Source organism: Mercenaria mercenaria, chromosome 11, assembly GCF_021730395.1.
Source record: "Mercenaria mercenaria strain notata chromosome 11, MADL_Memer_1, whole genome shotgun sequence".
In the NCBI taxonomy this organism is placed as follows: Eukaryota; Metazoa; Mollusca; class Bivalvia; order Venerida; family Veneridae; genus Mercenaria; species Mercenaria mercenaria.
Window position 1 is genome coordinate 50104926 of NC_069371.1, and position 144179 is coordinate 50249104.

Genomic DNA, 144179 nt, shown 5'->3' on the forward strand with positions numbered 1-144179 from the left:
AATAAAAACTTCTACTTAGAAATATCCTTTCCTAAGACTAATTCGTCATCAAACCTAAATTGACAGAGCAAGCAAATTTTCAGGGTTAAACTTCATTGCGTTCACAATGTCCAAACTTTTTGGAAGCTTCCTAATCTGCTATGGAAATTTTACAACAATTTTCTAAAACTGAAAAAATCATTTTATTGACCAAAGTTGACACATTGACACAAAAGTAAGTAGCAATACTTGTTACTTTAAACTCTCCAAGATTCAGTTAGCATGTAACCTTTTTTGTAGACAAACACAAATAATTTTTGAATCTTCAGTTTATGTCAGAAATTTCTTTCTATTTAAACTCGCTTGATTTAGCGTTTTAAATATCAAAATTTTCTGAAGGAGGACCTCCGTAACTGCAGGATTTGGCTCCCCGTAAACTCCCCATCTTGACCCCCAAACTTCGAAAGTGAATCTACACTTTAATATTATATTTCCAAATATATAAAAAAAAATTCGAGGAATCTTGTCCCCGAACTTCTCTAAAGTGTCCGTAAACATCCATTTTTTGTCTGACAACTGTAAAAGCAGAAATTTTCGCAAGGGTTTAGTTTTTGCTATATTCGCGAGGTCAGACATCTCGCAAAAAATAATCATCGCGTAAATATTCACTATCAGTATAATTCAAATTCAAGCATGATACTATTTTTACAATTTCGCGAATATTAAACCTCGCGAACATACTCAAAATATCAAATGCGTGAAGTTTTGGCCCCGAGAAAACATGTGCTTTTACAGTATCCGCCTGGTGGCTAATATTTAGTTCTTTTACCTGAATATTTAATCAAATGAGTATAAGACAAACGACTTACATTTAGTTATATCATTAACTTAATTGAACTACTTAATTTTAAATGTATATATTTATCATGTTTATTAATTTTCGAATAACAAAAGTATAACAAATATATTTGATAAAAAGGAGAAAAATTCCTTACTTTTACTCAAAAAAGTCTGGCTTTCAATTTATGAAAAAGTATTCGGGCTTTTATATTAAACAAAACAAAATTCTTGACTGCAAAGAAAATTAGCCACTTCTGCCCGCCCCCATCAACAGAAGTTAAAATGATCGGTCCATAACTACATAAACTTGTCACTCATTAAAAACTATTTTCAACCAAACCAACGGAAAACTCCACAGGTCACTCAACACAACAAAAACGAAAATGTTGCAGGTTCGGTTTGATTGAGCCTGTTCGTAGACGGTAGCTAAAATGCACGCTCCCGTCCACGCCCTCTAGCCGCGGGCCGAGGAGAACTCAACACCTACACACGCTAAAAGTACAAAAAACAATTAAGAGACATCCGCAGATGTGTTCACGCGTACGTGCAAAAAGGTCCAAAACACAGGCGTACGTGCATTAGGTGATATTTACAATATTTTCGCATCTTACTGCGCATTGGACAAAAGTAGTGTTTATGAAATGTATTAATTAAACGTTTTTATCAGTTTTGAAAGATTCGAATGTAGAATTTATGTGTGATGGACTGCAGCAGTCAGTATGTGTTGCAATCACATGCATATGCATGTATGTACAAAGTACATGTACTATTACCATTACTGCTACTACTGTGTTATCACGAACATTCCAGACTTTTTGTGGAAAAATATTCATGAAGACACAAGAATGGTAATATAATTAAACAAATGTCTCTGTTAAATTATTTTCCGCAAGAAAACCAAAGAACATTACGTTCGTTTTCTCATATTTGGGGTGAATATGGGTAAATTGTTTTTGTTTTGTTTTTCTAAAACAAGCACAGTGTGACATTTAGTGGTTCGGACTTTGGTAAAATCTATCCGCCCCGTTGGATTTTTAAAATCTTTTCAGAAAGTTGATCACGGACTTAATTTTTTAAACATTTTAACGAGGTTTAACACAAGAAAATTCCACCATTAATGCAAATGAGAAATATAAAATTATTGATTATCATTTATGTTTCTGGTTGAATTCAAGGTGACATAAAACAGTAAGATAATATTATTCATTTTACATGTTTGTCATAAAATAAAATAAGGATTTCGTTCTTGTTAATGCAACTTTTTTTACCTTTTATCATTTCGAAAATAAGCAAGAGTAACAATATCTCTTTTTCTTCTATTTGCGGTATTTTAATTTATATTTGTACAAAAATATAGCGAAATCTACCTGTTAGAAAACACCTTATTTGAAACAAAGCACTAGGCGTGTAAAAAATTAAACAAGTATACATAAAACGCATAATATACAATGTGAGCAGTTTTTGAGGAAATGGTGCAATATTTCCTATTTAATTATTTGATATTATTTAATTATGATTCCTTTATGCAATAATTATTATGTGAACACTAGAATTTAACGGTAGTGTTTCAGCAATACTGCTCATTAATAATAAATCCTCTTCCATGTATTTTGTGCTTTTATTACTTGCAATATTGCATTTCTGCATATATCAGAAAACGTTACAGATCCTGCACATTGAGCTCAATGCGGTGCGTGGGCGACGGAGACAGTTTCCAATAATCGCGAACCACATATCTATTTATAGTAACAAAATGTTCTGATAATCGATAACAGAGGCGCTTGCGGAAAATTCAGCTACAAAACAGCCAATATTGAAGCTAAATGTGAAAGACCGTCTATTAGCATTGGAAATGCGAGTTATTAATAGCGCAAGTAACAAATGCCTAGATACGAGGTATTCTGATTAAGAATGTCTCCCTTAGATATGTTACCGGACCTCAAAAATTTCTGTTATAAAATGGCGAACATCATTTATTTCCCCTATAATGGACGAAAATTAAATTGCATTGTGTGCACGTTGTTTTAGATAGAAAATATGCGATTTTAAATACACATTACGCTTATAAATACTTAAGGATACATTGTGTTAATAAAACAGCTCAAAATTGTAATGGAAAATGCTAGTTTAGTTCTTTTGAGATGGTGTTAAATACAGATAAAACCAAGATTGTGTGCGTATGTATGTCTGTATATGCTTCAAGTGATAATTCAGCTTTTTAAGAAGTATTGATTGCCCTTCTAAATATCGCTGATCGATGCCTACATTCACAAATTTTGAAAGTTATAAAAATCAAAAAGCACACAGAACAATTTCATTACCAAAGAAAGGTCAAGCTTTTCACGTTAAATTGGCGTGCAATATTAAAAGTATGTTCATACATGTTTTGATTGATGAAATATTTATAATTCTACTTAAGTCTTTGCATTCCAGCCGGCTTAACTGCTAGTTATATTTTAATCTCATGTAGTATGTGTTTTATCAGAAGTCTAAGGACATGTTCTATGTCTGCAATTTTACTGCAATAAAGTTTTGATATGTCAAAGCGTGTCAAAACCTGTAAAGAGCATGAGAAAGATAAAGTGCCTACTAATAAAATCTATAGTGACTTTCTGAACTTACACACTACTGTGCTATGATTGAAAGAGAGACTTTGAATTTCTAAAATGTACTTAATGAAGTGTTCAATAAATCATATGGTACGGTTGATAAACTGTGTTATATACTGTATAATTTAGAATTAATGATGTACTTTCGTTGTACGTCATACGAAAATAACACAAAACAATTCGAACATCTCATTTTAATTGCGTATGTTTATTGCATTATGCAAAGGAGACATATTTCGCCCTAAACTTTACAAATATTTCGAAATGCACTATCTAGACGATATGAATTTTAAACTTCTATTGTACTTGCGTATATTTATCGCATAATGCTTTTGTTGGCAGCAAGCAAAGACTACAATTCCTCCAGGGATATTGGTTTTACAATATCAACTCTGCCATATAGCAGATTCGCAAACAGTTGACGTCAACAGTGTCGAGTGACATTTCACCTGACCTTATTTTTTTGCGGTCTGGGATTACTCAAGATATTGTATTATTTGTTGTGTAAAAGTCGTTTATCATCATAAAAAATGGATAACATTGACCGGATTTTGTCGACTTTTTTGAAGGCAATCAACAAACGAACACTTTAACTTATCTGAACGATTTAAACAAATAAAAATCCCATACACATATATTTCAAACTGTTTGTATTTTTTAGTTTACGTCAAATATACGTAAACAATCTGTTTAAAGTGTCAATGTAATCAGCTTGTAGTTTGTTTTTCCTGAATTGACCTGCTTGTTCAAATTAACATTTAAGGACAAATGATTAAAAATGAAACAAATGTATGAAAAGAAAAACCTGCACAAGCAGAAACGAACAAATGTATTCATTACTGACTGTTGTATTTCGCAGCAACTAGTCAAACACAAAACATGTAAATAAAACGCGTTCTTTGGCAAATTCAGTACCACTTTTTAATTTTCTCTTGAGCCTATAGTTGTAGAAAAAATGTATGTGCTACTTAGATAAATAAAATAGAAATAAATTCTGTTAGTTATTTCTTGTTGAGTTTCAATTACTGACATAGTTTATGTCATTTGACGACTTTCAAGCGCAAGTCGCACTGGCCCAATTCAAGACATTTAACGACTTACAAGCTCATCTTGAACTAACACGGTTCAAGTCATTTAACAGTTTGGAATTTTGAAACGCACTGACACAGGCTCGTTTGGAAGATCGGGTTTTTACCTGAATGCGTTGTCTCTTAAAGCCCTGCTTCCGTCCTGCCTTTTAACCTTGAATTGTCACTGAAAAAGCATGAAAATCCTGACTATACCTGTGGTTTTGCGTACTTAAGTGTGGCACGTGGCCGTTAACTGTTACCTATTGTAATCATGGGTTGCATACACACAAAAGAATTTGAATAGCCGCGGAGCAGGGCTTTAAAATAAAGTCTTTATTATTATTATTATTATTACACAGTTTAAGTAATTTTACGACATTCGAGCTCAATATGCAATTACACAGTTTAAGTCATTTGACAACTTTCAAGCTTTGGATGATATATGAAGAATAAGGTGATTCTCTCTGCATTTTTCAGGCACGGATAGGCACAAAGGTAGAACCACCAACTTTCAAAAAGCCAGCTGTTTTTGTTTCGGATATGAAAATCCGAGCAAAGCTCGAAACAAAAGAGTTGTCAGTGACTATTCGGTCATGGACGCCCCTGAAACTGTTTTTGAAATATATAGAAAATCCAAAAGCAATTTTTTAAACAATTAAACGTTTGCACGAGTCAATAAGCGGACATACTGTATTTTTCTTTTTTTTGAGTGCAGTATTACTCCATGAGAGAATGAGTACATATTTCTGGAAGAAACCTTATACAATATCGATGTTTATGAGCTATTAAACGCGACGACACACAATTAAATGGCCTTACTTATGAATTCAGACACCCGATATGAAATGTAAACGTCAGTTTGGAAAACGATTGACTGCTCGATATATTCTAGCCTAATAATCCTCATATAAATATTTACCATTACTAAAATTCAAATTAAAGCAGGATACCATTTGAAAAATTTCGCAAATATTAGATACTCAAAATTTCAAATTCGCAAAAGTTTGACCGAGCAGAAATATGTTCTTTTACATTATACAGTCAAACTTGTGTTAAAGACCACCTCTGAACAGAGACCACCTGGCTCTAAAGACCACATGTTTTATTTCCCATTTTATCATTTACAGTGTATTTTAACCTGTGAATAAAGACTACCTCCCAATAAAGACCACATTTTGCTCTCTCAAGGGTGGTCTTTATAGACAGGTTTGATTATATGAGCTATGTCCTCCTGATAAACTTATATGTGTGTTCATTTTCAGATGAGCCGAGGTCAGATGATGAACCAGAAGCTCAAGCACCCGGGGAAGCTCCAGGTGAGTCGTATGACTTTCTTATTTTAGCAGTGACATTTCCTTTGGGTTAAACGAATTGAATTTCGAGTCCATATTAAACGGGATAGATTCTTCAAGTTTCTCGGGTATATTGGTGAATTTATCAAATAAGACTAAATAAGTTAATCTAAATATTAAAGGCATATGAAACAATTGAAAATTATATATCAATTCAAGTAAGGGTAGACTGATTACTGGAAGCATTGAGACCAACAAACACAGCCACAGCCACATTTTTCACTACAGTTTCTAATTTTGTAATAAGGTATTGCAGACAGAGTGCATCAGATACCTGTCAAAAAGATGAAAATATATTGTTTGAAAGATGTTGGAAGAAAGGGAGTGGAAACTAACTGTAAAAGGGTTTAGGCGTAAAAGATGGGGATGGAGCGTAATAAAGGGGAGAGAAATAACACCACCAGCATATAGGAAATCACTCATAACATTAAACATTACGGACATACAAACAATTTGAAACTCTGCACACCGCATAGGAACGGTCGGTTAGGATTTGTTTTCTAAAATATATATTTTGATGTAACTTCTCACAGTCGTACATATATGGTCAATAATTTTTGCGAACTAAAATGTAAAAGCCCGTGTACTTTTATTTTTATTATATTTATTTATTCATTTTTGTGAACCCCCCCCCCCCCCTCCAACCCCGCACCCCGCCCCCATGAGTGGTGGGGGCATATAGATTTGTTTTTTATTATTTATTCGCGCATGATTAAAATGATATACTATTAACACGCTGATTTTACGACATTATTGGAAATATTTAACGTGTAAAATGTGTTTTTGAAAGACAGTTTTAATATATCATATCTGTATGTATTATATTATCTAAATACATTTGTATATTTAATATATACTCGCGGGTTAACATCATTTCAGAAAATGATTTTAAATTCCGTATACCGAGTCCAGGCTTTATTCTACATTATCTGGATAAAGGACGTTAAAACTACAGTCACACATACGGAGGTATGTCCGTGCGTTGTTGTACAGTACGGTTGGGATTGATCTTAGGGGTGGGGGGGGGGGGGGGGATAAGTACGGAGCAGTACGTCTTAGTAAGGAAAAAATGGTGAGAAACTTGAAACAATAAAAGGACGCGAATAAGTACTACGTTGAACTACGTTTTACTGCTCCGGCAACTTGCACAGCGCGTGTGGACGGGTCCGCAGTGAACTACGTTGAACTACACTTAAGGGTGTAGGATCGAATTTTTTCTAACGTCAAGAATTGTTTCCTACTCCGTGAGCTTGAACAAGAGAAGAAAAAAAACATAGCTCACCGAACTCGTTTTAATTTTATAGCGCATTTTCTTCACCCGCTGTTTAACATTTCTGAAATTTTGGGAATTTTTAAAATGATGGTACTTTATAAAACATATATTATCCCATTTAACATCATAGGAATTTCAGGACTTTCAAGTTTATATGAATGCAAGGTGATGTTAGTATGATATAAGCATAACTGCCAATAACAAATTTCTTTTATTTTTACATGTTGACATAATTACCCCACCCACTTTATTTTCAACTTAGATTTAAAACAAAGTCTGACGTTAAGATTTTAAAAACATTTTGCAGTTTTAATGACACACTTAAATTCTACAAAAAGGAATGAAAAAAGTGGGGTCACCATGCATTCAAGGAATTTATTAAGAAAAACTGTAAAAAAAAAACTGGTGAATTTTGGTATTTTCTGTTCTTTTTGTTTTAATTTGTATTTTCTAGATAATATAAAGTGCTATCTTGGAAAATTTCAGTTATAGCTTATCATTATATGTATCAGTCAGGAAAATATATAAAACCAAATCTCATCAATTTTAATAGATATTTGAAATTACATACCCCTACCCCATTGTAAATCTTACGTCAATTTTAGGCAAATATCAACCAAAAATAAGGGTGAAATTTTTTTTCGCAAAAAGTAAACTCTGTTTGGTTAAATGTTACATTATTTGTCATATTTTAACTATTTAGCAAACCCTTTGTTAGAAAGCAATATTCGAAGAAACATTTTTCAAAATGGCGGATATCCTGGGAAAAAAACGTTCGTACATCCTTACGTACGGGAAGCCTCGGATAACTATGTTTAGCTACGGATCAATACGGAAAGGTGCATTTCAGTACGGGTATCTTCGTTTTAGTACGTTTTAGTAAAGACGAATAAGTTTCAACCAAGTTGGACTTAAGTCACGCTCAGATGGCTACTGATCGCTCAAACTTTTGACGTAGCTATCCGCGCCTATAAATTTGTGACTGGGGTATAAGATTTTCTAACGTGCAAAACTACATTAAACGTGTTAATTTATTTATTTATTTTGTTGGGTGGGTTTAATGTCGCACCGACACAATTATAGGTCATATGTCAACTTTCCAGCTTTGATGGTGGTGGAAGACCCCAGGTGCATTTTTTCATCACGGGCGGGCTCCTGGGTAGAATCACCGACCTTCCGTAAGCCAGCTGGATGGCTGCCTTACATGAAGAGTTCAACACCCCGAATGATGCTCGAACCCACATCGATGAGGGGAGTAGTTAATATTATAAGGGTTTTGAAACAATTTGACACCACTTGACCCCTTGCCCCTCTTTTAAAAGAATCCAATGCCGGACAATTAAAAACCCACAGGTTTCAAATCAACTAAAAAGTTTTAAACACATATAATATAATGAGTATACAGAATAAAATATATTGTTTGAAGGAAAGAAGATTTACTGATAATATAAATCCTCATTATGTTACAGCAAAAAACGGGAGAAAAATGATAATGGCTACCTGTTCATCTTGTGGAAGAATGAAATCAAAGTTTGTTAAAAGTACAGTGGGTAATTTAGATATTCATAAAGCAATGTTACCTTTATTACCTAAGAAAGGTTTAACACTCCCAGGATATAATTATTGTGGACCAGGAAATCCTTTAGATAACGGACCTCCTGTCAACGAACTTGATGCAGTATGTATGGACCATGACTTTTGCTATGACAGCGGTGTAAAAAGAGTACATGCGACAAAAAATGCTTTCCAATTTAAATAACACTAAATCAAAAATATTTGGAGAAAAGATTGCAAAACATTTAGTTGTAAAACCCGCAATTAAAACGAAATACAAACTTGGGTTGGGACAGGAACAACAGTTCGCTATGGGCCTAACGCCCAGACAAAAACGAAAGTCAAAAAACGGGAAAAGGGGGTAGAGTACACCCCCGAAATAACTGTACCAAGCTACCGCTGGAGCGATGAATTAACAGAAGAATTACACAAACCAATTAAAAGAAAATTTAGGAAACGAAGAGTGATAGTTAATGATATTGATGATACTTGGTCAGCTGATTTAGTTGAACTGCAAGCTTTTTCAAAATACAATAAAGGAGTAAAGTACTTGTTAACCGTTATTGATATATTCAGTAAATATGCTTGGGTTATTCCATTAAAAGATAAAACTGGAGAATCTGTTACTGGAGCATTTGAAAAAAAAATAATTTCTGAATACAGAATTCAGGGACGAAAGTCCCCGAAGACTGCAAGGATTCCACAAAATTTATGGGTAGATGAAGGAAAAGAATTTTATAATAAAATGTTTGATCATTTTTGAATAAATATAAAATTAACATGTATCATACATTTAATGAAGGAAAGGCTGTAGTAATAGAAAGATTTAATAGAAGTTTAAAAAGAATAATGTGGAAGTATTTTACAGCAAATGATACTTATACTTATTTAGATAATTTGCAGGATATGGTTGATAAATATAACAAAACAAAACATTCTAGTATAAAAATAACACCAACCGAAGCTAGTAAAAACTTAAATAAAGGTACTGTTTACTTTAATTTATATGGTGATTTAAAGATACCAAAAAGTAAACCAAAATTTAAAATTGGTGATCGAGTTCGCTTAAGCAAACTGAAAAGACATTTCGAAAAAGGATATACACCAAACTGGACAGAGGAAATATTAATAATTTATGGAATTAATAATACAAATCCCAGAACATACACTATAAAAGATTTAAATGATGAAATAATTCAGGGTTCATTTTATGAACAAGAACTTTTACCTACTACACAAGAGGTTTTTAGAATAGAAAAAGTTATCAGACGAGACTATAAGAAAAAACAAGCTTTAGTAACATGGAAAGGTTACAATGAAAAATTTAATAGTTGGGTTCCATTTAGTGAATTGGAAGAAATTTAAACTGAAAAATATTAATATTAGTTATATAAATGAGTATTAAAAATCTAATTTCTAATAATAATGGAATAGAAACAATAGATCAATTAATCATTCACTTAACTAAACTAGCTGCTGCTTACAGAAAATGTTATAAATTTTGTGGGAGAGTAAGTACTGGGTTATATATTACAGCAAGTATTTTTGGTTGCTCAGCTGCATTAGCACTTGTTCAAGCTATTCCTATATTTGTAGCAGTTGCTGGCGCTGTTCCAACAATAATTACCATATTTACTAATAGACTAAAACTTGACGACAAGAAATTTATTTTAAAAGCACATCATCACAAAATAAAACAACTTATAACAAAAGCACGAATCGGAAAAGTAAATAAAGAAGAAGAGAAAAGGGTTATTCAGGATATTTTTACAATACTATTAGAAATGCAGAAAGAAAAAAAAATATTCAACACCTCTTGAAATGCACATGAAGGAATTTAAACTTAACGGATATAAAAGTAAAAAAGAAGAAGAGTTGTATTAAAGATTATTAAAGATTATTAATGATTATTAAAGATTTTTTCTATAAGTATTTAATATAAATGAGAAAATTATATCAATTGAAGGTAATATTGCATCAGGAAAAAGTACGTTTTTAGATATTATTAAAGAATATAATCCTAATTTTAATATAATTCCAGAACCAATTCACGAATGGCAAAATGTTATGAACCCAAGCGGAAATTCATATAACCTTTTTGAACTTGCTGCTCAAGAACCTTCCAAATATTTATTTCCTTTTCAACTAACAACTTTAAACAGTCATATAAAAATGTTATCTTCTGCTAAACAGTTTGATGGTGTTTCTGTCCTTGAAAGTTGTTATTTAACTAACAGTAACGTTTTTACAAAACAACATCACGACAACGGTGTTATAAATGACCCCGAGTGGGCAGTAGACAATCTTTTCTTAACTGATCATATCATAAAACCATACGGAAAAAACCCAATTGATGGATTTGTTTATGTTAAAACCGACTCAGAAATATGTCTTAAAAGACTTCAAAAAAGAAACAGAACGGAAGAAAATAGAGTTGGTTTAGATTATTTAGAAAAACTACACAAATTACACGAAGAATGGTTAAACAGAATGTCTCAAGAAGGTATTAAAATTTTAACAGTTGTAACAATTTAGAAAAAATAACTTTAAAATCTTATTCAAAAGATATAGATAATATAAACAAATTTCTCAAATCAATATAATTTCTTTACGTGTGCTTTTAAAGATTTTTTTCTACAAGTATATTATATAGATGGTCAATAGAAAGGTAGATAGAATGATTATGTCAAAATTATCTAGCACTTTAGGAGAAATAATGAATCCAGACAAAAATTCATATAAAAAAGTTCTTAAAAGAAGAAATGTTATTAAATCAAAACTTGATCAAATAGTTAGCGATGAATATAAAAATCATGTCATTCATAAATTACAAAATGTTATAGATCCTTATCTTTTAAAAACTAATTTATTTGAATGGGACTGTGGTTGTCTATTAACTGAAGAAGAAAATGCCGAAAGGTTATGTAATTGTCCCAGACCAAATAATATTCGAAACAATCCTAAAAAATTATTGCAACCGATTGTTATACTAATGAAGAAAAAACATATAAAAGCACTTATGCAGCATCCAAAGACCTGAATATTAATTCAGGGTTAATAACAATGTGCTGCAAAGGAAAAGACCAAGTTAAAAGTGGAATATCAAAAACCAGTGGAAAAAATATGAATTTAAATATTTTAGTTCTTCTTAAACTTTATTTATTTTATTATTTTTTTAATCCTTTTTTCCTTAGTGATCTTTTTTCTAAATATAATATATAGATGGAAATCGAGAGATCTACAAAACAATATTATAAGAAATTTGAAATTAAAATTACATATAGACGAGATCCAAAGAATCAATTATATTTAATTATAAACGACTCTTATGAAATACTTAAATCTGAACTTAAAACTTTAAAAGGTATAAAAATAAACGTTGTTTTAAAATTAACTTTTGTAAAAATGGATAAAACTGATACAATATATAAATCAGCTTATTTTCAATCAAAAGCTTTAGAAATTATTAACACAAACGAAATAAAAAAACACTTTACGTCAAGCCTTTGATGAAATAATAAATAGAATTGGTAATTGGATTTCAAAAGGAAGTGGTAGGAGAATAGAGTCAGTTGGTGCTTATTATATAAATAGATATAAGTATAGTCCATTGGCTGCTTCAAGTTATTTAGAGTTACCAAAACCATTACAACATCCAATGAAAGGATTAATAAATATAAAGAATGATGATAACGAATGTTTTAGATGGTGTCATTTAGCTTACAAATTTCCTGTTAAAGAAAACCCTCACAGAGTTTCAAAATATAAAAAACATATAAACGATCTTGATTATACTGGAATAAAGTTTCCTGTTACATTAAATCAAATACCTAAAATTGAAGTTTTAAATGAAATATCATTTAATATATTTGGTTATGAAGAACCTACGGGAATTTATCCATTGTACATATCAAAATATCAATACAAAGAACACTGTGATATGTTATAAATCAATAAAGATAAAATAACACATTATGTTTGGATAAAAGACTTTAATAGATTAATGTTTCAAAAAACAAAATGTAAAAATAAAAAACATTTTTGTAAAAGCTGCCTGCAGCATTTTTCTCAAGAAAGAATATTAAATGAACATATTCCAAATTGTTTAGCTATTAATGGTGCCCAAGGCGTAAAAATGCCAAAAGAGGGAAGTAAAGTACAATTTAAAAAATATCATAAAGGTTTAGCAGTACCTTTTGTAATTTATGCTGATTTTGAATCAATAACTAAGAAAGTTTTAACTGCTTTACCATCAACTGAATCTTCATTTACTGAACCATATCAAAATCATATAGATTGTGGTTACGGTTATAAAGTTGTTTGTTGTTATGACGATAAATATACTAAACCAACCCAGATTAATAGAGGCCCTAATGCAGTTTATAAGTTTATTGAAAAAATGCTTGAGGAAGAGGAATATTGTAATGAAATATTTAAATAACACTTTAACAAAGAACTAAGAATGTCTAAAAAATACGAAAGTGAATTAAAAAACCAGAAATCTTGTCACATTTGTGAAAAAAGAACATAAGGAAAATGAAAATCCTGTTCGAGACCATTGTCATATAACAGGAAAATTCAGAGGAAGTGCTCACTCAGAATGTAATATTAATTTTAAACTAACACACAAAATTCCTGTTATTTTTCATAATTTAAGAGGTTATGACGGTCATTTTATTATGCAATAAATAGGGAAATTCAAAAAAGAAATTAATGTTATTCCTAACAATATGGAAAGATATATGGCATTTATGATTTCCGACTTGGTCTTTATTGATTCATTCCAATTTATGTCTCAATCATTGGACAACTTAGTAAAAAATATTCCAGAATTTAAATATTTATCTCAAGAATTTAATTGCGAAAACATTAATTTATTAAAAACAAAAGGTGTTTATCCGTATGATTACATGGATTCATTTAGAAAATTCAAAGAAACAAAATTACCTTCTAAAAAGAATTTCATTCAATTTTAAATGAAACACACATATCTGACAACGAATATGAACATGTAAAAATGTTTGGAATAAATTTAAAATTAAAACAATGGGAGAATATCATGATCTATATTTAAAAACTGACGTATTACTTTTAGCTGATGTATTCGAAAATTTTAGAAAATTATGTTTAGAGTACTACAAATTAGATCCTTGTCATTATTTTAGTAGTCCTGGTTTAGCTTGGGATGCAATGTTAAAAATGACTGGAATTAAGTTAGATTTAATAACTGATATTGATATGTATCTTTTTATTGAAAAGGGACTGAGAGGAGGAATAAGTTATATTTCAAACAGATACAGTAAAGCAAACAATAAATATATGAAAGATTATGATCCTAAACTTGACAGCAAATACGTTATGTACCTCGACGCCAATAACCTTTACGGTTGGGCCATGTGTCAACCTTTACCCTCTGGAAACTTCAAATTTATATCTGAAAAACAATTCAAGAAATTAATTGCAAAAGGTAAAACTAACTTTATACTTGAATGTGATCTTGAATATCCAAAAGAATTACATACTGTACATAATAATTATCCTTTAGCTCCTGAAAAAATTAAAATACCAGATCAATGGCTTTCTGACTATAGTAAAACTATTAAAGAAGAATTTGAAATAGGGAAAAGTAATGTAAAAAAATTAGTTCCAACTTTAATGGAAAAACAAAATTATGTAGGTCATTATAAAAATCTTGAACTATATACACAATTAGGGTTAAAAGTAACAAAAATACACAAAATATTAACTTTTGATTCATCTCCTTGGTTAAAAAAGTATATTGATTTTAATACTCAAAAAAGATCTAAAGCAAAAAATTCATTTGAAAAGGACTTTTTTAAGTTAATGAACAACTCTGTATTCGGTAAGACGATGGAGAATTTACGCAAGAGGGTTAATATTAAATTAACTCATGATGAAAACCTTTAATTAAAATATATAGCAAAACCTTCATTTGTTAGTTCAACGATGTTTAACAAGAATTTGTTTGGTATTCATAGAATAAAAGAAAGTTTGTTATTAAACAGACCTTGTTATGTTGGAATTTGCATTCTAGATTTATCAAAATATTTAATGTATGATTTTCATTATAATTACATTAAGGAAAAGTATGAAAACTCAGCAAAGCTTTTATTCACTGACACTGATTCATTATGTTATGAAATAAAAACCAAAGATGCATATGAGGATTCTTATAAGGACAAAGATTTATTTATTAATAGTGATTACGATAGTAATTCAAAATTTTATTTCGACAATAATAAAAAAGTACATGTAATTGGAAAATTTAAAGATGAAGCTGCCGGCATTCCCATTGTTGAATTTGTCGGAAGTAAAATGTATTCATATTTATTAGAAAATGAAGTTAATAAAAAATGTAAAGGAATTAAAAAACTTGTTGTTAAGAAAACAGTAGTTCATAAAAATTACAAAGATACTTTGTTTAATTCAACCCGAAGTAATCACACCTTTAAAGTTATTCGTTCTGATAAACACAATCTTTCCAGTTATGTTATAAATAAAACATCTTTATCATGTTATGACGATAAAAGATATATTCTTGATAATGGTATTGATACATTAGCTTATTCTTAAATTAATTCTTAAATAACTCTTAACTGGCATAATATTAGGGATGAATATGACAATAAAAGAATTCGTTATAATAATGGTAAGGGTAAGGATTGGAAAGATATCATATTTACAAATGGTTCTTACAGTTACACAGATATTAATAATTATATTAGGGAAACATTAATAAGTAATGGTGATTATGAATTTGATAAATCAGACATTGCTCCAATAAGTTTGGAATTTGATTTAAGTAGTTTTAAGATTTTGATTTCAATTCATGATAAATTTATGTTGGATTTGGGAATATCAAATTTTCATACATTGCTTGGATTTGAGAAAAAAATGTTGAGAAATACTGAATGGGGAACTACAACACCAAATATAACTAACTCTTTGGATACAATTTACATTCATTGTGATCTTATTGATAATTCACTTGTTGATGGTAATTTCAGTGATATTATCTATGCTTTAAGTACTGCAGATTTAACAAGAGCTTATCCATTTACAAAATAACCACAAAGAGTTGGATATTCTGAAATTAATAAATATATTATAAATTCAATTAGAATATATATTACAGATGTATTTGGTAGAATAATTAATTCTAATGAGGTTGAAACAAGTTTTACACTAATTTTAAAAGAAATTAATTAAATAATTAATAAATTTTAGTTTTATATAATGTTCAAAAAAGTTTATGACAAAAATAAAGGAATATTTATTTATGTTAATGCTCACACGGGAAAAGAAATTATACGCGGAACAGGTATCTTTGACACTTTAACTAAATTGTTTTCAAGTTCAGCCGCATCTTCAATTAGCACAGCTGGAAAAAAAAAGCTTTGGAAACAGCAGGAAAAGCAGCACTTGAAAGTGGAACAAAAAAGGTTGGAATAGAAGTTGGAAATTTAGCTGCTAATAAAATTGTTGAAAATTTTAAAAAGGAACCTGCTCCGGCAGTTCGTAATTTAATTGCTAAGGAATTACAAGAAAAGAATAACAGTAAAAATAATAATGATAATGAGGAGGATATTAATATAAGATTAAATAGATTATTGTCAGGATCTGGAACTTCAACTCAACGTAAACGTATTAACAGATTAATTTATAAAAAAATAAAATAATATATAATATATACATGTTTAGAACAAAACAAAATTGTGAAAGATATGAATTAACTCCTATTCAATTAGATACAGCTTTAATATCTGTCTTGGGAAATAATGTTAAGCAACAAAAAAAACGGATATCACTTTACAATTAATGATAGAATATCATATTTTGATTGGTTTAATGCTTATTTTGAAGTAAGTTTTAAAGTAAATAAGCTTGCTAATGGTAATAATTATGCTGATGGAGATCAAATTGCTTTAATTAATAATTTCATTAATTGATCAGTTAGTGGTTAAACAAAATGGAAAAATTGTTTATGATTGTAATAATTTATACAAAGTAATAAATGTAAAAAATTTAGTTGAATTATCTAATGATTATGCAAAAACAACTGGAACAAACGAATTTATTTATTTAGATACTAGCGCTAGCACTGAAATCAGGCCTGCCCACGCTGAATATAATTCGGGGTTTGCTATTACAAAGAAATTAATCCAGGGTGGTAATGAGGTAAATGTTAAAATTCCATTAAATAATTATTCATTTTTTCAGGGTTTAAAAACTAATATTATACCTCCAAGTCAAATTCAAATAACACTGCAGCTGACAGATGATGATGAATTAATTTTTAGAGCTGATGCTGCTGATGCTGGTAGAAATTAATTCTATGGGTTCCGCGTTTAATTTTTAATGAATTTGGACTTAACCTAATTGCTGAAAGATTTACAAAAGCAAGCTGGTCATACCTACGGGAAATGGTGACACAATCAACTGATATACAACAAAATAATATAACCTTTAGAATAACGGCTGGTGTAACAAAACCACAACATGTATTTGTTTATTTACAACGACCTGATAAAAGTAATTCACAAGAACATAATCCACATTTATTAGATACATTTAAAATTAATGCAGCAAATGATAATTGCACTTTGAGCTCTTGTCGTCTTGAAGTTGGTAATGGTGTTTTTTATCCAGAAACAGAATACACAAGTATATCAAGAATATATGATGATGTAATTAATTATTATTATAAACAAAATAACAAAACTACTGGAAGTCTCTTAAATAGATTTGATTTTCAAAGTTTGTTTGGATTTGTTCATTTTAACTTGGAATATAAAAAGGAAGTAATAACAGAAGATCCTAAGCATATTACATTAACAGTTAAGTTAAATATTCCACCAGCAGCTAATATTCGTGTTTACGCAATTGTATTGTATGAAGAAACAGTTGAAATAAATACTATTGGAAATGAACTTGTTATTGTTTAAATAAAATAAATTTTAAATATATAATGACATCAAATTATATTGAATATAAAGTTAACCTAACAAATGGACAAAAGAAAAATTTAGCACAAGCTTATAATAATAAAATTCCACATACTTTTAGATTAAAACATGAACAATTACGTGGAAACTTTCCTTTACTTTTAACAAAAACACAAATTGATAAAATTGAAAAGTCTATTAGAAATAAGAAGGGATTAGAAATTACAATTTCAAAAAAACAAATGTCTAGTCAAGGTCAAAATGGCGGATTTTTAGGAGCTTTGGCTGGTTTGTTAGGAAAAACAATTCTTCCAATGGCAGCAAAAATAGTTCCAAAAATATTAGCCCCTCTAGGCATCGGCGCTTTGTCTGGGCTTGCCAGTACTGGTCTTAGTAAAATACTTGGAAATGGTATGATTTCAGTAGCTAATAATAAGAAAAATGTTATATCACCATATCTTACACCTAATCAAAGAAAGCAACTAGTAGGATCTGGAGTGATTAAATTAACACAAAAAACAAAAACAAGACGGCGGGTTTTTAGGTATGTTGGCTGCTAGTCTAGGGATACCTTTGATTACATCTTTGTTGAGTGGTAAGGGACACGGCCAGGGTATACAGATTGATTCTCAGAGAAGGCCTTACAGACGAATTCCTATAGTAAAAAAAAATAAAATTTATAAACAAACCAATTTCTAACTTTGAAATTGAAAAATGGATTAAACAATTAAAAATCAAAAACTTTAGGGGTGTATTTAGTAGAAATAATTTATTAAAATTAAAAGCAAAGGACGAGTGTGGAATAATCAATTAAGATGACTCTGCTGGACCTGGAACACATTGTGTTTGTTACTTGAATACTTTGTACTTCTATCCATTTGGACTTCCTCCGCCGGAAGAAGTAATTAAGTATATACCAAATGTAAAATACAACAATGTTCAATATCAAGACAAAACAAGTACACTTTGTGGTTATTATTGTTTATTTTTCATTAAAATGTTACAAGATGGTATAAACATTTATGATTTATTGTATAAAATACTAAAAGATAACAATCAAAGAGTAAATGAACAAACAATTATAAATTATTTTAATAAAATGAGTTAAAATGTATCAAGAACGTAATATTCTTTACTACTAACAAAAATGTATCATAAACGTTATATTCCATACTACTCCCAAAAGCGTATATTCAACCATGCGTATGCCTATGGTATACTCAAACGGTTGAGTGATTCTTACAATATAAAAGTATTATAATGTTCAGTCAACCGTAGGATTATGGCATAAGTATACGGTTGAGTGATTCTCACAACGTGAAAGTATTATGATATTCAATCATGCGTATACCTATGGCATACTCAAACGGTTGAGTGATTTCAGTTGTTTGTACTTAAATCTTGTAATACTTGTTTAATAGTTGTAAATTTTTTGTAAATATATTCAATAGATACAGCACATTTTAAAATGTCATTATATTTCATTGCAAAATCATACAAACGTATTAAAAAGTTGCAATGTGATAATGAATAATTAAAATTATAATTTTTAAGTGTTACCATAAATCCTTTTTTTCCCTTTTTGTTAATATTTTAAACTTTTTTAAAACTTTTCCTTTTTGACATGAATTTAAAACTATACTTCTTGTATCTGAGCGCATCAATTTATCCAGCATTTCTAAAAATTCGACACATTCATCTGAAGTTGATGGGTCGCGGGTAAATACGTCGGTTATTTTTCGTTCGTCTGAGAAGGATTCTTCCAATTTCTTTTTTACTTCATTGTATCTGGTTTCTCTTGTAGTGCGTGTTGTTGTTTTTTTTCGATGCCAATTGGTGTTGTAATTTTATTATATCTTGTTTTAAATGTTTGTTGTCTTCCCGAAGTTTTTGTAATTCGTTCGGTTCCCAGACGTATTGTTTAGGCTGAACACCACTAAATCCAGCTGTTCTTTATTTCATATAAAATACACTCACTTCATAACGGTGTTTCGACATTTTCTAGCATATCAGATTTTCAGACACTTATATTCCCATAAAGAACTAGATCGCTACTTTAGAAAAACAAAAAGAAAAGGGGGTGTTAACTTTTATATAAGAAAACTACAGTTCGTTAAATACAACCCGCTGAATTTACTACTTTTCGCTTCTTTCAATTTCTCTTTTCGTGACATTAAATTCTTACGCCGCCATTTTTATCTAGCATGCGATAGGAACATGCCGATTTCATTAGAATGCAAAGTGATACATACTGAAACGCGGTAGGGTAAAAGTAAGCACGTTGCTGCCGAGAAAATGCACTAGGAAAGGAAAAAAGATTAGTACTATTTATATTTGGACTACTTGTGACCAGACCAGCGGAGGCTTACATTCTATTTGGTAGTGATCAGCCTATAATTTAAGAAGTTCGTAATATTCCATTTTCAGAAAATGTCACGTAAATCCCAGTATAACATTTTCAGAAAATATGTTAGTTATTTATAACCAGGTTTTCTAAAAATACGAGAAAACGAAAGTAAAGTAAATATGTCAGTTATTTATAACCAGGTTTTCCGAAAATATGAGAAAACGAAAGTAAAGTAAATTTGTCAGTTATTTATAACCGGGTTTTCCGAAAATACGGGAAAACGAAAGTAAAGTTAAAACCTGTGGGTTTTAAATTGTCCAGCATTGGATTTTTTAAAAGAGGGGCAAGGGGTCAAGTAGGGTCAAATTGTTTCAAAACCCTTATAATATTAACTACTGAGGGGCAAGTGATTTGAAGTCAGCGACCTTAACCACTCGGCCACGGAGACTCCTAAACTTGTTAAGGACAACCAAGAAAGGGCCCGGAATTTATAAGGGGCTAAGTTTAGCATAGATTTGCTTTTATATTCAAACTTTGTGCACTCTTTATGTTGTTAAAATATCTGGAAAATACTTATGGAAGTTGTGAACTAGCCTTTTTATTTACGATTGAGATTGTCACTAAATACTTGGTATTCATTTGACTGTTACATACATATATACAGATCGAAGTCAGTCTTTTTATACGCGTCTGGAACACTATTTCAGAGTTCAGTAACTTATGCCGAATTTTCTCATTATTTAAATAAAATTCGCAATATTATAATACTTTAGGTCTCACGAAATCAAAAAGTTGTTCATCGGATTTGCCGCTCGTATATTTTTAGAAACACACAAAAAAATTGTTTTGTTTTTTGGCTTGCGCTAGCCCCATTGAAAAATAATGAAGCCAAAATTTGTTAGTGCGCTACTTTTTACGGACGTAGCAGTGTTCATATGCTTATAATCCAGTCTCAGATTGTTTTGAAATGGACTTAAATCACAATAAATATTTGTCTTCAATATATCATGATACTTATATTTAGTTGCATTACAGTTATTTTCCCTTATGCAGTTATGCCATTTTCTTCGAATGTTTACACAAAAGTGATTAATCGGATTTATTTAATAGGAAATTGGATGAAAACAACGCACTAATTTATTTGATAACATCATATACATTATTTTATAAAGGGTAAATAAGTATTGATGCATGCCACTTTTCTGTGTTCTGTATACCAAAGTAAAGATTTTACAAGAAATTTTCATTATGAGTTGTGATCAGACCAGTTTAGATCTTCAAATTTTCCAGTCTTCGAGTAGAATAATGTTAATGTACGTTAATCTCCATTTCAGACCTTAATTGAGACTTTGTTTTATAACATTTAATCCGTTATTGGCGCTAAGAAAGTTTAAAGTTAGAACTTTAAAGTTGACTTTTCTCAGTGCTTGACTCTAAATTAAAGCTTTGCCAGAAAAGGGAAGAGGCATCATAGTCAATATAAAACTTTATCCAAAAATAAAATTAACTTAAAAAGGGGCGTAACTCTGTAAAAATTAAAATCAGGGTTATGGCCTAGTGTAGACTTTGATAGTAAATAACTATCTTAAGTGTCAAGTCAATAGCTTTAATAGTATCAGAGATATTTTGACTTTATTAAGAACTTCAAAAGTTAAAAATGCTACATTTTCATCGCAGTAAATACTCAAGTCACACATCTACTTCATGATTATGTTTTTAGGTTATGCATTGTTGTATATTACATATTTTCTAACAGCATTCTCAAACGCATACATTATTTGATTACAATGTTCTGAGTTCCGATGTTATTAATCTCGCGAGTTGGCTTGCTTTGTTGTGCGTTTACTGGTCAAAACGTACCCAAACAAAAATGTGCCCTTGTTTTCTCAATCCCTGATGAATTATTTTAATGTAAAACGGCTGTATATTCTATTGTGAATCAAAACAAGATAAATATATTTCTTCGCTCTTCGCTCACTCCTGATTTTCTCATAAACAGAAACAAAATATTTTTAAAAAAATTCGTTCACCGCCTCATTTTTTAAATTTTGTTTTTTCACAGAAAAGAAATCCGATGAACAACTTTTCAGTTTGGCATGGCCTTATCGAGCAAATATAAAATGTAGTCCACTTGTTTAAGAGTAATTACTGTGAAATCATTTATATTCGTGGGGGACTAATTTTCGTGGATTTCATGATTTAGTCAATCCACGAAATTTAATCCCAACGAACAAGTAAAATTCCCATTCATTTTATGTTCAAAAGTTGAAATCCACTAATTCATATTCCCATGAAATTGCCGTTTCGACCAAAACCACGAAATTTCATGCCCACGAAATTAAATGGTTTTACAGTATAACTTTACGTACAGCTAAGTACAAGGAAGTCAAATGCAAGAAAAAATAATTATCTTACAAATCTATCTCAAGTGTCTTAAATCTCCTTCAAAGAAATTCTTAATTACTTGAAATGTCAAATTATGGTAGCATCTAGCTGAAAAGGCGAATCATTTCCTGAAAATATACAAGAGAAAAGAACATTTATGTCTTCATATTTTGACAGGACTTTCTTTAATTATCTACAAAATGACATCTGGAAATCTTATCTATTGAAGTTTATTTCCAATGTGATAGTGACATAGATAAAGAAAAGCTATATCACAGGTTTAATTTGCTTTAAAGGGTATTTGTTGACCTTTACGAAAATGGCTAGCAGAGAAGGCAACTATTTTAATGTGTTTATAACAACTTTATTATTCATTTGGCAAATACCTTTTGATATTGATTAAATGACTTGAGTTAAAGATGTAAAGTATGATAATGTATTTAATTCTAATTGAAGGAAGTACAGAAATTAAGTTTAAGAATTAAGAAAGTACAGTTTGAATATTCATCTGAAAATAAATTAATTCGGTCACAGAAACAAATTGGCTACATCTTTGATCAAATATTGGAGTGTTCATAACTTTCTCATTTCTGTGCCGATTTTGATTTTTTTTTTCACTACCATAAATAATTTAGGAAGATCCAGCGTTAAAATAGTGTTACCTTTGCCTTAAGATGTTCTATTTCAATAATTCTATTCCTGTCAATTTATTCACCATCTCGTGCTGTTGGTATATAAATCATATTTTCAATGTAAATAACGTGTGACAACATGACAAAATTAGAAACACTGGTATACTCCGCACGTATTTCTAAAACTAGTGTTTTGTACATTAACAATGGTGTTCGTAACTAACGACATAACTGATCCGCCTCACGTAACATGGAAATCTTTTGAACGGTGTACAAACTTAATGACACTGTCGTTATAAAACAACAGAATGCTTAAAGAAAAATAATTGAATAATCATATCATCAGAAAATGTGCCTTTCTTCAGACAGAAAAAGAATGGACATATAACAAAATTAGGACAGTGCCATACGTATTCTTTAAAACTTTTATTAACACGAATAAAATCCAGTGCGTCACTGATTTGATAATGATTACTCCGCACGGAATCTAAACGGACTACTTTTGAAACAAGAGAATGCTCACTACAAAAATCAAGATGAAATCAAGAGAATGCTCACTACAAATCAAGATGAAACCAGTCAGTAGTAGCTGATACGTGGGTAATTAAACAACATGTACAATCATTAGAGATATACAGTATGTGCATAAAACCATGACATGCACATCCTAACCAAGGATAACATAAAAAGAGTAATTCTAATTTCCACTTATCATCAACGTGCTTGACAACGGTATGACACTTCGAAGCTTCGGCTTTACCAAGACCTATTAAAGCATTATGTACTATACCACAAACTGCTTTATTTCATATCAAAATCACTATCATCTTTCTTTAATACAGAAACTTTTGCCTAGCATTAGACTTTTTATGATCTGAACATGCTATTATATAAAAGGTTAATTCGGATATATTTTTTAAAAAAAGCTTTAAATTTCATCGAACTTTGTTATTTTTGTCAATATGAATTGTGTCGTTGTATGACGTTATGAGTACGTGTGTGTGAAATGGACAAAAACTTGTACAAAACCATTCAAATTGGAAACTTTCTTTTTACTTTTAAGATCGAACTATCTTTAGCACAAGTCATACAGATCATTAGATAATTACGATATACAAAATATTTATAAGCTCATAGTTTTCGCGGAGAGCCAGACTTTAATATATAACTTTTGATGATCATTCGATATGATGTTCACTCAACTGAAGACACATAAACTATAAATCTAACCTCTATATGCCTTCATTCACAAATCACATCCCAAGAACATTAATTTTTATCTTTTTCATCCTAGTGGTACAAATTAAACGAATGTCTTAACTTTGGCCAGCGTTATTAGCAGACGTATATTTCTATACGATGGAATCAGTTTTTAGCTCGACTATACGAAGTATGGAGAGCTATCCTATTCGACGTCGGCGTGTCCCCACCTTGGTTAAAGTTTCGATGTACTTTCTCTTTATCTTAGTTATTGCTTGATGGATTTGCTTCAAACTTAAAATAGTAATTCCTCATCATCACCCACATTATATGACAAAAGGGCCATAACTCTGGCACTAATATTTTATGAATTATTCTCCCTTTTTACTTAGAATTTCTGGTTAAAGTTTTGGTGCACTTGCACTTTATCTCAGTTATTACTGAATGGATTTGATTCAAACTTAAAATAGTTGTTCAACATAATCACCCACATCATATGACACAAGGTCCATAATTCTGGCACCAAAGTTTCATGAATTATGCCCCCTTTTACTTAGAATGTTATGTTAATGTTGATGCATTTTCACTATATCTCTGTAATTTCAGAAAGGATTTTATTCAAACTTAAAATAATTGTTCATCATCATCGCCTACATCATTTGACACAAGAACTATAACTGTAACACTCGTATTTTATGACTTATCTCACTTTTTACTTAAATTTCAGGTTAAAGTTTTTATGCACTTTCACGTTACCTGTGTTATTACTAAATAGATTTGATTTAGACTTTAAACTGTTTTACCACATCATCATCCACATCATATGACACAAGGACAATAGCTCTTGCACAATATTTTTGTTTTTAATTATCCCTCTTTTTTGCTTAAAATTTCAGGTTAACGTTTTGATGCACTTTCATTTTATTTCTGTTATTACCAAATGGATTTGATTCAAACTTAAAATGGTTGTACCACATCATAACCCACATTATTTGATATAAGGGCCATAACCCTTGCATCAATATTTCATGAATTATGTCCCCTTTATACTTAGAATTTCAGGTTAATTGCGGTGCACTTTCACTATATCTTTGGCAGTACTGAATGAATTTGATTAAAACTTAAATTAGTTTTTCCATCATCCTCATCATATGACACAAGGTCAGTAACTCTGATGCAAGTATTTTATGAGTTATATCCCCTTTTTACTTAAAATTTAACTTTAATTTTTATGCTTTTTATATCTCTGTTGTTACTAAATGGATTTAATCAAACTTAAAATGGTTGTTCCACATCATCACTCACATCATATAACACAAGTTTGATAATGCTGTCGCCAGTCTGTTCTGAGTTATGCCCTCTTTTTACTAATAGAATTTCCAGTTCAAGTTGCGATGCACTTTCGCTGTATCTCCAGTATTATTAAATAGATTTGATTCAAACTTAAAATCGTTGTTCCGAAATGGCCGCATGATATGGCATATAGTGCATTACTTTTGCAGAAGTATTCCATGAATTATGCTCCTTTTATACTGCTTTAATGTTTTGAGACTTAAGCAATATCTTCATTCTTATTTGAATCATTAAACACTCCAGTCACAGCTTCAGCTTCCTCAGATGTGCCTAATTTCACTATCCAGCATCGAAATAGTCGAGTCTTGTTAGGTTTGAGCTATAAACATAAAATTAGTATTACAACACATGGCATCTCATACAGTACATTTACAAGAAAAAAGCCTGTCTTTATTCTGCACGCTCGAGTCCCGGGAACAACAAAATCGTCTATTCTTTCAACAAATTACTCATGCATGAACATGTTTTTCATTCACATATTCACACGAACATTTTACCACTGAATAAAATAACGTACTGGACAGAAAATAAATGGGCATCCAAATCAGCATAATGTAGCTGTGATTGTTTGCATAATTGTATGTAAAGAAAATACAAATACAGGAATTGCTAAATAAGTAAATATATAAATTTCGGCCAAAAATACCTTTAATGTAGCCACCCGTACCCAAAGTTTTGGAATATGAAATTATAAAAAAAAATTGCTATGATATAAGAGCTACGTAATTTATATTTCAGGTTATATAGTGCGTTTGCTTTCGTCCTGAAGTGTTCTCTATCTAATTCACAGGACAAAAAGGCATTTGTATGCCATTCTGCGATATGTACCTACGTGTTTTGACACGCTGAGATTTTCACACACAATTACAAAGAAATATTTCTAAAAAAAAATGTCTGATTCTAAAATTATTAGCTAAAAGAGATCGCAATGTCTGTTCCCTTTAGTATGAAAAAAAAACTTAAAAAGTAATTAACTCTTAAAGTCTGAAATAGTCTTAAACTAAAGTCAGTGACGTTTTTATATAAGAACATTCTTTTTACTTCTAACATTCATAAGTTATTTCCAAGATAACATACCTCACAAGATGTGCTCGTGTCTGAAAACTCGTCGCTATAACTTGACTCAAAGATATTGATTGTTTAGTATTGTCCGACTCATGATATATAGCAAGTGCCATTAATTTGTTGTATTAATTTGCTGTATTAATTTGTTGTTAGTCAAGTATCATTATGAAGGTGCGTTTACAGGTGCGTTTCATGCGTTTACAGGTGCGTTTTATTTACTTTATACATATGCATTTATTGCAAAAGTCATTGCCACCCTCTTGATACTAGATGTAAATATTTATTTAAAACATGCTCCGAAATTATAGAAAATGATCAACAGTGTATTAGAGTTTGAGTTTAACAGACATAAACTATTTACAAATAAATTATTGTTCAAGCGTGCCAGTAAAAATAGATCATTTTCCCAACTGTTGTTAATCTTTCGATTGCATAATATGTAAAAAGACATAATATTCTTCAGAGTATATCTATAGCGCCCAAATGAACTTCTTGTCATAAAATTTGCATTATAACTGAACTCCAGTGAATTTCAAGGATGGAAAACATGAATCTTTGACGTCTTTTTATTTTTACTGAAGGTAAGAAGGTCCATGACGTTTTTATATAAAATGCATGATAATTGGGTGTTTGTCGGAACCGATCCTCAAGCATGGAGCGGGGGCCTTCGTGGCAGAGTGGTTAAAGTCGCTGACTTCAAATCGCTTGCCCCTCACCGATGTGATTTCAAGCCTCACTCGGGGCGTTGATTTCTTCCACTTGCTTGTGGAAGAGCGCTGGTTCTACCCAGGTGCCCGCCCGTGATGAATTAATGTACGGAGGGGCATCTGGAGTCTTCCTCCACAATCAAAGCTGGAAAGTTGCCATATAACCTGAATTGTGTCGGTGCGAAGTTAGATCCAACAAAGCAAACAATTAGATAAAACTCAGTCTATAGGGTGACACAGAACTGCATATGTACGTATTTATTACATGAGAGTATTCGGGTTCACAGATAACCATGATTATAGACAAAATTAAATGTAAGACGAGTTTATGAAGTAATGAGAGAGTTTTATTATCCCGGAAAAGGTGACTTACTAAAAATAATTGTTACTTAATAGACTGAACACCATGTTATTTATCGCATGTTCAAATAGACATTACTACTTCAATTACAAATAGCATGTTATCTGTAGTTTTGCGTACATCAGCTATGGTAAGAGTAGACTTCTCGGAAGCACTAAGCGCCCCAAACAAAGCCAGAGAGCCATGCATCGCAAATTAGGCCCGCAACAAAAAGACACTGATTTCATTGCTGGTGTAGACAATACATGTGATTGAAATGTTGTAGATTTCAGTGCAAACAAACATGGTGAATTATTATGTGATTTTTTGATTGAGAGCAACTGTTGTATTTTAAACGGAAGAAATCATATTAATAATAATTACACTTTTGTAAGCCAGCAAGGATCTTCAGTTGTAGATTATTGTCTTGTACCATATGAAAGTTTGTCATTGTTTACAAAGAGTGAAATTAAGCTCATGTCAGACTTGTTAAATGACCTAGATATTGTTGATAAGATTGACCCTTCAGTATGTATTCCTGATCATTCTATGGTAATATGGTCCTTTGCTCTGGGGGAATATAAACAAAGACATGAATTTAGGTTTGGGAGTTCTAGTCATACAGTTTATGATAGGAAGAATGTTCCTGTAGATTTTATGAATAGTAATTACATAAAACGGTGAATGTAAGTGTATCAGGTAATAATAAAAAACGTAAAATCAAAAAGCATTGGTGGAATGATGAACTGACTGAGCTTTGGAACAACTCTTGCAAGGCTGAGGAACGTATGTTGAATTCAGATGGTTCTACAAGACAGAAACTGCGTATAGAATTCAATGCCCAAAGAAACGCTTTTGATAAATGTGTACAGAAAAGTAAACGGAGATATTGGTTTGATAAGCAAAAGGAAATAGAAAATCTGGCAGGGTCAAATCAAAGTGAGTTTTGGAGGAAGATAGGTAAAATAGGTGTAAGTCAGGAAAGGGGTAAAAATATTCCATTTGAGGTTAAAAATAAGGATGGTTCTTTTTCAAGCCAGAAAAGTGATGTGCTTTATAATCTTCACATTAATGATTTGATCTCAGCAGTTAAGAATCTTGACCTTGGTATCAATATTGATGGTCAGAACGTGTCTATCCTCCTCTATGCTGATGACATAGTACTGATAAGTGATTGTGAAGATAAGTTACAACTTATGTTAGATGTACTCCAAAATGGTGTGATGAAAATAGTATGAAAGTTAATCCAGATAAGTCAAAGATTGTACATTTTAGACCACCATCAATACCTTGTACAATGAGGAATTTTAAATGTGGAGATGAAGTTTTAGAAGTTGAAAATCATTATGTTTACTTTTGTCTGAGCATTTAGATTTTAATGTTATGGCGAAACACGTTGCTAAATCAGCAAACTGTGCTTTAGGACTTTTAATCTCAAAGTACAAATTCTTTGATGGACTTCCTTTCTCGACTTATTCAAAATTGTATGAGGCTACGGTATGGAGCACTATCAGTTATGGAGCAGCCATTTGGGGTGATAAACAGTTTTCTTGTATATCAGCAATTCAGAACAGAGCAGCAAGATTTTTTATGGGAGTTGGTAAATACACCCCAAATGTGGCGGTAAATGGGGATATTGGTTGGGTAGATGTATATATTAAACAGTTATCATCAGTTCTCAGTCAATGGTATCGTATTAGATCTATGTCCAGCAGTAGATTGAATTATAAAATCAACCAATGGTCAGTGTAACAAATCAATACCTCATGCAAAAATTGGTCTTTTAGATTAAGAAAATTATTTATTGAAGCGGGTGTTGGAAACATCTTTGATGCGAATGACATTTCAAATATTGATAAAGTGGGAATAAAAGATAAAGTATTAGAGAAACAGAATGAGAGACTTATAGACAACTGGAAATGTAATTTAAATGCTGAGAATGCTGTAAGAGGAAATGGAAGGAATAAATTGAGGACATACCGTTTGTTTAAGCAAGATTATAAGACAGAGGCTTATATTAAATGTATTTTGCCTGGTCGCCATAGAAGTGCTTATGCCAAGTTCAGATGTGGGGTTGCCCCCTTACGCCTTGAAACTGGTCGGTTTGAGGGTATTCCCCTAGAGCAAAGAACATGTTCAATTTGTAATAATAATGTAATTGAAAGTGAGGAATATGTTTTAACTGTCTGCCCACTGTATGATAACTTGAGATACAATTTGTTTCAGCATATTTCTAGTTACATACCTACCTTTGACTCATTAGATAACAGGGATAAACTGTCTATGATCCTGGGTTCCAATACTGTAGAAGTGATAAAATTTTCTGCCAAAATCTGCTATGATATTCTCTTAAGAAGAAGATGTTTTTTATATTCATAGATCAATTTACATAGTGGATGTACATCGTTTAAATACACTCTTTTTACTGGAGATGGCTTTTTAAAATGTAAATTTCAACTTTAAACAAGTCTTTGTAGATAATAGTTACTACCTTTTATCTTTTTATAATGGAAATTTTAAATTTCCTTAGTGAGTTAAACACTTTATAGAATGAAGATTGGCTCAATGTTGTTTTTTTTTTTTTTGGAAAAATCTGAATTTTATTAATTATATCAGAGGAAATAACTCTTTGTTGTTGCTGTCTTAGGTCTAGGTCATTGTAGTTAAAAGACTACTGTTTATACATGTATTGGTTTTTCATTTACATTCTGCTGGGTTTAGGGCATTGCGACCTTATCTAGCTGTAAATTTGGAAGCATGCATAGAGAATAATCCTCCTCTATTAAAATAATTACTGTATAGACAGAACAAATGTGGTGTACTATACAAAGGTTAACTGGGTATTTATCAAATAAACTTTGGTCATATTAAGGTTTGATAGGTATTACAAGTAGAGTAGGAAGTATTCAGATACTGATAGTTAATTATTTTTGTGTAGGTCATATAAAACCATGTAAGCATTTTATATGATATGATCATCAACCAGGTTATAGGAAAGTATAACCTTGAATACTAATCTTACAGAGCCATTTAATTAATACATAAATATTTTATGTTTTAATTTTTATCCATGTATGTTTTAAAATAAATAGTCTCTCATATTTCTTTTAGAAAGGTTTTCATGAATATTTTATGACAATGGATGTATATGTAATGTCATGAAAAGTGAGACTTAAATAAAAAAATTGTATTGTATTGTATTGTAGTGAAAAAATATAGAAGACAGGTTGCTACATAAATAGAACAGCAAGTACATTTTAATTATATGCGAAATACAAAAACGGGGAAGAGGTAGATAAAGGGGTTGGGGTGTTTTGGGAAGTGGGTAAAAGCAAGGATGAATATTCAACACGGCAAGCCACGCTCCAGAAACGAAGTCTCTCTACACTGCAACTACAGCAGTGCAAATACGGACGTGCAGATGCACACATGCACACAAAACTAATCTCACTCATAGTAAAAAGAGAGGCGTGTAAATGCTAAGGGGTGGGGGAGATAAGGTTGTGTGTGTGGGTGGGAACACACAACAAACGAGAGAACAAAGAATGTAGGTTGATTCCTGTCTCTCAGCACGCTCCAGAAACGAAGTCTCTCTACATTGCAACTACAGCACCGCAAACACGGACGTGCACGAGATATACATGCACACGCGAACGCACACGCACACAAAACTAATCGCACTCATAGTAAAAAGAAAGTGGTGTAAATGCTAAGGGGTGGGGGAGATAGGGTTGTGTGTGTGGGTGGGGACACACAACAAACGAGAGAACAAAGAATGTAGGTTGATTCCTGTCTCTCAGCACGCTCCAGAAACGAAGTCTCTCTACATTGCAACTACAGCACCGCAAACACGGACGTGCACGAGATATACATGCACACGCGCACGCGAACGCACACGCACACAAAACTAATCGCACTCATAGTAAAAAGAAAGGGGTGTAAATGCTAAGGGGTGGGGGAGATAGGGTTGTGTGTGTGGGTGGGGACACACAACAAACGAGAGAACAAAGAATGTAGGTTGATTCCTGTCTCTCAGCACGCTCCAGAAACGAAGTCTCTCTACATTGCAACTACAGCACCGCAAACACGGACGTGCACGAGATATACATGCACACGCGCACGCGAACGCACACGCACACAAAACTAATCGCACTCATAGTAAAAAGAAAGGGGTGTAAATGCTAAGGGGTAGGGGAGATAGGGTTGTGTGTGTGGGGGGGGGGGGGGGGGGGCGGGGACACACAACAAACGAGAGAACAAAGAATGTAGGTTGATTCCTGTCTCAGCACTGCTGATTCAACGTAGATAGTAACCTTTCTGAGGCTTCATTTAATTTCTTGTCGAGACTTTCGACTCCGTCTCCGAGACTTTCATAGGACTGTGATGTCACGTGACGATGGTGGTCATTAAGATTTTATGCATCAAGATTTTGTTCAGATACTAAAATATGTAAATATGTTGTTATCCTTAAATGGATTCAACCCTCTCATCAATACTTCAAATGAGACAAACGTTTGTGTGCAGTGTAGGAGTCCCATAAACTACTAAAGCATCTTACAATTTTTTCCCTAAATTGTAAGGAAAAAAAAAGTAAAATAAATCAACTATTTCGGGGTATCCGTTTCATTCCCCGCTGAATTAAAAGTGATGTGATTCAAGAAAGTATTAATTTATTACAAATATGCGACACACTTTTTATAGATCAAAGTTCTTAAGCAGTTGCCTTGAAACAGTTGCATATAAGAAAGCTAAATGACACATCTCTTATTTTATTATACAAATATACCTTTTCTCACTCCAAAAAATTTGGCAAATGTAGTTATACCAGTATTATAGGTCACATAAAAGGTGAAATATGCGTCATTAAGACAGGTAAACATGATATTAAAGTTCGGTAGCCTGATGGGTGGCATTCGGCCAGAAAGTTAGAAACTATTAAAACGATACAAAATATTCCAATTCTTCTTTTCCGCCAGCGCTTCCCTGATTGATTTGCACTCCTATGTGACCAGTGAGGTTCCTCTTAATAAGACCTGACAAAGACCTTAGCCATGCTATGTTACTGACTGCAAAGTACTATTGTTAATGATGATACACAGCGATAAAGGAATTGTTGTCCACTTCTTGATTTAATTAACAGACAGGATGGAAGTAAACAGACTGATCACTTATACGACTACACTTTCAGCAAGCTCTACGCACGGAAACTAGTCACACATGAACATATTTACATATGACATAAACAATGATATTATCTTTGCTTACGGCTCGTTTCAAGTTCCTTCTTGTCTAACATCCAAATATGTAACTCTTAACTGAACATAAAAAGTAAAGAAGCATGTATTTATAAAATAACCATGTTTTCAAATACTAGTTCAATCAGAAAGATAGTTTTATCAGTAAAATAGTAATATGAACTTAGGTGCTACCTAGAAGGCAGAGCTCCCTTGAAAAATCACCAGTGCCCCTTGAAAATTAAAGGAGTGCTGCTGGAATTATGAATCCGTTTTAAGAAGTTTATGTTCTTTATGATCTATTAAAAGTTTTGATAATCCATGATTTCTGAATGAAAGTCTTAGAATGCATTAAGATTAAATCTTAACATGCGAAAACTCTACAAATATGCTATATACGAACTAAAGAAAGTTACGGTTTTTTAGAAGGAAGAATGTGTCCAACTTTAAGGCAAAAATACTGCTATGACAGACGTCTGGTATGGGGGAATGAAAATCATTTACATGTACAAAGCTTGTTTAAAACCCAAAAGACTAGCCATCTTTAAAAGTTGGTGATAAGAATTTTACCTAGAGAAAATCACCGTTTGCCGAAATTCTCGAAAACTCCTGTTTCATTTACTAAACTGCTAAGTTAACAGTCTATGACATTTTTATGGTTAATCTTTTAGCACTATAGAATAGGAATGGTAGTAGGAGCCTTTTTGATTTTTATTGATAATTCACAGCCAACAGTTTTTGGTTGCGGGTTTATCCCGCTACCAAAGTTAAAGTGTATTTCTGACAATCATATAGCATCTTTATTTTATTCCGAATCACACCCAAAGGATGTTCATGTGCTACACAAAATAGTCCCATTCATGAACAATGCGGATGAATTATCAATGAACAAGCAGTTCTTATTCAACCTGTATCCACTCACACTGACCATTTAGATTATATAAGATCTATCAATGATAAGGTATTCCAGCCCATGGTTACATCACAAGCTGGGTCAGGCAGAGTTCATCTTAGATATGAGGCACATTAAATTTGTATTTGTTTCTCATTCCTGTTTAATCATAGACTGGCATTTAAACAGAAAATAAATCTACAAAAACCCACAACCATCAGACATTTCAAGGCTTTGATTTTTTCCTAGTAATAAACTCTGGTCAGTGATTTTTAAGCTTGTGGATGAAATATATGTGAACGGGGAGAAGAGCATTATGTGCTTTTCACAGTTAAATGCCTGTATATTTTGTTCCCAAAACCTTTTAAAAAATAGGTTTTATCTACAGACAGTACATTAGAACCTGACATCAATAACAAAACACTTGTTAAATTTCACATTAATGACTTTATTTTTTTACAATGCTTTCAAAACTCATATAAAAAAAAGAAAAAGCACTGAAATCAAAAAGAAATTAAAAAAAATGGCTTCCGGTGAGGATCGAACTCCCGACCTTTGGTTTTCAACGCGAACTCGGTAACCACTGCACCAGTATGGAAGTATGACGTCATCATCACAAATATAAGCATACATAATAAATTTCAGTTATGGCAGCGTGACGAAAATCGTTTCACATTGAAAATATTGTATTTTATCTTTTTTTCTTCGTAGAAAATGTATTAAGCACTTAATTCTTATTATCAGACGCTCATTTACATTTTTATTCAACGTTCAAAGCAGTAAGCGAAACGCTTTTGTCAACCGTAAACAGCAAGCGTCTACTGACGTCTTACTGATTAATTACTATGAGCATTGTGTACTGGAAGAAACCCGAACAACACCGATTCCAAAAAAGTACCACGAATTTTCAACTCGATAGTAATTCTATACACAGTTTTATTCATTTTCTTTTTCACACGTTTAACCGTAATGCGACGCTGTCGGCGCCGCGGAGCGGCGCCGGTAGCTCTGCTACTAAGTTTGACAACAGAAACTACCACATTGTCCAGAAAGAAAAACAGTAATTAAGATTTTCCATGTAAACTATTTTTGTTTCTGTCAAATAACAATATCGCGATTTTGACACATGACAGTTCTTGCTCAGTAAATATTTTTATTTTGTTATGTGATTAGCGTGACAAAAATAACGAAAAAATAGTACTGGAATGAAACATTCCGCACGCGTGTCTAAAAATAGTGTTTTCACAAATTGACGATGTGCGTCATCGTTAATATGATGACACTGTTGCTAGAATACAACAGAGATCTCACAGAAAAATATCATTTTTAACAAGGCAACGATTATTTAAGGAATAATATGAATTCAGTCAGTGTCATTTTTCTGTTCCATGTATTAGTGCATTAAAGTTTTTCTATAATACAATCAGTAGTTATATAGAAATGTCTATTTCACGTTTTCCCTTTTCATGATTAAAGAAGGTGGGCTATGCACAATAGCAACACGGCCGAATTCATTTTATCTTATACAGAGCTGTAAAATACAATGCAAAAAAGTAAACTATATCGTTATATCAACTATTTAAGGTAAAATTTAGAAATAGTGATGTGCATTATATCACACATATATAAAATATATAAAAAAACTCTTTCAGAATTTTCCTTGAAAATTGACATTTAAATGAAATAATTTATCGCCAAGTTTTTAACCAAACAAATAGTTCATTGTTCCTTTTAAGTGCTGTCATATAGGTTCACAGATAAGTACCTTGTACGATGATTATTTTGTGTCATAGAATGATCGCTAGTACTATATCTAGACAAATTGTATATTTCTATATTTATTTTTAGAAAACATGTACGAATTTTAGAATACTTCTTAAATATCACATTTCAGTTTGCTAAATTTAAATATATTCCAACATTTGATATCCGACTTTTGAAAATCAAGTTTAAAGTATTAGTATAAAATGAAGAAGATTTGTAATAGATATATTGTCTCTAGTTATTTCTATACATTTATAAATAAATCTAGAGCGAAAAATAGACACAAACATTTTATTATTTACCTAAATTGGATATATCCATAATTCATGAATGCATGCGTTTTGTAATGAATCTATATTTAACAGCATTACTATTTTCAGAATCATGTCTTAAAGTGTTTATAGTATTGGATGAAATACATAAAATTATTCTTTTCAGTATATAATATTAAAGCAGTATTTTACAATTCTATTCATCTTACTCGCATAATGCAGAATTTAATGAATACCTTTTTACATCAGCATCCATTTCATGTATTTTCTATGTACAAAACAGTCCAGCTATTGGCAGCCATATTCGGATACACTTTAATTTTAGTTTTAGTTTTTCGTGATATAGAAATAAGCTTTGTAAAATATAATAAGCATGAATTTATACAGAGCCTTTTGAGGACTTCATATATTTTGGAATGTTTTCCTCCCCTTTTCTTAAACTTAAAATTATTTTTCTTTATTTTATGTATGGTTCAAACTTGAGATGTAAACTGGATTCTTTTAATTTAGGTAGTGTTATAACTTTAGCTTTAAACTTGATTCTTTAATTTTGGTAGTGTTATAACTTTAGCTGTAAACTGGATTCTTTAATTTTGGTAGTGTTATAACTCTAGCTGTAAACTGGATTCTTTAATTTAGGTAGTGTTATAACTTTAGCTGTAAACTGGATTCTTTAATTCAGGTGGTGTTATAACTTTAGCTGTAAACTGGATTCTTTAATTCAGGTGGTGTTATAACTTCAGCTGTAAACTGGATTCTTTAATTAAGGTGGTGTTATAACTTTTGCTGTCATATTGGTCAACTGTTAATAATAATATAGCTCCCCATACACTCCCCATACACTCTTAAAGTCATCAAATCCAAAGATAAATGCTGTTGAAACGCCCCCCCCCCCCCCCCCCCCACACACACACACCTCAACATTTCGAAAATAGTTTTCACATTTATAAAATATTCTCACATAATTTTTATAACACATCAATATTTTACATCTTAAGACATAACTCCTAACTTAAAAAAACTTACAAATATACATTTAAAGGAACTGACCCTCAGATTTTGGCTAAAAATGATCTTCATTAAAATTGAAATTTGGTCATATAATGAACATTAGAATATGAGTTCTTGTTTCTAATCTTAAAAATGCCAAATCAAGAAAAAAAGAAGCCCGCGTCGGGAATCGAACCCGAGCCTCAGCGGCAATAAAAACTGTCGCTACCAATACCGCCACAGAGGATTTTATGTCTAAAGCGCGTTAAATATAAATTTTTATAACTAAGGAACGCTTTTCGATTTTCATTGTAAAAATTAGTAAAAACAACTAATTCTCATGTGTTACCAGAACATATAGTTTGTCAATAATTAAGTTTTAAAGCATTTTTAAGAAATATAGCATTACTTTCATGAAACAATGTACCTTTTTTTTCCCCTTTTTTGTTGTACGATCTGCAGGCCAGTGCCTTTAAATGGTTAGAATTTACAAACGAGCGAAATATGTTTTGAAACAGAAAAATCGTTACAAGAACAAAGTGACATTTGGGTATATTTATAAACCTTAAAAAGTTCGTAGAGGTTGAAAAATGATAAATAGATATAATTGCATAACTCGATTTTACTGAAATTCAAACATTCATTTACAACCTATTTTCCTAAATGTACTATTAGAAACGTGGAAGATATTGACAAATTATCAGTGGGCGTTCTCAATATGAGTTTTTCACTATTTAACGACTGAAGCCCACGTGTTTTGACACTCTGAAATCTTTGCACACACATTAACAAACAAATATCTCTCGACAATGTCTGATTCTAAAGTGATCATAAAATCTGTTTGAAGTAGTCTTAAAGAAGATTTAAGTAGTTGAAGACCTGTGGAGCAAACTATTATATAGCTTTACACAAGATATGCATACAGACGATGCAGGCTAAAGCTAGATTTACAATTATAATAAATTATAATGTTCTAAAAGTTAGTTTTTAAAATTGTCAGTTATTTTAATGATTTTGACAAAAGCTGCGTAAAATCTTTGTTTTGTCAATATTTTCCTGCAAATTTCTCTGGTACATTAATCAGTTGCAATACACTGATTTATAAATAATGCTTTGTTTGTAAGATTCAAAATGCACTTAACACATACAGTACCTTGGAAATTTAAAGGGTATAAAAAGTTTGTTATTATTTTGATTCGGAAAAATGATTAAAGTTATTTTATCTTAGATAACTTTTCAAGGGAAGGCAAGTTTACATATGTTGGCAGAACTTATGACTCGGTCCTATTGCATGAATCATATGCAAAAATATATTAAAAATATAAGTAGTTTGTAGGAATAACGCATGTTTTTTCGTGTTATAACATCTGCAGATTCCCTCGGGACTGGTTGGTAACGGCTCGGGCACCAACCAATCCCTCGGGATTCTGCAGATGTTATAACACGAAAAAACATGCGCTAACGCTATTCTAGCATAAAACGCGTAAAAACTGATAAATGGATACATTGTCACTCAACGTCATTAAATTTCCGCGAAATGTGCGAGAATGTCTGAGTTGTTTATTTACGTTGACGTCATTTCGTTTTGAATTATCCGTTTTAGGGCCGAATGGCGTTTACGCTTTGCCACGGAACGCACATATATAAAAAGGTGTTATAACAGCACGCGAGCGCGAGAATCTCCTTGTTAACACACGTTTTCTCTCCTGTTAAAACACCCCCGCAAAATGACAATAACAGCAGTTTTATGCTAGAATGTCTTGAAATAGTAACATGACACAATGATAATATTTCACGCATTTAACCTTTAGCCTGTGCAGTTCGAGGGCTGAGCGCAAAACTATTGTATCTTGTTCTTTATCTATATACAGTTACTATAGCTTCGCGCTCAGACCACGAGTTATTTCATTTAAAATGAACAATTTTTCTTACGCTTCAGTCTATTAATTTTCATGTAATGCTACTCGTAAAAATCTTGTATCTGCTATTTACTTAGTAGATGTTATGTTGATCTTACGTGCATAACAAACAGACATTATTTTCATTGCGAGTCTTTTAATGGTTTTAACCAAATAGTACATAGAGTACATTTAAAACATCATGCGCCCCATCATGGTGTCAGAATGCTTTTGTCGGAAAAGGTAAAATAGCTGTTTGATATCTTTCGCTGGAAAAGCTGCATAATTGTCTGATAATTATTAATCAAGACTTCACGTTACTTTAGGTGGAAAAGGCAAAATATTTCTAATATTCATGGATTTCTATTACATTTTGGTATGATGTTGAGTTAACTATATCTTATCACAAGACATTATTGACAATTACTGTGCAAGCAAGCCTTTATTCTGTTGACGGTCCTTTACTCTAGATTCTTATATATGTTAAACAGAAAGTAAAATTCGGACTGTACTGGACATATAACGTAAATCTAGTCAAACAACTAGTTGCGAAACTGTATAAATCGGTAAAAAAAACCCTAAAGGTCTGCTTCTGTCGAAATGAAAGGCAAGTGCAATGCAAAGATGCCTGTTTACAAGTAATACTGTGTGTGTACGGGGGACGTGAGGGGTAGGGTGTAGGAAAGCCACGAATGAAACTTACGTGACTTTCAATTCTGGTCTATATTCAAGCGTGTATGAATAACGATATTCTGAACCAAATGCCTCCCGGGATATGAACAAGGCCGGCGGATAGAAGAGTTAGGGCACATGGCACAACTGAACCAATATCCGGCAAAAATAATATGAACAATGTTGTTATTACATGTTAGCAAACAATGGGCAGTTGATATAAAATTTTAGTATAATCAGAAACAGCAATTTAAAATAATAATAACAATATTTTAACATTAGTTATTAACCGTATGACTTGACTCATACAGTGACTACATTTGTTATTTTCATTGAGAGGTGATAAAATAGTATCAATAATGCACTGAAAAAAAGTTTGATGAAAAATAAAATCATTTAAGGAGATGTAATTCTTATGTAAGCAGTTCGCCCACGATAAAAGACTTAGTACAATGTATGTCTTAAGCTTCTGTTAAAGGTAGTCAGTCAAGTTCTAGTCTTGTAATGGATTTGCTTAAAACTTTTACGATTTATCTTTTAACCTTACATGTATTCACTTTAACACATGCTAGGTCTCCGCTTGAGGTATTTGTAAAATTATTTTGTCTGTGCCGGTTGCCAAACTAAGACATAGTTTTATTAGCATAATTATATATTTGGTAAGCATTCTTACAATCGGAAATAACAGAAACTGACCATAGAATATTAAGAGGCTACCAGTATTAACTAGAAATGGAAGTCCATGAATCTCTTTTGTCTATCTTGGTAAGCCAGATTGAAAATAAATTAATTCTTAAGGTTCAATCCGTTTGAAAACACACATTTCAGTTCAGACTGTTTAACTATCCAAATATTTGTCAAATGTAATAGTAAAACTGGAAATTTTATCAAAAGTCAAACAAAAACATAGCATTTTAGAAACCTCCTCTCTAAAGAGAGTAATTACAAATATTTATAAACAACGTAACTCCATATATGTATAATGAACCTTTTCCTTAAAACATATCAAAGGGGGCCTCTGTGGCACAGTGGTTAAGGTCGCTGACTTCAAATCACTTGCCACTCATCGATGTGGGTTCGAGCCTCACTCGTGGCATTGAATTCTTCATGTGAGGAAGCCATCCAGCTGGCTTATGAAAGGTCGGTGGTTCTATCCAGGTGCCCGCTCGTGATGAAATAATGCACGGAGGGACACCCGGGGTCTGAGCTGGAAAGTCGCCATATGAACTATAATTTTGTCGGTGCGACGTTAAACCTAACAAAATGAATGAATAGATATGTAAATAAATAAATAAAACATATTAAAAGTGATAGTTGCTTAAATGAGATTGCCCGGCTTTATGAAAAAAATACCCACCTCGTGATCTGATATTATTAGTTAAGTCAGTTATGAGATGGAGTTCAGTTGCCTAATTTCCTCCTGTTGTATAAGATGGAAAAATACATAGTCTGACAGTTAATGTTATAACAAGCTGGAGATTGCATGATAGAAAGTCGGTGAATGGTCATTTTTACTGAAGCATTATTCAATTAAATACATGCAAAATATAAAGGACACATTCGCTGAGATTTCCACTGAAATAACGTAGCCTATTACATAACAAAGTTATGTAAATACACCATTCATTAAAGCCACAACGTCTTTGTAGTAAAAATGTCGCACGCATACATTGACAGCATGTATATACGCATAATTCTTAAATAAATACTTCAGATAATAAAGGATAAGGGCTGCAAGCTGAACCCTTTTGGAAGCATAGAACACAACTAAGCAAAATTCTAATATGCTTGTCTCTGTTAAAACACGCTTACGCTAGAATGACGTCACGCTAACGTGCGTTGACGTCAAAGCTCTTTTGCGAACAAGAAAGAGCGCTACTATATTTTATCTACTGTTTTAGATCAAAGACACATTAGAATTGAAATAATTTATAGCAAAACCGTGTTTTAACACTATTTATACACTCGGGTGGTAATACGTCGTGCAAATAATTTCACTCGGGCTGCGCCCTCGTGAAATTATTACGCCCGACGTATAACCGCCCATCGTGCATAAATAGTGTTAAAGCACTCTTTTGCTATAAATTATTTCTTAAATAAGGACAGTCTATAGTTGATCGAATCTGTTCATCAGAAGTCATAAAGCACGAGACACCCCTCACAGCCCCTAGGTTTAAGAGGAACTCTGTTAACCTTATTATTACATTGGATGAACTCCATGACCCCATATGACCAGAAAATATGACAAGACTGTGCCATCGTACGAGGAAAGGTATTACAACTGCCATATATGGTGTTTGTAATTTGTAAAGACTGCTTTTTTATTGTTAATAAATTCTCTAAGAAGTCCTTTGGAATCACACAACTAAGACTATACTGACGGTTTAAACAAGTAAACAAGTATGGTATAAAAATGACCTTTGCAGCAATGGTTATTTAACTATTAACTGTGTGTTTATGTTTTAAGAGTTGAGGGGTTACTTCATAAATAATAAAGTACTAAAGATTACTAGTATGCGAATTGTATAATCATTTGCACTAATTGCTCAACTTATTTTTCAATACATTCGACTGGCAATGCCCATGCCGAACCTGTACTTTTTGTTTGGACTGTCGATCGATGTGTTCGACATAATGTGTTAATACACTACTGATATATACGTGCATGTATGTGACATGTTTTGCAAGCCTATATATGATATGGAATTCTATAATGGTTTTAGATTTGCAAATCCTCAGAACCGTTTGTTTATTTGAAAAATGGACTTCAAACTAAGGTGTAATTTTTCGACGTACGTATTACCAAAACTTTTGCCCAAAATAGTTGGCCATGCTAAATTAACCTAAATCACGTCTTCACAAACATTTTCTAATAGTGAGTTTGTCCTTGGCCAGCAAAAACAAACAAGTGTCAAAACTTAAGCATCAGGTTCCAAAGTAAGATAACTTAGTTTTGAGACAAATCTCAGAATCAAACCTTGACATAGACTAGTTTATAAATTGAACAAAGAATCTACAAAGAATAACAGTGAGTTTTGTCCTTGGTTAGCGTAATAAGATCGAGTTGGTAACGAGTGTCAAAACTTTAGCATCAGTCTCCAAGTTACGTTAACTGAGTTTGGAGACAAATATCAGAATCCAAACTTGGCATTGGCTAGTTTATAGATTGAACTTAGAATCCACAAAAAATAACTCTCAGAATCCAACCTTGACATTGGCTAGTTTATAGATTGAACTTAGAATCCACAAAAAAATAACTCTCAGAATCCAACCTTGACATTGGCTAGTTTATAGATTGAACTCAGAATCCAACCTTGACATTGGCTAGTTTATAGATTGAACTTAGAATCTACAAGAAAACTCTCAGAATCCAACCTTGACATTGGCTAGTTTATAAATTGAACTCAGAATCCAACCTTGACATTGGCTAGTTTATAGATTGAACTTAGAACCCACAAAAAAAATAACTCTCAGAATCCAACCTTGACATTGGCTAGTTTATAGATTGAACTCAGAATCCAACCTTGACATTGGCTAGTTTATAGATTGAACTTAGAATCCACAAAGAATAAGTCTTAGAATCGAACCTTGATATCGGCTAGTTTATAGATTGGACTTAGAATCAACCAAGAAAGTATTCCGACTAATAGCACTGGAGCATTCAGAGACGGAAAACATTAAAAAGTAAGGGGTAAGGTCGCAGGTTATATTATTGTCATAAATTGATTCTAGGTTAACTACTTTTTAGCATTTAGGTAATGGACCCGTAATAGTGTACCTCCTTTTTGAAGAGTATTCAACTCCTACCATAAGGCTACTATGACTAATTTTTCAGGAGGGCGTAGGTTAAAGCCTCATTAGGACCAAACGTTTTGTTTTTTTTTTTTTCTTTATAGTTCTTTTTCTAGTAAGTTAAACTTTTTTGCAAGATTTATTACTGATTTAATGTACCAAAAAAAACCCGATTTTTTCATGTGATAAGTCATTTATTGCTGTATAAAGTGAATTTTACCTCTAATACGGAAGTGTGCAAGGATAGATATCTTTGAAAATAAGAGTTACGTGCGGTAAAAGTTCTTTATTTTGCCTTTACTTTAGATTTTAGTTTACGTATTGTGGAAGAAATATTGGTAGGTTTTACTTCTGCTGATGGTTATTTTTTAATGTAGAGAGCAAAGTTTAAAGCAGTCTCACAGGACTCGGCCATTATCTTTCAGTGTTGGAGCTTAATTTCTGTCCGATTAAATCCTTTTACTTGAGGCTCCCTAGTAAAAAAAAAGTTATCGACAGTTTTATTTTGTTTTATAATTGTTGAACAATACTTCGAGGTTTCTTTTATCAAACTTACTGGAATAACGAATTCTCTGCGATCGTTTTGTACAGTGGTTATCACTTTCAAATTTGTCTCTACTTGAGGTTGAGAAAATATCATAAACTATATAAAGTTTTGAGAAAAAAAAACGACACGGCAAAAGTTGTTTAAAAATTGCAACACAGTGCGAAACAATATTAACTTTAAGACTGTATCAAATTATGCATTTTTTTAAACATTACTATTACGGGTCCACTACCTTAATAAATTAAATTCAAGACTTTTGACACGATCTGAAACTTGTCTACAAATTCAGATTCGAAACTTCTGGCCTATCTAACCGCTATTAATCGCTATTTTCTCCACGAGAACTAGTTCTGAGACGGAAAAAGTATGTCAGTAGTTCTAGACTTTGTGAGACACACCCAGGTGTTCAGTTTATCATGAATTCATTCGAAAGACTCAGTTGTTATATTGCCTATTAAGCTCATCTATATTGCAATGGAAACCTGTACACATAAATCATTAAAAGACGTTTAATGAAATGTGATTTTCAATATGTGGCATATTGCAGATTCAGCAAAGTGTTGTAACTTGTTTGAGTATTAACACATTCCGCTTGCTGTCTGAGAAATTAAAACACAGACAATATTTATTACGACAAAGGTTCTACCATGTGCATAAAGCGGAAACCGGAACGCCATCTGGTTGAACGAGCCGACGATCACAATGTTTGGGGGGAATTCCTTTATCATTATCCATGATTAATTAAAATTAACGATTTATTGACTTGTCCCAAGATTTATCCCAATGTATTTTAAAGTGATGAAGTTTATGTTTTCGTTAATTGCTGCTTTTTATGAAACAGAAATCTGTTGACTTCATTTAAAGTTTTAGCTATGCCCCAAAAAATATCTGTGAAGACAAGCAGAAAATCCAACTTGAAATCATAATGAAAGTTGTTATTTCGAGTAATTCCTTTTTGAAGTATTTATATGTTCAAACACTATTGCAGAATATTGTGTATAGAAGTTATTCTGTGCGGTGTTAGGGTCGTAGGTTCCAAACAGGACTGGTTGATACTTGAGTGTCTCAGCCATGTCTGGGACAAAATTATTGAAGACTACGTGACGCTGATGAAACTATATCATTTTTTTTCCTCTATCTTTTGTCTCAGTTAAAAGCTAAATAGCTTGAAGAAATGCATTATATCTAGTGTCATACATCTTTAAAGTAATCATTTAGTTTACACGGATCTATATATCATACCCAACTTTTTTCTTCTTAGGCGTCTTATCAAGCCATCCGCAGCGGGGTGCGAGAACAGCCGCCGCAGAGACTTTCCGATATCAGACAGACCTGAGATTTACATTGAAATATAGAAGGATTAAATTTTGTTTCGACCATTCTTATTTCCTGTTCTGATATTTAAATTTATCACTGTTCCTACCATAAAGTTCATTTTCTTATCTTTCCACTGGTGTATTTTTTATTAATGTAACACTATTTCTTCTTGCTTCCAATTTCATTTGAAACCAACCATAGTATTTCCCTATATAACCTATATAAAATGCAAGTAAAACACGTTTTTCGCTTACTTTAAAGGACATTTAATACTGTTTCTCCTCTGAAACAATTTTTATCACTGTTATGACGTGAAAGAATAACAAACAAAGAAAATGATGATATAAAAATATATAAAGTAATTCAATAGCATCTTGCTTCCATTTGCATTCAAAAACGGCTAAAATTTCACTTTAGCCACTCTGCCCAAAATGTCCGAGTTATTTCGGTTAGCTGATAAGATTCTCGGTCTTGCTTGAAGTATTCCGTAGTAGAGGCAAAGATATTAGAATTATCATAGCTGGAATACGATTGTATAGCATAAGTTTTTTGGCTGATTGTTTTAAAAATAAAAGATAAAATATTGCCTTTATCCCATTTTTCGTTACATATCGTTTATTTTATGTAAAAAAAGAAAATGGTGTCAAAAATTACTATGTATTTCGGTAAAAGTCAGTCATGTGTCATTGTTACAGTCAAAAAATGTAAATTGTCTCAACCACGTATCATTGAAATATTCGATCTTAGAATATAATAGATTTAAAATGTCAAAAATTACAGTTTATAGTTTTGTACATCCACGCTTCACTGTGACTGACAGAAAATTAGTGCGTGTGAAATAAAAATAGTATAACGTGCAGATTCAGTAAAGAAATTAAACAAAATTAGCATAAGTCTAAACTGTTTTTCGCTTCCATTACTATTTGAAATTATCAGAATCGGATCAGTGCATGACAGAATAAATCACAGCTACATCAGCATACGACTGTATTAATTTTACGTACATAATTTTTATGTATTACCAGATTGCTATATGATATAATGGACTATCACATAAATTTAGCACTAGTGGAAGTATATAAAATATTCTATTGATTCGAGTGTTTAATTGTAATTATTATACAGTCGAACAAATAGTTGTCAAAACTATTGTAAGTCTAAATGTGAACAGTGGCTTGACATGATATATCTTTTAACTTGATATCTTTTTATTTGAAATAGATTTTAGTATTACAGTAATTTTGATTTTAAAGTAAAATATCATATAGCATGTTGGCTGTTTTGCTAATTACATATAAGGGTGTAATATATGTGTTTCTGATTAATAGCAAAGTGTTAAGTATTATAGTAGCTGTCAGCATGACGATATGATAAAAGTTATGTTAACACAGCAGGTATCCGCGCCTGTATAAGGGTCAGCTATAAAAAGAAAAACTTCATGATGAAAAGAAATGAAAGAAAATGAACTGGATGTTTGATTAAATCATCATATTTCTATCCTAAAAATATATCCTAAAACGTTGACTTTTTCGGAAATTATTGAATACTTTTGATCACAGAATTGCGAGTTTACACAACTGCATGCAGTGTGTGCTATCCATACGGATAAATACAACCAGATGTTCTGTTGCGCAACATATTATACTTAATTAACTAAGCAAATGCAAACGCGATAGTGGTCTGATAAACCTAAAATTTTAGTACTTAAAATTATGTGACCGGTGTCTTAAATTTTTATTTCTTTCTGTACTGTTACATATTGTGAATACATGTGTTTTAATTGCTGCAAGTTAAAGTTTCCACAAAGCCAGACTGCCTTAGTAAATTTCATAGCCTATACTCAAAAATGAACTTTCATTTAACAGAATCGGAAGAAAGCCTTGAAGCAAAATGTTATTTTAACACTAAATGTTACAAATCGAGTTTTAAAAGCTTTTGCTGAATCAAAATTTTCTTATCCGGATACCTCTACAATTAAAATGTTTTTAATTAAAATTTCAATCACATATCACTGGTGAAATGATATTTTTACCATTACAATTCATGTGATCATAATTACATTATAGCTATCTTTTCATAAGGTTGGTTATTATTTGAAGTGATCATGAAAATATTTTATCCTGTAAAATTCTTGCATTAATTATACGGACTTCCATTTCGTCTTTCCTTTCCTTTTATGGATGATCGATTATTTTACAGTTTATTTGTGAAAAGTAGCCAGGGTTCCAGTCTGTTGATTTTTCATGTGTTTCTGTTCTACTGTTACTAAACGTGCCAGTAACAGCAACTTTCTCATACACATTAGATAGCACGTATGTTATGACAAAGCAAAAAATATCACCGACTGAATCTCAGGCTAGGTGATAAGATACGTTATGTTACCAAACGGGTAGATAAGGGAAGAAACTCGCAAATCTAATTCTTCTTATCAACGGTAAATACAGGGTACTGTCCCTTGATGAAAGAAGACTTTAGTTTGACATGAATACATTTAGTTTGTATTAGGCAGTCGTCTGGCTCTAACCAATCTTGTTTGAGATCATACTTCTGTTCAAGTACTTAGTCTATTTGTATAATAACAATCGGTGAGAAACGTTATATTTGATGCCAGGCACTTCAGCCATTAGGCCAGTCAAAACAGTTTGGTTGCGTTCATTTTCTTGCAGATTTTATTATATCTTTTCTAACTGATCTGCTAATAAACCTAAAAGACAAAAATAATTCCATAATCTGACCTTTTTCTGTTCCCAGCAATACAGTATTTTACATGTTCATAAAATTTACCAATTTTATATGTATTGAGAAACAAGAAATATCTTTAAAAATGATGGTCGGCGAATTGTGATAAGGAAAGAAATTTATGAATTTTTCATCTAACATTCATCTTTCATTTAACTTTTTTCAAATTGCAAAACTAAACACCGCACTTTAACAATTTAAATGGTTCTCTTTTAATTTTTCGCAAAGGTTTCGTAGGGTTGCAATTTGTTTCGTTTATCCTTAGATGAATAATTACAGCAGTAGTTTGATGAAGATTCATGAAGCGGTTCATGAGAAGAGGTGATTAAACGTGTTTATATTTTTAGCTAAATTGGTCCCTATCCCCATTTGTAACAAAATAGCAGGAGACCTTACGATATTGTTACACATCGAGTTTGATAAAAATCCATTACATTTTAGTGGTTAATGCGAAGAAAGGCATATCTACTTTTAGCTATAGTGGTCCCTAATAGGGCCCAAGCTCCTATATAAATAAATTTGGAAGAGGACCTTATAATGATGCTCCAGACAAAGTATGACAAAGATCCACCAAGCTGTTCATGAGACGCTGTATAAAGGCATTTCTAGTTTTAGCTCTAGCAGCCCCTAAAAGGGGTCAAATGTCCCAGCTGAACAAAGTTGACTGCGGGCCTAATAAAGATGCTACAAATCAAGTAAAAGACTCTTATCACACCCTTATTCATGTGATACGCAGACCGTATTCAGCTCTTTCTTTAATTTGATATATGTTGGTACTTGAACAGGTTTTTATCATATTTATTAAACTTACTTATCATTTTGAGATATATCAATATTCTTGCTAAATATACTGAGCCAAAGTTAGCTTTAAAACTGTGAACAGCGTCGTTTAGGATAAACGCTTTGTCTACATTTCACTCAGCTTAGCACAATCAACAGAGTGAAAGAAATTGCCACTATCGTCCAATCAGGCAGAGTGTTGCATAAATCTTCCATTTTGATAAATTATCTATAATGCGTTATCAAGTAGTTTGATTTGCAAACTGAAGTCACGTGGCATAGGTAACGAAAACGAATTTAGACGGCGTTCGCCGAAAAAGGTGCAGGTCTACCAGATTCTAAATTCAAAGGTTAATTACCGCTTTTCGTATGTGTTTTCGTGGTTTAAAAAAATGTGACTTTAGTGTGGGAAATCGTTGAGACTCAGATTGCTATCATGGAGGACTTTACAAAATAGATTGTTGTCTGCTTAACTTATATATACATCCTCTAGACCTTCCCGATTGAAAAACCCTTCTTTTGACCAGAAATGAATAGCCCAATGCTTCAGGAAACTGAATTGGTTTCGAAGATGATATTGCTGCATTTATTTGTTCCGCGTATTTCAATTTATACCTGCTTTAAAATCAACAGTTCCACATCGCTTGTACACACCTTCTGATAAAATCCAAGGGGAAAGATTTTCAGTTAGAGGAAGTTTTCTATTTACTCAAAGCATATCATTGCCAGAATGTATGGCACTATCATCTAGTTACATATGGTTATTTTTTCTCATCACGATTTTGAAATTGACCAGGTGACAAGGTTACTAATATATTATATGACTAATCTCTAATCTAGGACCAAGAAAATAGAAAAGTTCCTGATAGCCATTGCATAAATGAATGAAAACATTTAGAATAAATTATATCACTCCTATGATATATAAGTAGCATGGTTCTGTATATTTATTGGATAAAGTCGCTTTAAGATATGTGTATCAGATAACATGTGGGCAAAAGCGCTTCTTTCAACACTGATATGATTCTAAAGTCATTAAACTAAGGTATATATTTGCACATAAAGCATTCATTCGTTATTGACATTCGCAATCTCGTCAAAAGGATTACAGTACAACCTCTCCAGAGCGGCCCTCTCTTAAGCAAAAACCTCTCTATAACAACAACATCAAATTTTCCCTAAGCTTAAATATACTATCAAATTTACCTGTCCAGAACAACAACCTCTACATAACAGTCAGTATGTGTATCTCCCAAAGGGCGTTGCTCTACAGAGGTTGCACTGTACATCGAATCTACGGAAGACTGTCACAGGGGTGTAAAGTTATACAGTATACAAGTCCAGCTCATGACGTGATTATCACTCATTTCAATTCAGCTTGAGAAACACAGGTGGAAGGCCTTTCATAATTTTGATTTTTTTTTCTGACGAGAATGCTTGCCATAAAAGGGGAGGCATCTAGAGTTACGGATTGGAACTTACAGTATACATATATTAACTTATGCATGATTATGTTTAAATCCGTTACGTCACTGTAAATCTGTAAAATGTGTATATTTAATTTGAATGATAATGTGTATATTCTTGTATTTCGAGATTTTGAAGGACGCAAGAAACAAAATAATGATGATTTTGCATCCCGAACGAGAAACAAGTTGACTCTGAACAAAAATAGTTCACTCCATGACCATGAGAACTATGGTCATACACCACAATTTCTTTCTTGAACCTCTGTTATGTTATGGTTGTAGTATGACTGAAAATATCTCTGTTGTGTCAAAAATTGTCCCCATTTTTTAAAGTTATTTATCCCTTCTCCATACCAATTCTAAGGGTGACAGATTACTTTTGACACAATCACCAGTTTGTAGCTCTGGCCATTTGTTGTATTATGATACAAAATATCCTTGAAATTGTATTGCATGTATGCAGCAACTTTTACACCATTATTCATGAGGTGAATTAATACTGAAATATAGTATAATATATAATATATATAAATATACGTAGAGTCCTAAAAGTAATTCTCTCCACTGTATCAAAGTTTTTCTCACTTTTCAGATAAGTCATGTGCCTGTTTCTACCGAGAATCAGAACTGACGTTGATAGAACTTACATAATTATTATTACACGACTTCTTATAGCTCTGTAAACATGTGTTGATAAAGGAGTCATAAAATGAAACGTTAAACGAGAAACTCGAGATTTGTATGCATAAGGTTTGGACTTGTGAACATTTTCTACTTAAGCACCGTTTTGTTGTTGTTGTTACCGTTTTGTTGTCGTTTTTCGTGACGTCATTACCGTCGCAGTGAGGAGCAGACATCATCAAGATAAATTATATTTATCAAACAAAAATCCTATAAGACTGGCTTTCGTCTGATTGATAAAGATATTTTCCAAAGACTGGAACAAAATTGCCCATAGTCCTAGAGGTCAAGAGTAAATGACGTCATGCTTATTGCTGATATCATTTTATCACACGTGACGTTACTTGGGCGATATGTGTAAACTGTTGTTACATTTGCATTATCATTCTGAAAACAATGACTCAGATGAAAAATATATATGTTTATTTAGAATGTGCGACATTTCAGTGGTATATACAGCAATTAACATTAATAAATATGAATTTAAAATCGTGATCAAAGTTAAGTTAGTATGTTGTAAATCAAGAAAGTTAAGGGGTGGGGACACCCTTCTGTTTGCAGTATTGGGAATCAACTACCTCTTCCTTGCTCTCCTAAAAATACAAACATAAAAATAAATGAAAAGATGAGGGTGAAGTTAGGGTTGGGGCAGCCGGCCCGCAGTTTCTTAGCTTTCTTGAATATTTTAAATCATATAATGTAAGGTAAATTCAGAAATGTTAGGCTAGCCTTCTGGTTCAATGTGTTTTTTACATTTTTGTCAGCATTATGATATTGTCATTTGCTGTTCCAACTTTGTGCCATTTCTCTGATCTCATCTAATTTTATAGATCTATATATAAAATTTGAAATTTCTAATTAATATGGTAGAATTTATTATTCAACTTTTGATATCATATATTTTTGACATTTCTGACTTATCATCTTGGTTTACAATTTTTGTGTCATTTCTCTAATAACATGTAATTTACTAAATATTTTTTTAGATCTTTCTGATGTATTATTTGATCACATGTTTATACTTTAAATACATGTTTTGAAAATAAGCACGTCTGGCATTCCCAGACAGTGTCAGTCAACTGTGCGTTTTGTGTTGTGTTCAGTAGAAAGACCTAGATATAGACCAACCAGCGGACATGTTTGGTGTGACACAAATTAACACAGAAGGAACTTGAAACCGACTATAAGCGAATATAAAAATATATATGTTTAATTAAGATATATTGGGATTTTGTTCATGTTAGAACAAAGTCTACCAATGGCTTCCTACCGCCACATGAATAAAATTGCTTTTGATTTTACAGTATACATAGTTGGTGACTACAAGCATATTTTACGTCATCTTTGACATTTCCACTGCCATTTTGAATATTTTTGAAGCAAAGAAAAAAAGATTTCCGTGATATTTGATCAGCAAAAGTCGGGTGAATTTTTTTCATATTGATTTTTATATATATTTTTTATAAGTACTTTGTGTCGTTTAATAATTCCTTTTGTACGAAAGATTGATGGCAAATACATTTTATTTGACTAAATCATGCTGATGTCATTTTGAAAAAAAAAATATGTGAGGACTCAGACGATAGGGTCGCACATTCTAACGAAGTTTCCATTTATCGTCATCCATATTTATTTGTAAGCTTTAAAAATAACATAAATCTTTCAGCATACTGTATCTCACTTTTCAGATAAGCCATATGTAGTTGATGCCATGAAAAGGCTAAAATAAACGTCAAAGCAGATGGTTATGGCTCTACATGCCGAAAAGACGGGTTTTATGAGTAGAAAGCATATAGTGTAGGGATAACGCATGTTGTTGTTTTTTCGTGTTATAACGTCTGCAGAATCCTGAGGGATTGGTTGGTGCTCGAGCCCGTAGGGCGAGTGTACCAACGTATCCCGAGTGATTCTGAAGATGTTATAACACGAAATGATTATGCGCTTACGCTATTCTAGCATAAAACGCGAAAAAAAAGACTAATAAATGAATACATTCTCCCTCAACGCCATTAAATTTCCATGAAATATCCGAGTATATCCAACAATAAACACTATGTTGCCAATTTATGCAAAATTGTTTAATATTATTTTTAATGAAGGCATAATACCAGAAAGTTGGACAAAAGGAGTGGTAAAACATATATACAAAAACAAAGGTCATCCAAATTTACCAGAAAACTACCGTCCAATATCATTGTTAAGCTGTTTTGGTAGATTGTTTATCTGTATCATTAATAAGACACTAAATTCATAAGCCGAAAAAACAGGTCTTATAAAATCAACACAAGCAGAGTTTAGAAAAAATTACTCAACATATGACAATTTGTTTATCCTTAAAAGCCTAATTGATCTTGGTAATTCTGATAAAAAGAAATTGTTTTGTTGATTTTAAAGAGGCCTTTGACTCAGTTTGGAGAGTAGGGCTTTGACAGAAATTACAGAAGCAAAATATAAACGGAAAATGCTATTATATTATTTATAAAATGTATGAGAATATAAAGTCAAAAGTTGTGACCCATGATTGAAGTTCTCCTTTTTTCAACTGCTTAAACGACGTTCGTCAAGGAGAAAACTTGTCCCCTTTTTATGTTTAGTATCTTTCTGAATGATTTAGAGGATTATTCAAACGGTAATAGTGTACATGGTGAAGTTAAAGAGTCGGTCTCAGATGATTCACGAATTTTTTAAAAATTGTTAAAGGACATCAAATACAAATATATGTAAGCTCTATAGAACTGTGTATAAACGAAGCACGTATATCAATACTTTACCTACACACTTATGTAAAAGAATGATGTCTTTTTTAACAAGAAACCATCGTTTACCAATAGAAGTTGGACGATAGAGAGGAACACCTTCAAACGAAAGAAAATATTTATTCTGTACTGATATTGTGATGAATTCCATTATTTATTAGTATGTTCACTCTTCAATGATATAAGAAAGAAATATATATGAATATGAATATAAGAAGTATTACCAACGACCAAACATCATTAAATTTGGAGCATTACTATCTAATGATAACTATAAAGTTCTTAGGAAGTTAAGTTTATTTATGAATAAGATAATAAAAACTATAATTTTTTAAGGCAAACCGTATATTTGTTATATATTTCTGAAATAGTATCCTATTGTTTGATACGTATATGCTGAAATACTTTCTCATTGTCTGATACGTTTATGCTGAAATATAATTATTTCATTGTTTTTTCAGTACATTGTAATTGTAAATTTGTTATGTACTGAAAACTATTTGTATAGATGTATCTTTTGAATGAATGTTCTTGGTTACATGAATCATAATCTTAGAAATCATTTAAACAGAAGATAATCTGGTGTTTCCCTAATACTAATACTATCTAGTTTTCATTAATAATCAACTTGAAGGAAAACTGTAAAGCCTTTGGAAATCTGTAATATTAAACAAATAAACTTTAATTTTATATCTCGATGGTAAATAATCTAAATTGTCTTCAGAAACAACACATACATTTATGGTCCATGTAACAAATAATTATATAGTGTATAATAAATTAGGCTGCCGTTTCCTAATATACTGCACTAAACATACATATGTTACCGTCATTGATATTGTTTAAAATGTTTTTCTTTACTGTGTTATTTTGCTGTACGAGCCTAAGCATTTTTTAAATAAAAGTTGGAAAGTTGGAGTTGTGTTTTCACGTTGACGTCATTTCTATATGAATTATCCGTTTTGGGGCCGTAATACGTAAAAAGGTGTTAAAAAAGCACGTAAGCGCGAGAATATCTGTTAACACACGTTTTCTCTCTTGTTAAAACATTGCAGAAAAGTGTCAATAACAGCAATTTATGCTAGAATATACATTGTAGCAAAAAAAAATACAATGACAAAATAAGCTGTGTGGTTGATAAACTGAAGCACCCGAGTACCACCTGGAAAGAAAACAGTACTCACAAGCGGTGAGAGAAAACATTGTCAATTATGCACATCTTTATTATGCCTGAAATCGGTTACCCCTTGACTAGTAAGGAGTTTTTAAGAGAAGAAGATAGAACGGCGATGCGGCCGGAAACCCCCTTTCCTGAATAACCTCCCGGGGAAAAGGTGGTTCAAACACTTCCAAGACAGAAATTTTTCATTCACGATGAGAACACCAACGAATCTTCGGTATGAGCGAGTTCTTGTGAATATTAAAGTGTTGAAAGACTGGTTCAAAGATGTTTGTTGGTTTCTGGAAAAAAAGGAGTTTCTAATATCACAGAATACAAAGAGATTCGCGTATTGAATTTTCAACGCAGACGACAGCGATTTTTTCCGCTTGCTGTAAAAGCTGGAAAGGTTCTCCAGACGTGTATACACCAAATGGTAACTAATACAGAGATCCAACTCACTGTTATGGTGGCATTCAATGCGTTTGGAGATGTTAGTCCTCCGATGATACTGTTTCCTGGAGAACGTTTTTTTTTAGATATATACATTAAAGGATTTCCAGATGCCAAGTTTGCCTTCACCAAAATGGATCTATAGCGAAACGTTTGATGAGTTCTTGAAAAGTCTTATTGAATTAGATAAGGAAAATGATATGAAATTTTCGAGAGTATTTTTTGTTGTCTGTCATTTTCTTTTGTCTTCTCCCTAAAGCTGCCGTATACTCCGAGTATATGATATTGCCTTGTTTAGCCACATGAAATCTGTGTTAAAGGATATGATGAAAAATTAGCAAATGGATGAAATTGGTCAAGCAATGTCAAAAAGAGATTTCCCAAGTCCATCTGAGATAAAATGGCATAATGTTGTCAGTTGTTTTAGACTAGCAGGTTTTTGTCCCATTTGTTTGTTGAGGGGATAGACAAGTCAAAGTTTGGTCTTTTAAAGAAGATGAAAATTGGGAAATGTGACAGCAGTTTTCCAAATCAGTGAGCATGCACCTACACCTGATACTGCAGGGTACAAGTACAACCTTTTGACACCTTTTCAAATTGTTCCAAACACCAAAAGCAGATGGCACAAAGGAAGTAGAAAATATGCTAGTCATTGTAAAATTAGTAGCGTTTCTTAATTGTAATGTGTAGAAATGTTGATATGGTTTGGGAAAATATTATGCAACTACTCGGGCACATTTCCCTTACTAATTCTAAATGTAATTTAAAGTTTTTTGATATGCTCTTCTGTCAGAGAATGAGAGTCAGTTGACTTCCTGGCGCATTTTTTTTACGCAGAACGGGTTTGTCCAGGAACGATTCGGACTCTTCCAGTGTTTCTTTATCGTATTGTGTACAGTGAACCCATACTGCAGAAGCCTATTCTAAAGCAGGTCTATTCATAAAGATAAAGAGTCTGCCTATATTACAAATGTTCTTAAACGTAGTTAGGCCCTATTTGGTCAATGCGGTCGTGCCATTTTCCATTTGAATTGAATGTTAAATCTAAGTATTTATGTTGTTCAACAAAGGACATCGGACATTATGCTAGGGATTTTGCTCTAAGTTCAATGCTATTTCTTGACTTCAATAGCTGATAGTTTTATATAATAGCTTCAAATACTGATAAATAAGTTATATTCCTATTAAACTGTCACAAAAAATAGTTTTATTTCATATTCGTTTTCTTCAAATTCGAACAGTTTGTAACTAAGGGTCATATTTTTGAAAAATTTAAAATGTGTAGTTTTAGTTAAAATAAGCATTGGCATTTAAGGTATGTCTACTATGAAATATTTTAACACAATAAATAAACTTATACCATGCAGATTATCAGCTTTATTGACATTTCTGAAAATAAACGAAAAGGAAAAAATAAAAGTGGAACAAAACGTTTGGTCCCATAACTGTACTTCAGTTATTTCCACCTGAGTGCCCATGATAACTGATGCATTGATCATAGCCTATTGTTTGTTTTCTATACATCTATTGCTATACTGTATTTATACACATGTACAATACTGACCGGGCATTATGCGGAGGATTATTATTGAATACATGCAGTGGTGTAGCTGGCCATACATTGGCGTAGTTTGCCTTTTTCAGATGAAGCGGTGGGGTGCAGGAGACTGCCTATTCCACTGTGGGTTCAGGGATGCCTTACTTTTAGCTTTTTATATCAGTGGAACAGAACTTCACTAGCTAGTATCAACATTTATGTAGATATTCTTTGGGTGTCTGTGTTAGTTCTTTGAGGTCCTTACCTAGTATTTTGGTTGGCTTCAGAATAAGTTTCAGACGTGTGAGCGAATTGATGTTAATTCTGGGGTGTCAGTGTTAGTTCTGGGCGAGTCAGTATTAGTTCTATAGGTGTCAGTGTTAGTTCATGAAGCAACTGGGTCAGTTAAGGAGATGGTGTCTGGTGTAGTTCTGTTAGGGTATAGGATGCTGGATCGAATAAAAGCAAATGTTGTTCTTAAAATGCATCAATTGTGTCCTACAAAGGGTAAAAAATTTGCACTAAAGTGGCACTATTCCCATAGTATCTCTTTGTCATGTTTACGTTGAAGACACATATATATGTAATATGTCTAAGCCACTTGCTTGGTTCTTGACTTACGACAGACGCAGTTGTCTCAATCCTGATGACACTCAATCGACGGACTTAGACTGTCAAAAGGTAACAGATCTGATTGAAAAATTCATAAAATATACTTATAAGGATCAGTCTGCGTTCTAGCTTGGCTTTCTATGTCCGCTATTTATTTAGTTTAGTGTTTTCTGTGCTTGAAATATTTAGAAAAATGAATAAAGCTGTAGATATGTAAGGTTTAGGAAACACATGCAATAAGTGTCAAATATTTATGTAAAGATTAATTCGCTGACACCCTGTACGTAGTTTTTTTTTCAATTTTAAACACTTTCCCCCTGTGACCAAGTACCATTTTTTGCAGCATACGTATATACTACTAATAATTATTTACAAAGGCATGTGAATTATTTTGTTGCGTCACGGGGGGGGGGGGGGGGGAGAGAGAGATGTTTAAAACGTAAAAATGATTTATGTTTACATTTTAATAGAAAAGAGAATGAGAAATGTCTACAAAGTCTTCTTTTTTGTTCATAAACTTGTAAAAGGAAGTCACATTTATCAAGAAATGGTCTTCAACTATCGTAACTATGCAATTTCAGAAGTCTATCCCTATGTCACTTTTTCCTTAATCGGATAGGCAATCTGAATAGGATAATGTCCGAGGTCCTTTTAACAGGTACATTGTCAAATTTCACAGTACCATATGGTGTGTTGATATTTTGTTGTAAAGTAAAAAAAAAGCAACAACATTGCTTCTGATTTGTTGGGACTATTTTTAGACCAGGTATTAATCGTGGCAAGAACGTGTTAACAAGTCCTTCAAGATCAGTCAAAGAAGATATAGCACGTGCTAAAGAAGCGTCATTCGCAAAAAGACGTGCAATAGATAACAAAATCCCAATGATATTATTTACATATACAGAAAAAAGACGGGCATCGGGGCACTCCAGTATTGACAATGACAGGTTCAGATAAAGATGTACATAGTATACCTCTCATCTACTATATGATTACATAAACCCTATTTCTCGCCAGCCTTTGAAAAGTGATATCAAGCACCATTTTTATAGAACGGGTGCTTTAATAGCACTTTTTCTCTGCTAAAATTAATGTATTCTGCAGGAATAAGACCGTTTTCATGTTTATAATCCAATATTGGCAAGTTCTGCGGAATGAAATCAGAAGGGAGTTAGAGCATATAATTCTATGGTAGCAGACAACCACTGACCAGCATCTGATTTCAAAAACTATTCAACCCCTGTTACCTTTCATTCTTTTTCGTTATTTTATGAATAATTTACTTTCATGAAAAGTAGGTGCAGGAAAAAGTGATGTTCTATAAAGATATACGGGATATTGTATGACCTGGACCTGCTATGTTATAATTGTTTGTTTAGAATTGTTGCTTTATCATACGGTTTGGTATAAGTTTTACTCTCAGATTTTAAGCCTTTTTTAAGGGTGCTACACCATGATTGTCTGTTGTTGTTTTTTAAATATATTTTACAAAAGAAAAGAACTTTTTGTTTTTACCAGACTCTGAGTCATTAGAAAAGATTACTGATTCTAAATACTCCCAGTATGATTTGCGTATTTCTCTTTGAATGGTGGCTTTAAGAATAGTAAGTCGCTGTCTCATTTTACTTTAATGTTCCTTTCCTTTAGCGTTTTTACATTTAGTGTTAATTTTATCTCTTTTATGTATCATTTTGATGACCTTTCTTGTTACCCAGGGAAGATCACTTCTGGGTTTAGTCATTTTGGATGGTATGTATTTACTTGATAACTCATTGGCTTTATTTTTAAATTTTTCCCACAGTATGTTTGGGTCATTAGATGAGAGTTTAACAAAAAAACATTTTTAAAGTATTAATTGAGGTCAGACTTCATTTAATCCCAGTTGGCTTTTTTAAATTGTTTGATTTCACGTTTTACTTGTCGAGGTCTACCAATTTTGATGTTCATTTCATGAAAGACAGTATTATGATCTGACGATCCAAGACTAGATAATATTTTGGTAGAATGAACTTGAGAAGGCTGGTTCGTCAAGAATAAATCAAGAACATTGTTTTCTCTGGTGGGTTCTTTTACTACCTGATCCAGGTTGAAATTTGTAAGATTTTCCAAAAATTGCTCATACAATGATATAAATTTACAAGAATCCCTAACTGTACCAGACGTCCAATCTAAATCAGGCATGTTTAAATCGCCTAGTATCCAAACTATGCTATTTCTAGGTACATTCTGTAGAGAGTTCCACAAGGACGACAGGTTATTTTGATCATTTTCATGAGGTTTGTAAAATGCTGATAAATAGATAGATTTGATCCCTGGAATGCTTAATTTTGTCCATACTATGTTACAATCTGGATCAGTCTTTAAGTCAGGTTGTTCCTCACAAACAAATCTATTGGAAACAGCTAACATTACAAAACCCTCTTTACCACTGGTTCTATCATCTCTAAAAACTTGAAATTGGTTATCTTGGGGAAATATTTCAGAAGAACAAATATCTGGTTTCAACCATGTTTCTGTGAACGCTATGATGTCAGCTTTGATTTGGTCTAATAGAAGGTGAAATTCTGGAATTTTATTTCTTGTTGATTGCAATTTATTTTCAAAATGGTTACACGTTCATCATTAACTTTTCTTATGTTTACTTTATATGGGATACTGTTATCATATTTTTTAAACTTTTTCAATAGGTTGTGGTATGGTTTTAGTATTTTTAGGCGTTGATGTAAATTTAGGTTTCATATGATGGTATGTTCCGAGATGTTTTTTGAGATCTAATATGTGATGGTCTGGTGTGATATCAGAAGAATGCTGTTCTGTGGGTATCTGCTAGAGTATTCAGTGAATCCATCAGACGTCCAGAATAGTTAGGGAGGCCACAGCGCAAACACAACCAGACAAGCCGAGAATCAGAGAGTTCCTCGTATGTGCTGTCACCTATCCCCTGACATGACGCATGGTACCATTGGTCACAATCGTCGCAATAGATCCCACTCTGGCTCCAGGTGACTTCTTCTGTACAATAACCACACAGGAAATCCTGGGTTTCAGATATAGATGACTGGGGGGTGGGTTGGACTCAACATTTGAGGATTGATTTATCAAGAGAGCGAATATGTATATCAGTGTAGTTTTGCTCTTGTGATGTTTATCAAGCATGTGTCTGTTTTTCATAACTTTACTGAGGGAGGCGATGCAGGTTGATGTTTCGGTTCGGTTGTCATCGGATGTGAAAATTGTTCCTATATACTTGTGTTTTATTTTGGTCATAGTTTGAGTTTATGTATGTGAGTGAGTGAGTGAGTGAGTGAGTGAGTTGGGTTTTACGGCGAATCGACACAAAATGCTCATATATCGCCGATAGTTTATGTATGTAGACTTTATACAAGTCAAAAATAAGATAATGGGGAATAAGTAGAGATGAATGCTTTGGAAATACACAGAAGACAAATCACACGGACAAGGTGTTAGACACAGACGATGTTATCTTCACTCAGTGCCGCTGCTCACTGAGACTAAATGGTACACAAACAAATGAGCGGTACCGATGAAGCGATCAATCGGCCAAGTTTTAGGCTGTGAACTCAACTCAACTTTTAGTAATATGAAAGAGAAAGGGTGCAAAAAGGCATGCATTTAATAATGTACCAAAAATTTGTTAGAACTTTTTTTCAACCAAAAGTTGGTAAAAATCAGCAAAAATCACGTAGTTTACATTTTTGGAAACGGATAGACTAGTATCCGGACACACAGAAAACAAGAAACTGGACAGGACTACATGTTACGTACAGGAATTCATACTAATTCTACCTGTCACCAAACAAATTTTAGGTGGTACAATAGTCTAAAGATGTGAATATAGACTATAATCGAGAAAAAGTGAGCTTGAAAAATTTCGCGACTGCCCCGACGCTATGACGTCACCTTTAACCAATATCTAAAAATCTGAGCATGCTAGACCGTTTAAAGTCTGTATAAATTTATGTCAGTACTTAGTGCATGGTGAGCAAAATTAAGGTAGCATCTTCAATGACTTGCCGAATTTCTCCCAATTGTAGGCTCTACAAGGAAATATAGTCTGATCTGGCCCCTGTAAAAACTTCGCAAAACATTAATTCCCACATATTGGGTTTACGCACGCATCGAGCATACAACACTAAAGGCTATGGTTAGATTCAACCTAGATTTAGTGTATCATTCAATGTGTGCGTACGTTCAGTGTGGAAGAATAAATGCCGTCCGAAAAATGAAAAGACAGTCACAGGTTAGCGACTTCGGTTCGCGGACATCTCTTGTCCATTTTGTGGACTACTTTTAGATTAATTCATTATGAAGGTGGGCTGTTTTGTGACATCACATAAAAATTTGGTATTGGTTTCAACAGACTGGCATTTTGAGTACTACTGACTACTACTGCTTTGAAAAATAGCTGTTCTTACACTGGCTAAACGTGTCTGGAAGTTTTATTAATTAAAAGCTGTCGCAGGTGTAAATATAACACCCCCTGATCTGTAGTGGTGAAATCTAAATATTCATGCGCGGTCATAAGGCTTGCGTGAAAATAGTGCGAATACTTTCTAACCGAGTCGTTGTACAAAAAGTATTTTCATACGATAATATATGTAAAATAACATATTTAATGTAATTTCAGAGCAAGAACCGTCATTCAGAGTTTATGTTGGCAACTTGAAGCCAAATTGTCCGGAAGACACTTTACGCTTCCTTTTCGAGGAGCACGGTGTTGAGGTCGGACACATTTTGGTGAAGAGAAGTTACGCCTTCGTTGATTGCGAGGATCAGGCTAACGTTGACAAAGCCATTGATAAATTAAACGGTGAGGACCAATTTATAGATATGTTTCTATTTATTGCAAGCCGCATGTCATTGCATTATTATGTTAAATGCTGGAGATCATGATATTTTTTTACCGGCGAAATCCAAGATGGCCGATCCACGTTTTTGTCACGTGCTCGTGCCGATACTTTCCAATAATTAAGTACAAAAAAGTAGATCTAATCGAGGTAGGAAATGAAGAAAGAAACCCCAGAAGGTCAAGTAGTTAGGATGGGACTATATGCAAACTGCGGTTTTAAAATGTGTTAGTCTAATCACTTTTACTAAGCTGATTCCAAATCTTGAACCAACCGGGCTTATACTAATAGGACTTTATGAACGTTGTAAAAAAAATTGCTTAATTTAAATCTGCAGCCACTTATTATAACTTGATAATCATAAGGTAGCTTTTCCTCTTTTGTACCATGGCTTTTTAGTAAAAATTGTGTAGGGTCGCTCTAAAAAAAGCTCTTATCTGATTAGCTCAGTTGGTAGAGCATCTGACTTGCAAGCAGAAGGTCGCAGGTTCGAGTCCTGTATTAGGCTACACATTTTTCCGATATATTGGTGGCCGTGCCGCGAGTGTGGTGACTAGCCCAGGGATCACTTTTGGCAGATACTATTATGAGATTAATTCCCATTTGCCTTGAATCAATGAGATTTTTGACAAAATGAATGGGATTGGTAGAGCATCTGACTTGCAAGCAGAAGGGCGCAGGTTCAAGTCCTGTATCGGGCTGCACATTTTTCCGCTCCTATTACATGTCCATTGTTTCACAAAGCGATGGTAAATACAATTTACCTTAACATTTAAAGGGGCATGGACCTTGGTCATTTTGTGAAAAATGGCAAAACATGATAATTGTTATACAATGTCAAAAAAATTAGGCAGTGGCTAGGATTACGGAAGTATTTGAGGCATCAGATATTAGGACATGCATAAATGATGTTTTAAACTTACTTGTTTCACTTGAAATAGCGATTTTTCATGCCTGCCGTATTATTTCATGTTTCAGTGATTTTTTTTTGCCCTTTTTGGAAAAGGTCCAGTACCGGATAAATTGGGGAAAATAGCGGGGTTTTTACTCAGATTGGGAATTTTTATAGTTAATTAATAACATCATTTACAATGCTTCTTCCTTTAATTCCATGTAAGTAGCATCAAACAAACTGTTTAAATGGTTAAGTCATGGTGAATATCAATGTAACTAAGTTTTCCTTCTGCAATCCTCAAAATGCAAACGTAATTTGGTCATTTGGGAATTTTGGGATGATAATTGGGAAAAAAGATTGCATTTTTCAATTGGGAAAAGGTCCTTTTAGAGGTACTTTATAAAGAAGGAAAAAAATCGCTGCAATTTGTGTTAGTATAATCTTAAATGGTATATTAATGGCGACATGCGGAAATTGTCATCCTAATTGGTATTATACATGAGCGTTCACAGGGCTTAAGCTAGGCTAAGATTTTAGGGAGAAGTCACTTCTCCCTCAGCTAAGATTAGGGAGAAGTGGCGAGATTTTAGCGCCATGACATGCAAGTTTAAAAAGGAACTAAATATGCTTAATATAACTATTTTTATTATTTCCTGTCTTTGTTTAGAAAGTCTATTAATTTAAAGTAAATAACAAATTAACTGAAAATGTCAGTGATTCTGTTTTCTTATCATTTTAAACCTTCTGAATCTAATGTGATTTTAAGAACTGCAAATTTAAGCTTTTTTCACTCTTGCAATGATTGCCCAAACCAAGAAAACCCTTTAAATATCAATACAATTAAAAAAGTTAGTTCCATATCAGCAAAAAATAAATCAAGCTCCCAGTGCTTTGCACTCAGTCAGTCACTTTAAATAACAAGTGTGTGAATTAAATACATGTCAATAGGAAGCAGTGACATCACTATGACATCACAGGGAATACATTCTTTGATCTGCTGGTGACTCTTTGATATGCTGGTGTCAGCACACATTAAAAGAAACAGTTGTCAAACAGGTTTAACCCAGTTTCTGATGGCAGATGTCAAAAATTTGCGTAAATTTCAGTTACGTTATTTAAGTCACAGAAAGTGTCAGTGATAATATTATGTTTCTAAAGTTGGGCTTTTGAAAAATAAGAGTAAAATTAAGTGGATTTAAGGAAATTACTGGAGCTAGTCACGGTAAGATACTTTCTAAAGGTCAAAACTTATGTAATATAAATCCCTACTGCTTTGTTTATCAACAGTCAGTTTACAAAACAAGTCTCAACTTCGCATTTTTCCGTAATCTGAAGTAGGCGGAGCTTAAATTATGCCATCGTGTATTCCAGTCAAGTGTCAACAGGCCAATAGCGGATAACTGGAGGAGTGTGGATAAAAAAATCGGGCGACTTGAATTTCGCTTTGATGTTAGGTTAGGGCAAAGTGGGGAGCTACAAAGCGACTATTTCGCTCAAGTCGCTCCCTCGCTCAAGCCCTGGCGTTCAGTTATATAGGTAGTCAAATGTTTTTAAAAAAAAAAGACCAAAAAAAGGACAAAATAAATAAAGAAGAGAAAGAAAGAGAAAAGGAAAAAAAATAGAGAAGAAACTATGATAAAATGGAAGAAAAAATGCAAAATCATGAATGTGAAATAATAACATACTTGAACTACCGAAACATCGCAATTTTAAGTGAAATAAGTAAGTTTACAACATCATTTATGCATGTGCATGTCCTAACATATATTAAAATTTTGATGCCTCTGAAATACTTCGTAATCCTAGCCTATCCTCATAGGCTTGTCTAGAAATATGGAACTTCCTTAATCCTAGAATCGGAGGCTAGGATTACGGTACGGTAATTCTAGCCACTGCCAAAAGATTGCGTGCAATTCTACAAAATTATAAAAAATGTAGTATTTAATCAGTAACTCGTGTACATAAGCTTCTTTTTAAGTGAAGAAAAACTGAATAAACTGAAACACTTTCAATTCATTATCATCTGCCCTCGATTATTTACAGTTCAGGGTTTTCCCTCAGAAATTTTGATAGAAGGTCACCATGTCCCCTCTGTGTTTAGCTTTGTGGGTCATTTGTTTTGTAATTATTTTTAATTGACTGATTAGAAAGGCAGAAAGAGAAATAAATGTAAAAAGACCCCGAGTTGCCTGGCACTGTGTTGATACGCTAACACAGCCAGAACTTCAGTCATGGCTAATGTTTTCAGTACAAAGCCAGTCATTACTTCAAGCAAAATCCTCGTGGCTACGAAAGACCAAACAGCACTTCTTTCATGCACACACTAGAGAACCAGGTTTTTTTCTAGCTAACTTGGGAACATAACCTATACCCCAAAATTGGGAATTTTGATGCGTAAATGTTCCAAATTGGGAAATATTTAGTCCCATAGGATATAGTTAGGATGTGTTTAAGCACTTTCTCATACACTTGTTTCACACTGTACAACCGCTTTAACATAATAACTTACTAACATACTTTCATTACAAAATTGTCCATAATTTGGTCAATGTTTGTGCAATTTTGATGGAAATTTTTTCAGAATGTAGATTGGGAATTTTTGCACTCATTTTGGGGAAAAAACATACTTTTTGTTATTGGGAATATAGCCGAATAAAGGCTATAAAAACGGCCGAAAAAAACCTGAGGACAGAAAACAGTTTTGAGCCATTTTGTTGAACTGTCCGACTTCATAGTCATCTTGAGCTGTGTTATTTTGTTAAACTTTCAATGCAGTCATTTCAAGTAGTAAAGACAGGTTTACAGTGTTTCTACGTTACTAATTCATACCTGTCTAAAAAAATGACAAGATCTGACGTGGAGAGTTGTGGTATCTGTCAGACTCCTGTGTCCGATATGATAGGCAGTGGGATTGGTTTTTATTACCGCTGAAGTGTTTTTCACAACACAGTTTTCTTGCGCATTTGTTCACTTTTCATTTATCTGTTGCTTGAGTGGTGGGGGCATATAGATTTGCTCTTGTCCGTCCGTCCAAAAATCGTGACACGCCTAGCTCAAAAAGTATTTGATATAAATTGATGAAACCTTGCATGAGTCTTTTTCATGATATGAACTTGCGCACCTTCTATTTTTCGTCTGGCTCCGCCCCTAATTTTAGAGTAATGGCCCCTGAAATAGTAAAAAATGCACATTTTCACCTTGTGACATGCCTAGCTCAAAAAGGATTTAATAATTATAGATTCATGAAACCTTGCATGAGTCTTAATCATGATATGAACTTCTGCACCACCTATTTTTCAACTGGGTCTGGCCCCTGAAATAGTCAAAAATGCACATTTTCACCTTGTGACACGCCTAGCTCAAAAAGTATTTTATATATATTGATGAAACCTTTCAGGAGTCTTTATCATGATATGAGCTTGCGCACCTATTTTTCGTCTGGCTCCGCCCCCTATTTTTAGCTCACCTGTCACAAAGTGACAAGGTGAGCTTTTGTGATCGCACGGTGTCCGTCGTCCGTCTGTGCGTCCATCCATAAACTTTTGCTTGTGACCACTCTAGAGGTCACATTTTTCATGGGATCTTTATGAAAGTTGGTCAGAATGTTCATCTTGATGATATCTAGGTCAAGTTTGAAACTGGGTCACATGCCTTCAAAAACTAGGTCAGTAGGTCTAAAAAAATAGAAAAACCTTGTGACCTCTCTAGAGGCCATATAGTTCACAAGGTCTTCATGAAAATTGGTCAGAATGTTCACCTTGATGATATCTAGGTCAAGTTCAAAACTTGGTCACATGCTGTCAAAAACTAGGTCAGTAGGTTAAATAATAGAAAAACCTTGTGACCTCTCTAAAGGCCACATTTTTCATGGGATCTGTATGAAAGTTGGTCTGATTGTTCATCTTGATGATATCTAGGTCACGTTTGAAACTGGGTCACGTGTGGTCAAAAACTAGGTCAGTAGGTCTAAAAATAGAAAAACCTTATGACCTCTCTAGAGGCCATATATTTCATGAGATCTTCATGAAAATTGGTCAGAATGTTCACCTTGATGATATCTAGGTCAAGTTCGAAAGTGGGTCACGTGCCCTCAAAAACTAGGTCAGTAGGTCAAATAATAGAAAAACCTTGTGACCTCTCTAGAGGCCATACTTTTCATGGGACGATGGAAGTTGGTCTGAATGTTCATCTTGATGATATCTAGGTCAGTTTCGAAAGTGGGTCACGTGCCATCAAAAACTACGTCAGTAGGTCAAATAATAGAAAAACCTTGTGACCTCTCTAATGGCCATATTTTTCGTGGGATCTGTATGAAAGTTGGTCTGAATGTTCATCTTGATGATATCTAGGTCAAGTACGAAACGGGGTCATGTGCGGTCAAAAACTAGGTCAGTAGGTCTAAAAATAGAAAAACCTTGTGACCTCTCTAGAGGCCATACTTATGAATGGATCTCCATAAAAATTGGCCAGAATGTTCACCTTGATGATATCTAGGTCAGGTTTGAAACTGGGTCACGTGCCTTAAAAAACTAGGTCAGTAGGTCAAATAATAAAAAAACCTTGTGACCTCTCTAGAGGCCATATATTTGACAAGGTCTTCATGAAAATTGGTCAGAATGTTCACCTTGATGATATCTAGGTCATGTTCGAAACTGGGTCACTTGCTGTCAAAAACTAGGTCAGTAGGTCAAATAATAGAAAAACCTTGTGACCTCTCTAAAGGCCACATTTTTCATGGGATCTGTATAAAAGTTGGTCTGATTGTTCATCTTGATGATATCTAGGTCTAGTTCGAAACTGGGTCACGCGCGGTCAAAAACTAGGTCAGTAGGTCTAAAAATAGAAAAACCTTATGACCTCTCTAGAGGCCATATATTTCATGACATCTTCATGAAAATTGGTCAGAATGTTCACCTTGATGATATCTAGGTCAAGTTCGAAAGTGGGTCACGTGCCCTCAGAAACTAGGTCAGTAGGTCAAATAATAGAAAAACCTTGTGACCTCTCTAGAGGCCATATTTTTCATGGGATCTGTATGAAAGTTGTTCTGAATGTTCATCTTGATGATATCTAGGTCAGTTTCGAAAGTGGGTCACATGCCATCAAAAACTAGGTCAGTAGGTCAAATAATAGAAAAGCCTTGTGACCTCTCTAAAGGCCATATTTTTCATGGGATCTGTATGAAAGTTGGTCTGAATGTTCATCTTGATGATATCTAGGTCAAGTACCAAACGGTCATGTGCGGTCAAAAACTAGGTCAGTAGGTCTAAAAATAGAAAAACCTTGTGACCTCTCTAGAGGCCATACTTGTGAATGGATCTCCATAAAAATTGGCCAGAATGTTCACCTTGATGATATCTAGGTCAAGGTTGAAACTGGGTCACGTGCCTTAAAATACTAGGTCAGTAGGTCAAATAATAAAAAAACCTTGTGACCTCTCTAGAGGCTATACTTTTCATGGGATCTGTATGAAAGTTGGTGTGAATGTTCATCTTGATGATGTCTAGGTCACGTTTGAAACCGGGTCAACTGCGGTCAAAAACCAGGTCAGTAGGTCTAAAATTAGAAAAATCTTTTGACCTCTCTAGAGGCCATATTTTCCAATGGATCTTCATGAAAATTGATCTGAATGTTCATCTTGATGATATCTGGGTCAGTTCCGAAACTGGGTCACGTGCGGTCAAAAACTATGCCAGTAGGTATAAAAATAGAAAAACCTTGTGACCCCTCTAGAGGCCATATTTTTCATGAGATCTTCATGAAAATTAGTGAGAATAATCACCTTGATGATATCTAGATAAAATTCAAAACAGGGTCACGTACCTTCGAAAACTAGGTCAGTAGGTCAAATAATAGAAAAACCTTGTGACCTCTCTAGAGACCATATTTTTCAATGGTTCTTCTTGAAAATTGGTCAGATTTTTTATCTTGATGATATCTAGGTCAAGTTCAAAACTGGGTCACATGAGCTCAAAAACTAGGTCACTATGTCAAATAATAGAAAAAAACGACTTCATACTCAAAACTGAGTCATGTGGGAAGAGGTGAGCGATTCAGGACCATCATGGTCCTCTTGTTAGAGTTATGGTCCCTGAAATATTCAAAAATGCACATTTTCACCTTGTGACACGCCTAACTCAAAAAGTATTTGATATAGATTCATGAAACCTTGCACGAGTCTTAATCATGATATGAACTTGCGCACCCCCTATTATTCATCTGGGTCTGCCCCCTATTTCTAGAGTTATGGCCCCTGAAATAGTCCAAAATGCACATTTTCACCTTGTGACACGCCTAGCTCAAAAAGTATTTGATATAAATTGATGAAACCTTGCATGAATCTTTATCATGATATGAACTTGCGCACATCCTATTTTTCATCTGGGTCCACCCCGTTTCCAGAGTTATGGCCCCTGAAATAGTAAAAAAAATGCACATTTTTACCTAATTATGTGCCTCACTCAAAAAATATTTAATGTAAATTCATGAAACCTTGCTCAAGTCTTTATCGTAATGTGACTTTGCACACTTGTCATTCTTCTTGAGAATTTTAGCGTTTACAGGGCACTCGTTTGGCCATTTTTGGGGCCGAATATGGGAACAATCCCCCTCCTAAAATAATATGTTTTTTTTCCCCTTTCTCAGAAGAAAATTCCCCTGATGATAGGTTGTTTGACACAAATAAATATTAACTCTTTCTTTTAATATTATATAGTGCCTCTAAGGAAGATTACTGTTGCAATATAGTCACATCAGTTAGAAATGATTGAAAACAGTATTAATAAGTGTGAAAAGTAGTTACATATACATGGCTTAAACTTCCCCTTTTCGTCTTAAAATGTCGAAAAATTCCATTTCCTCAGGGTATGGGTACCTGTCCCCAAAAGTTGTCTAGTACCCTGGTTTATTACAGTTATGGCCCTTTTTTGGATTTTTTGTTTGTGATGCTCATAGTTCAAAAAATTTTATGGTATAGAATAATGAATCCATTTCATAAATTTTTTTTGAGGTTATACCGTCATTAAGACTGCAAACATTTGAATGATTTCCCCTTATTTGTGACAAATGTACCAGTGGGGGGCACACCCTGTGTCCTACAGACACATTCTAGTTGATTTTTAGCTCATCTGATTTTTTGAAAAAAAATGATGAGTTATTGTCATCACTTGAGCGGTTGTCGGCGTCGGCGTCTGCGTCGGCGTTGCCTGGTTAAGTTTTATGTTTAGGTCAGCTTTTCTCCTAAACTATCAAAGCTATTGCTTTGAAACTTGGAATACTTGTTCACCATCATAAGCTGACCCTGTATAGCAAGAAACATAACTCCATCTTGATTTTTGCAAGATTTATGGCCCCTTTTGTACTTAGAAAATATCAGATTTCTTGGTTAAGTTTTATGTTTAGGTCAACTTTTCTCCTAAACTATCAAAGCTATTGCTTTGAAACTTGGAATACTTGTTCACCATCATAAGCAGACCCTGTACATCAAGAAACATAATTCCATCTTGCTTTTTGCAAGAATTATTGCCCCTTTTGGACTTAGAAAATCAGTTTTCTTGGTTAAGTTTTATGTTTAGGTCAGCTTTTCTCCTAAACTGTCAAAGCTATTGCTTTAAAACTTGCAACACTTGTTCACCATCATAAGTTGACCCTGTACAGCAAGAAACATAACTCCATCCTGCTTTTTGCAAGATTTATGGCCCCTTTTGGACTTAGAAAATATCAGATTTCTTGGTTAAGTTTTATGTTTAGGTCAACTTTTTCTCTTAAACTATCAGAGCTATTGCTTTGAAACTTGCAACACTTGTTCACCATCATAAGCTGACCCTGTACAGCAAGCAACATAACTCCATCCTGCTTTTTGCAATAATAATTGCCCCTTTTGGACTTAGAAAATCATTTTCTTGCTTGAGTATTATGTTTAAGTCCACTTTTCTCATAAACTATCAAACCTATTGCTTTAAAACTTGCAACAGTTTTTCACCATCATATGTGGACACTGAACCTCAAGAAACATAACTCTATCCTGCTTTTTGCAAGAATGATGCCCCTTTTTAGACTTAGAAAATCATGGGTAGGACAATATTTCTGTTACACAAAAAAAAATCAGATGAGCGTCAGCACCCGCAAGGCGGTGCTCTTGTTAATTTAATTTTGAAATGGTAAACTCTATTACAAGTGCGCTTGTTTATCATTACTTCCTGTATAAATTCTGTTGCTCTTCGATACTTTACCAGATCCAACACTGCTAAATTTATCATTTTATTCGATTACCATAGAATAGTGGCAAAATTGTTATTGTAACATTCAACATTAAATTTACCGGCACGTAAACAACAAAATTTAAAGCCAAAATAAATTGTGGAATCTGTACGTAATAGTGATTTTTTTCTGCCACTTTGTGAAAAAAAAAAAAAGTGAATTTTTTTATTGTGAAGGGGCTGAACCTCGACCCCTTTATGAGAAGGGTAAAACGCCCCGTGTACCCTTTCAGATATTTCCTTGCTTCTTGTTTGCTGCAATTACCTGAAAAATGAGTCTTGTTTTTGTTTGTCAGGTCACCAGTTTCCTTGGTCAGATATGATGCAAGTAGAGCCATCTGTTGGGCGAAGGAGGTAAGATAACTTTAGAATTCCACCACAGACACTTGGGGTTCAGCCACCTTCCCCATCTTCCGCCCATGCTAGCTAGCAGCCACTATCTTTTAGCTTTTAAGAAGCAATTTGAGCGCAGGTGTTGAAAACAAAATTTGTTAACAAGTATTTAAGATTTGCTATCTAGAGCTACAGATAAGCTTTTATTGAAATGGGGTGTTTACCACTTTACTCTTCAGGTAATTGCGTCAGATTTCTGCCGAGGTTTTCAGCACAACGGGCCCATGGCCCATATACTCTGAAAACATGGGGCCATTCTGAAATTTTTTGGGCCATACAAATTTTTACATTTAAAAAAACTATTTTTCTTGTGCTTTACACTCAAAGTACATGTCATAACATTCTCTTTTCCTTATAACTTAACCACGTATACTCGACCAACCAGTTCTTATGAAAGCTCCATTTGTCAGACATTTTACTCTACTTTTTATACCCCCACCAAACATGTTTGAGGGGGGTATATAGGAGTCAGTTTTGTCGCGTTCGTCGCGTCCCGTCGCGTCCCGAAATCTATTATCTCAGTTATTACCAAATGGATTTGATTCAAACTTAAAATACATGTTCCACCTTATCACCCACATCATGTGACACAAGGTGCATAACTCTTGACACCAAGTTTTCATGAATTATGTCCCCTTTTACTTAGAATTTAGGGTTAATTTTGCTGTATTTTCACTCTATCTCAGTTATTACTAAATGGATTTGATTCAAACTTAAAATAGATGTTCCACCTCATCACCCACATCATGTGACACAAGGTGCATAACTCTGACACCAATTTTTTTTATGAATTATGCCCCTTTTTACTTAGAATTTAAGGTTGATTTTGATGTATTTTCACTATATCTCAGTTACTACTGAATGGATTTGATTCAAACTTAAAATAGATGTTCCACCTCATCACCCACATCATGTGCTCACATCATGTGACACAAGGTGCATAACTCTGACACCAAGTTTTCATGAATTATGTCCCCTTTTACTTAGAATTTAAGGTTAATTTTGTTGTATTTTCACTATATCTCAGTTATTACTAAATGGATTTGATTCAAACTTAAAATAGTTGTTCCACCTCACCACCTACATCATGTGACATAAGGTGCTTAACTCTGACATAAATTTTTTATGAATTATGTCCCCTTTACTTTAAATTTAAGGTTGATTTTGATGTATTTTCACTATATCTCAGTTATTACAAAATGGATTTGATTCAAACTTAAAATAGATATTCCACCTCATCACCCACATCATGTGACACAAGGTGCATAACTCTGACACCAATTTTTCATGAATTATGCCCCTTTTTACTTAGAATTTAAGGTTAATTTTTATGTATTTTCACTATATCTCAGTTACTACTGAATGGATTTGATTCAGACTTAAAATAGATGTTCCACCTCATCACCCACATCATGTGACACAAGGTGCATAACTCTGACACTAATTTTTCTTGAATTGTGTCCCCTTTTACCTAAAATTTAAGGTTAATTTTGATGTATTTTCACTATATCTCATTCTGATTGGCTTAGAGCCAAAGGGAAGTAACCTTTTTTTAACTTTTGTATGGAGTTTCTTCACCTTAAATTCCAGGAATTAGTCTATTTTTAGAAATCCTATTTTTAGATTTTCAATATTTTAGGTATTTTTCTAACTTTTTTATTATAAGTCCTATGTAAAAAGTAAATACATTTTTCTGTGGTAACATGGGTCGGTAAGACTTTTTTTGTATTCACTTTTAGTGTATCTCTAATATTAGAGATTTAATATATTTACTAGTATTACTATACTAGTATTATACTAGTATTACTTACATGTGGAAGCCCAGGATGAAGTACTCCAAAGACTAAGTATTTTTAATATTTCTTATGGTTGCCATTCTTTTGTGACAAGACTGTATGGTGGGGGTATGAGTCACTCCTGTGACAGTTCTAGTTACCACTGTTTTGGGGCTCGGAACTCGATTTACTCAAATTACTGGACAGGGTGGGGTCGGATCACTCTGTGGTTCTGAGGTCATTGTAAATGTTAGCGCTACCTTTAGTTGAATCTTCGCTTTTGTTTGATTTGTATCTTTCCCCAGCGTAACTAGAGTCTGGTTCATTTTCTTAGGAGCAGGAGGACCGAAAAAGTTGAGCCAAGTCGCTTTTTGTTTTGGTGCGGTCATCATTTTGACACAGTGACATTGCAGTTATCATGACACATTATTTTTCAAATCTGTCGCAGTGATCTTTCCAAGGAGGTACCTCTATTTCCCATGCAAGCCCGCCACACTAGCGATCGTTATCAAGTTTGATATTTAGATTTTCTGGCGCGCCAAAGGCCGGCCAAGGCGATTTTTGTGCGCCATATTTTTTTTTGGTCAGCGGTGCAAAAATGCAGTCTCGGCAGAACTCTGTTGCATATTTTGTTATTATGTTTAGGTCCTTCTTTTCTCAAAAACTAAGAGCTGCAGCTTTGAAACTTTGCACACTTGTTTGCCATCATTAGATGACTTAGTAGGCCAAGAACCATAACTCTGATATGCATTTTGTTAAAATTATTACCCTTTTTTGTACTCGGAAAATTTGAGTTTCTTGGTTAAAATTTTTGTTTAGGTCCACCTTTTTTCAAGAACTATATGAGCTATAGCTTTGAAACTTTGCCCACTTGTTTATCACCATTAGATGACTATGTAGGCCAAGATCCATAACTCTTAACCTGCATTTTGTCAGAATTATGGCCTTTTTAGCTCACCTGTCACAAAGTGACAAGGTGAGCTTTTGTGATCACGCGGTGTCCGTCGTGCGTCCGTAAACTTTTGCTTGTGACCACTCTAGAGGTCACATTTTTCATGGGATCTTTATGAAAATTGGTCAGAATGTTCATCTTGATGATATCTAGGTCAAGTTCGAAACTGGGTCACGTGCGGTCAAAAACTAGGTCAGTAGGTCTAAAAATAGAAAAACCTTGTGACCACTCTAGAGGTCACATTTTTCATGGGATCTTCATGAAAGTTAATCAGAATGTTCATCTTGATGATATCTAGGTCAAGTTCGAAACTCGGTCACGTGCGGTCAAAAACTAGGTCAGTAGGTCTAAAAATAGAAAAACCTAGTGACCACTCTAGAGGTCACATTTTTCATGGGATCTGTATGAAAGTTAATCTGAATGTTCATCTTGATGATATCTAGGTCAAGTTCGAAAGTGGGTCACGTGCCATCAAAAACTAGGTCAGTAGGTCAAATAATAGAAAAACCTTGTGACCTCTCTAGAGGCCATACTTGTGAATGGATCTCCATAAAAATTGGTAAGAATGTTCACCTTGATGATATCTAGGTCAAGTTTGAAACTGGGTCACGTGCCATAAAAAACTAGGTCAGTAGGTTAAATAATAAAAAAACCTTGTGACATCTCTAGAGGCCATACTTTTCATGGGATCTGTATGAAAGTTGGTCTGAATGTTCATCTTGATGATATCTAGGTCAAGTTTGAAGCTGAGTCAACTGTGGTCAAAAACTAGGTCAGTAGGTCTAAAATTATTAAAATCTTTTGACCTCTCTAAGAGGCCATATTTTTTAATGGATCTTCATGAAAATTGATCTGAATGTTCACCTTGATGATATCTAGGTCAGTTTCGAAACTGGGTCATGTGCGGTCAAAAACAAGGGCAGTAGGTATAAAAATAGAAAAACCTTGTGACCTCTCTAGAGGCCATATTTTTCAATAGATCTTCATGAAAATTAGTGAGAATGTTCACCTTGATGATATATGTAGGTAAAGTTCAAAACAGGGTCACGTACCTTCGAAAACTAGGTCAATAGGTCAAATAATAGAAAAACCTAGAGACAATATTTTTTAATGGATCTTCATGAAAATTGGTCAGAATTTTTATCTTGATAATATCTAGGTCAAGTTCAAAACTGGGTCACATGAGCTCAAAAACTAGGTCTGACACTATATCAAATAATAGAAAAAACGACGTCATACTCAAAACTGGGTCATGTGGGAAGAGGTGAGCGATTCAGGACCATCATGGTCTTCTTGTTTGTAATTCTTATCTGTGACTTTTTTTCTTACATACTGACCAGCACTTGCAGATGAGCGATGGCACCCATATGCGGTGCTCTTGTTTATTGACAGCAATTGCTTTTTCAAGAAAATTAGTTGCATATTATTACACATTTGGTATTTTTTGAAGGCAAAGCCAAATACATATGAAGTATTGGTTTAAACTGCTATGACTGTTTCTCCATCCACCAAACAATATTTTTTCTAAAATCAAAGGCAAATATTGCAACAGAGACTGGTTCACAACACTGAAATGAAAAACATCCTAAAAGAACGAATTGAGTTAAACATTTTGCTTTGCAACAATAATAGCTCTCATTGTAATGGAGTTATTTCCAACTGAGCCAGTCTGCAGGACTGGTAACGTTTTTTCAACTTGCACGTTCCTTTGCTATGAAAGCGATGATTTTAATAGTAGTTTAGTAAATTGAATTTTCTTTGCTTTTCTACATACTTTATTTGTGAATTTAATCAGATACATTACCTGTAGCTTTGCAAGCAGTGCAAAAATCGGAGATTTCTAACTTGATAAGTTCTAACTTTAGTGTTATTTCTAGAGCTCAAAAAGGGCAGGGTGCTGCCAAAAAGGGGCAGGGTGCTGTCCAAAAGAGGCAGGGTGCCCTTTTAGATGTGAAAGTTACCATAGCAGTAGTTGCATTTCTAGATGTCTATAGTTAATACATACATGTATGTATTCCATTTATCTTTATTGCACACTTAAAAGAAATGTCACAGAATAAAGTGCTAAATCTTCCCAAAACTAGTTACAAAGTTTACAAAGGCTTTTTACTTACTTTATAGTTTAGGTTAAACCATTCAAGCCTTTCTCTTAAAAATGTCACCAAGAATGTTAACTTATTCATATGAATGTGAAATAGTGGATGGCCTTAATATAAGCTTAATCTTGAAACCAAGATCATGTTGTAAACAACATAGTTAAAGGCCTGTTTCAGGTCACATTGTAAACTGATAATTATCAAAAGTCCTAATGTATTTATCAGGTCTTTCATCAATATTTCATTAACAGAAAAGTGCTATTACAGTAAGGTTAAAGTTGACTAAATCGCATATCCAAAATATACTATCCGGATACTGGTACACTTTCGGAATGTTGTCTGAAAGTAGTTTTTACTCAGTTTAAATGACCCACTTGGGTAAACCAGAGATAGTTCCACATATTTTGATGTTTCTCATCATAAAAAATACACCGACTGTCAGCTTTTTTGAAGGAAATATGGAAAAATTGCATACGACATCGGGAGTAATAAGACTCGTGAAGGGACATTCTAAACTTTCTTTTACTTTCGATAATCATTAAAGTGTGTGCATTTTCTAGTTTAAATTACAGTAGAATCAAACTGCATTGATATATACTTGTTATACTAAACAACGGTCTAATTTAAATTTTGCCCAAAGAAATCTAGGGCACTTTTCACGTGCTCGGTAATCAGCTGGCCGCTTACGCACGCTTTTTTGACATTTCACAGGATCCATACTCTTTATCAATTTGTTTTAACACTTCATTGATTCTCATTACCTGTGTGCACTCGCTGTGACGTAATTTGCTGATCAAAAAATCGTCGAGGCATGTCAACAGGGAATTTGGCGGGATTTAGCATAAGATCAAAGGCAACAGGGCACATTTTACGGGCAGCGTGGCGGCAGTAAAAAAGGGCAGGGCGGGGCGCCCCGCTGCGTCGCTCTAGAAATAACACTATAACTTAATTATGGAGAGAGTTTTCGCAAAATATGGAATGAGGGACTAGTTCATTTTTAACTTGCCAAGACTACAGGTCACTTTAAAAGCTTGAAATAAATGCAACAAAGTTCATTTGAAAGGGAAAAGTCTGACTGGAAGGACGCCTGTTGATGCAAGCTTCTGTGTAAGGAAAAACCTATTCCAACACTACTTTTGACGTTTTTTTTATAAAATGGGTACTATTCATTATTCTTTAACGAACTTTTACATTCAAACAGTTCTGGTATCAACTGGCGAATGCTTGCCTTGTTGTTTACATTTTTGACAGTTTTGCATTATTTACAGGCGCTCAAACAAAGTTCAGATCCGCAACTTTCCTAGTCATATTGGTGCTGAAGAAATCCAAGAGCTTGTGCGTACATATGGACCTGTCCAGAAGTGCGAATTAGGTGAGAAGTTAAAAAAATTTCAAACACAGAATTTTAGAAATTTGTCAAGTTTAGGACATTTTCAGATAAGAATAAAGTTTTAAGCATAAAGTTTCTTTTTCTATTTTGGGGGGTGGGAGATGATTGAAGGGCCTGTTACGAGGTGAAAACGTTTAGTAATAAAAAGCAGTATTTTTCATAAAATAATATCTTAAACACAAAATGAAGCACATTGTCTTATTAGCTCACCTGTCACAAAGTGACAAGGTGAGCTTTTGTGATCGCGCGGTGTCCGTCGTCCGTGCGTGCGTAAACTTTTCCTTGTGACATCTCTAGAGGTCACATTTTTCATGGGATCTTTATGAAAATGGGTCAGAATGTTCATCTTGGTAAATTCTAGGTCAAGTTCAAAACTGGGTCACATGCCGTCAAAAACTAGGTCAGTAGGTCTAAAAATAGAAAAACCTTGTGACCTCTCTAGAGGCCATAACTTTCAATGGATCTTCATGAAAATTGGTCAGAATGTTCACCTTGATAATATCTAGGTCAAGTTCGAAACTGGGTCACATGCCTTCAAAAACTAGGTCAGTAGGTCTAAAAATAGAAAAACCTTGTGACCTCTCTAGAGGCCATATATTTCACAAGATCTTCTTGAAAAGTGGTCAGAACGTTCACCTTGATGATATCTAGGTCAAGTTCGAAACTGGGTCATGTGCCTTCAAAAACTAGGTCAGTAGGTCAAATAATAGAAAAACCTTGTGACCTCTCTAAAGGCCATATTTTTCATGGGATCTGTATGAAAGTTGGTCTGAATATTCATCTTGATGATATCTAGGTAGTGTTTCCTGCAGACTCTAAAAGGGGCATGGTGCTTCCCTTGAAAAAGGGCACTTTTAATGCGCGGTTTGGCACTGAAAGGGCATTCGTCCCAGTACGCTTGCTGGCATCATTTTACAGACACCATTTTACATACTATTTTCACATTGCATTTGAGAATTTTTCATATCTCAGATATGGGGTAGATATTTGTATTATTCCTTAGATAATGTTTACCATACTTTCAAACATTTTTATTTGTTACCAACATGAAGTGCTGGCTTGCATTTCAGAGACAGATATCTGGTGAAAATTTTTAATAAGCAACAAGTTTTATTGAAACAACTATCAATGCCCAACTTTATTTTGTCAATCATCACATACCATTTCACCATTGAATTACGTTAAGAGCATAGGCAGTTCGTCAAATCTACATGTAGTCAATGACTGTGTACCTATATGGCTGATTAAACCCATTGTTCTTCGTTGTCAGTAAGATTTAGAAGACAAATCTACATGGAAAGTTACTTTTTTCTTTTGTTTTGGGCATACGAAAACGAAAGTAGAATGCTACGTAAAAAGTACATGCTGTGAAATTTGCTAGATTAGATCGTCTGCCACTATTTTTATCAAGTTTCTGCGATACATACACTAGTTTGAATCAATGATTGACTAAGAATCTTTTTTTTTTTTCTATTAATCATACAGTATTAAGTGAAATAAACATATATGTGAATACCTATGGTTCATTGCGAATAATAATTCAAAATTTCGGCTTGCTTGAATGCGGCCGTGCACTTTCAACTTAAATTTCAGCCTTATAAAATTATTTTGACAAATTATTTACTAAAACAAAACTAGGGCCTTGCATTTTTAGTTTATTCATTTAAATCTCGATCAGGTTTTATAACTTAATCGCTAGGTTATCGGTTATTTTCATACCGATGTACGTTTTCAAATTTTCAAGATGGTGGCGACTTCTGCGTCGGCGCGTCATGAATGTGCTTTTGAAAGTACTACTTCGTAATTATTAAACAAGACATTTGTCGATTTTAATAAATTTGGTATCATTCTGAAGCTTAAATGTTTATCTTGTATTATTTTTATAAATGATACCAGTGAAGGAATAAAATATATCTTGTAGATAAAATCGATGTAAAACATTTTGAGTCTGGTCATTTTTCTTTGGGTTGGTCGGCGATCGGCAAAGGCAAACATTCAACATTTTATTTTAAAGGCCTAATGAGCGCATCAAAAATGTGCGACAATCAATCTACATTTTAATTGATTACAACCTTTTAAAATAATTATCCTTTAATCATGTGTTAACTGACCGTTTTCAATCATCTCTTCCGTAAAAAGGCTAAATGTAGCTTCTCCGCCGACGTGCTAAAAACAACAAATTTTCATCTACTGTTTCCAATTAAAGAATCATAAAACAGTAATTGATTGCATAATCCTGTCAGTTCTTAATCAGGGTCATTCACGGTTGATGCACCCACGTGTCGACCTGTTGATCAAAGCTGCTAATTGACGGTACAATACACGGAACATGCCCCGTGGACATTGGCTATCCAGGCTGGTTTTGAAAGGGCACTTTTCAAGATAAATACAAAAGCCTGATAAAATAAAAGGGCACATGGCGCAAACGGGCAGCTTAAAGGGCACCTTGGCGGCACTTCAAACGGGGCATGGCGCTGCGCCATGTTAAAAAGGCCTGCAGGAAACACTACTAGGTCAGGTTCAAAACTGGGTCACGTGCGGTCAAAAACTAGGTCAGTAGGTCTAAAAATAGAAAAACCTTGTGACCTCTCTAAAGGCCATATATTTCATGAAAATTGGTCAGAATGTTCACCTTGATAATATCTAGGTCTAGTTCGAAAGTGGGTCACGTGCCTTCAAAAACTAGGTCAGTAGGTCAAATAATAGAAAAACCTTGTGACCTCTCTAGAGGCCATATATTTCACAAATCTTCATGAAAGTTGGTCAGAAGGTTTACCTTGATAATATCTAGGTCAAGTTCGAAACTGGGTCACGTGCCTTCAAAAACTAGGTCAGTAGGTCAAATAATAGAAAAACCTTGTGACCTCTCTAAAGGCCATATTTTTCATGGGATCTGTATGAAAGTTGGTCTGAATGTTCATCTTGATGATATCTAGGTCAAGTTCAAAACTGGGTCACGTGCGGTCAAAAACTAGGTCAGTAGGTCTAAAAATAGAAAAACCTTGTGACCTTTCTAGAGGCCATATATTTCACAAGATCTTCATGGAAATTGGTCAGAACATTCACCTTGATGATATCTAGGTCAAGTTTGAAACTGGGTCACGTGCCTTAAAAAACTAGGTCAATAGGTCAAATAATAGAAAAACCTTGTGACCTCTCTAGAGACCATATTTTTCAATGGATCTTCATGAAAATTGATCAGAATTTTTATCTTGATGATATCTAGGTCAAGTTCAAAACTGGGTCACATGAGCTCAAAAACTAGGTCACTATGTCAAATAATAGAAAAAACGATGTCATACTCAAAACTGGGTCATGTGGGAAGAGGTGAGCGATTCAGGACCATCATGGTCCTCTTGTTTTTAAATGGTATGGTTTAGATCTACTTTAGAAGTGTTTTCATAGGAATATATTTCAATGAAAACTGTCAAAAAGGGGGAAAGCGTACTATTTGAGAGGGGAATGGTGCCAAATTTCAACCTAGAAAACTGAAGACAGACCAAAAAAAATGCTTACTTTTCTGCAAAAAAAGAGAGGGCTTTTCAATAGTCTTCAAGAAATTAATGCTAAATAATTTGTTTTGTTGATAAAAGGTTTGAACTATTTGGTATAATTAGTGAATCATTCTTGTTTTTTCAGTTGGTGCAGAGGGTTTGGTGTATGTGACATTTGATAATCCAGAAGCTGCTCAAATGTAAGTTTAACAGAACAATTATTGCAGATAGTTTTGGGGATTAAATCCGATGGTAAAAAATACATTTTGTTTTGTCCTCTCGAAGACCAGAGTTATGGCCCATTACTTGTTCAAAAATATATATCGGTAGCTTGTAAGTTTGTGTAGGCCTTGAAAATGAAATTTTTGAGGTTCTCCCAAAATTTGATGGGAATATATTACTACAAGATGATGATTAAACCCATTTTGTGCACTTTCTATTGTTTGTTTTTAAATCATCCATGTGATGAGTTAGCTATAAAATCACCTTTTTCCATCTGCATTAGATTTTATGCAGTATATGAGGTAAACAATAAATACTTCTCATATGAGTGGAAGACTGGAAAAAAACTTACAGTTGATAGGTGCTTAGCCAACAAGTAACGCATGACCATACAGCAATAGGAAGTTTGGGCACAAGTGTGTGGTGGACATGCATCATTGCAAGCATTTAAATATATTGTGCAACTAATTTTTTAATACGCCTGCCTCGGGAAGAGTAGGGCCTATTATGTTGAACACCCATGGCGGGCGGGCAGGCGGGCGGGCGGGCGGCATCCAAAAGCATGTCCGCTCTCTAAATCAACCAATTTTCATCTGATCTTAACCAAACTTGGTGACAATGTTTGTGGGCATAATATCTCTGCCAAGTTCGATAACCAGCAATATCGCTCCAGGCACTCTGAGTTATGGCCATTGAATTACTCAAAATCTGCAAATTTAGCCTTGTCCGCCCTCTAAGTCAAACAGTTCACATCAGATCTTCACCAAACTTGGTGACAATGTTTGTGGGGTTAATATCTCGACCAAGTTTGAAAACCAGCAAAATTCCCCAGGCACTAGAGTTACGGCACTTGAATTACTAAAAAAATCTGCAAATTTAGCCTTGTCCACCCTCTAAGTCAAACAGTTTTCATCTGATCTTCACCAGACTTAGTGACAATGTGGGGATAATATCTCGGCCAAGTTCGATAACCAGCAAAATCGCCTTGGGCACTCCTGGATTATAGCCCTTGAATTACTCGAAAATCTGCGAAAGTAGCCTTATCTGCTCTCAAGTCGAACAGTTTTCATCCGATCTTCACCAAGCTTGCTGACAATGTTTATGGGCAAAACATCTCGGCCAAGTTCGATAACCAGCCAACTCGCCCCAGACACTCTTTGATTATGGCCCTTGAATTAGGCCATATTCAATGACGGGCGCATTTTGTGACAGTCTGCCACTCTTGTTTTAAACCAAGGAGGCATTTAGTGTTTGAATTATCTTTCTGTCTGTCACACTATTTTTTTATCAAATTCATAAGAAACTAGGTTCGCATCATCAGCATGGAGTGGACATGCGCATTATTTCGAAACTTCATATCTGATAATTTATTCAGTGAATCACAATGTCCTTTCTTTTGGACTTAACCATATTACACCTCTATTTGTACCATATGAACTCACCTTCTCTGTTTCCGTCCAGATTGAATGAAACATAAAGTTTGCCCTTTTTATATGTCCTTGAAACAGGACATATCATGATCATCTCTGGCGTCCGGGAAAGTTGTCCTCTCTCTAACTTGTAATTGTGAAATTTGATGCTCTTGTTTTACTTAGTATGTTTTATTTTCTCAGCCATTTTCAGGAGGCACGTGTCTTGCATTGTTTACCACATTCTTATTTTCCCAAGGTATTAAAAGTGAAGATAATTCATTTATAACAAAAGATATTTCACTAGCATATTTCGATCTTGCACTGAAGTAAACAAACATACTTTATGTATTTCAGGGCTGTGACGAGCTTAAATGGCATAGACTTTCAGGGATCATCAATTAAAGTAAGTAACTTGTCACGAATAGAAAATGTTTGAAATTTTTGAAGTATAGTCCTGAAATTTAAATGTTCAAATTTGGCTGAGTGTCACGAGGGGAAACGCCTCAATTTCTCGGTACATTCTTGTGTTCTGTGTGTATTAAGTAGAAGGCCATACTAAAAAAGTTGATGGGTTATTACTCATATTCTTCTGTAAACCGTATTAATTTCTGAAAATAGTTTTGACAGCATGGAAAAATTGGGAGTGGGTAGGGGCCGATAATTGAGCAATGAATTTTATATGGCCTAACATTTAATTTCAGTTACTGACTCTATGTACATGTAAGACTAACAGGTGGCATTTCTGATGTTATGTTAAAAATATAATAAATAGCCAGTATTTGGGGACTTGACTCGGAACAATCTATATTTGACAATCGTTGTTGGAGATCAGTAATGTTTGTGGTGTAAAGGCACATTTTGTAGAAACAACACTATTTATTCTAGGTTGATTTTGCAAGTAATAAGACTGTGCGTAGACCAAGGCCAAACTATGGTGGCCCAGTTGCAGATAGAGGCATGATGGAGAGGGGGTCAGGCCCACAGGGCGGTCAGGGCAACCGGGCACAAGAGCTCCCTCTTAGGTATAGAATTTCTTAATATTTAGAGTGTGGAAATTGATTTAACTTCATTTGTATTTGGGAAAGTGTGTCAAGTAAGGTTTTGTTTCTGTATGAATGCCTGCTCAGCCTCTACATCTAGTATAACATACATGTAGATTGCAAGAAAGGAGACTGGTCACTTGTTTGTCCAGTGCTCAAGATTTATTTTCACTTAATTCTAGTGTTTTCTCCAAATTAGTTTTCGAAAGAATTATGTTACCCATTATTGCGAAAAAAATTTATAATATAAGAAATTTCAACCACAAAATTTTGATTGACCATGTTTGATAGAAATTTTATAAATCTGGTTATTTCTTTCGCCAACAGCTGAGTCATGATTGAGTATCAAAAACTGAAGATAAATTATGGTCACATGATAAAAATAGGCAATCCAGCCTAGGAAGAACCTGCACTACATGTAAAAAAGCACTATTGGGTGCATTTTTACAGCTCATAGAAACTGAAAGTCAAAGAAAATGAAAACTGCCATAATTTCTGTTTCATTGTTTGCTTTGCAAAAATTCATGAGTTTATTTGTTTTACATTGACATTATACAAGTATGCCAGTTTAAATTCAAACCCTGGGCAAGTAGTACTTTACAAAGTGATGGAAGGTATAGTGGAGGTGCTGAATTCTTCCAGAGATATTGCTGTGCATAATTTTTTACCCGAGTTTGTGTTAGCTGTATTTCAGAAGAAAAGTGAAAATAAAACATTTGTTTTTCAGAATTGTGGTTGGCAGTGAATTTATTGGTGCTATCATTGGAAGACAAGGCCAGACTATACATAACATAACCACACAGAGTAGAGCAAGGTAAAATCAAGTGTTTTTGTAATAACCCTTTGCCCGTCATCAGTTGGCCCAAATACAAAAAAAAAATCGTTTTAATGATTTTTTTTCTTGTAAACTGTTTGATGGATATACATCCTAAGCTGACAGTTTCTCAGATCTGGTCAGGTGGTACCACTTGGTTACAAGTGCTTGAGCTACCACAGGTATAATACAGGGAAAAAATCTTCATTATCTCCAATAGGCTTTCAGACAGTTGTGTGTGTTAGGCTTACAAGTAGCTAATAAGGAAAGTGTGTATGTGTATCTACTAGCCTGACTCGCTCAGTGAGTGCTATTCTACTCATTTTTGCCATTTTCTTTATCAAATATACGTATGTTCCCCAGTGGGAGAACTCTTATTGACTTAGAATATTTTCGAAGTTTTGCATGGAAGTTGTTATCATTGTCATAATTGTACGCCTGTCTGAAAGATGAGAGGTATTATGGGCAGGCATCGAAGAAAAACTTTGTCCAGGGCATTTCTTCTTCATGCATGAAAGTATTTATATGTAACTTTGCACAGTTGTTCACCATCGTGAGACGGATTGTCGTCTGTGAGAACCAGGTTCCTAGGTCTAAGGCCAAGGTCACACATGGAAGTAAAAGGTCAAATTCAGGAATAACTATAGGGAGCATTTCTTCTACATGCATGGATGAATTTTGATGTAACTTGGCACAGTTGTTCACCATGAGACAGGAGTGTCATGCGCAAGAACTAGGTCTAAGGTCAAGGTTAAACTTAGAGGTCAAAAGTCAGATAACAAGCTCTCAACGCACGTATTTTGTGACTATGGCACCTTACTTTTAATTTGTAATTAATTGTAATAAAATAATTCAGTTATACTAGTCCAGCCAAGTTATGGCCAATGTTCAACTTAGAACTTGTTGTATAGACGAACCTGCAATCTTGTGGATAACTTTGTTTGGTTTTGGAGATATGGTGGCTGGGCCAGCTTACAGGTTAAATTATGTTGTAATAAATAAAGAGAAAAGCCGTATCATAGCAGACAAGATTATTTCACAAAATAGAACAATTGTGGTAAATAGATGGCCAAAAAATCATGTCCACATATGTAGTACATGTACAAGACGAGTTGTTGCTTATAAATTAGTGAAATATCCTGTTTCCTCATTTCAGGGTCGACATTCATAGATCTGAAATGGCAATGTCACCAGAAACAGTAAGTTGATATTATGCTCCTTTATGATCAAATGTTTCAGTATATACAGGGATTTTTATACGCCCAAAGGGACGTATAATGTTATGACGTTGGTGTCCGTCCGTTAGCAATTTCGTGTCCGCTGTGTAACTCTTGAAACCCTTGAAGGATTTCAAAGAAACTTGACACAAATGTTCACCACACGGAGACGACATGCAGAGCGCTTGTTTCGATGACTAGCTTCAGGTCAAGGTCACACATGGGTCAAAGGTCATATGAGTGGTGTTTCTGTCTCCTCTGTAATCTTGAACCCCTGAGGATTCAAAATTGGCACAAATGTTCACTCACAGCACATCAGACTGAAATGGTGCAGAAAGTAGCTTGTTTGGCATGACTCAAGCTTTCAATCAAGGTTTAACCTAAGGAGTAAAGGTTATAGACGTTTGCGCTGATTGTCCGCTCTGTAACTCCTGAAACTCTTGAAGGATTTCAAAGAAACTTGGCACAAATGTTCGACCACACCGAGACGACGTGCAGAGCGCATGTTTTGGATGACTAGCTTCAAGGACAAGGTCACACTTAGGAGTGAAAGGTCATATATGACTTGCTGTGTCTGCTCTGAAACTTGCAATCCCTTGTAGTTTCAAGAATGCCATTTTTGTTCCCTACAATATTGGTTACTGCCCGCATTTTTTGTATGACATCGCTTAAGAAACAGGTCAACTTATTGGCATCGAAAGGAAAGAGACCTCTTTGTGGTAATATGTACTCATTAGATTTGCTACTTGTGTTTATTTTGTGGATCCTTTTTAGCTCATCTGATTTTTTGAAAAAAAATGATGAGTTATTGTCATCACTTGAGCGGTTGTCGGCGTCGGCGTTGCCTGGTTAAGTTTTATGTTTAGGTCAGCTTTTCTCCTAAACTATCAAAGCTATTGCTTTGAAACTTGGAAACTTGTTCACCATCATAAGCTGACCCTGTATAGCAAGAAACATAACTCCATCTTGCTTTTTGCAAGATTTATGGCCCCTTTTTACTTAGAAAATCAGATTTCTTGGTTAAGTTTTATGTTTAGGTCAACTTTTCTCCTAAACTATCAAAGCTATTGCTTTGAAACTTGGAATACTTGTTCACCATCATAAGCAGACCCTGTACATCAAGAAACATAACTCCATCTTGCTTTTTGCAAGATTATTGCCCCTTTTGGACTTAGAAAATCAGTTTTCTTGGTTAAGTTTTATGTTTAGGTCAGCTTTTATCCTAAACTATCAAAGCTATTGCTTTAAAACTTGCAACACTTGTTCACATCATAAGTTGACCCTGTACAGCAAGAAACATAACTCCATTCTGCTTTTTGCAAGATTATGCCCCTTTTGGACTTAGAAATATCAGTTTCTTGGTTAGTTTTATGTTTAGGTCAACTTTTTCTCTAAACTATCAAAGCTATTGCTTTGAAACTTGCAACATGTTTTACCAATCATAAGCTGACCTGTACAGCAAGCAACATAACTCCATCCTGCTTTTTGCAAAATTATGCCCTTTTGGACTTAGAAAATCATTTTGGTTGACAATATTATTTTAAAAAATCAACTTTTCTCATAAACTATCAAAGCTATTGCTTTAAAACTTGCAACAGTTTTTCACCATCATAAGTGGACACTGAACATCAAGAAACATAACTCTATCCTGCTTTTTGCAAGAATGATGGCCCTTTTTAGACTTAGAAAATCATGGGTAGGAGAATATTTCTATTACACAAAAAAAATCAGATGAGCGTCAGCACCCGCAAGGCGGTGCTCTTGTTTGAATTTCTTCTTTCTGTTGTTCCTGTCCTTTGGGCTTCAACAGTCACGTTCTTTAAATTTTGCTCCCATCTGCTGGTGTGACCCTTCGGGTGTATATTGCCCCGCTTGGCGGCGCTCTTGTTTTTCCTTATATAAGCGGTACCGAATATCGGACCCGTTCACAGTTGCAGACGGTCTTTCACAATTTTCAAATTGGGTCCGCCGGACCAATTCACAATTGGTGTAAAAGCCTCTAAAATAGTAGAAAAAGGTAAAAAAAAAAGGTTGTGGGATTCCAATAGTTGATTCCAGATTGCAGAAGTACATTTAAATGACGGCCTGGACAGGTTACAAACATGTATCTTTTGGTTCTTTTGATTGTGACAAGTTGACTGATGCAAAAAAACGTTGATATGATGTATCAACCTGTGATGGTATACCAGTATTTGATTTATATTGAGAGCTGGTACACCTTAAGTAAGAAGAAGCACTTGTAAACCATTCAGCTTTGAGCATACTTTGAAAAAAAAAAAGAAAAAGAAAGAGCCAAGATGCATATGGAAGTAAATGCTGGTAATAAGGCGCTTGTGCCGCATGTACGTAAGTGGCATTTTCCCATCTAGTTCTTATATAGCAAAGCTAAAGTAAAGATTTTTTTGTCAGGAATAATACTTATGAGAGTGGACACGTTATTTTGATGGTTATATTTTCAGGTTATCACCATCAAAGGCAGTCCAGAAAGCAGCTTGAATGCTTGTATAGAAATCATGAAAATTGTCCAGGCTGAAGCACAGTCCCTTGTCAAAGGGTGAGTATATACACACCTCGGTAAACCTGCATTGCTTGTTGTTCAAGCATGAAAATAGTTCCAGCAGGTGCTGGAATTTCTGATTTATAAGGAGGAAAATGGCATGTAAGCATGTTTTTGTTGGTGATGCATTTTCCCCTTCAGAACTGGTCAAATAGGAATGTTATATTTAAGATGCAGCTACATGTGAATTCCTTCGGATGATATGAATATATTTATTGCTCTAGATTGAATTGGAAATCAAGACTAGTTACTAAAAAAAATTTTTTATGACCTTAACTTTTAATTTGGTTTTCTATCTAAATTGAATAATTTGAATAAAATTGAATAAGATCTGTAGTATAAAAGTATGATTAAATTGGCTTATTTCTGACACGAGTTTCTGAAAGAATTGATGCCCTTTAAACGGCTTGTGCAAACCGTGATGAAGTATTTAGGAAGATAAATTACAACAGCAGTAAAATAAATGTACAGCATAAATTTCTAACCTGAAGTAGTTTGTTCTCGTGGGTATTTGCCTAAATGGGACACGAGTTGGACTGTTTCCAGGGGTCACACAGGCTTAAAAGTTTCTCAAACAAAGTTGAAAAAGTAACACGTAGAATTTTATATCAGAAAAAACAACAACATTTTATAAGAGGCACACATAAAAAAAGTTGTAGCCACTTTTATTGTAGCACATAGGTCAGTTGCCTTAATGCAGCGTGGTCCCTTGTTTATATTCTTGTGTCACTGATGGGTGATAGTATAGTTAAAAGTGGGGATGTGGAGAGAGTGGATGACGTAAAAGTTTCAGATGTACTTTGTGTTGGAAGTATTGATGGAAAACTGGTTTTGGAAGCCAAGTTTTTAAAAGACTAAGTGTGATTGTAAGTGCTTTCATTTCAGTTCTCTGTTGATGATTTGTCTAAAAGTGGGGAGATAACATATTCTGTGTTTGGTGAATTGAATTTGAGTTATTTTCCATATACCATTGATTTGATTTGTATAAGTGAGTTGCGCCATGAGAAAACCAACATAGTTGCTTTGTGACCAGCATGGATCCAAACCAGACTGCGCAGATGTTCGCTTTCAAAGCCTATATTGCAATTAGAGAAACAGCGAACAGTATGGGTCCTGACCAGACTGGACTGCCGGATGTGCAGGCTGGTCTGGATCCATGCTGGTCGCAAAGCCACTATGTTGGTTTTCTCATGGCACGGCTCAAGTATTTGTTTATAAATAGTGTGCAATTTGCATGGCAATGACTGTTGTTGATTATACCCCCACAAAACGAAGTTTGGGGGGTATATAGGAGTGAGCTTGTCGGTCGGTCCCTTGGTTTTCATGGTTTCCAGACAATAACTCGTGAAAGGCCTGACAGATTTAGATAATTTTTGGTACACAGGTGTAACATCATAAAATACAGGTCAAGTTTGACTTTGAGGTTAGTAGGTCAAAGGTCAAGGTCACAATGACACGGAACAGTTGAACGGTTTCCAGATGATAACTTGAGAATGCTTGGGCCTTGGATAATGAAAGTTGATATGAAGGTTGGTCATGAGTCATGACCAGCAAATGACCCCTATTGATATTGAGTAGGTCAAAGGTCAAGGTCTGTATTGTGGGGATATAATTCGTCACTCCTGTGACAGCTCTAGTTAGTTTTTAGCTCGACTATTCAAAGAATAGTAGAGCTATTGGACTCACCCATGTGTCGGCGTCCCGATTTGGTTAAAGTTTTGTATGTAAGCTGGTATCTCAGTAACCACTTGCGGGAATGGATTGAAACTTCACACACTTATTCACTATGATAAACTGACCTACATTGCACAGGTTCCATAACTCTATTTTGCTTTTTTACAAAATTATGCCCCTTTTTCGACTTAGAAATTCTTGGTTAAGGTTTTGTATGTAAGCTGGTATCTCAGTAGCCACTTGTGGGAATGGATTGAAACTTCACACACTCATTCACTGTGATAAACTGACCTACATTGGACATGTTCCATAACTCTATTTTGCTTTTTTACAAAATTATGTCCCCTTTTCGACTTAGAAATTCTTGGTTAAGGTTTTGTATGTAAGCTGGTATCTCAGTACCCACTAATGGGAAATGGTACTAGTTACTTCCTCGCTTGGCGCTCAGTATTAAGAGGGTAGTGCTAGGACTGGTCAGCCCGGTGTCAGTATAATGTGACTGGGTGGGGTATCATGTCACGTGTCTACGGCATGATATTCCAGTGAGGCAGCACTATAAAGTTGGGCATTGTGCTCACTGCTACAAGTAGACACCATCGTTTATATGACTGAAAAATTGTTGAAAAAGACGTTAAACCCTAACACACACACACACACACTAATGGGAATGGATTGAAACTTCACACACTTGTTCACTGTCATGATCTGACATGCCCTGTGTAGGTCCCATAACTCTACTTCGCAATTTTTTCAAAATTATGCCCCTTTTTCGACTTGGCAGTTTTTGGTTAAGTTTTTGAATGTAAGCTGGTATTTCAGTATCCACTTATGGGAAAGGATTGAAACTTCACGCACTTGTTCACTTTGTGAGCTGATAAGCTCTGTGAAGGTTCCATAACCCTTTTTCCCATTTTTACAAAATTATGCCCCTTTTATCGAATTTTGTATTCATTCAATTGACAAGGCTGTTGAATAGTCAAGCGTTGCTGTCCTCGGACAGCTCTTGTTAGTGAATGTTGTAATTTTCATTGCAGAAAAGGACCACAAGATCAACTAGGAAATGACAGGTATAACTGAAGAGTTGTGTTTATTTTAATTACAAAAAAAAAATCAAAACAAAGACTGATTATATCTTAACTTGCTTTGATGTTACATTTTAAGGAGCTTGTCTCGAATGTAAGAAAAGGGAGATAACTAAAATTTGCAAGAGTGGAGAAAAGGACTTGCAAGATCTTGCTCAAATTGTAGTGTCATAGAGATTTAAATGTTTTTTCTCATAGTACTTTTGAAGTAATGTTATATGACCAAGTTGCGCAGTGCTCCAGATATAAGTTTGACACTTAAGAGTTACTATCCTTAAATTTGTTGAGTAGTAATTGAGATGTTTTAACTATGTGCCATGGCAAACTTGCAAATATTAACACCACCACCTCGATCTGATCTGTACGTAGCCAACATGGTTTGCTAAAAATGCAGATAGTTTTAGATAAAGTTGTTTGTTACATCAAATGACTATTTCTTGAAAAATATTGCCAGTTAGATTTAAATAGCACAATAGGGTAAAAGATGGCTTTCGTTGAAATGGGCTTTTCGTTTTGAAAAGAGATCGGTCCATTTTGTAGTTCTCCATTTGAATAAAATCTGTAAAAAGAAGCCATGACTATTCATACTAAAGTCTTGAAAGCAGGGTACAAAGTAAATTAGATGTTAAGGCTAGGAATTTGCACTGGTACTTATTCTTTGTGTCCTGTGACTATTTCCATTTTGTACACAATGAGAACCACCTTTTAGTCAAGGTTTTATGAATATTATTGTATGTAACGTAAATAGTAGCAGTCCCAAGAGTATCTGGGTAAGAAAATCAGCTGGTTAGAAATCAAAGTTAACTTGGCATTTTTTGTGTGTTTTGCTTAAATCCTGAAACAGATATAATTACTGGGCTTATCTGGAGCACTGTGTGCATGAAACCAAAAAAAAATATTGGAAATCGACAAAAATTATGTGGTATGACAACTAGACATATTAGTTTACTGTATCCATTCTGTGTAAAAAACATATTTACATTTTGCTTAAATACTTTGTAGAATGCGAACAAAAGACGAGACTTACAGACTGCTTTCTCGTTAAAATATAGGTTAGTGTTATGTACATTTCAGAGATCACCCTATGAAGATACTTTGTCCAAACAACATCTGTGGAAGAATCATAGGAAAAGGGGGCTCAGTTATCAAGAATTTCATGGAACAATCGGGAACACACATTGTTGTCTCAAGGTATTATACCGGTAGCTTCTTTTTCACTGTTGTGGCAAGGCTGCCTCAAACGTCGGCATGAAGGACTTTGGTCCAAATTTATAAAATGTGAGTTTGGAGACTAGGTATGAAGTCTGGCCAATTTTTAATTTCAAAAATGGCTCAGAAACAGCCAGTCAGGTGTTGGGAGTCTGTGGACTGACAGCCAAATTCAGTTTTATTACTTGAGGCTCCAAAGGTTTCAAACAACTGGTTGATGTTAGTTTCAGGACGGGTCTCCAAACTCTGGTTTTAAAATCAACATATGTTATTTCAGCCAGGATGGTCTGATTAATTGGTACATTCATTCCGTTATTGTTTTCTACTGGAAAAATGCACTTGTCCTGTAGGACCACCATACAGAAAATTCTGCTTGTCGTCGGGCCATTTCTACTTGTCATTACGAGCAGATATTAGGTTAGGGTCCAAGTCTAGAGAAGTGAATATCAGTTTACTACTTAACATTTGTCGTGATGGTGAGATTATGATTTCTATAATGAAGCAGTGATGATCTGGTATAATGCTGACATGCGGTGAAGATGTATACCGTTTATATGTACCACCCCAGTCTGAAGCTTCATGTATCTAATTTGACTTTAAAACATAAGATCATACTCCGAATACTACCTGATAATAGTTAAAGTGTAACAGAATTGTTAGAAATAAAGATATATGGCCAGGTACCTGGTCTCCCAATGTGAGAAAACTTTATTTTTGTTAATTTCTTTGAAATTATTTTATTTAAGAAATAAGTATCAAAATTAGGTTTATCGTAGAATAACCCGTTTGGAGTTCTTATGCGTATGAATATGTCACGAAGGCCTATGTGATATAAATTCTACGCATAAGAACGACTAAAGAGGGTTATTCTATGATAAACGTTACTTAGATACTTATTATTTTGATTCTGACACAACTTGCTTAAAATAACGTCAGACGAGAATCAGAGAAGTATTTTCACCAAGCGTAAATTACAACTGCTTGCTACGCCTCAGCATTAGCCAAAACACAGTGTGCGCGCAGCATAGTTCAAGGTCGGTTTATTGCAGAATAACCAGAAATAGATTTTGCTCTACAAGTATGTAGGTCGTGTTAGAATATATGATAAGAGATGATTTATCTCGAAGGCAGTCTTAAGATGTTGGATGGGAGCAGCGAGTAGTCTCCCTTTACTTGGATTGATGAGTTATTTATATCATGTGGTCCTTTACCTGTTCGGATCATGGAGTCCATTTTCAATCTGTTTAAGCTTAAGCGTGTGCTAGATGAGGAGCTTTCCGCTTTCCATAACCTCTCAATCTGACTTATAAACCTGAGTCTGTTGTTTTACTTGGTTTTGTTCTGTGCTGCCAAAGGATCTCATAGATTTTACTTACCAGAGCTAGAAATAGACAAGAACAGATTGATAACAGTATAAAAAAGTTGAAGCAATGATGATGTGGTTTAATGCCTATATACAATGAGGATGTATGCCATTATATGTACCACCCCAGTCTGATGCTTCATTTCTGCTGCTTTGTACTTCAAATTAGTTACCATATGACCTACACATTGTGTCTGTGTGACGTTAAACCCAACAAAATGAACTTTCTTTACTAGTATATAACAGTCCTGCATAGAACATTGATATGATTCCTAGGTTATGTAACTTTGTTTGAGAGACCATTTTCAGAATGCAATCCTGCCATAAATTTGTCATTTTCAACAAACAGCGCAGATTGTTTTGTATTTTGAGGCTGATCCCCAAACTGTATCTTAAAACCTGTAAATTTTTATCCTTTTGCAGTAAAGCAACTTTTATTCTATCGTTACAAGGCTTTTGAAATGGTTTAGGCTTTAAGATATAAAAAAGTGAATTTTAGGATCCGGTCAGATGTTTTACCTTCACATAAGGCATTGTTAAGATTTGTTTACTTTTATTTGAGAAGATGAAATCAAATGTTTGAATAACACAACACTTTGGTTCCTAGCATATAAGAGAAACCTACTTGGCTATAATTTCAAAAGTTTGTCCAGCAACGCTTAGTTGTTAACAGTATGCAGGTGCTAACGAAGCAATGATGATCTGGTTTAATGCCTATATACAATGAGGATGTATGCCATTATATGTACCACCCCAGTCTGATGCTTCATGTTTTGCTGTCATGACTGTACTTTCTTAACTAAGTCGCCATATGACCTACAATCGAGTCAGTGTGACGTTAAACCCAACAAAACTAACTTTCTTAACTAGTATATAACAGCCCTGCATAGAACATTGATATGATTCCTAGGTTATGTAACTTTGTTTGAGAGACCATTTTCAGAATGCAACCCTGCCATACATAAATTTGTCATTTTCAACAAACAGCGCAAATTGTTTTGAATTTTGAGGCTGATCTCCAAACTGTATCTTAAAACCTGTAAATTTTTATCTTTTTGCAGTAAAAACAACTTTTGTTCTATTCGTTACAAGGCTTTTGAAATAATTTAGGCTTGAAGATATAAAAAAGCTGAATTTTAGGATCAGGTCACATGTTGAACCTTCACATCAAAGGCATTGTTAAGATTTGTTTACTTTTATTTGAGAAAATGAAATCAGTTGTTTGAATAATACAACACTAGGTTTATCAGAGAAACTTGCTTGGCTATAATTTCAAAATTTTGTCCATCAGCTCTACTTGTTAACAGTATGCAGGTGCTAATGAAGCAATGATGATGTGGTTTAATGCCTATATACAATGAGGATGTATGCCATTATATGTACCACCCCAGTCTGATGCCTCATTTTCTGCTGCTTTGTACTTAAACTAAGTCACCATATGACCTACAATCGTGTCAGTGTGACGTTAAACCCAACAAAACTAACTTATAACAGTCCTGCATAGAACATTGATATGATTCCTAGGTTATGTAACTTTGTTTGAGAGACCATTTTCAGAATGCAAACCTGCCATAAATTTGTCATTTTCAACAAACAGCGCAAATTGTTTTGAATTTTGAGGCTGATCCCCAAACTGTACCTTAAAACCTGTAAATTTTTATCCTTTTGCAGTAAAAACAACTTTTGTTCTATTCGTTGCAAGGCGTTTGAAATGGTTTAGGCTTTGAGATATAAAAAAGTTGAATTTTAGGATCTGGTCAGATGTTTTACCTTCTCATAAGGCATTGTTAAGATTTTACTTTTATTTGAGAAATTGAAATCAATTGTTTGAATAACACAACAGAAACTTACTTGGCTATAATTTCAAAATTTTGTCCATCAACTCTACTTGTTAACAGTATGCAGGTGCTAATGAAGCAATGATGATGTGGTTTATACCTATATACAGTGAGGATTTATGCCATTATATGTACCACCCCAGTCTGATGCTTCATTTTCTGCTGCTTTGTACTTTACTAAATATAAACAACGTTGCATATAACTTTTGGGCTTACCGTGTTTTGACCTTCAGTCGTGTTAAACAGCTGTGTTTGGAGACCAAGCTCAAGATATGACCATCCCGCTGTCAGTTCCAAAATTTTGTTCAGAAACAATCTGTACAAAGATGTTAAAAATCCCTAAACAATACCTTGAACCCTTAATATTACTGCCATAGGATTAATAAAATTATTTCGCAGTAAAAATGCATGTATCTGTTTTAGATATATTTTCAAAAGTTTGTTTGTTCACATAGTTCGATCTTACGGTACAATTATATTAATTTTCAAACCTTTCAAACATAGTTTTCCTGGCATTGTTGACATATATTTTGTACTTTAGTGTTTTTATATGGGAAATAAAAAGAAATCGAAGTGTTTGAATAACATCATTAAGTTTTTGTTTTCTTGCATATGATTGAGAACACCTCAGCATGAACTGGAAAACATTGTTCATCAAAACCAGTATTTAACAGTTAGAGGCAATGTAGCAGTGATGATGTGGTTTAATTCTTATATACAGTGAGGATTTATACCATAATATGTACTACCCCAGTCTGATGCTTCCATTTACTGATTGTGTTCCAAATTTTGTATGGAAACAAGTCTCTTTTTTGATTGTCTGACCATTGCTTTGGTGGTTGCTTTCCTCCTGTGTGTAACATGTTGACCAATGAAATCCAGTGCTGCAAACGACTGTTTGTTTGTTAAGCTTACACTGGGAAAAAAGCAGGCTCGGGTCTGTCCTCCCCTTCAGGCATTGTCAAACAATCTTCTTAAAAATACACACATATACCTATTGCTATAATGGTTTCAGTCGTGCAGCTTAACAGTTCTCGCTTCAACTTGAGTTGCCCAGTAGTTTGAGACTGGTCTCAGTACTATACCTTGTGTCCTTCAATCCGGTTCAATGAAATATATGTGCATGGGCCAACTTGCATGAAATCCCATCAGATCTGGTTGGTTTGAATGAAGCTATGATGATCTGGTTTGATTCTTAATGTACTATGAGGATGTGTGCCATTATATGTACCACCCCAGTCTGATGCTTCATGTTTTCTTGCTGTATGGGTTTTTAAGTCTTAATAAAATAGTAAATGACTTGTATACTTTGGTCATTTTTTTTCACTTTTACACATGGCAATTTTAAGAGTCCATATTTTTTAATGAGCTAAACAAAAGGAAAACTGTAAATTTTTAATTTGAGGGTTTTTGGGGGGGAGGGGATGGGTGCAGGGTTTAGTCAACTTTGCAGTTACAAAGGTAAGCCAGATTTTTCTCATGCACTAAATAAGAAAGTGAAGGCTGGAACAAGTGGTGTTACACTATTTAATTATTTTTTTTCCAGTTATATGGTAGTGACAGACAAGTGGTAGATAATGAAACTGTTTTTCAGATAAAGTACTGGTATATTTGAGAGTTTTTCGATCATTGCCAATGCTGTAAACATTCTACCAAGAAAACTAATTGGGAACTTGAGAACAAAAAGCTTGAAGTTACTTAAAAATTTCCATAGATAGAAGTATGCACAAAAATTGTTAGTTACAAAGGTGAAGCAATGATGATCTGGTAAATTTCCAAGATATAATGAAGAATTAAACCATTATATGTACCACCCCAGGCTGAAGCTTCACAAATTTGATAGTAACTTCTCAACAGTAGAGGGAAGATTGTGCTGTATAGTTGAAAGATCAGGTAGCCAACTGATCATAGATAAATGCTGAATAGACATAGAAGAACAGCAGTCTGTCTGTTCTCAATATTTGAATGTTTTGTCGTTTAATTTTCAGTGCCCAAGATGCTACATATTTCACAGACCGAGTTGTCACAATAACTGGTCCTCTGGAAAGTTGCAAAAAAGGGGGAGAACTGCTCTTCGAAAAAATGAGAAAATGTGCTGAACTTGATCAACAGAACTATCAGCAGGTATTGATACTTTATTCTGGTGTTCTGCAAATCAACAAAACGAAGTTGCTGCAGATTCTATGCGAACAACTTGTATTCTTCCTTTGTTTGTGTTTAAAGAACGTTAGGCTACCAAATTTAGAAGTAATAGGTTCTACTTCTGATTGATGCGAATGTACTCTGATGATGAGTCTGAGAGGAGACAAGTATACATGAGTATATTTCCTCGTCTATTAATCAGTATGAAGAATGCCTGATCGTTTACTAATTGTGATGAAAGTCAGATATATCAATTATGACCAATTTTTTGAAACTTGACGATTCAATTCCAGTAATGCTCAAGATGAATCGCAGGACTTGTAAGTTTTTACCAGTGCTGTCATATTAGAAGTATTTTACATGATGGAATAGTAGTTTTGCTAGATTTAGCTTATGGTCGGCAATAAAAAGTTTTGTTGATGATTGCATCATGGTCCTTTCAGTGATTATTCGTCAATACTGATATTAATCTAAACATTACTAGTATACATTAGTATTAGGGCTTCGGAAATTTGCTGGTTTGTCGGTTTTGGACCGATTTTTGACTTTTCAGACCGATTCATGAAGTGAAAAACGAAAAAAATCGGTCCCGTAAAAATGGAGAAAAGTATAAATTTCGGTCTGATATCTCAATACACCATCTACTGCCAAGCAGAAAATTGTTGGTCGCACCCTTAGATAATCAATAAACGTGTCAACCGGTCTGATTGTCACTTTGATAATCGGTCCGTAATTAGCACGTGACGCAATCAGTGCTCGCGCGGCACATCCTTTAATGTTTGCAGACAGCCGACTGCAATGTATTAAACATTTTTGACTGGTTTCCAAATATGTCTGACTGGATCCAGATCATTTCGACGGGGATCCACTTCTTTTATTTAGAATCCGACGGATGGTTTATTTCAAAAGGCTATGTTTGATCACGGTAAAAAACAAATGGTCACTGCATTTAATCAAAGAGCTATAATTGTACATTATAGGTCTTTGATTTAATGAGACATCACACGGAAAACCGATCAAAATATTTTTTTATAATTACTTGATTTGAAAAAATTACAAGATTCATTTGTTGGGGCTCCAGTTGAAACAAGTGCAGAGAAAAAAAAAAATGGACTGGCAAACACGAATGATAAAGAAAACCGGAGTGGCGCTGTTTACCAAATCGGTCTTTTAAAAAACATTTCAAGATGAAATTTTGTTTACATCAGAAGAGAACATATAACTTTATAAAATTTAGTTGCTTATTGAAGTACAACATAAGTGAAATGAAATATCCGTGGCCAACACGCGTGACCTTTTGGTACTATACATTCGGGAAATTCGATCTCAGCGTTCATATAACGTACACATTCGGGCCGTGGCAGAGTATTCTTAAAATACTGAGACTGTTTAGCAGAGAATATGTGTCGTGTAATTCACTTTGACGCATTGTATTTTATAGAATTCCGTCAAAGAATGAGGAAACATCACAAAGTATCTGCCGTGTATACGGTACAGGTCACGTGCGTTGGCTTTAAGACTAGTTACGCACACGGTGTCAATGCCTCGGTAATTTTATCCTTACAGTATTTTCTCGGAAAAACATCGAAATTTAAACAAAGTAATGATCACACATAACACTGAATAACTGTCTTCATTGTATGGAAACACGCGGTGACCGGTAACTCAGTTTTAATGCATGACATGCTTATTTCTTTACTCTGTCACGTTTTACAAAATATGTAATATTGGGAATGCGGTGGGTGGGGTAGCGCCGATGTTCGGACCGATTGAGTTATCAAAATTTCCGGAGCCCTGATTAGTATATATGGTATAACTGACACTTGTTTGGATGTTGAAATGTTCTTGTTGAGAATATGCAAGTACTGGTACAGAACACTGGTTCTGTTTACTGACACGCTATTACATAGTTGCATATAGTTTGTCACTTGTATCATTTAAATGAACACTTCTTACAGAATATGGGTGTATATGGTGGAATGGGTCCTGGAGGTCCCATGGGTCCAATGTTCGGAGGCGGTCGTGGAGGCCCTTACCAACAAGGACCTTATCAGATGGTGAGTGTTAAATGTCGAATGGTCCTGGAATGGAAAGTAGTTAAATTTATTTCTGACTGTTAAAAGTGAAGTTTTATAAATCTTATTAACTGTGAAGAAGCAATGAAAAACAAGTTAATCTGATAACTGTAAACATATTGAGGAAAAATACATTGAATACACAATTGCAGGAGGTCGTTGGTTCGATCCCCGGCTGCGTCATACCAAAGACGTAAAAAATGGTACTATTAGCTTCCTCGCTTGGCGCTCAGCATTAAGAAAATAGTGCTAGGACTGGGCAGCCCGGTGTCAGTATAATGTGACTGGGTGGGGTATCATGCCATGTGTCTACGGCGTGATATTCCAGTGAGGCAGCACAATAAAGTTGAGCATTGTGCTCACTGCTACAAGTAGACACCGTCGTTTATATGACTGAAAAATTGTTAAAAAAGACGTTAAACCAGAACACACACACACACACAAATTCCATGAGTAGGTCAAGTTGAGAAAAAAATATCTCTGGTAGGAACTTGAAGTGACTGTGTATCTGTATTACATCTGTATTTATCAGAACGAGTAGGCCACTAGGTTGTTTTTCTGAGTAGACCTTCAGTCGCTTGAGATACTTTACATGGCATTTTCTCCAAGATTTAAAGCTGGAAAAGTTGCCATATGACCTAGCTTATGTCTAAACCCAACAATAAAATATTTGCTGAAGCAACTTTATGATACATAAACAAACCAAACAATCCAATTAATATTCGCTAACATTGATAGATATATTGAAGGTATGATGACTGAAAACTTCCTTTTAGAGCCTTGCCATGTTCATATGTTTAATATGTGTACTTACTTTGAATGTTTATATTTATACAATTTCAGCAGGGTGGTCCAGGGATGTATCAAGGTGGACCAGGATTGTACGGGGCAGCCCCACCACAACCCCCTCAGCAGCTGGAGGTCACATACCTGTATATACCTGAATCAACAGTTGGTGCAGTCATAGGAACAAAAGGGGTCAACATTAAAAATATCATGAGATTATCAAATGCTAGAATAAAGGTTAGTCAAGTGATTACACTTCTAAAATTGTTTGGTTCTCTTTGCAAAATAGTATTTTTAGCAGGAAAAGATCCATGTTATTAAAACGTGTTAAGACTACTTTCTGTGTTGACTATGACACATGATGACATCTTGGTAGCCGTACTGAAGAACTGTGTTGATAACAGTATTTTTGGATGTGATAAAACTGATGTCATAGTTGCACCAAGTCAAGAGACGGTATATATGCTATATTAGGTTAAAATTTCAATGTTTATATATATGTTTAGTATATATGCCTTCTCATTGTAATAATTGGCTGCTAAAAATTGTCCAAATGAATAGTAAATCAAACTGATTCTACATATATGTAAATATATGCTCTTTATTGAGCTGCAATATTAAGATTTACAAGTTCACATCTTAAGGTAGTTCTGCACGTTTGATAAACCAGATGTAATAGCGTAACGAGGATAACAGAATAAAACCTGGACAGGAGAAATATCCTCTTGTGTGTGTGTGTATTTATAAATCTATAGAAGGCCATGTGTGCATTTTTGAAAACAGCAACATTATTTCCTTTCCTAAGATAAAAATAATAAAAAATATTGATACCTGAAATAATTCCATCAAATCTACCTAAAATTGGCAGCTGAGCAAAAATAACCACATTAACAATATCACGAGATTATCAAACGCTAGAATAAATGTTAGTCAGGTGATTACAATTCAGTGTATAGTTCTGTTGACAAAAAGCATATTTTTAGCAGGTAATGATAATGTTATTAAAACCTGTTATAACTACTTTCCGTGTTGACTATGACACATGATGACATTTTGGTAGCCGTACTGAAGATCAGTGTTGATAACAGTATTTTTGGATGTGATAAACTGATGTCATAGTTACAGGGATATAAACTAGCTATTTTTATTTAGGGGCCCAGACTGTCAAAAATAAATGTTTGACATTAGGTATATGGGCATTTTCTCCAACAATTTAGGGGCCCAGCCCAAAATCTAGGGATTGTGGGCTACTGGGCCCCTGCTAATTTATATCACAGAGTCACAAGTTGATCTATATGAGATATTTAAGGTTCAGTGTTTATTCAGATGTTCATTGTAATAATTGGCTGCTTAAAAATGTCCAAATGTGCATATTATTTTAATTACAAATTTAAGTTAAAGTCTTGAGGCAGTTCTGCATGCTTGATAAAACTGGAGTCCTGTCATAACCCGGATAACAAAGAATAAAGCCTGGACCCAGCACACAGAAAGGAAAATTGTCCTGTGTATAAGTATTACCCCATATGTACATTTAGGAAACGGCAATAATACTTCCTTTCTTAAGACAAATAAAAAATGATAACAAAAATGTTCTACACCTGAAATACTTCGAAATAATGCCATCAAATCCACTCGAAATTTTTGGCTGAGCAGTCATCTCAGAAATGAGCACATGGACCTGTACATTTTATTTGACCATATAATACACATTTTGTTGATTTACAGCTGTGAAAAGATTCACTAAAATCTGCATTGTAGAAAAAAATTCAGTTCATGTCATCAAAATTGTGATTTTCGCATAAACTTCCATTATGAAAACTCCTGTGAGATGCAACTTTCAAATCTGTAGAGCAAAAAAATATAAGCACAAGCACATGACCCTATCATTCAATTTGCCTTCCTAAGTATATGCTGAAGTTTAGAAAAGTCAGTATAACATATAATTGCCCAGTATTGGTTAAATGTTTACGTCTCTGTTGAAAAGAAATAGTTGGTTTACATCTAACATTTATAATGTCTGAATTGATTGCTTAAAAACACAAGGTCTAATGTGCTGTATAATTTCTATAAACTTTGAACCTTATTTCTAAGTAGTCAAAATGTCAAATATCTTTTTAAAGATTCAGTATTTTGACAATTTTCACAGCATGCAGTCGGTGCTTGACCAGAAATATGCATGTTGGGTACATTTCGACAGTATACTACACAGGTAGCATACATGTACAAACAAACTGAAGGTGTACGATACAGTTTATGCTATACATTTCAGATACTAGATCAAAATCAGGGCGGGGACAATAATGAAAAACAAGGACGAGGACCTCACAGAAGTGAAGAACAACGTAAAGTCATCATTACTGGTAATGCTGAGGCACAATGGAAGGTTTGTATCCGACATCTATATAATAAAGTAAAATGACCAGTAAGGGTTGTGGAAATCCAATTATTTTTCACTTGTCCACGAACAAGTGACGCTTAAATTCCGCCTGTGCGCATTCAAAACATACTGGTCTGGATTTTCAATATCAAAATGTATGCTTGTGCGCGGACAAATGGAATGAAAAAATGCACTTGTCTGCTGGCAAAAAGTGGTGGACAAGTTGGACACGGGGAATTCCACACCCTCTGTCAGTGATCAGGGCCCTCATTATGTACTCATCCAATATGGCATCAGGGGGTTTTGTCTCGCAGTTGAGATTTAATGCAGCTTCCTCCACCATCAAAGCTGGAAAGTCGCCATATGACCTATAATTGTGTCGGTGCGATTTTAAACCTACGAAAACGAAAACAACAGTTTAGAGCAAAAAATGTTATGTTTATCATTGCTTGTAACTTCTTGTCAAGTAGAAGTACTTTTCTATGTAAGGTTTAAAGCAAACTTTTTACTGCTCAGGTCTTTTTTTTTTTTTCATCAATTTGGGAATGCCACCGACACTGGTGGAATTGGGAAAATGCTCTCGGATATTATCTTAATTGGGACTATTTGCAAATTACCAAAATCTACATAATGTGTTTTTGGTGTGAAATATTAATGAAATGCATTTCAGTAAATGTTCAACAGTATTATAATTTACCTAAGTATACATACAAATTAGCAAAACTATCTTAAAACAGCAAAAACCCTAAAAGGTATAATCATTTGGGAATTTTAAATTCAACTTTGGGAAAAAACATACTTCTTGGCATTGGGATTACCTACTTTTACCGGAGGTAGATTTATAGGGAAAAAAAGCCCTGCTGCTGAAGAGTAGATGGATTAGTTTCTGTTGGTGCTGTTTGTCATTCATTGTTAATGCACTTCAAAGAGTACTTGAACAAACAACTTTGTTTCCTCCTCAAGGTGAAATGACACTAGGTCTGTTCCTTGTTTTTGATGATAATGCATGTTGACATACTGGTAGCTGTTCTGAAGTTGATAACAGTATTTTCGGATGCGGCAAATGACAGAACTTATTAAAAGATTATTTCATTTCCATTAGCAACCATTTCCTTGCTTTATCGTAGAGGTATAAGAAAAGTATTAAGTAGAAACCATTAAGAGGTTCATGGTTCTATAACCTCATATAGAGGCTTTAAAGAAATAAAATACTATCACCCATTGAATCTAGTCGAGCTGGCTTGTAGGTCAGTAGTACTACCAGTGTACCAACCTGCGCTTAATGAATGTCTGTAGAGCCACCGGAAATTTTTTTCCATAAGTTCTTCATGCGTCCAAGTTGCCATATAATTTAAAACTGTGTTGATGCTACTTTGGAAGATACTGTAAAAGAAGCTATATGACCTGACGGGCACATACTACAAAATGTTCTGAAAGTAAATTTGAAACGAATACTGAATTATGCGATAGTACATGTACATGGCACAGTTCAGGCAGTTCCCATGAGTAAAATGTGACCTGTTTGGAGCTTATTGTTTAGGTACAAGAAATAATGTAATTAAAAGAAGTTCAGTAAAGTCGGTGGAATTGAATTTGCTTGACTAAAGATCCAGAAGGACAGATTGAGAAGATCGGTGTTTTAAGCTTATAATGAATAAAAACTGGGCATTGAGGTATTAGCAGAGAACAGCGTATTTCATAGAACAATTACATTTAACACATGATGATAGCATGGTAGCCGTACTGAAGCTCCTTGTTGATAACACTTCAAATTGGATGTGTTTACTGATGTTAGATGTTCCGATTTTGTTCATAAGCCATCGTCAGTCCATATCATGCAAGTCACAATAATTGCCTAATGATGCATTGTAATATATTCAATTTCAGGCTCAATTTTACATCGCCGAGAAGATCAAAACAGAAACTATGGTTCCAAATTTAGAAGATTTCCACTTTAGGGCAGAAATCCTGGTGCCTAAACCAATGATTGGCAGAATTATTGGAAAAGGAGGACAGCATGTAAGATTTGCATATATTATGTTTTGTGTAAAAATACAGTTCTTATTTTATTTTATGAAGAAGGTCTTGTAGTCATATTTATATCTTGGCTGTTGCAATTAATCATCGTTTGACCACTTGTGTTAGTGTTTTAAAACTTACCTGGTAGTTGCCTTGGTGTTGCCATAGTAATAATATCATAATGAGGCTTTCAACAAATCATTTGTTTCCACATATATGGTGAACTTTAATAGTGTACAGTATGCTGAGGTAAACTACAGACATACTAAAGGTAAGACTTCAAGTAGGTAAAATGGGGAAATTGCAAGAATGTCATACAAAGTTCTGAAACAATTAATATTTCAGGAAGCACTGGCAAGCACTGACATAAGTTTACCTGCCAGTAAGTTGCCGTTGAAATGTGGGCTGTCATTTCAGGCAGATTTTTTCACCCAATGATAAATTCAATCTTTCAGGTACATGCCTCTGTGTTGCTATGGAAATAATGTAGTTCTAATGGTGTCATAATGAGGCTAACAGCAAATGGTTTGTTTCCACATATGGTGAACTTGAATAGTGTACTGTATACTAAGGGCAAACTACATAATTCATTGTAACCCTGTTACTGTAAAGGTGACCGAATTGGTTTCCCTTTTTCTGAAGGATTATTTTCAGTGACATATTTTGGCAGTTTTTTTTGTTGAGCCTGCAAGCGGTGAGCTTGACATAGTTGTCACAATGGAGGTACAGTGTATGTGTGCATCCGTCAGAGTTTGTCCGGGCTGTAACTTAGACATGGATGGAGATGTTCTTAAATAATTTGGCAGAAATGTTTGCCGCAATCATTTCTGTCGCTGCCAAATAGTATCAGAAATGTTAGTCCTTTTGACAGCTGGCAGGCTCAACATTTTGCCCGTGGGCATCTAGTTTCTCTCAGTGAGCACTCTGCATTATAAGGCTTATATGCCTCTTGTGTTGCTGTTCAGACTATATGTAGTTCGAACAGTGTCAAAAAGTGGCATACAGCAAATGGTTTGTTTCCACATACGGTGAACTTTTGAGTGTACTGTATACTAAGGACAAACAACATAATTCATTACATGTGTAAACATTAAAATAGTCTTTTTAGTTGGAAATGAGATCTCCAAGTAACTTGTGTTACAACCAGATTTGGATGTTTTGTAGGACATTAAACAATTATGCTTCTTGTGTTGCTGTTAAGACTTCCTCTAGTTCTAACTGTGTCAAAAAGTGGCATACAGCCAGTGATTTTTTTTGCGTATTTTTACTGCCGAATATCGGCACTTTCCCCTCGCCAAAATAGGCCATTTTTTCCCAAAAAATCGTCTATTTTTCCCCTAAAAAAGAGATGTTTTCCCCCCTCAAATTATAATATTTTATTTCCAAAATGTAACAGTATATATTCGGGCGTGAGATCCGCGATATCTAACATGAAATTGGCAGAAATGACATCAAAAACGTCCTTTTTTAAGATCAAAATCGCATCAAGGTTACAGTCGCGAAAACACGTGACAAACAAAACATTGCCGATTTTCAAGAGAAATATGGACTTCAGTCGGTTTAAATATGTTTCATTATGTCAGTTAATCATTTATGGTAATGAAAAATGACAATATCTCTCCTAGTTTTTGGAAAATTGGAGATCAAAATCGCCGCGATTGTACCGAATTTCGGATGGTCAAAATTTCGGACGTTATCAAATTTCAAGGGAATGAAGTGAAAATTGATAAATACAATCGATACAAGTTGTATTGGTGTCTTAATTAATTTTATCACCCAAAAATTTCACGATTTTAAATCCAAAAGTGGTTTTGAAAAAATATAAACTCTTTAAACAAAATTCAGTTAGGAAATGTACAGATTTATATCACTTAGTATGGAAATTAAACATATTTATATTTTTTTCAATTTGGGGAATTATCGCGCTTATTTTCCCAATTCAGCGGGCACAGGCACCTTTATTTTTTCCAAAAAAAATCACTGACAGCAAATGGTTTGTTTCCACATATGGTGATACATGTGTAAACATTAAAATAGTCTCATTGTTGGAAATGAGATCTCCAAGTAACTTGTGTTACAACCAGATTTGGATGCTTTGTAGGACATTAAACAATTATGCTTCTTGTGTTGCTGTTAAGACTTCCTCTAGTTCTAACTGTGTCAAAAAGTGGCATACAGCAAATGGTTTCTTTCCACATATGGTGAACTTTTTAGTGTACTGTATACTAAGGGCAAACAACATAATTCATTACATGTGTAAACATTAAAATAGTCCTTAAGTTGGAAATGAGATCTCCAAGTAACTTGTGTTACAACCAGGTTTGGATGTTTTGTAGGACATAAACAATTATGCTTCTTGTGTTGCTGTTAAGACTTCCTCTAGTTCTAACTGTGTCAAAAAGTGGTGTACAGCGAATGGTTTGTTTCCACATATGGTGAACTTTTTAGTGTACTGTATACTAAGGGCAAACAACATAATTCATTACATGTGTAAACATTAAAATAGTCTTTTTAGTTGGAAATGAGATCTCCAAGTAACTTGTGTTACAACCAGGTTTGGATGTTTTGTAGGACATTGAACAATTATGCTTCTTGTGTTGCTGTTAAAGACTTCCTCTAGTTCTAACTGTGTCAAAAAGTGGCGTACTGCAAATGGTTTGTTTCCACATATGGTGAACTTTTTGGTGTACTGTATACTAAGGGCAAACAACATAATTCATTACATGTGTAAACATTAAAGTAGTCTTTTTAGTTGGAAATGAGATCTCCAAGTAACTTGTGTTACAACCAGGTTTGGATGTTTTGTGGGACATTAAACAATTATGCTTCTTGTGTTGCTGTTAAAGACTTTCTCTAGTTCTAACTGTGTCAAAAAGTGGCATACAGCAAATGGTTTGTTTCCACATATGGTGAACTTTTTAGTGTACTGTATACTAAGGGCAAACAACATAATTCATTACATGTGTAAACATTAAAATAGTCTCATTGTTGGAAATGAGATCTCCAAGTAACTTGTGTTACAACCAGATTTGGATGTTTTGTAGGACATTAAACAATTATGCTTCTTGTGTTGCTGTTAAGACTTCCTCTAGTTCTAACTGTGTCAAAAAGTGGCATACAGCAAATGGTTTGTTTCCACATATGGTGAACTTTTTAGTGTACTGTATACTAAGGGCAAACAACATAATAAGTTGGAAAGTTGGAAATGAGATCTCCAAGTAACTTGTGTTACAACCAGGTTTGAATGTTTTGTAGGACATTCAACAATTATGCTTCTTGTGTTGCTGTTAAGACTTCCTCTAGTTCTAACTGTGTCAAAAAGTGGCATACAGCAAATGGTTTGTTTCCACATATGGTGAACTTTTTAGTGTACTGTATACTAAGGGCAAACAACATAATAAGTTGGAAAGTTGGAAATGAGATCTCCAAGTAACTTGTGTTACAACCAGGTTTGAATGTTTTGTAGGACATGAAACAATTATGCTTCTTGTGTTGCTGTTAAAGACTTTCTCTAGTTCTAACTGTGTCAAAAAGTGGCATACAGCAAATGGTTTGTTTCCACATATGGTGAACCTTTTAGTGTACTGTATACTAAGGGCAAACAACATAATTCATTACATTTGTAAACATTAGAATAAGTCTTTTTGTTGGAAATGAGATCTCCCAAGTAACTTGTGTTACAACCAGGTTTGGATGTTTTGTAGGACATAAAACAATTATGCCTCTTGTGTTGCTGTTAAGACTTCCTCTAGTTCTAACTGTGTCAAAAAGTGGCATACAGCAAATGGTTTGTTTCCACATATGGTGAACTTTTTAGTGTACTGTATACTAAGGGCAAACAACATAATTCATTACATGTGTAAACATTAAAATAGTCCTTTAGTTGGAAATGAGATCTCCAAGTAACTTGTGTTACAACCAGGTTTGGATGTTTTGTAGGACATAAAACAATTATGCTTATTGTGTTGTTGTTAAGACTTCCTCTAGTTCTGTGTCAAAAAGTGGCATACAGCAAATGGTTTGTTTCCACATATGGTGAACTTTTTAGTGTACTGTATACTAAGGGCAAACAACATAATTCATTACATGTGTAAACATTAAAATAGTCCTTTAGTTGGAAATGAGATCTCCAAGTAACTTGTGTTACAACCAGGTTTGGATGTTTTGTAGGACATTAAACAATTATGCCTCTTGTGTTGCTGTTAAAGACTTTCTCTAGTTCTAACTGTGTCAAAAAGTGGCATACAGCAAATGGTTTGTTTCCACATATGGTGAACTTTTTAGTGTACTGTATACTAAGGGCAAACAACAATTCAGTAATATGATTCATATCTTGTGTGTAATTGTTAAAATAGTCCCATTTGGAAATAAAGTTTCCATGTAACTGTGTTACAGCCTGCCTTGGATATGATATCTCATATAACATTGAGAGCTTTTATGCTGCTTGTGTTGCTGTTCAGACTTATGTAGTTCCAACAGTGTCAAAAAGTGGCGTACAGCAAATGGTTTGTTTCCACATACGGTGAACTTTTTAGTGTACTGTATACTAAGGGCAAACAACATAATTCATTACAAATAAGTAACCAGTGACGTAATCATTTATTTAGAAATGAAATTTCAGTGTGGTAGGTATAACAGCCAGCATTGATAATCTGGTACAACATTGAAAGCTGATATGTGCCTCTTGTATTGCTTTTCAGACTTTTGCTAGTTATATTAGTGTTAATATGGGATGTATAGCAAATGGTTTGTTTCCAAGTGTTGTGAACTTTTAATACATTTTTAGTTCGACTGTTCAAAGAATAGGGCTGTCCTACTCGCCCCGGCGTCGGCATTATTGTGGGCGTCACACAAAGTTTGCTACCACCCCAAATATTTTCAAAGTCCATTGGGATATTGCTTTCATATTTTGCATACTTGTTTACTATCATGACCCCAGTCTGTAAAAAGGAGGAGGCAACTCTATCAAGTATTTTGACTAAATTATAGCCCCTTTTCGACTTAGAATAAATGTTAAAGTTTACGTACCACCCCAAATATTTTCAAAGTCCATTGAGATATTGCTTTCATATTTTGCATACTTGTTTACCATCATGACCCCAGTCTGTAAAAAGGGGAGGCAACTCTATCAAGTATTTTGACTGAATTATGGCCCCTTTTTGACTTAGAATATACTTATTGTAATGTTAAAGTTTTACTCATCGCTTATATTAATCAAGCACTGAGAATAGTTGAGAGCGCTGTCCACTGACAGCTCTTGTTAGCTCACCTGTCACAAAGTGACAAGGTGAGCTTTTGTGATCGCGCAGCGTCCGTCCATGCGTGCGTGCGTAAACTTTTGCTTGTGACCACTCTAGAGGACACATTTTTCATGGGATCTTTATGAAAATTGGTCAGAATGTTCACCTTGATGAGATCTAAGTCAAGTTCGAAACTGGGTCACGTGCGGTCAAAAACTAGGTCAGTAGGTCTATAAATAGAAAAACCTTGTGACCTCTCTAGAGGCCATATTTTTCATAAGATCTTCATGAAAGTTGGTCTGAATGTTCACTTTGGTGATATCTAGGTCAAGTTCGAATCTGGGACACGTGCCTTCAAAAACTTGGTCAGTAGGTCAAATAAAAAAAAATCCTTGTGACCTCTCTGGAGGTCATATTTTTCATAGGATCTGCATGAAAATTGGTCAGAATGTTCATCTTGATGATATCTAGGTCAAGTTCGAAACTGGGTCACGTCCGGGTCAAAACTAGGTCAGTAGGTCAAATAATAGAAAAACCTTGTGACCTCTGTAGAGGCCGTAGTTTTCATTGGATCTGCATGAAAATAGATCAGAATGTTCATCTTGATGATATCTAGGTCAAGTTTGAAACCGGGTCAACTGCGATCAAAAACTAGGTCAGTAGGTCAAATAATAGAAAATCCTTGTGACCTCTCTAGAGGTCATATTTTTCATGGGATCTGCATGAAAATTGGTCAGAATGTTCTTCTTGATGATATTTAGGTCAAGTTCGAAACTGGGTCACGTCCGATCCAAAACTAGGTCACTAGGTCAAATAATAGAAAAACCTTGTGACCACTCTAGAGGCCATAGTTTTCATGGGATCTGCATGAAAGTTGATCTGATTGTTTATCTTGATGATATCTAGGTAAAGTTCGAAACTGGGTCAACTGCATTCCAAAACTAGGTCAGTAGATCTAAAAATAGAAAATTCTTGTGACCTCCCTGGAGGTCATATTTTTCAAGGGATCTGTATGAAAATTGGTCAGAATGTTCATCTTGATGATATGTAGGTCAAGTTTGAAACTGGGTCACGTGCGGTCAAAAACTAGGTCAGTAAGTCAAATAATAGAAAAACCTTGTGACCACTGTAGAGGCCATAGTTTTCATGGGATCTGCATGAAAATTGGTCAGAATGTTCTTCTTGATAATATCTAGGTCAAGTTATAAACTGGGTGGCATGCAATCAAAAACTAGGTCAGTAGGTCAGATAATAGAAAAACCTTGTGACCACTCTAGAGGCCATAGTTTTCATGGGATCTGCATGAAAGTTGGTCTGAATGTTCATCTTGATGATATCTAGGTCAAGTTTGAAACCGGGTCAACTGCGGTCAAAAACTAGGTCACTAGGTCTCAACATAGAAAGACCTTTTGACCTCTAGAGGCCATATTTTTCAATGGATCTTCATGAAAATTGGTCAGAATTTTTATCTTGATGATATCTAGGTCAAGTTCAGAAGTAGGTCACATGAGCTCAAAAACCAGGTCACTATGTCAAATAATAGGAAAAAAACGACGTCATACTCAGTTCATGTGGGGGCAGGTGAGCGATTCAGGACCATCATGGTCCTCTTGTTTTTAAAAATATTTTCTACAGAACTAAACTAGATACAGAATCATAATAAAAAGGTAACTATTCCTATCTTTCAGGTAAAAGAGATGCAGCGAGTTACACAAGCCATAGTGAAAACTCCAGACACTAAGTCATTCCCAGATAACGAGGAAGTCCCTGTATCTATATATGGACATTTTTATGCCAGTCAGTCAGCACAGAGACGTATTCGTGCCTTGCTCAGCCAAGCAATGCAGGGCCCTCCAATGCAGGAAAGACCACCAAATCAACGCCGACCAATGAACGGGAACTAGGATCTGATGTGTCGTACCACATTTTACCAAGTCATGCTTTAATGAGATTTGAGAAACTCTTTTGAAACAGAACGTGACTTTTTACAAGCTTCTTTTTCAAAGGATTTTCCTGTATTGTTGAATGATTGATGAAGGCATCTATATCGGGTTTTATGATGAAGACTGGAGGCCCCGGACAAGTGTATTTATGATGGATGTTAAGAAAAAGAACAAAGGGATGGTCATTATTGATATGTTCAGATCATGGCCAGTTTGTGAGAATTTATTTTTGATACTTGTTGATTACTATTTTGTTATTTTTACAAAAAAAAATGAGGGTACTGTTTTTAGGCCCTTCCGTTACGAGTAAACTGCCATATATTTATTTTCTTGTCAGTATTCTGGGTACTTGTACCTGGCATTTTCTGGTAGAGCGGCATTCAACTGGCATACAATCACTATAATACAATTTCAGTGTCGAAAAATTTAGAAGGCACTTCTGTTGTACACTCAGAAATACATTTAAGACCAAAAAAATGTTTTCACACCCTCTGTACTATCAGATTTTATTCTTTGTTCTTGTCAGAATATTGTATCAACATATAAAAAGATAATAGATGAATGGATGAATTTAATATTATGAAATACACAGATTGAAGGAAAAAATCCTGTAGTTTCCAGAATAGAATTGTCTATTCAGTCCACTGATTATATATACTGATGTTTTAACAGGAAATTCCAGGATTTTGTTTCAAAACATATGGAAGTTACAGGGCGGAATATTGTCTCTTGTAACATGACTCGTATGACATTGATAAATGAGGTCCATTTTACGGTATCAAGACTTTTCACCTCCTAGATGTTTCTCCCCTAGACTTTTCACCTCCTGGTTGTTTCACCTCCTGTTAATTATATTGATTAAGCAGGTGTTAAGTGTTCCAATAAGTAAGTAAAAAGTAATCCATTACTTACTGACTCGTATTAGTGTAGTAATTGGAAAAACACAATAATACGGAAGATGAGGACTGGCTGGACAATGTGCCACTTGAAATTAAAGATTTACTAGAACCAGAGGCAGGGTTCGCACAGGCCTTGAAAAGTCCTTGAATTCGATGGTAGTCCTTGAAAACTCCTTGAAAATGACAAAAACCCTAAAAAACCTGGAAAAGTACTTGAATTTTGAAAAAAACTCCTTGAATTTGACCTTTCACTCCTTGAAAATATTCTTTCCGTAACTTTGCTTTGCAAAAAGAATTTAAGGCTTAAAATAAATCGGAGAAAATGAAAATAAATTCGTGAAATTGCAGGATTGGGTCACTCGTATGCTATTATAGTGGTCTACGGCCACACTTTATCGATATTTACAGAGTGCTATTTCTACTATATCACCGTTTGCATGTTTCCGTTTCCGTTTAAAAAAGTACGGGGAATAATAACTCGCAATTTTTAGCTATTTGTGAGTGTTTCCAGTGAATTAAAATGAGTAAGAAAAATAAACGTGTTTACTCAAGTAAGCGGGAGACAAAAGACGAATATAAACAGTGGCTGAAGCCCTATAGAGCAGACAGAACGAAGTGTATTTGTACGTCGTGTGACAAAATTTTGAGGTATCATTACAGTAGTAGGAGTGCGCTAAAAAATCACAAGAAAAGCGATAAACCTCAGCAAAATAGTGAATCACATCAATCTAATAATCGAATTATGTCATTTCAAAGGTGTGACAAGTGATGGTTGTTTTATTTTTGCATTACATAAAAAAAGTTGTTCAGATTAGGTCGTGGTTTTGAAAAAAAATAGTGCTTGAAAAATTGTAAAAAGTCCTTGAAAAGTACTTGAATTTTGTCTCTGATATTCTGTATGAACCATGAGAGGACACTGAGGAACTGTTGTGCTTCAGGAAGAGAGGTAGAGGAAGCATTGAGCACTGCTTCGTACCACGACTACCGCTGCAGGCAGTGATTCAGAGGATGAAGCTCTTAGACAAGTCAACAAGCTCTGGGAAACAGCATGGGAGTTGAAGTAGAGCAAGGGTTTTACAGGATAGAGCGAAATCTAATGGACCTCATATGTTACACCAGAAAAAAGCCGGAGAAAGTGGCACTAGTAGTTCAAAGGGAAATAACTGAAGATGCTCCAGTTGTAGAGTCCTAAATAGAAAGAAACAAGGATATGTACAATCATCACTGGAAGCAGAACGGTTTTCCTAGTCTTTGGATGGAGCAAACTGTGGAGGGCTCTCCAAAAAAGAAGAGCAAACCTATAACCAGTGACTAATCTGAGTAAAGAATCCAGTGATGCAAAAGGGACAGTAAAAGTTAAAGAAATGGAATGTCCTAGAGCTGACTCACCTGCACTATGTATTTCTTTGGTGCAGGAACCAGATGTTGAAACAGAAATTGTAGAACCAAAAACTGTCCAGAAAAAAATTGTATTTACCAAAGCAAATCAAAAACTTACCAGTCAGGACCTAAGATTCTAAGTTTAGACAATGTCCCAGTTTATCAAAGATATGCAATCACTTCAACTTTAATCAATCATACTATTCATATTTATATGGGGGGTGAAACAACTAGGGTTTTTGGAGGTGAAACGACTGGTGTTCCATTTTACAACCCATGAGATAGAAGTATGTCTGGTACATTACAATAGTAAAAGTATTTTTTGTCAACTACGTAGCTAGTTTAACTGTAATAATATATATATATATAAAGAATCTGATACAGCTGTTTTGCACCAAGGCAACAAAATATAAATAGGAGTACAGCCCCCCCTTTTCTTGTGAAACGGACCTCATCTTGATTTATAAATTTGTGTTAAGCCTTCCGTACTTTACAAACCTGATATGATGTAGAATAACCATGTTCAGTATGTATACAAATGATGCCTGTCAATTAGTCCTGGGTTTTATTGTCTGTTGACCTTGTAATGACACAACTGTGCTTGTAATTTTCATTCACTTTGAATTCTATGTCTGGGTTCATTGGAGTGATCAAAACTTAAATGAGCCGTGCCATGACAAAACCAACATAGTGGCTTTGCGACCAGCATGGATCCAGACCAGACTGCGCAGATGCGCAGGCTGGTCTGGATCCATGCTGGTCGCAAAGCCACTATGTTGGTTTTCCCATGGCACGGCTCAAATGAGGTTTTTTATTATAGATAAATGAGGTATCTTTATTAGAGATCATTAGGTTTTAATACATTTGGGAGTGAAATTTTTGCTTATTACTACATATATATATATATGTGTAAAGAGGTACTGATTCAAGTTGTTTCCATTTGTTTAATGTTGCTGTTACCTGGATTAATGGTGTAAAAGGATATTCAATGATTTTGCTTAATTTTTTAGTGTCCAGTTGTACCACATCACATACATCTTACTTCTTGGATCAGACTGAATTGGTTGGGAAAACAACTGCTTTTTCCTATTTTGTGAAACTTGAATTGAAAATGTATTTGATAATTCCATTTGTTTTATCTTTGACTGTTTTATCTATAATTTGGGTAAGAATGTAGGCTTGTAAAATTTCACTCTCGATGTTAAATACCTGAACTGTGGAGAAACACTTCTCTAAGTGTGTTTTCATTATTTACTGTACAATCCATGTGGTCAAAAAGTCGACCGGTTTGTATTGTCCAGTTTGGGTTGGTACATTATGTAATGAGGACTACTTGAACCGAGATTTAAAACAACTCTTGACTTGTGTTGTTTCTCACAAAGTTTTATTTCTGTAGATAAAGCGAGGGTCAGTTGTGAAGCTATGGTATATGTGTACAATAGTTTTTCAACTGACCCTCGAAATGTAAATTAAGATTAGTTCAATATTGTTCATGGATAGTGTTTGGTGATTTTCTTTTTATTACAGATTTTTGCATCTTTTCATAAAGATTTAATGCTCCATTATTTTATCTTAAAATGTTTTGGAGAATAATTTGTATCTGTTTAACAAAACCCCTGAATTTTCTCCTTTGTAATTTCGACTACATGTATTCATCAAAACTTCTAATTTAAACACAATGTATCGGAAAATTCTTGTCTGGAAACATTTGTCCATTTCATTTTTAAAAAAATCTTAGTCTGGAAATAAAAGCTGTTTATATAAGTTATGATACAGAAAAACAATTTACATAGTTTTGGGCATTACTTTTCCTAGAAATTTCATGAAATGGCTGTCTTTCAGAACATTTTTCTGGAAAATTTATAATGAGTTCATACTTGTTAATATTTTTGAATTGGTTAGGAAATGGCAACAAAGGTTATTCTGCAGGTCCACAATAAAAATGTTTCAAATGTAATTTTAGTGCATATAGAGAGCATTGATATTTCTTGATGTGCTGGAAAGTAAATTTTTGCAGTATTGTACCAAGTTGGACCTTCGGAGGGAATATGTGTATTATGCAGCTATTGGCTGTAAAATATTCCCAGGATGCGTCGAACTGCAAACTGTGAAATAATTGATGAACCTAACAATTTAGAAAATAAATGTTACGCAACAAAGTTACTTCAGAGCCAGGTTATCCAGTGAAATGTTCTCAAAGATGGCAATTTATTGTACATATAAACTACATTTTACAAAGAGTATAAAAGCAAGGTTTCTACTTTAACAGCAGCATAATCAGTATTCAAACAGAACTTAAGCATTTGTTTAGAAGGGAATTTTGGCCCCAAGGTTATGAAACTTAAGTTTTGAAGACCATGGTGGAAAATCCAGCTTCTGGTGGTTATTTTTGAGCATGAGTTGTCAAAACTGATCGATTGGAAGGCTGCATTCTGAGGCTGGTTCTGAAACTTGGTTCATTTTCCCCTTCATTGTAATGATTTTTAAACATCTTACCTAGTAATGGTAAATAGTAAAAAGAATTGTTTGAGACACCATAGAAGTAGCAGTCGTTTAGAAAATGGGATAGATCACCACAGCTTTATCTGATTTAAAAAGAAAACAGCTTTAAAACCTGTATTGAAATGTTCTTTGAACTTGCTATATAAACCAGCTGTTCACTTCTATACCAAAAAAAATGGCTGCATTCATTAAAGTAATATGGATATGACTGCTTAGATTTTTATGCTTTTGTTGATGAAGAAATGTTGTCTGCAAAATTCTTGCTACAGAAGTTTTCATAGCATATCAACATGTTTATATTGCTATTCTTTGAAAAAATCAGTTGCAAGTACCAAAAAAAAATCTTGATGTTAAATTTATATACTGTTTTAAATAGTCTTGTATTCTAAATAATCACAATGATTATGTAGGATATGAAACTGTTGCAAATTATTTTAATTGTAAAAAAGTCAGTACAAAACACAGGTTGGATTAACACGCTAAGTAGTCAATTCGTTCATCGGAACAGATGTATGGTGTGTAAGGATGAGCTGTCTGAGAGCAGAAGTTTCAGAGTGTTGAACAGAACTCTGAAGTTGTGCCCGCACACATCAATTTTTGCTTCCAATTTCAAAGGGTTGGACAGTGGGTTGCAGATAAAAGTTTTCTTGACTTCCATAAGTAAGTCGCTGTCTTGCTGGTCTGAAAAATGAAAGTTCTGTTTCGGCTTGTGTTTTGTACTATTTTCTTGTATGTCTCTCTCTTATGGAAGCTTTGGAAGATGAAATGCAGTAGGGAAACTGATTTTTTCTTTCCAAGGTTTTCATGAAAATAAGAACAGAAAAAGAGATCTTTCTGAACATTGCTTGCATACTTTTAAGAGACAGTTTTATAGTTAATGGTCACTAAAATACAAATTTGAAATGCAAGTAAGAACATATGTAATAGATTTTACATACTGTCCTGCAGACCTGAAAAATGTGAAGTTTGAAGTTAAATTCTCTAAAACATATTTGTGTTCTTACTATCAGCATGATAGATTTACAAATAATGTGGTTTAGACCATTACGTAAAAAAATATGGAAAAAGTGTTAAAATTGCTAATCATGTACTCCTTTTAAACAATGTGGTGACAATTTTGTACCCCATGTTATCTATAATTCTGTAATCTAGACTAGTATACCATTACAAATTAAAGATGTATACACTGACCAGCCATATTAAATCATTTGGTGAAAATCCGGTTCTGAGCTGGACAGCAAATGTAAAGGCTGTATATTCCTACATTTGCCCCGTAAGAAGACTGTTGGAGTAAAAGGAATATATTTGCTAAATTTTTTGATTCCATTTAGACCCAATTGGTTGATTCTTTAGATGTTTTACCATTTTAAGTGTTAGGAGTTTAGTACTTTTTGCTTCTGTTTGCATTTATTTGACATATAGTTTATGCCAGGTTGGCAGAACAGTAACTAGAGTACTTGTGCTTTTGTAACTGACCTACTGTTTGCAGTTGAGATAATTATTGTTTGATATCTGCTTTATTTAGATTGCATAAAATTGTATTCGTGTTTTCAGGTATTAATCGAAGTATGGTAACAAGTATTTATCTCGAGACTTTAGAAACAGTTACGTAAAATGATACTCAGTAAAGTACATAATTTCTAAGTTTTTAGTTTATCATTCTTAAAAGGTGAAGAACAAGTGGATGACTTCGTCAAATTTTTGAATAATTCTGTTACTAGTTGTGTTACACAAAGTTCTTTTTTTAAATAGGATATATTAGTGTCTCGTATCATGCTGTTTATGCTAAAACACGTGCAAGCAGTTCTGTAAACCTGGTTCTTGACAGGATGGGGTTAAATCAGTAACCACAGTTTACTTGGCTTGCATGTGTAACCGCAAACTTAGTAACTAGAGCTGTATGTATACATAGTGACTTGTGATTTAAACTGGCTGTGTTTGCTCTAATAAATGCGCCATCTTGAAGGAAGGCATTTAAACGCCTCGGAGACCTAGAACAGGTTGTCTGTTTTTGACTCGCTGGCGTAATTCTGTAGAAAGCTATTATTTTAAAAGCTCTCTGCTTTTCTAGCTCGATGCCATGCCTTAATTTTAGGTGGGGTTTATTAGAGTAAATAATATCTGTCCTCTTACTAGGACATGTTGTACTACACAAACAGTCACTGCAGATGAGAGATTGACCTGTGTAATGAGAGGATGGATCTACCACACCTTATTTACTGCAGTCTGAGTTACACAGCATTTTAGATGTTGTACTTAAGCTGTTACATATTTCAGTTATATATTTTCTTGGTTGATATGAGCTGTGGGTTTTTCTTAATTTCAGACTTGATCACAGCATGAAATATGACTTTACAAGATTCGATACTCTGTTTAAACAAATTCAGCCACTGTAAAGTGAGTAATTTCATATTCAGACATATAAAATTGATGTTTGTAATCGACCGATTATTTCAAAGCCAATACCTTATTTTATTTTTAGGACTCGTATGTATCAAACATGTTTTGGTTTGGTCTGAATTTGAAAATATGAGCAATTTTAGGGACTGTATGTCTATATTCAAAATTCAAGAAATCGCAACTTTGCTTTGTTCAGCAACAAAAATCAATATGTACTTTGTTGATTCCAAAACACAAGGCAGTTAGAAAAACATAAATATGAATAGCCTTATTTAATACCATGAGATATACAGCTCCTGAAGAAAAAAAACATTCTTCAGAAATGCAAGAAAGGTTGGAAGATACAATTTTGCTTTGAATTTCCTCAAGTAAAAGTAAACATAGCGAGTTCCAGTGTTCATTTGTAAAGTTGTTTAGTAACTTTATGCTGTAACATAGATATGGTACTGTGTTCACTTTGGTTATAATTTGAGTAATGTTTAAACACACAGATAGACTTAAGAATCTGGATATTATTACAATGTTGGAATGATTTGTTGATCTTGAATATTGCTTAAGCAGTAATTTCAGTGTTCATACATACAACTGGATGAATTTGCAAATAACTCTGTATGCACTTTGTATCTTTTTTGCATTGCCTATCAGTATCTAATGTTAAATATGACAGTTGTCCTCGGTCTAGATCAGCAGTTGTCTGCAGATTTACAACTGAGGGATTTACAACATAGGGCATTCTTTTTTACAGTATATTGTTTGTGAAATCAGAGTCATTTGTTTATGAAACAAGTGCATTTCGAAGTGTAATATTATAACAAGTGTTCACGGTATTCAAATGCCAGCTCCTATTCTACCAGGAATAAAAAAAATACTAAAAATAGTCTTGTCATTTGTTATTTGCCAATTGTCAGAGGTTCTTTTAGATGTTGAGGCCTTGTGGGTTGTAATGAAAAAGATGGAAGTTCGACATGGACAGACTAATCTTGGTAGTTTTGCAGAGTAGACTTTGGTAGCGCCACTTAAACTGCCAATGTTTAAATTTCATATAATTAGGTTTAACATCATTAAATTGTTTAATTTTATTGTGTGCCCCGCCCTTCCATGAGTGGTGGCGGCATAAAGATTTAGTCTTGTCCGTCCATCCGAAATTTGTGACTGCCTAGCTCAAAAAGTATTTGATATAAATTGTTGAAACCTTGCATGAGTCTGTCATGATATGAACTTGCGCACATCATATTGTTCATAAGATCTGTTTCCACCCCCTATTTCCAGAGTATGGCCTCTGAAATGGACAGAAATGCACATTTACACCTTGTGGCGTGCCTAGCTCAAAAAGTATTTGATATAGATTGATGAAACCTTGCATGAGTCTTAATCTTGATATGAACTTGCCCACTTTCTGTTTTTTATCTGGCTCCGCCCCCTATTTCCAGAGTTGCGGCCCCTGAAATAGTAAAAAAATGCACATTTTGACCTTGTGACACGCCTAGCTCAGAAAGTTTCATATAAATTGATGAAGTCTTGCACAAGTCTTTGTCCTGATATGGACCTGCACACCTCCTATTTTTCGTCTGGTGCCGTCCCCTATTTCTAGAGTTATGGCCCCTAAAATAGTAAAAAAAATGCACATTTCACCTTGTGACACGCTTAGCTCAAAAAGTATTTGATATGAAATGATGAAAACTTGCATGAACCTTTTTCATGATATAAACTCGCGTACCTCTTATTTTTCGTCTGGCTCCACCCCATATTTTTAATGTTGTGGCGCCTGAAAAAGTCAGAAATGCACATTTTCCCCTAATGACGTGCCTAGCTCAAAAAGTAGATGTAAATTTATGAAACCTTGCACGAGTCTTTATCATGATGTGACCTTGCACACTTGGCATTCTTCTTGGGAATCTTAGCGCTTATTACAGAGTTATGGCCCGTGAAATAGCCAAAACTGGATTTTTTGTTTGTGATGCTCATAGCTCAAAAAGTACATGGCCTAGAATAATGAATCCATATATAAAAAGTTTATTGAGGCTATACCCCCTTAAAACTGCAAAAGTTTTAATTATTGCCCCTTATTTGTGACAAATGTACCAATGGGAGCACACCCTGTGTCCAACACACATTCTAGTTATCACTACAATTCGAGGTAACGGCTAATGCACACGCCCATTCGTCAGCATCTTGATTTTGTTAAGGTTTTGTATGTAAACTTATCTCGGTAACCAAAAGTATGCCCCAGTTTCGACTTTTTTGTATGTTAGTCAGTATTTCAGAACCAACCAATGGAAATCGATTGAAACTTCACACACCTGTTCACTGCAATGAGCTGACATGAATTGTATAGGTTCCATAGTCCGGCTTGCTAGTTATCTTTTGTGGTATTTCAAAGAAATATGTCAATAAAACAACATAATGTTCAGTGTTCATATACACAGCACAACCCTTTCTTTCTGTGGTTTAATGATACTCTACTAAACCGTAACACTAAAGCTGCCACATTTTCTACTTTATTATGACAGATAATGTGTGAATTTGTGGAATATAGGTAAAGCTCAGAACTGGAATTCCCTATGTCTAAAACTAGGTCCAATGATTGATAAAAAAACCTGGTTGACAATCCAGAGGCCACATTTTCTACTTGAGCATCATGTATTTGTCTGCGACCTAGATCAAGTTTAGAACTGGGTGGCCTCATTTCAAAAATTAGGTCATTAGCTTATGTCATATCAAACATTTTTATCTCACCTGTCACATAGTGACAAGGTGAGCTTTTGTGATCACCCGTCGTCCCTCGTCCATGCGTCAACAGTTCCTTGTCTGCATGATAGTGGTTTCATTTATGATTTTATTTTAACCAAACTTGTACACAACTTGTTTCACCATAAGATCACGGTTCCTTTCTTGAACTGGCCAGATCCCATTATGGGTTCCAGAGTTATGGCCCCTGAAAGGGCCAAAATTAGCTATTTTGACCTTTTCTGCACAATAGCAGCTTTATTTATTATTTGATTTTTACCAAACTGGCACACAACTTGTATCACCACGAGATCTTGGTTCCTTGTGCACAATAGCAGCTTTATTTGTTATTTGATTTTTACCAAACTGGCACACAACTTGTATCACCACAAGATCTTGGTTCCTTTCTTCAACTGGCCAGATTCCGTCATGGGTTCCAGAGTTATGGCCCCTTAAAGGTCCAAAATTGGCTATTTTGGCTTTTGCAGCCATATAGAGACTTCATTTATGGTTTTATTTGAAACAAACTTCCAAAATATCTTCAAAAACAATAAATCTTGGATTCCATGATAAATCAGATCCAATCGTAGGTTCCAGAGTTATTTTTATCTGATTACCTCCCCTGATTGTAATCAAAATGGATTTATATCAGTAAGTACTTATAGGACTTATTTGAAATTTCATTATTGTTATTAGTTGGACAGAGACAATCAGGGTAGATAACTATGGACTGGTTTTTTATCAAATTACCTCCCTTTATTTCAAATTAAAATGGGTATATCTCCATAACTAATGAAGATACTGATCTGAAATTTCATTTATGTCAACAGATTTATTTGGCAGATCCTTCTTTTGTTCACTTACAATATTTATTTTTTTAATTACTTCACTATAAATAGCTTATTTTTAGTAACTTTTTTATTATTGGCCGTAGGGAAAAACCGAGACCACTTTTTTGTGGTACAACATGGATGATTCCTCCAATTTCTAGGTGTATTTTGACATCAATACCTTGTAAGAATTTTTTTTCTTTTTGGTTAAATTTCTTCCCTTTTTTGTTCCTGTCCTTTGGACTTTGATATTTTACTGAGGACCTTCTTGTCCTCAAGTGCAATGATAACAGGTGAGCGATATAGGGCCATCATGACCCTCTTGTTAAGGTTCTAGGGGCCGCAATTTCTACTTGATCACATGACCGTCTCTTTGATGTCAATCTAGGTTATGTAAGGTCAAACTCGAGGTCACAGTGTCAAATGATAGAAAATCGTTCTAGACACACCAGAAACTCTATCTTTTACCTGATCTTCATAAAACGTCTTCAGAATGTTTGCATCTATAAAGTCGAGTCAAGACTTGAAATTGGATTATCTAAGGTCAAACATCCAGGTCACTATGTCAGATCATAGAAAAGCATCGTCAACACTGGAGTTTTCTACTTGATAATCATAAGTATTTGTGAAATCAGTTAGCTGTCCTAAATTAAGGCACTAGGTCAAATGTATAGAAAACCCTTTACACACCAAGAGGCCACATATTCTACTTGATTATCATAACTGTTTGTCTTTGTGAAATATAGGTTAAGTTTAAAACTGGGTTACCCGAGATGCTAAAGTAGGCCACTAGGTCAAAAAACATTGTTAACACTAATAAAGACCACGTTTTTTACTTGAGCAACAAATATTTCTGTTGATATGTTTGCCTCTGTGAAATCTAGGTCAAATTTAAAACTTTTTTACCGGAGGTCACAAAAATAGGTCATCAGGTTAAGTCATAGAAAGACCTTGGACACGTTTCGCATTTTGCTGTTGTGTAACACCACATGCCTCTTTGTATGTTTCAGTATTTAACACACACGTGTTTATTTACAAGATGAACTATACTAAGAATAGATCCAGGTATAAATAAATCAGCTTTTTATGCCCCCAGCATCTACTGATGCGGGAGGCATATAGTGATTGTCCTGTCCGTCCGTTCGTTCGTCCGTCCGTACGAGGTTAACCAAATGGGACCGTTTCGTCTAGCATCAGTATCCCTTACTAGAATGACTTGATACTAATGCAGATGTAACCTGTGACCATTCCTCATCTTCAGACATCACCTGACCTCAGTTTGACCTTGACCTTGACCTCATTTTGGACTTAGGTTGCTTTATATGGGCCATCTCTTGGTTAACCAAATGGGACCGTTTCGCCTGGCATCAATACCCCTTACAAGGATGAATTGATAGTAATACAGATGTAAAGTGTGACCATTCCTCATCTTAAAACATCACCTGACCTCAGTTTGACCTTGACCTTGACCTCGTTTTGGACTTAGGTGCAAAATCTATCGACAAGGATGCCACTGGGGGCATCAAGCGTTTATTGAACGCAGCTCCTTGTTTAAACTGTGTTTGTCCCATGCCAAACTTTTAGATGATTTATACTTCTAAGCCGAAAAGTTCTATGTTACAATTCCTAAATCTTCCATATTCCTTAAGGTTCATGTAAAGTCTTTTGAAACCGCCCATGGGTGAATTTTTGTTTTAGTTTTTACGCCACATAGGCCTTGGTTTCTCATAAAAACTGCACCAAACTGTCCGTAATAAGTAGAAGAAACTTTCAAAACTCGTTATTTTCTTTTGAACAACACATTTAATGATTTTGTCATACCACATGTGCTTTGACTGTTCATGTTCTATTTTGTAGAAGATATCAAGCTTCTTTTTCAAAAGTATTTGTCATTACTTTTATAATTATTGTGTGTCTAACATATTTGTCCAGGTACTCCAGGAGTTGAAAGTGTTGCAACAATTGTACATTTAAAAAAAATGCAAAAATTGCAAAATGAGAGTGAAAGTAGAGCTGTCAAAATGACCAAAAAAAAAACCCTGCAGTTTTTCAAAACGGTGATAATTAATATACGGATGAATATTTACAAAATGGCGTGTAAACGCATCACTTCCGGTAAACGAGATCTCATTCAGTTGTCACGTTTTTTGGGCGAGATTTGCTCTATAGGCATACAGACACTAAATAGCCTGAGCACCTATGAAAAAATGGTAGTCGCATAATGGCGGATTCAAATAGTTCTCAGTTTTTTTTTGCTGTAAGAAGGAGTTTTCCTTGAAATCATTGCTATATATTGGTTGAAATCATATTGCATGCCTATACTTGACATACTGGTAGCATTTGCATGTTGAAAAAAGACTCCAAACTGATTTAACATGTGAAATTTATTCATACACCCCTACCCTAAATTGTGATTGTCATTTCAGTGTAAAAATTACGGTGTGTCCGTTTGACCAGAAATATTTTTCTTGCATCAAACATGACCCCTACTTTTCTTTGGATATTTTTACAGTATAAATGTTGCTCTACAAGGAAATGTAAGTTAAAGAAATTTAAAATGGGTCTAGGTGTGTATTGCAGCATTGTGAAAACTTGTCATTTTATATAGAATATATAGTGGTGGCTATTTAGTGTGTTATAACCTATATGCCTTTCAAGTTGCCGATCTATTTATTTTATAGCTCTTGGATGACCGATACAAAAATGATCATGTGACCTTTCCTGCGTCATTGCCGAAAAAGAGTTGTGATAAAAATACACTTATTCTTCGTCGATAGAGCTTTCCGAGGTGTGTAAATGATCTACCGCTATTTATTGCAGTTTACACCTGGACTTGACCGTGTCAATGCTTTACGCAAGTTGTAAAGTTCCAAGTTCCAAGTTGTAAACTAACTGTTCTGTTAGTATCATCCTTTGCTCATGTAGTTCAGTAGTTATAAGTCGGCTATGATCAAAATGTTGCGCGATAGCATGGGACAAGAACGTAGGGGAAACATGAAATTCACCATGTCACCCTCCTTGTCTCTCTATATGGTTTTTTTTTTTTTTTTGTTCTTGAATTTCATAAAAATATATTTAAAAGAAATGTTATCCCTCTATTATAGCTTGCGTCAGATCCCTGTATACGAAACAAGGTGACCTTTATAGAAAGTATTCCGTATATAGATCTATATGTTATGAATATTACGGGTCTGTCAGGTATAATTTTCAAAATGAAAATTTACCCAAGGGGTGGTGTCAGACGCTTTACATGAACCTTACCCTCTGTCTAACCCGATCTGATTTCTACCTAGAACTATACGTCGCAGTATCATGTTTACAAACATTTCAAATTATTTACAGCAATTTCAAAAACATGTCAATCAAAACATCAATTATTTACACAGAAACAGTAAACAACAGATGTAAAATAAATCACAACTGGGCATTTTCATAACGTTATCAAGTGAATATCGTTATCAAGTGAATATTAAAATGTTATTGCTTGTCTCTAGAAACTGTAATAGTTTTTGTGAGAAATAAAATATGTTCTGTTCTGTTCTGTTCTGTCATAAACAAATGACTAGTATTGAAATAAGCAAAAAAAAAATAAGGCAAATAATGTATGAAACAGTCTTATGTGATTCAGTTTGTCAAAGTTGTAAAGAGGTTCATGTTGCTGACCATGTAAACAAAGTAATTAATATTTCTGATCAATCAATAAAAATTCTATCCAAGACAATAACAAAATAATTAGGGTCAATGGAGGTAATTTCGACTGCGTATTTTTCACTACTCCTTAACAGGATTGCACTTATAAAATAGACTGGCCCGGTTTATAGGTTGGTCAGGGCTACGGATATGCGATATGTATTGTATTTTGTCATTACTTTTTAGCATGGATCCCCTTCAGTTTTGAACTGTCCATGTTTACAGACACGTTTGTTTATTGTATGCGGAGTAACTGACCAATTATAATAGTAAACAGAGAGATTAAAGCCAAAACTTAATGGATAAAAAATGCTATTGTTGCAAAACTTTTGCTGGAATAACAAAGATCAAAAGGAGTTCGGCCAGGTAAACAGAGCAATTAGTATATCTGTGAGTTAATTGAATTCTTCCTCAAAAACAACAACAGGTTATTTGTAAATAAAGACAAGATCTAAGTAATCGATTTAACAGAGAAGTTATTGCTACTAATAAACTTTGATAATGTGGCAGTTGAGTCCATTAAGTCATGGGGTGTTCACTGATAATCTGTCATAACATTATCTTGAGGTTTATATTGCAAAGTAATTATTAGTACCTGTATTGGAAAATAAACAGTGTCGATTGTATTGAGGGCAACTGCCACATTATCAAAGTTTATTAGTACCTGTACTACCGTTGTACCATTGTATAAGGCATAAACAAATTCTTTGTTTCCGGTAACATACACAAAAAAATTAGGGTAGGTTGGTCGGATTTTTTTTTTTTTTTATAAAGAGACTTTTCGGAAATTATTTTTATGTCAAAAAATGAATAAGGGTGTTATGCCTTTAGAACATCAGTAAGTTGATTTCTAACATCACTGTCCATGTTTAAAGCATAAAAAGTGAAGTTTTGCAACTTTTTGTTAAAAAGCTGAAAAAAAAAATCTCCAAGGCCATAAAAACATTTAGGATCGGGCCAAAAATTTAGGGTAGGTCGGGATACTGGAAACAATTTTTTTTTACGCCTTACAGTAACATGCTTAAATGAGAAAAATGTTGGGTTTTTTTTTTTCAGTTCAAAATGGTGATGTTTGTTTACTGTTTGATATGCCAGATGGTAAGTGGGTTTACGAGGTGCAGTCTGAAAGTCTCTTAATTTTCACATTTTCGTGCACAGTGTACATATTTTGACAAAATATACCTAAATGAATGAGGTAACTCTCTGCGTCGTTCTTCGTGACGATTTGATAAAAGACATTGTGTCTAAAATCATTCGTGCTCCACCTCTGATAATTCATGTGGGGAAGTTGGCAGTTACTTGTGGAGAACAGGTTTGTACTGGTACAGAATCCTTCAGGAATACTGGTTAGGCTAACTGCCCGCCGTTACATGACTGAAATACTGTTGAAAAACGGCGTTAAACCCAAAACAAACAAACAAAATCAAATAGGCGTGTAGAGCAACGTCTTGGCGCGTTGGGTACCCTATGTATTTGCTAAGCTAAACGCTTAAAATTGCCATAGATCTGATGATAGGCGAATATTTGAAATTTAAAAATTCAAAAGTTGAATTAAAATGTTACAGGGACAATTAAAAAAAATGAACAGTAGAAATTTAGAAAAAAAATATCTCAGGTTTACAATGATGTAGAATCTACATGTATTTTACTTAATGGCAGCGAATATATTCGTGCGCTCTGGGCCTTTGAAAGAAACAAGTAAACTGACTGGTGACTTTGCTTCCCGGAAAGCAAGTTCCGATATTTAGTATCAAGTTTCCCATTCAGGAAGTAGGGAAAAGCCCCATAGATTAAGTTTTGCCTACTAACTTAGGGGTGATCTACCATCAGCTTTAGGCCTAAAAAAATCTTTGTTTTCGGTAACATGCTCAAAAGAAATTTATTAAGAGACTTTTCGGAAATTATTTTTGTGTCAAAAAATGAATACAAATAAGGGATATTTAGAGCATCAGTAAATTGATTTCTAACATCACTGACCATGTTTAAGGCATAAAAAGGACAGTTTTGCAACTTTTTGTTAAAAAATTGAAAACAAAAATTCCAATGCCATAAAAACATTTAGGGCAGGGCCAAAAATTTAGGGTAGGTCGGGATACCGGAAAAAAACATTTTTTTTACGCCTTATGGTAATTAGGTAACAAAGTTAGCTTTTTGTAGAAGCTAGTCAGCAATCCGTTTATTATGTATTTCGAAGTACATATACTGGCAAATAGAAAGCCCGATGGTGACTCATGCCATCGACCAGTTACGCAGGAAGGAAACAGTTTTCATTTAGAAAGAATATATTTAGCCGCCTTACGGAATTATGGTGGTTCTATCAAGACGCTCGATTATGCTTGACATAATGCTCGAAGGTGCATCTAGGGTATTCCTCCCCATTAACAGCTAGAACGTCGCCATTTGACCTACAATTATGTCCAAGGGACTGACCTCCAGATCGTACGACAACAATTTTTTTTTATTTCTTTAGATATCAGAAAATTATTGCTTTATTAAGTAGGCCTTGGAACTTAGTTACTTCTTGCATGACGAATGATTCTAAAGGACATCAATAATGATTTAAAGTTTTGCTTGCCACAATAAAATAAAGTAACAAGGTCGCTTTGTCATCTTATGATGTATGAAGTGGTATGAATTATTTCGACTATTAAGGGTAATGCCACAGTTGCCTATATGTATAATTGGGCAAAAAAATTTCCTACGGGAAGAATTTCTTTAAACTTTGTGTACAGACAGAGAATCAAGTTTAAAACGGAAATATGTATCAAAAATCATAGGTACCAAGGCTTGATCTTGAATAATCTGCCCTTGAACTTGAGTAGATTTTTCAGTATTTTCCGACTTCCATGGGCAGATAATTCATCACCAAGGCTGGCTTTCTATGGTTTGTTTTATTTCATATTTCTGTTTTGATTTGATTCTCTGTCAGTAAAAAACGTTAAAAGAAGAAATATTTTCTGTAACAGACATTTTTACGCCTATTCATACCAAGTTACATCGCTAGCTATATGCTTATATAAGAACGACGGTGCAAAAAACGAGAAATGGGCCTTTTAATACCTATGTCTAAGTTTCAGACTTAAAACATTGATGAATTAGCCTTTATCCTGCTAAATTTCTATAATTAACTTGTTCATTTTTCAATTTGGACAGAAGCATTAACTGTTAAAGGGGACGCACACCAAAAAGATACTGACTGAATTGGTTAGTAATTACAAGCTATTTAGGTGTAAAACAGTTTTATTAACAATGAAAATATAAAATTAATGATTTCATTTTTTGCTTCTTAAAATACGTCTTTTTTTCAAAGTACATTTTGATAAGTTATATAATATACATGTATAATATGATTTTCTGCCAATTATCTTAATTTGGCAGCATAAAAAGTTGGAGGCGGAACCTATACTTTATTTTGCAACATTTTTTGCAATTTTACGATATTTTTTGCATTTTTTTTCCCAGTCATTTTAACGACTGACAGTGTTCAAGTCGTTATCTGTACGCATGTTAAAGAAGATCCAAACCAAGGGTGTCATGTAATGTTGACACGAATTATTAACTTTCAAAAGGCTGTTGATAATTATTTTTTGTCAAAATGCATGGACTTTCACGAGTGTTCAAAACCTTTATCACGCATGCGTGAAGACACCCTGAACACACTCCGCCGGTAAAAACACGATCAGTTTATCACATATGAACGGTTATTTGTTTGGGCATGCAAAAGAAAACAACAACAAAAGTAAAAACACAGGTTTATTGAAATGCATTGCCCAAAGAGGACATTTGTCAAAAATTGTGTTTTCCTATCATTTATATATATACACAGTACCAATCGATGATTTTTAACTACAGATGAAATAAAAATTTATAAAAATATAGCACCGCTTTGTATCAAGTTAGATTACTGCGTGCCTTAATTATCATAAAAGTTTATTTTACAGTTTTAATAAAACGTAAAAGTACGACAAAGACACAGATTTTTTAGATAATTATTTCCATGAAGTTTTGCATTTTGAATGAAATCAAGCAGTTCATTTTCACGAATATATAAATGCGAGCTGGATGTACATGCTAAATACTGTCAAATATCCGTTTGAAGCATAAGATATTTAGTTTCTCATTTACATTTGACTATACTATGAATGTCAGATACAATACATTATGTTTGTCTACACTGTTTGTATTAGTACACCAGAGAAAGAGTTCCAGTCATCAATCTCTTGATCTAAATTCTTAAAGGACATGCCTCCAACGCGCACTTTTTCACCTTTTCGAACTAAAGCAACGGCGCTGAAAGACGTGCACTTTGTGTCAGTTGCACCTTGTGGAACAATATATTCTCCACTAGCAATAGAGCGGTCTCCAACTTTAAGGTAGTATTCTACCTCGATCCCCCGTGCAAAGCAAAGATGAGCATTGAACTGGTATACCCCATCAATCGGAGCTGTGAAGATTCCAGTTTTGTCGTTATACGCTTTATCTTCATTCAGTATAACAATTGAAAACACTACAGTACTCGAGCCTGAATACTTTACTGCCACGCGTGCATTGAATGCTACTGCTGGTGTCTTGGATGCCTCTATAAATGAAACGTGTTTAGATTTTATGAGCATATTACTGTTCGAGAATATCATAAACGCAATATTATATGGTATTTATTATAAATGAAAAAAAGCATTTTGTATTAACAATACTATATAATTTGTAATATGGTGTTTCACGAAAATTTGTTAATATCAAAGAGTTGATGATCGAACTGGAGTTGATTCATGGTTTAATAAACTGAAATTATCTTTCTCCTATCAAACAATGCCAAAAGCTGTAAAATAGACATACTTATCTCCTCTATGTCATTGCTGTTGCGATCAATTTTGTCAACTATATTTTCAACCTTCAATTCCAATTTCTTCATCTTCCCATGTAATTCTGAAAGATTATCCACCACTTCACTGTTTTTTTCTTTTATGCCCTTCATTGTGTCAAGGGCATTTTCAACCTTCAAGTCCACATTCTCTATCTTTTCATGTAATACTGAAAGATTATCCGTTATTTCATGGTTTTTCTCTTTTATGCCCTTTATTGTGTCAGTTACATTTTCAACCTTCAATTCCACTTCCTGTATCTTTCCATGTAATTCTGATAGATTATCCGCCACTTCAGTGTTTTTGTCTTTTAGGCCATTCATTGTGTTAGTTACATTTTCAACCTTCAAATCCACTTTCTCTATCTTTTCTGAAAGATTATCCGTTATTTCAACGTTTTTCTCTTTTATGCCATTCATACCGTCCATAACATTGGTAATACTTTTTTGTACATCTTTCTGCATATTTTCCACAAAGAATTCCATACGCACCATTTTCTCAAGTAATTGTTCTTCGTACGCAAATTTTGAACAGACTGGTTCTACTGACAGTGTTAAAACTGATTTAAATGGACAGAACAGAAGTATAACACAAAAAAATGTCTCAAACCTTTCCATTTTGCGACAATATTGCATTATAACTTCTACTCGTAGTGGAGCTAAGAAAAATGAAGTTTGGAAAAGATTCGTTTTTTTTTTTGGCGGAATAAGAATAAACAATTCCAGGAAGGAAAAGATGTTTTATTTTCCACGAAATAAAAATGAACATTTCCAGGAATTCAAGCGCCAGATTATATCATTTTCATATCAATAAACTTACTCACCAAAAATAACCTCTGCTTATCTTGATGGAATGGAATTTAGTTAGTGTGAAATGTCTGTAGTCCGGGTCTGTTGAGAAAGCTATGAGACATGAACAGAGATTATAAAACTTAAAATAGAAAAACGAAAATTACTAACGTTACAGTACTTTGAAAGAGAGTAGAAAGTAAAAACAAAATCTTTCAATATTTCACTGTACGACTCGTCATGTACATCACCGAACCGTAATTGCCATATAGGTAGTCTATATTGGTACTCAGTTTTAGAAATTGTCCATAAGAATACCATCTTTGAGCTCATTACAGTATCCTTTCAAAACCGTGACACGATTAGCAAAGATATCAGTTGCACTGATTTATTTTTAATTAGACTTCTACTATTATATCTTCAAATTTTAACATAAATTTAAAAAATAATTTATAGCAAAAGAGTGTTTTAACACTGATTATGCACGATGGGCGGTTATACGCCGGGCGTAATAATTATTTGTACGACCTATTACCGCCCGAGTGTACATTGTATAAATAGTGTTAAAACATGGTTTTGCTATAAATTATTTCGATTCTAATATGCCCTTAATTTAAAACAGTAGATAAAATATACAAGCGCTCTTTCTTTGTCGCAACAAAAACGTTGACGTCACCGCACGTTAACGTGACGTCTTTCTAGCGTAAGAGTGTTTTAACAGAGACAAACATATTAGAATTCCTTTTATTTTATGCTCTTCAGTGAAATACTGAAATTTATCAGTGAAATAAAATTGATATTTTCACTGTTTCAAACAGTGAAAATATCATTTTTATTTTTCTCTGGTATGGAACTGTACTTGAATGCGAAATAATATGAATTATAAATAATAGAAAATTCCTACTTCAGTAAAGATGTATTAATATATAGATGTATAAACATACTAACCGGATTATAGATATATACATTCTATCAAAATAAAATGTAAAAGAAATCAGGAAACGTAGCCTAATAGAACTATTTACAGTTTTTCTACAAAGATATCCTGACGTCACGCATTATGACGTCATGATGCCAAGCACGTGACGTTGCGCGGACAAACTGGATATATTTTGGTTAAAACCATTAAAAGCACATGAAATAAATGGAAAATTTGTTTGTTTCAGTGTAAGATCGAAATATATTTCACTCGTGAACACCATAATTTACATTTTCACTAGTGGCTGCGCCACTCGTGAAAATATTGCATTATAGTGTTCACTCTGTGAAAGAAATTTCGATCTTACACTGAAACAAACAAATGTACTCTATTTAAATAATAATAACAAGAGCTCGTCGAACACGAAATGCCCCCCCCCCCCCCCCCTTGATGCATTCAGTAATTGCACAAGGAACAGAAATTATATGCTCACTGTAAACAAAAGTTCTACCATTCTTGTTTCATCTGACCTTGACCTTTAACCTATTAACCTAACAAGAGATTACAGAGTGATCTTGGCGCCATCCACCGAACCATTTTTGAATGTTTCAAACTTCAAGACTAGCTCAAGGTCAAAATCAATGTCAAATTTCATTTCGGTACAAAACAATGTGTAAGTGGTCCAAATTTAAAAACTGTGGCTTGAGAAATGTGAAAGCAGATCACTAGATCAATTTCAAGGTCAAAGTTCATTTCGGTAGACAGAACTATGCATGTGCTTCAAATTTGAAGGCTGTAGCGTAGCTTGAGAAATGTGAAAGTAGGTCACTAGGTCAAAATCAAGGTCAAATTTTATTTCGGAACACAAAACTATGCAAGTGGTCCAAATTTGAAGCCTGTGTCTTCAGAAATGTGAAAGTAGGTCACTAGGTCAATCTCAAGATCAAAGTTCATTTCAGTACACAAAACTATGCTTGTGGTTCAAATTCGAAGGCTGCAGCTTGAGAAATGTGAAAGTAGGTCACTAGGTCAAAATCAAGGTCAAATTTTATTTTGGAACAAATAACTATGCATGTGGTCCAAATTTGAAGCCTGTACCTTCAAAAATATGAAAGTAGGTCACTAGGTCAATAACAAGGTCAAAGTTTTTTTCGGTACACAAACCTATGCATGTGGTCCAAATTTGAAAGCTGTAGCTACAGAAATATGAAAGTAGGTCACTAGGTCAAAATCAAGGTCAAATTTTATTTTGGAACAAAAAACTATGCATGTGGTCCAAATTTGAAGCCTGTACCTTCAAAAATGTGAAAGTAGGTCACTAGGTCAATAACAAGGTCAGAGTTTTTTTCGGTACACAAACCTATGCATGTGGTCCAAATTTGAAGGCTGTAGCTACAGAAATGTGAAAGTAGCTCACTAGGTCAAGATCAAGGTCAACTCATGTCAAGGTTCATCTTGCCACTCAAAACTATACATGTGGTCCAAATTTGAATGATGTAAGTTATAGACATGAAGGTTCTAAGTTTTTCCCTATATAAGTCTATATGAACCATATGACCCCTGGGGCGGGGCCATATTTGACCCTAGAGGGATAATTTGAACAAACTTGGTAGAGAACCACTAAATGATGCTTCATTACAAAATATCAAAGCCATAGCCTTTGTGGTTTGGACAAGAAGATTTTCAAAGTTTTTCCCTATATAAGTCTATGTAAACCATGTGACCCCCAGGGCTGAGCCATATTTGACCCTAGGGAAATAATTTGAACAATCTTAGTAGAGGACCACTAGATGATGTCATATACAAAATATCAAAGCTCTAGACCCTGTAATTTTGGACGCGAGGTTTTTCAAATATTTTCCTATATAAGTCTATATAAACCATGTGACCCCCGGGGTGGGGCCATATTTGACCCCAGGGAAATAATCTGAACAATCTTGGTAGAGGACCACTAGATTTTGCTACATACCAAATATCAAAGCCCTAGACCCTATGGTTTTGGACAAGAAGATCAGAAACCGTTTTAACTGTTCCTGGCCAATGTGACCTTGACCTTTGACCTAATGACCTCAAAATCAATAGGGGTCATCTGCTGGTCATGGCCAACCTAACTATCAATTTTCCTGACACTAGGCCCAAGCGTTCTGGAGTTATTGCCTGGAAACCATTTAACTGTTCCTGGTCACTGTGACCTTGATCTTTGACATACTGACCTCAAAATCAATAGGGGTCATCTGCTGGTCATGACCAACCTCCCTATCAACTTCCATGACCCTAGGCCTAAGCGTTCTTGAGTTATCATCCGGAAACCGTTTTACTGTTCAGGGTCACTGTGACCTTGACCTTTAACATCAATAGGGGTCATCTACTGGTGATGACCAACCTCCCTATCAACTTTCATGATCCTAGGCCCAAGCGTTCTTGAGTTATCATCCGGAAACGGATTGGTCTACATTCCGACCGACCGACAGACCGACCGACCTACCGACCGACATCTGCAAAACAATATACCCCTCCTTCTTCGAAGGGGGGCATAATAAAAAAATATGTGATTTCAAAAGATACGAGGCTCGTATGACGCTAATCGTTTAAAGGTTGGCAATCACGTTAAGTAACATCTTGTGGAATTTTTCATTTCTAGTATCTATATATTCTTTCAGAGAATTATTGTATGAACAATAAGACCCTTTACATAGGGTTACATCATAGTTAGAAATGTACGTTTTATTATTCTTGATTGAATTTTGTAATTGTTCACGTTTAATATGAAACTGTACAAAAGATTGATCATTTCTCTTGATTTCATAACTCTAGTTTTACGTTTGCATTTGATAGATATTAGGATATTTCAATAATCTGAACTAAATGGCAAGACTGGTTTTAAAACATAGCTTCCGAATTAATTTTTGCCACTCTAATAGATTATCCTAGTTGCTCAACCAAGATAGGTAAAGGGAGGTAAAAATAATTCTACAAACTTACATTTCTAACGAATTTCGACGAATATATTTGTCAATGTAAATCTGTACACATATGGTTAGTGGACTTGCTGTGGCATATGCGTGCTCGTTTGTACTGTTAGGCGCTTTGTCGTAATTGGTCTGGTATATATATATATATATATATATATATATATATATATATATATATATTATATATATATAGATTTACATTGACAAATATAATATAATATTTCTTATAATTATACTAAATAATTCTATATTGATCTGACAACCAGGATAGAAAAAAATGAAATCTTGAAAATACATCCAGTGAAGCTCTAACTTGTATTAAGCTCTCAGTGAACACAAATAAGTGTAAATGAGCAAATGGTAATGTTTCGAACAAATCTGTTACTTTATCAAAATCTAATTAACCACCTATAACAAGATATTAGCAGAGCTCATAGAGTCATAATGACTACATGAAGTCATAATAATTTAACTACATTTCGTGAAGTCAAAGTAAAAACAATACACAAAGGTTACGTTTTACTGTTTTTAGACTTTTTGATATACAAATGTCCTTTCCAGATATCAAGAATTTGATTTCTTGATATAAAGAATTCAATTTTTGCTGCCATGAAATCATTTTGATATCAAATATTCAGTCTTATTTTCCGAGATCAGAAATTCGATTTTTACTTCAGAAATTCGCATCCGGTGGATCACTTCTTTTGGTTTCAATTATAACTTCTAGTTTTACATTTGCAATCGATAGATATTGGGATATTTCAATAATGTGGACCAAAAGGCAGGTTTTAAAGCAGTGTATAGCTTCCGAATTGTATCGTACCCAAGGTAGGTTTAGGGAGGTAATATTACTTTTACAAACTTTCATTTCTACTGAATTTCGGCGAAATATATATTTGTCAATGTAAATCTATAACTAATATAACAAAATAGCTCTTATATTCATATCATTCCTTAGGCAACGTATGTTTATTGATTTTATACACATGCTAAAATAACTCTACATATGCTAGGCAACAAGGCCAGGAAATTCAAATCTTGATATTACCTCCAGTGAAAGTCTAACTTGAATTAAGCACTCAGTTAATACAGATAAGTGTAAATGAGCGGAATGAATGAGCGTTAATGTTTTAAACAAATCCGTTACTAATCTTATTAACGACGTTTAAACTAGCCGTGTTTTCCCAGGTAATCCGTGTTGCCCGATTGTTGTATTACGGAGTTGCTCGGTACGGCACAGATTACGATATAGTGCCGATGCTTGATACAGACTTTGGAAAACACAGGATGGGAAAAATAATCTCTTAATCTGTCTTCTTCTGATAATTTTCAAAAACAGGTTGGACATATCTGTTGATAAGCGATCCTTGGAAAAACGCTTACAAGTACACGAGTGACGTCGTCTGTTACAAGTGCGGCAAGTTGGGGCACTTAGCCAACCGATTTGCAAGGGGATTCTTCGACTTCGCTGATATCTCCAAGCAAGGACCAATCACAGTCTCAAGACTCGTACTCTAGTGCAACAGACATCGATTAAATTGTATCTAAACTGCAAAATGTTAATCCTTTGATTACTGGACCTGAGTGTATTACACTAGTATGTGAAAAAAATCATGTAAAATTTGAGGATTACACAGTTGCTTTAGAATATTAATTATGATTCCTGGTGGCTTTATGTTTTAATTTGATTTAAAGTTAGAGTATTATTATCTCTATGTAGATCTTATTCATCATACTTATTTAGGATATTTTCCTGGATTAGTAGTGGAAAACAGATTTTTTTTTTCAATCCTGATTTTAGGTTTGCGCAGTGCTCCATATATTTTAACCAAATTTTGAATAGAGCCAGTTGGGCACGACAGTGCTCATAATATAAACATGATTTCAGAAGGTTACAATAGGCAAAGATAGCACGGCTGCAAGGAGTAAGTTCATTTGCTATGGATATAATGAAACAGAGTAAGACTATGTAAGAGAAAACTGTCAGTTTAGCCCGTCTGATTTTTGGAAATAAATCTACGAGATATTGTCGTCACTTGATCGTCGGCGTCGGCGTTGGTTATTTTTTTTTTGTTTAGGTTCACCTTTTCTCAAAATCCGTAAGACCCACAGCTTTGAAACTTTGCACACTTGTTTGTCATTATTAGATGACTAAGTAGGCCAAGAACCATAACTCTAACCTAATTTTATCAGAATTATGGCCCACTTTTACTTATAAATTAACACTTTTCTTACATACTGACCAGCACTTGCAGTCGAGCGATGTCACCCGTAGGCGGCGCTCTTGTTATTTTCTTAAAATGACATACATTTGTAAAAGACATCAAAAGAAACTTTTATTTAAACCGTTCGTGGTGAATTAATGTTTTTAATACAAATAAAGTACACTAAATTATTTCACCTGGGCAATGTTGTTTTCACTGATAACGGTTAGGAAAATGACTAAAAACTTGAAGCAATATTAATTGGGTAATTTGTATGACATGATATCCTGAACAGATAAATTTGTTTCTGTTTTGGTGCAATGAAGGAAACGCAAAAACTTCTACTGCAAAAGAATTATAAGCCATAAAATATTCATTGCAAAGTTACATATCTAAGTTATATAATTGAGCCTTGGCATGAGAAAACCAGCATAGTGGGTTTGCGACCAGCATGGATCCAGACCAGCCTGCGCACCCGCGCAGTCTGGTCAGGATACATGCTGTTCGCTAACAGTTTCTCTAATTCCAATAGGCTTTGAAAGCGATCAGCATGGATCCTGACCAGACTGCGCGGATGCGCAGGCTGGTCTGGATCCATGCTGGTCGCAATGCCACTATGTTGGTTTTCTCATGGCGCGGCTCATATAAACATCTGTACTTTGGTACACGGATAATTAGAACGTTTAACACAATATTTGAGAACGGCAGCATGAGAGAAGCTAGATTTACATGATAAGCATTCATTCTTGGTGCGTTTCTCACAGTATTTTCTTACAGATTCGGAGGATAAGACGCAAAACGGTGATGGCTGATGGTGCTTTGCAGAGCGAAGGGCGCAAACGTGGCGCCATATTAATCATTTGATATTCTTGTTTTTAAGAATAATTTGATGACTGACAAGGGAGATTTTTATTTTTGTCGTATGATGTTATATATGCAATATCATTATGTTATTTCCAGCGTTTTCTTGGAAAACGAGAATTGAATAATGTTGTTTTCTTGATCTGCCCTCTCATCCTGTACTGAGACAAACGGAGGTATTTAACTGATAAAGGAGAATTCAGAGAAATGGAGCAGTCTCAGATCTCCCGGCCGGTAAAAGTTAATATAATTACACAAAAGTTACACAACTATATAATTGATGACAAGTTTCAGGGACTATAGGAATGCGCTTTTCCGTCATTCCGTCATCATTTCATTTCGTCATTCTGTCATTCCGTCCGTCCGCAATTTCGTGTCCGGTCCATAACTCATTTATCCATGAAGGGATTTTAATATTACTTGGCACAAATGTTCCCCATGATGAGACGACGTGTCATGCGCAAAACCCGGACCCCTAGATTAAAGGTCAAGGTCACAATTGGAGGTCAAAGGTCAACAGGACTTTTTTCCTGTCCTGTCCATAACTCTCCCATCCATGAAGGGATTTTGATACCACTTGGCACAATTCTATCTCATAATAAGATGATGTGTCATGTACAAACCCCTAGCTCAAAGATCAAGGTCACACTTAGCAGTCAAATATTAACATGGCATAAACAGGGTCTGTTTCGTGTCCGGTCCATAACTCTTTCATCAATGAAGGGATTTTAATATTACTTGCATACGCAAAACCCGGACCTCTAGCTCAAAGGTCAAGGTCACAATTGGAGGTCAAAGGTTAACAGTGCTTTTTTCCTGTCCGGTCCATAACTCTCCCATCCATGAAGGGATTTTAATATCAGTTGGCACAATTGTACATCATAATAAGACGATGTGTCAGTCATGCACAACTTTCAGACTCCTAGCTCAAAGGTCAATGTCACACTTAGCAGTCAAATATTAACATGGCATAAACAGTGTTTGTTTCGTGTCCGGTCCATAACTCTTTCATCAATGAAGGGATTTTAATATTACTTGCATGCGCAAAACCCGGACCCCTAGCTCAGTGGTCAAGGTCACAATTGGAGGTCAAAGGTTAACAGGGCTTTTTTCCTGTCCGTTCAATAACTCTCCTATTCATGAAGGGATTTTAATATCAATTGGCACAATTGTACTTCATAATAAGACGATGTGTCATGCACAACTTTCAGACCCCTAGCTCAAAGGTCAAGGTCACACTTAGCAGTCAAATGTTAACATGGCATGAACAGGGTCTGTTTCCTGTCCGGTCCATGACTCTGTCATTCATTAAGGGATTTCAATATTACTTGACACAGATGTCAACGTGTCATGCGCAAATTCCGGAGCCCTTGCTCAAAGGTTAAGGTGACCATTTGGGATCAAATATCAATAGGTTTTTTTTCCTGTCCGGTTCATAACCCTGCCATCCATGAAGGGATTTTAATATTACTTGGGACAAGTGTTCCCCATGATGAGACAACATGTCATGCGTAAAACCCGGACCCCCAGCTAAAGGTCAAGGTTACAATTGGAGGCCAAAGGTCAATAGGATTTTTTTCCTGTCCGGTCCAGAACTCTGTCATCCATCAAGGGATTACAATATCACTTGACATAAATGTTCCCCATGATGAGACGACGTGCATTGACAGATTTCAGTTCATTATGTTATACTGCAGTAGAGAAAATTAGGTGCCTTACAGTAGTGGACTTTGTATTGCATGGCAATACTTCATTCACTTGTTAATTTCTAGCTTTTTAGTTGTGAAATTCAAAGTGTTATATTTTTGCGTGATTGAATATTATTGATATTTTGATTATGTTAATATTACCAATCGATCTTACCGTCCCATTAATTTAGGAAAAGTACTCTCAGTAATTTTTAAACTATTTGCAAAATAGCAAATGATGGCTTAGGTCTTTGGTTCAGAATACTTTTTAGCAAGTTAAGCTGAACGAGAAATCTTTATCACAGTTCAGTATTGACTATAGTTTTATTTACTGTGTGCAAAAGGTGGCAATCTTTGAATCTTCGTTTCAATTTATCTGGGATATGGGTACCCTGCCATTTCATTAGTTTATAGTCAAAAACTGATGCTACGCCCGTGCGTATGTGCATATATCCAGCTCCGTGTCTTAACCCTTACCATGATAAACACGACTGATTCTGCCTTTGCGGCCAGCGTAGATCATGATCTGCACTGTTCTCCATTCAGTTAGTTTTTTTTTGGAAAGCACCTCTGTTAACAGTTAATAGTACTGTCCAAATTAAAGGATGGACAAATTCATTACAGATATTTAGTAGGGTATGGGTTAAAACAGATATTTGTTGTGAACAGATTCTGGTCATTAAAGTTCACAAAGGAGAAATCTTAGACTAGCTCCTAGACTATGAGATATCTTTTTACATTTTTATGATTGAATATAGCTATATCCTATAACCAAAACCATTCCTCTGTAAAAATGTCTAAAATAGACGAGCTTTTGTCTGTATGAAATTGAATTCCACAAAAAAAGGGAAAAATGTAGAAATATATCTATTATCAGTCTAGTGGCTAGTCTAGAGAAATCTGAGTCATCTTGAAACGTTTATCAGATATGAAACTTAACAAGTTTTGCATTCAGAAGATGCTTACTTATCACGTTGACAATAGATATAACATACTATACTGAATCATAACAAAAACTTTACTTAATGCTTATATTATACATAATTTTATCATAGAAAACAATCGGATGAAACTGTTATCAAAATACATAAAGATTAATATCGCGCCCATTTTCATTTACAGATAAAAGGGAGTCATAATTGTGTCCGAATTATACAAACAGTCGGTCGTTTTAATACAATATATAATCTAAGGCTTTCAGAGATGGTATTCAAAAATCTTATAGACTGACACCAACGGGAGCCGTATCTAATTATATCTTATAACTTGAACTGTAGTACATGATATAACTTAGTTGCCTCATTAGTTAGTATGGTAGTTCCATCAATGTTACTATTTTGTTATATATATTGTAATTTTCAAAATTACACGAGTATTTTATACGAAAACAGTGTAAGGTAATTAAACTAGATAACCTATCATGTATCTATAAGAATCATAATTTATCAAACAGATATATATTTAACAAATTCAAAGATATGCGAAGTTCCTTTTTCAATTTCGAAACTATCCTTAGTTATATTTCGAACAATAGAGATACTGCATTTCTAGTTTTCTCTGAAAGCTATACCCTTTCAATTTTGTCGTAGATTTGGGTTTAATGTAAATTCATTTATTCTTAAGGCCAACTGCAAAAGTAGTACGTAATGTGTACTTCATTTCGTGTACACCAAATTATTTCAAGTCGCTTGTGAAACGAAATCGCCATATCACTCTTGACACACCATTCCATCGCAACGAAGGTATGTATTAGCGAAGAGAAGCCAACTCAGCTTTTAATAACTCTTTAGTACGACACTGCAAGGGAACGAACCCATAGTATTTTTGGCATACAAACGTAAGCACGGGTGTAACGTTATATTTCGACAATAAAAATGTATTTATTTTTATTAAAAGTATAAACAAAGTGCATCTTGCACCTTCTCGCTTTGTTTTTAGAGGGCGGACCTACTTAACATGGCACAATTCACAGGTTACATACAATTTTACTGTCCTCCTATGATTAATTTTGAAGCTATATCCTGATAAACGTCTCTAACCTGGTGTAGCTGTCCTTAGGTCATAGATAGAGGATATTACATGAATGTCTTTTCATATTGAATTTATTAAACGAGTTGAATAAAATAATAAGATGCGAGGCTCTGCCGATCATTTCTTCAATTTTATTCAACGAGTTTAATAAATCTAATGTGGAAAGCCATAAATGGAATATTGTTTTTATCACATGTTAGCTTTTTCTAACGAAACATCAAATATTCTACACTCTTTTACTATATAAAAAGTCAGTTTGACAGACGTCTCCTATACTATAAACGAGTCTACGTCAAAGCTTAATACGGTGCCCATAAAGTGACATGTTGCGCACTTTTTTTCCACTTAGGTAATGTGAGACTTTTTTATTTTGTTTAAACGAAATCATTTCGTTTTAACGAAATAACTATTTCGTTTAAACGAAATAACTATTTCGTTTTAACGAAATAACTATTTCGTTTAAACGAAATCATTTCGTTTTAATGAATTAGTTATTTCGTTTAAACGAAATAACTAATTCGTTTAAACAAAATAACTAATTCGTTTAAACGAAATGATTTCGTTTAAACGAAGAAGTTATTTCGTTTAAACGAAATGATTTCGTTTTTACGAAATGTTATTTCGTTTAAACGAAATCATACGGAAATAACATTTCGTTTTAACGAAATAACTCATTTGTTAAAACGAATTCAGTTTCGTTTTTACGAAATGTTATTTCGTTTAAACGAAATGATTTCGTTTAAACGAATTAGTTATTTCGTTTAAACGAATTAGTTATTTCGTTTAAACGAAATAGAAACGAAATACTTATTTCGTTAAAACGAAATGATTTCGTTTAAACGAAATAAAAAAAGTCCCACATTACCTAAGTGGAAAAAAAGTGCGTAACATGTCACTTTAGGGGCACCGTAGCTTTATTACACTAGTGTATTATCATTTTTAAGTAATTGCTTTATTACACTCCCGTGATAAAATCCGACTAATAATTGCGAGGTTCCTGATAGTAACGTGATATGATGCATTTTGCTGCCATCAACCGACGTTATAGGACGATCACTA

At 34.2% G+C, this 144179-nt stretch overlaps 2 protein-coding genes across 2 annotated transcripts; one reads left to right on the plus strand and one right to left on the minus strand.

Annotated features, from left to right (window-relative positions):
* Positions 1-60189: 60189 nt before the first annotated feature.
* Positions 60190-120425, plus strand: LOC123530966 (insulin-like growth factor 2 mRNA-binding protein 2). Its single transcript, XM_045311740.2, has 18 exons — positions 60190-60238; positions 61885-62067; positions 71554-71611; positions 77742-77845; positions 81503-81557; positions 83346-83394; positions 83877-84013; positions 84759-84845; positions 86002-86044; positions 88522-88616; positions 91328-91360; positions 92450-92566; positions 97774-97909; positions 99886-99984; positions 100846-101025; positions 103058-103171; positions 105053-105184; positions 112113-120425. The coding sequence occupies exons 1-18, from the start codon at positions 60190-60192 to the stop codon at positions 112326-112328; spliced, it is 1887 nt and encodes a 628-aa protein (XP_045167675.2). The 3' UTR covers positions 112329-120425.
* Positions 120426-130535: 10110 nt separating this feature from the next.
* On the minus strand, positions 130536-133596 carry LOC128546581 (uncharacterized). The gene is made up of 2 exons (XM_053517415.1): positions 131632-133596; positions 130536-131374 (listed from the first exon to the last, which is right to left on the minus strand). The coding sequence occupies exons 1-2, from the start codon at positions 132290-132292 to the stop codon at positions 130965-130967; spliced, it is 1071 nt and encodes a 356-aa protein (XP_053373390.1). The 5' UTR covers positions 132293-133596; the 3' UTR covers positions 130536-130964.
* Between the last annotated feature and the right edge of the window lie 10583 nt (positions 133597-144179).

Excerpts from the sequence above, each read along its gene's own strand:
- LOC123530966 (XM_045311740.2), top strand. The coding sequence starts at position 60,190 with ATGGTACCATTGGTCACAATCGTCGCAATAGATCCCACTCTGGCTCCA. Across the intron at positions 84,014-84,758 it reads GCACAAGAGCTCCCTCTTAG|AATTGTGGTTGGCAGTGAAT; the intron begins GTATAGAATTTC and ends TTTGTTTTTCAG. Across the intron at positions 92,567-97,773 it reads ACACACATTGTTGTCTCAAG|TGCCCAAGATGCTACATATT; the intron begins GTATTATACCGG and ends TTTAATTTTCAG.
- LOC128546581 (XM_053517415.1), bottom strand. The coding sequence starts at position 132,292 with ATGCAATATTGTCGCAAAATGGAAAGGTTTGAGACATTTTTTTGTGTT. Across the intron at positions 131,375-131,631 it reads CAATGACATAGAGGAGATAA|AGGCATCCAAGACACCAGCA; the intron begins GTATGTCTATTT and ends TTTCATTTATAG.